A 140,002-nucleotide genomic window follows, 5' to 3' on the forward strand; every position below is an offset into this window, starting at 1 on the left:
TTTATAAATGAACATGTAAATATGTAAGAATTATATTCTTAAGATCTTTAATAATAAAAAAAGTTGGTAGAATAAGGTTAATGAAAATAGAATAAAATAAAAAACATAATTATGTTAATTTATTTTTAAAATAAAGAATAAAATAAATTAAAAATATCTAGATTTTATTTTATGTTATTATCAAAAATAGTGAAAAATAAATATAAATAAAAAAATATTATATATCATTTTAAGAAAATATATATTTCTAATAATTTAAAAATTAAATATAAGAAAAATAATTCTATTTTTTTTTTTTATTAAAAAAAATATATGAAGAATTAATATTTTTATAATAATAGATAATAAGATATAATTTTATTTTATTTTATTTTTTATATTAATTTATAGTAAAATATATATTTAATTTAATTTATTTATTTAATTTAAACCGCAAATAATTAATTATTTTAATTTATATATATAAAAATTAATAAAATTTTATTCAGATTTAAAAAAAATATTAAATTTGTCTTTTTTGATTGGTTTATTTTAATAATTATTTGGCATTTTTAGAAGAATTAAATTAAATATTTTTTTTTATGCACAAATTTAAAAACAAATTAACAAATACTAATTTTTATTTTTATCTAAGCTTTTAATATTTTTAAATATTAAAATAAAAACTTAATTTAATGAAATACAAAAATACAATAAAAGTTTTAAATGAAACATAATATATATAATATTATATATTCAATTAAATTTTGTAAATAAATTGCGAAAATACTAAAAACTGCAATTTTTATTATTAAATATTTTTTTTTTTTTAAATAAATTAAAAATAATCTTGTATCATCAAATAATTTCATTTAATTTTAAATTTTATTAAAGAAAAATTAAAAAATATTTAAAAAATTAATTTATTTTTAAACTAAAAATCATTAAAATTTGCAACAACTTGAAAATTTTTTTTTTTTTAAAAAAAAATTCTATAATAAAAAAAATGCAAGAAATAAACAATAAAAATAATGTTTAATAAAATTAATAGGAAATTGAGCAATGTATATTTTGTATAAAATTTAAAGAAAAAAATGCTTTGTGTTTATTATTAAATAATGCTTTATATTCGAAATATTCATCATCTTAAAACTTTTTTTATACCAAAGAAATAAACAATATTCTAAATTGTGTTGTATCTCCAAAATTAACAAAATTTTATGATTAATAAACATATGATGAAAATCAATAATATTTCAAAAGATCTTATAATAAAAATGAATATGATACCAAAATAATATAATTAACAGAATATTATAAATTTCATAAAGATGTGTCGAGAATATTTATTAAATAAATATGTGTAATTATGAATAGATTTCATGATTAAAAGCGCAGAATAGATTATAAAAGAATAAAAAAAGAGTTAAATTTAGAAAATTCGAATAATACAAAAGATAGTTAATAAAATACAAGTATAACATAAAAAGATAATTAAGAAATTCCTAAAGAATGTGAAGATATGCTATTAGAATTAAAATAAAATACAGAGTTTGATACAAGTTCTTTTCTAAAAAAGACGAATAATAAAGTTTTTTATTAACAAAATTTAATTAATAATAATAACTAAAGTAAATTTCTGAAATACCATAAAGTCCTTGATGACGAAAAGTAATTTTATTCAATAGAAATATCTCTTTCACATTTAAAAAGTTTTTTATAAACTTAAGAATAAATATAATATTAACCTTATGGATTTAATTAGGAAGATTTTTAAGAAAATATTTTAATGAGAAAAAAATCTAATAATAATTCTAATGTAGTTTAAGAATAAGTTAAGTAATAAAATAATTAGAATGATTTATTTAAATAGAAAAGGATTGAAAAGATTTCAAATATAATAAAAGAATAACAAATATAATAATAAATTTAATAAAAAAAATAATAGTAGTATTTATAATAATAATAAAATTAATAATTATAATAATATTAATTATAGTAATAGTAATTTCAGAAATAATAAAATATTTTGAAAAACAAATAATAAATTAATTCATAAGATTAATTTAGATAAAATGATTATTAAACTAATTTAAAAGTAACGAAAAACAATTGCGCCTTATAAAAATGTAACTCATAATAATATTAATAATAATAATAATCTTAAAATAATAATTTTATGTAATTTACTGCTAATTAAATAGATAGTTACACAGTTTAACATTCAAGATAAAATAGTTAATCTAATCTAATATAAAAAATTTTATTAAAAAGAGCAAGTGATGCATAAAATATAATAGATAAAAAAATGAATAAAAACGATAAAAAAAATTAACTTAGATATTAAGTAACTGATAGGGAATAAATAGATTCACAAAGAAGAGAAATCCTAGATAAATTGTATTTAAATTCAAATATCAAAGTATTTAATTAAAAAAGCAACTAAGAAAATAATGATTACAAAAAAAATGTTAACATAATTAAATATAGGAAATAAACGCTAATTGTATGCATAATATAATAAATAAATCTCCTTAAAAAAATTCTGAAAAGTAAAGAATAAATAATATATTTTAGAAATAAATGATAATTAATTAAAATAGAAAAAAATAAAATCAAAGCAATAAAAATAGCTTTAATTTTACAAAAAATACAGAAACTTTAAATAATTAAAAATTTAATGATTATTGTAATATTTAAAAATATTAAAATTAAAAAAATAATTTGATTTCTTAGTAAAATTTCTTTACACATAAAAGAAATACTTAAAATTAAATATTTAATTCGAAAATGACTCTACAAATAAATTTAAATAAAATAATTAAGATTATAATACTCAAAAAAATAGCTTTATTTAACCTTTTAAAAATAAAAGCTAGCATATGTAAAATAATTAATATACATAACAAAAAAATAATGTTATTGCAAATTTTTAAAAGAATATTTAAATTAATAGCCCTTCTTTAAATTATTCAAATAGTAATAAACAAAGGGCTAGAAGCTAGGAAATTTTACATAATTAATACTCTTAAAATCTTCTAAGTAAAATAAATACAAGAAATAATAGCAAAAATAATTTAGTTTAAACTAATAATTATGTCTAAGGTAAATATAACTAAAATCTTTTAAATTTAAGCAAATCTAAAGTTTAAAGGAACAATTCTTAACACTTTAACGAATAAATGAAAATAAAAATGAAATTAAATATTGTTTAATCAATTACAAATAGAATTTAAAAAACTAATTAATTTAATAATTCTAATAATAATGTTTCAATAGATAAAAATAAAACAAATATTAAATAATAATAATAATACACTAATGATTTAAATATCAATGTAAATGATATTATTTAGTAAAGTAAAACTAATAATAATTGCAATATATATTATAATCCAAGTACAATAATAAATTTAAACATTAAAAACGGATAAACTGATAAATAAACTTTTACTAAAAAGTAACAAAATGCTATTTAAGTGGGTATTAACAATAACATTAATATTAATTAAAATAATTAAAAAATTTCCTTAATATAAAGAGGGAATTAATAAAAACTTAATAAATAATTTTGAATTAATTAAATAAAAAGGTGTAGAGGATAAAAAAAAATTAATTATTTATATAATTAATTATTTAATATAATTTTTTATTTTAAAAAATTATAAAATTAATAACAAAAAAATTTCATCATTATAATTATTTAAATAATTTTTAAAAATTTTTAATATAAATAAATAATTTATCATAAAATTATATATATAAATTTATATATTTATATTGGAAATAATTTTGTTATAATACACAAAATATAAAATTAATTAATATTTATAATTTATGATATTAAAAAAAAAAACCTATAAAATAAATAAATTATTAATACAAATATATACCAATATACTTTTATATTAAAATAATAAATTAATTTCATGTGGATATTATCTATTTATATGTAAAAATAACCATTTGGAAAAAACAAAAAAACAAAAAATTATCATAAAGAAAAAACAAAAATTATAAAATAATAGTATAGATAATAAATACAAATATAAGAAAACTAATGAAATAATTAAAAATACAAATAAATGAATTAAACTATGCTAGATTTACTAAAACATAATTAAAATTACAATCTGATATTGCTAAATTATCAGAAAACGAGCTTTTTGAAAACGCAATAAGTTCACTAAATATTCCGTCAAACAAAAGAAATATGGTACAACTTCGATTAATAGAGATATAAATAGATAAGTTCCCCTACATTTAAAAATTAAAGAAATAAAATCAAAATTTATCAAAGTAAGTAGCAAAAATATCCGAATATAAAAAAGCTCAAAAAGGTTAAGTAATAATATACACAGGAACAGATCCAGACAATTTTTATTTGATTTTGAAAGGAAAAGTGGCTGTTTTATTACCAAAAATATCTGATTAAATAGAATAAGAACGATAATAAGGAGAAATAGTGAATTTATAAAACATTGTTAGTTAATAAAATTCAAATAATAATAATAATAGCTATCCATAGAAATAGCCAATATCTAATAATGTACTGAATTATTAATATTCTGAATAAACAAATACTATTGAAAAAAAAAATATACAAAATATAATAAAATCGCCGATTTCTAATAAAAATATATAAAAATTTATATGTGATATCAATATTTAAGAAGGAGTAAATTAAAATTAAAATAACTCTGATTCTAAAATGTTATCTAATTATATTTGCAAAGGAGTTGATCTATTTGTTGATGAACTTAAAGAACCTCATAATTTGTATGAAAATGGCATATTTAAATATGAATATGTTAAAGATATTAAATAATATGAAGTTTTTGGTGAAATTGGCATTCTTTTAAAAATCCCAAGATCTGCAACTATTATTGCAACTGAAAATTGCGATTTAATTAGTATTAGTAAATATAATTATGAAAGTTTAATTAATAGATTAGAAGAAATGAAAATGTTTAAAAAAATATAATTTTATAGAGATGAAGTTTTCAAAATAGATATAAATAATTAAGATATGACTAAAATAATTATTAATTTTGCTGAAAAATAAAAATATAAAAATGTATTAATTTTTTTTTATTCAATGTATATAAATTAATTATTATTTTTATAAAATTATTTTAAGAATCAATATATATTTAAATAAAATGATGATGTAAAATAAGTATTTATTATTAAAAGAGGTGAAATCAAATTAACTAAAACAATGGAAGATAATTAAAAACAAATTGATATTAGTGTTTTAACAAAGTCTGAGTTTTTAGGAAGCGAAGATATTGTCTTTTAAAGAAAAAAAGACAATTTAATGCTATATGTTTAAGTGAAGTCGTTTTATATGTTTGTAATATTAAATTATTTAATAGAATTATGAAAACGCATAGTTAGATTAAAGAAATTATTATAGACAGATCATAATAGAAATAAGATTGGTATAAACACAAAATATGGGATGTACAAAGAAAATCTATGATTTTTTTAAATTAAAATGATTAATTATTAAAATAATAATAATAATAATAAAATAAAAATGAATTAAGTTAATATCCATTATGTAAAATATATATATATAAATATATATATATATTTTTATATATATATTTAAATTTATTATAAAATTAAAATTAGTAAATAAAAATGGCTAAATAAAACATTTTTAAAGAAAGTCGATTTTATTAATATAATAATAATAATAAGAAAGAAATGAAGAATATAATTTAAAAAAATAGCAATAGCCTTATTAAATTTAAATAGACAATTAAATTGATTTTCCTTCAATAATAATATCAACATTAACAAACATAGACTCAAATTAAGATAAAAATAAAATATAATCACATAATAATTTGAAGGAAGTAGATAGTCTTAATAAAAATCTAGAAAGAAAATAATCTATATCATAAAATTTTATTAATAATAAATAATTTTTATCTCCAAAAATGATTGTATAAAAAATAATGATATTCCAGAATAAAATTTTTTTTCAATTTATTAATAAAATAAAAATTTCTTGCAAGAAGATTAAAATATATTATTAAATAATGTACATAGGAGATATAGTGCAAATTTTTATAAACATTGGTTTGATGATAACAAATAAAAAGAACTTAAAAAGTCCTTTGATTTTAGAATTCATAATAAATCTTAGGTATAACCTTATAGGATTGAAACTTAAAACAAAGTGAAGTTTAAAAATTTATCTAATTCAGGAATTGTTGCAGATTAGGTATCGCTAAATATTTAAAAGAAAATAGATAATATTATAAAGATAAAAAATAAAAAAAGTACAGAAGATGGACTATTAATGAAAATTTTATCTACGGATAAATTAAATAAGGAAGATAGTATATAAAATAATAATGAAATAAATATTAATAAAATTAATAGTTGTGATAGTTTATTATAAATAAGTTATGATCATTTACTTCAATTAAAACCTCCTACTTTTAATAAATTAAAAAATAAAAAATAAAAATCTTGTTTCTCAATATAAAACATAAATAATGAAAAAATAGATTGAGTGTAAATAAAAATATTTTTATATAATAATATAAATAATTAATATATTTTTATTTAGAATATATATATATATATAAATATATATATTTATAGAAATAGAAAAATAATATTTTTTTTTTTTATTATTATCAATATTATATATTATTTTAATATATAATTTTTAAAATTCTTATAAAAAATTAGTTTTTTTTTTTTTTTTAATAAAAAAAAAAGTTGAGTATAAAATCCAATATCATTTATTTAGATTATAATTTATTTCATTTTATTATTATTATTTATTTATATATAATTTATTTTCAGATTAATATTACTATTACTATTATTATTACTATCTATTATAGAAGTTTTATTAAATTTAATTTATTTTATGCTTAAGTATATTTATTTCTTCTTTAACAAATTTACAAATGAAATTTTATTCTTAAACATCTTTAAAATTACTCAAAATTTTAAAAATATCTTCCTCTATAGATTATATAGTTGCTAAAACTTCTTGTTCAACAAATTTTTTATGATTATTTAGTTCGTTTTGAATTTTTTCATTTTCTTTTTATATTGTCTGAATATCAAGTAATATTCTGTTATAATTTTCTTCTATATTTTATTTTTCATTTAAAACTTAGCTTTTATTCATGTTTTCTTTTTATTGGAAATTAGATATCTTATTTTCTATGTTTTAAATATATTAATCGAAGCTTTATGTTGTTTTTAAATAATAATCTTGACATTTTAAATCGATTTCTTGAATATATTTAACTACATAATCTTCTGTATGGGTTATTTTTTGTTAAAATAATCATATTGTTTTAATATTTCAATTATTTATTCTTCTTTCTCGTTTTAATTTTATAAAATTATTGTTTATATTGAGTTTTCTATTTCTTATTTTATATTTAAAACTGATAAACCATTATAGGTATTATTTGTTTCTTTCAATGTCATTAGTCTATCACTTAGTTTTACGTTTTCCTCATTTGCTGCTACTCTCTATTCTAATTATTCTAATCTTATTTGAAGCTCTTTTAACGTTTGCTTTTGTTAATAATCTTCCGGTTGTATATATGTTGCTGTTTTTATATTCTTTTCTATTTAAAATTATTAAACCTTTTCGCTATTTGCGTTTTAAGATAATATCTAATCTAATATATTTTATTTGTTATTTATGTTTTTTTAACTAAGAATTGTTTGAAAATTAGATAATTATTTAAATGGATCTTAATCTGGAGATTACATATTAAATTTTTCCATATAAGTAATTTTTTATTTAATTTGTTATTAATTTTATGTTATGTTATTAATTTTTTGTTATATTATTTAATATATATATAAATTTAAGTTATATTATTTTTAATTTACTATTTATTTTATTATAAAATACTATATATAATAAATATTATATATATATTGTTTAAATCAATAGATATAATATATTTATTATTTTTTTTGTAAAATATTAATTATAAAATATATATATATATATATATATATATTTAATATTTAAAAAAAAATAATAAATATTGTTATTATATTAACTTATTTTATTCATAGCATTTCATATTCATCTATAAAATCCCAATATTGTATAAAATTATTTTAAATACAAATATAAGATCCTAAATCTAATTCTATTTATTTTTCAACAATATTATTACAAATAGGTATTGGAAGTTAATAATATCTTTTTGTAAAAATGAAAAAAAAAAAAATTACATTTTATTTTATTTTTTTAATAACAAAAAAAAAAGAACTTTTATTTGACATCAAACCAATTTATAGTTTAAAAAAATTCATGATTTTTAATTTCTTCGGAATCATTTTTTCCTGATCCTAATCTTTCTTCAGGATTCTTATTTATCAGCTTTTAATAATAAATAATACAAAAATAAAACAAAAAATTAATAGGCAAAAATACTTAACTAATTAAAGATTTAGCTTTTTAAGATAAAAATAATGGGAATTCAGCTTTCTTATTTTATATATTATAATATAATTATTTTCTATCAATTTAATTAAAAGGAGGCTATCCAACCAATAATTCATATGCCAAAATACCTAATTAATACCAATCGACACTTTTATTATGTCCCTTTTTGTTAATTATTTCTGGCGCAAGATATACACCCGAGCCACAAAAAGTAGAAGAAACCCCTGTTCCTTAATCTTCTTTAGATAATCCGAAATCTATTAATTTAATATGACCATCTTAACAAAGTACAATATTTTCAGGCTTCAAATCTCTATATAAAATATTATTATAATGTAATTCTTCAATAGCAAGTGTTATTTCACTTAAATATTTAAGTGCGATATCTTCATCAAACCTTTTTAAATACAAAATAAAATATATAAGAAAAAAAAAAAGAATATATATTAAAATATTTTTCTTAAAAATACCTCTTGTTTAATTATAAATAATTATATAAATTACCTCCAGCACAATAATCCATTACAAAAATCAAAAAATTTTAAGTTTAAAAAGCATGATATAGTTTTACTATAAAAGAAGAATTACATTTTTACATTATACTTTTTTCAGAGATAGCATATTAAATTAAATTATTTGCTTATATTTTTATTAATATAATTAAAAAAATAACAAAATATATTAAAATAATATTAATTTGTTATTTAAGAAAATAAAAAATATTAATATATTAAAATAAAATTATGTAAAATAATATATTTTTATAAAAATATTATAAATATAATATTTAAAAATTTTATAAATTATTTAAAAATATATATTTATTAAAATAAAAAGTGATATAAAATATCAAAATTTTTTATTTAAATATTGTAAAAAGTGTATTTATGAATTAATTTATGGTAAAAATTATTAAATCTGTAAATATATTGAAAAAATAAAATAATATATATATATATATATATTATATATATATTTTTATATTTTTATATTTTTATATTTTTATATTTTTATCTATATTTTTTTTTTTTTATTTATTTTTATATTTATATTTTTATACTTAATATCTTTTCTTTATTTAATATTTTCATTGCATATTTCTTTTAAGTTTTTTTATTTTAAATAAGATATATATTTCCATAACTGCCCTATCCAATATGAGATAATATATTATATAATTCAATACCATAATTATTACTTTGATATTCCATTTTAATATAAAAACAATATTAATAAAAAATTACATTTTTGTATTTTTTACTAATTATAGTTTTATTTATTATTAGATATAATGTATTAATTATTACAGATATTAGAAAAATATTAATTCTAATTTTATTTCTAATTTTAATTTTAATTTTAATCATAATATTAATTTTAATAATATTTTTTATTTTAATTTTATATATTATAATTTTATTTTTAAATATTTTATAATAACTATTATTAATTATTATTTTTATCTTAACTTTTATTTTAAAAAGGATTTTTTTATTTTTTCAATTTTTATTAATCATGTTGATTTTATTATTATTATTATTATTATAAAATTTAAAATTACTATTATTATTGTATATTTTTTTACTATTATTATATAATTTAATATTATTATGGCATATTTGATTATTATTATATTATATATGAATTTTATTATATATGAGATGAGTTTTTTTTATAAATACTTTTATTTTTATATTAATAAAATTAGTTTGTAGCGTTTAAATTTTTTTATAGATTGTTTTATTGGGATTAAGAACGTTTTTATTCTTATTATTTTTTGTTATTTTATATAATCTTTCCATTTTTATGTTAATCATATTATGTTTATATAGAATTATTACAACTATTATATTATTAAATATTTTATACTTGAGTATTTTAGTTTTTTAAAATTTAATTTTATAATCTAATAATAATTTTAATTTAAAGGTTCATTAATTTTGTATTTATTCAAAATACTTTGATTTTCATTTGTAGAAAAATACCTCATTTCTTAATTTGTAATTGGTTCATTTTAATTCAAAATTTATTAATTTTCATTAATTATTTCTTATTCAATTTTATTTTTTTAATTATTATTTGATAAATTATATTCTTCATCTTTTTAATATTGAAAAGTTGATGAAAAAATACAATCATTTATTGAATTTTATTTATAGCTATATTTAAATTTGGATTCATTAAGAGTTTTTTTTAAATTACTGTATTATATTTATTGTTAATTTGTTAATTTCTAAACTGAACTATTTTTACTTCTAAGACCTGGAGAATTTAATAATTTTTGCTATTATTATAATTTATATTGATTTGTTTAATTGTTTTATTTATAATTTCTTTTTAAAGAAAATTAAAGTAATTGCTTATCTCTACAATTAAAATTATTATAATCTTCATTTTCTACCATTATTTTTATCTTTTAATCATTTTAATTAATAAAATTATTTTCTGGAAACTATATTATTTCTGAATTTTTAAAACTATGTAAATGAACTTGACTTTCTATAGATTTTTTTTTTATAATAAATATAAATTAATTTATTATGTTTTTTATTAGTCTATGTATATATGAATTTAATTAGAATTACTTATTTAATTTTTGTAGTTTGTATTCATTATTTTCTAAATTATTTTAATATTTATTTATAAATAATTTATGGTGCAACTATTTTAATTTTTAATTTATTATGATTTCTTTTATTGTATAAAATATAATCAGATATTTAATAAATAAATATATTTATATTGAAATATTAAACGCATTAAAAATAATATAATAAATAATTAAAATTTAATTAAAATAAAAAAAATATGTATAGAATATATATTAATAATAATAATAATAATAATAATAATAATAATAATAATAATAATAATAATAATAAATAATAATAAAAATTATAATTATAATTATAATAATTAATATTATTAAAACAATTTGACTTTTTTTTTATGATATTAATTATTGAAATAAAAATAATTATAATTAACTTCAAAATTTTTCACTATAAATATTAAAATCTCTAAATAATAAATTTAATATATTTTTTTTAATAAATTATTATTAAAATATGTATAAATACTTTTTTTATATCATAAAATCTTATATTTTTTAAAAATTAAATTAATTTTTTACAAATTATATGTTTAAATATATATTTTTTATAAAAGTAGTTAATTTGATATTTTCCAAACATTGTTTTTGTAAATCGAAATAATTAAATTATATCTACAAAAAACAAAATTCAAAATTAAATAAATTTTAAAAAAATAATTAAATTAAATATTAATAATCATTTTTTATTTAAAATTATTAGTAAAATATAAATAGTTTATTTTAATTTTTTTTTGAAATATTTTTATTTAAAAATAATTAATAAATGAAAAAAGCAATTATTCTTAGTTTTATAATAATAATATAGATCATTTAAAATATTTTTTGTGAATATGAAAAACTAGAAATATATTAAAGTATATTAAATAATAATAATATTATTTATAATATATCATGTTAAACTAAAAAAAAAATTGTATCTTTAATTTGTATAATAGCGTTATATAAATGTATATAGTTTAATAAGATAATAAACCATAAATAGAAATATAATAATTTAGTTAATATTTAGGGTAGGATATATATAAAAAAAGTTTGATATAGATATTGTAAATAGATTATAATCAAAATATTTTTAATGCAAAATTTAATTTTTAAAATATTAATGAATTATTTAATTATTAAATAATATATTTTGGATATAATTTAATTTAAAATAAGGATGTAAATACTTTATCTAATTATAATTAATTTATAAGCTTTATAAAATCAAATTTAAATCCATATATTCAGAAACATGCTAATAATTGTAAATTAAATTTATAAAAAATAAAATATTAATTTTTTTCAAAAAATTATAAAATTATTATATTTATTATTTTCAAAATAAAGAAAAATTTATTTATTCTATTATTATTTCTAATTAAAATGAAAATTAATTAAGTTTAGTTAACGATTAAAATAATTTATTTGAATATAATAATTTTATTATGGAAAATGGAGAAAGCCTTTAATAATAAAGTATTACTTTGAAAATTTAAAAAAAATTAAATAATTTTAATTTTGATTTAAATTGTAATATATTTGAATAATTCTTTATAATATTTAATAATATTAATATAATTATCTATTATAATTGGAAACAAAAATAGTTGTTATTAAAAAATGATTCTTTTAATTAAAGTAATTAAAAAAGCTTAAAAATCTATATAATATTTACATAGATGTAAAATTAGTACTTTAAGAATATACAATATAACAAAATAATATACAAATAATTTTTGGTTTATTATATTTAGAAAAATAAAATAATTAAGATTTATATTCTTAGCATATCAATGAAAAACTTTTAGATAGAATTTTAGAATATGATATATAAGAAAGATGGCCTGAAATCGTTAAAAAATCTCATGCGATAATTTTATTTATTTTTTGGGGATTTTTATTAGATTTTGGAGTTTTCGTAGTTCGTTATTTTAAAGCGTATAAAAAATATTTAAGAATACATGCTTCGATTTTCGCAATTACAAATCTTTGCTCTCTAGTCGTAATATTTATTAAAATAAGTTAAAGAAAAATGCAAATTGGTGATATTTAATCTTAAAGTTTTAATGAAATATTTCATTTTGGATTAGGAATAACTATTATTGTTTTGTTAGTTATTTAACATATCTTAGGTATGATTGTTAAATTAAATATAGAAAACGAAAATGGTTCCGAAAATGTCCATAAAATTAAATTTATTCATAAAGTAATATTTTTTATTATTTTAAAATTTAAATATTTATTTTTGATTTTTTTTTAAAATAAAAAGATAAATGGATATTTAGTTTACATTGTTACTAAAATTAACCTTATTATTGGAGCAGATATGTATGAGAAAAAATATATAATTTATGAAAATAATATAATGGGATAAAAATATTGGTGGTATTGTTTTATATTTAATATTTACTTTTGTATGTATTATAAATATTATAGGGCTAAAGCTATTGGTGGACTTTATATTTTTTAAATTTTTATAAGAATAATTTTTGAAATTGTATATTAAATAGAACCTGATATATTAAAAAGGAAAAAATCTGAATATAAAGAAATCGAAAAATCAAAAGAATAAGATGAATTAATGGAAAGGTTAAATAATAATGGTATTTTTATTTAGTAAATTTAAATTAATTATTTTTATTTAAGTTCCCATCCATGAAATTAACAAAGAATTTCCAAATCTCTTGTATTTAATTTTAGGAAAAAGTGTATATGATGTTACTGAAATTTAGCATCCAGGAGGATAGTTTATTTTGAAACACTTAAAAGGTGATAAAATTATTATTTTTTTTATTTTTATATTATTAAAAGGCAAAGAAATAAGCCGTTATTTTTACGGAGGATACTAATGTGAATAAACTAAAATGCAGCCTTATAGGCATTCACTTTATGCTAATAATTTTATCTAAAATTTCTATATTGGTGATATAAAAATTGATTTTAATCCTTTTATTTAAATAGAAAATGTATCTTAACTGTAAATGTTTAAATAATATGTTTTTTTTTTATCTAAAAAATAAAATATTTAATATTAAAAATAGGGAAAATTCTTTACCAAAAGAGTGTTGGATATTGGAAGAATCAAGAGAAATAACATAATAATATAAAGTACTTTTATTCCATAACAGACATTATAAAATAAAAAATTATATTCCTGGAGTTAGATGGTTTGGAAAAAGTGCTACTGTATATAGTTTTTTTTTATTAAAAAATAATTATAATATTTTATTTCATATAAATAAATAATAGATATAACCATATATTGATTCCTTTAAAATAAGCCCTAGAAATTATTCAATAGTAATTGCATATACTGATGATAATATAGCTTACAGGATAGAATTAATGCGTTATTTTTAGTATAAAATGATGGAAATTTCGAATATTAGTTAATTATCGGTTAACGGAGTATAAAATGTTCCTTAACTTAGTAATGAATATTCGACCTTGATTCCTTTTTTGATTAAAAAATATACAAAAAATACACTTAATGGCTTATCCAAATTCTTGCATATAGGATGTCATAAATTATATAATATAGATGGTCCAATTGTATTTTTTATTTATTTGAAAATAAAATAATTTTTAATTAAAATTATATAGGGGTAAGGTTTACAAATAAATGAATTTAGTGATGGAGATCATATTATATTTGTTGCAGGGACTGGAGTTTTACCTTTTATAGATTTACTTGATTATTTATTAAAGAAAGTTATTTATACAGTAATAAAAGCTAACTTTGGTTAATAAGAAGCTAATTTAATAAATCCTTATGGAGAAAAGTATGAATAAACTTTATAGAATAACTTCAGAATAAAGTTTTATGGATGTTTTGAAAGCAAAAGTATGTTCTATGGTTATTAAATTGTATCAGATCTTTATATGTATTGTAATTAATTTTAGTTACATTGGTTTGATTCTTTAGTTAGATTTGCTAATAATGATAATGATAATATATAACCTATTACCAAATCTTATTTTAATTTTGAGTTTATTGAATAAGTTATTTAATAAAGCAATTAAACCAACTTTTTGTCAAAAGTATTTATTTGTGGACCTCCTGAATTTAATAAAAATATTAATAAAATTCTGATTAAACTTGGGTTACCAAATGAAAAAATATAGATTCTTTGATTTTTTTATTATTTCTATAATATTAAAATTTGAAAATTTTTTTATATAAATATTATATATATTTTTTTATTTTTCTTTATTGTTTATTATTTATAAAAATAATTTTATATATTTATATAGTATACATATAAAATTATTTTATTAATTTTTTTAAAAATTTTTTATTTCTTTATTTATTTAAATTTTTGTTTTATTAAATATATATTTATTCTTAACAAATATAAATTTGATTTATATTTAACTATCATAAATCAATTATTTATTTTTAAATTAATTTTAATTGAAAACAACTAGAAAGACTATTTAAAAAATATGGATTAATAAGATTAATAAAATAATATAGACTAATATTAATATTAAAGCTAAGACTAAAGTACTTTAGCAAATATTAATTACGAATTTAAAAATCTATAAACTCGTTTAGAAGAAGTAGAAAAGAAAAACGTATCAATTTTAAGTTAGCTAAACTTCATTTAAAATAATCCATCTTAAAACTATTAATAAAATATTAATTATATGGCAAAATAATATTAATCACATTCCCCTAAAATTAAGAAATTAAATATAAAATGTTAAATTTAAAGAACATAACCTAAATGTTATATTCAAAAGTATTTAAAATAAAAAAATATACATATAAATTTATAATTAATATATATAAAAGCAATTAATAAAGTTTACAAAAAAGGAATTAGCAAAAAAAAATCGAATTACATAAAAACAGTTTCATTGAATAAAAAAATATGAATAGTGAAATATTAGTTAAAACTCCAAATACTTCAAAAAATGCTTAAGAAAATAATAGGAATCATCAAGTAAGCAATTCCATGTCGAAAAAAAAAAATTCTGACTAAATTTAAAATACTAATATTATGAATTCTTCTGTTTGTATAAATCAATTAAAAAAGGAAATTAAATTCTTAAAAAGTTAAATTATAAATGCTGAATAATCTTTAGAAAAATAAATTAAATAAAATTAAGAGTTGCATAAAATTTTAACCGAAAATGAATAATATTATCAAAATTCTATTTAAGAAAAAATGCATGATTATAATTTAGAAATAGAACAAAATATATAATTATAATAATAAAAGTCTAATATTGAATATAAATATTAAAAGCAAAAAAAGAATTTATAAAAACTTTATAAAATAATTACTGAAAAAGAAAACGAAAATAAATAAATTAACTAATAAATAGAATTGTAAATTTCAAATATAAAAGAAAATGCAGAAAATTAAATTATTTAATTAGAAGAATAAACGAATTAGAAAATTCAGAAAATTTTTGAATGTTTAAATAATAAAGAGAATGAAATTAAAATATTATAAGTATATAAAATAAATAAATAAATATATTATTAATATTTATTAAATTTTTAAAGAATAAAATTTAGTTTTTCTCATCTCTAAAATAAAATTCTTTAGTTGATTGCATATATTAAATATATAATAATTTAAATTAATTATAAACTAATTTATAATATAGTAAAAGTAATTTACTTGAATAAAATTAAATTAATTTTTTAGATAATATATTAGAATTGAAAGAAAAAAAAGAATATATTTTAAATGATTTAAAATAAAATAAAAATTAAAAAAATTAACAATAACTTTTAGAAATGATTTAATTTTTAGATTAATAAATAAATTAAATATAAAATAATAATATCGATAAAAAATAACTTATTATTAAAATTGATTAATTATAATAAGAAAAATAAAATCAATCATAAGAATTTAATAATTATTTTAAAAATAAAATAAGTATTTTATTAAATCAAAATATTGATAATTTAAATGAAGGATTTAAACTATTGGAATAAAAAATATAAGAAAATTCTACTCCAAAAACATTTAAATAAGTAGAATGCTAGTATTAAGAAGGGATATAAATAAATAAGTGTAATGAACTTTTGCCAGAATTATAAAATAATAATTCTAATTTATAATAACAAATTTATAATTCTTAACAATAAAATTAAGAGACGATAAATTAAATTTAAAATTATGAATAAACTATAGAAAAATTAAATATTTAGAATCAAAAAAATTTAGAAAATATAGAAATTTTATAAATATAAATATAAGAATATAAAAATATTAATGAAATAATTTAAAACAAAAATGAATGCTAAAAAAACAACGAAAACTTATCTAAAATTTTAATCTTAAAAGAATAATAAATTGAATAATTAATTTTATAAATAAATAAATACTAAAATGAAGGAAATGCAACTTTAAATTAAAAGATATTAAATTTATAATAAATAATATAAGAATAATAACATATAAATCAAGAAACAAATAAATAAAATTAATCATTAAAAGAAGAAAATATTAAATTAAATAATTAATATTAGACAATATAAGAACAATTAAATAAATAAAATAATTTAATAATTGATAAAGAAACAGATTATAATTTGATAAAATAAAAACAAGATATAGATAATAATTAAAAAGAAATATTATCATAATAATAAAAATAGTTTATAAATAATCGAAATTCGGATTAAGACTAATTAAAAAATGAATTTGAAAATTTCAAATAATAGTATTATTTTATAGAAGGGTAAAACTTAAAGCTTTCAGAAAAAAATAATAATTTAGAGTAAAAAATAATTAGGTTAAATGATTAAATACAAGATAAATAATTAAAAATAGAAGATTACAATTAATAAAATGAATAATTATAATAAAAAATACAAAATTAAAATATTTTATATTAAAAAACATAAAATGAATTTTAGGTATTATTAAAAGAAAACAAAAATTTGATTGAATAAATAGGATAAAAATAAAATATTATTTTTGAATAAGAAAAGTTAATTAAATAATTATATGATGTTTAGAAACAATAAAATGATTAAAAATAAAATGCCGATAAAAATATTTAACAAGTTTAATAAATGAATAGTTTAATAGAATAATTAAAATAAGAAATTAAATAAAAAATTGAAAATATTTAATAAAACGAAAGAAGTTTATAAAAAAATTAAGAAATTAATTAATAATAATTATAATATATTAATGAAATGGAATTAGAAATTATTAATTTAAAAGATTAAATGAATAATTAAAATAAATTTGTTTATGAATTGTAAAATAATTAGGAAAAAAATTATTATGAAAATATTTAATTAAAAGATGATATTAATAAAAAGAATTTAATTATTGAAAATTTATAAAAAAAAAATTAGGATTAATTTATTAAATATAATGATGAAATTTAACGAGAACTTAATAAACAAGAAGAAGAAGAAGATTAAATTAAATAATCTTAATAAAGAAATAAAGAAGATTTATAAAATGAATTAAACAATAAAATTAAAGATTTAATATAGTAATTAAACTAATAAAATGTCGAATAAAAATAATATTATTCGCAAAACAAATAACTCAATATATAATTATAAGAACTGTAGAAAGAAAATACATAATTATAAAATTAAATGAATGAATATAATATAAAAAATATAAATAATATATAAAAATAAAATAATTTAGAATAATAAATATAATAAGACTTGGAATTAATTTCTGAATTATAATTGAAAATCGAATAATTAAAAGAATAAAATTAAGAATAAGAAAATTAAATTTAATAATAAAATTAGTTATAAGAATATTATAATCAAAATATATAATTATTTCTAGATATTTAAAAATAATACTAATAATAAATAAATTAAATATAATCTTTAAATTGTTAAAATTTAATTCTAAATGACTAAATTAATGAATTAAAATAAATTAATTTAAATTAAAGTTAGTAATTAATTTAAATAAATAAATTAAATGAACAACTATTATTAGAAAAAGATAATATTATAAAAAATTATAATACTTAAATAGCAGAATATAAATAAGAAATTTAAACTTTATTAAATTAATATGATAAATTCGAATAAGAAATAATTATAAAAAATGATAAAATTTAAATTTTAAAATAATAAATATATGATATTAATATAATTAACTAAAAATTAAATTAAGAAAAAGCTTAAATCAGAATAGAATTTCAAAAGTAAATTGATATTTTAGAAAAATAATTATATGAAAAACCTTAAATATAAACTAATTTATGTGAAGAGAAAGCTACGTAAGATATATAATTTGTGAATTAAAATAATGAATTTATTAATTAATAATAATAATAATAATATGAAGAGAAAATATAATAATTAAATGAATAAATTTAAAACTTAAAATACAAAAATGAATAAAAAATAGAAAAATAAAATATATTAATTTAAGAATAGGAATAATTAAAGGAATTACTTTAAAAATAAATGAAAGAATAAATAAAAGATAATAATTAACAAATAGAAAATATAAAACAATAAAATAAATAAAAAATAGATGAATAATTAAAAGAATTTGAAATTTTAAAATAAGAAAATGAAGAATTGCAAAATTAAAAAGATTAATTAGTTAAATTAATTGAATAGGTTAAATAAGGATATTTATAATAAATTTAATTACAAAAAAATGAAAATTTACAATATTCTTTATAAATTTAAGAATAAGAGACAATTAAAAATAATCTATAATAAAAAATTGATGATTTTTAATACGAAAAAATACAGTTTTTACAAGAAATTAATGCCCTCAAAAATCGAAGTTGCGAATATTTTAATTAACTCATTGAATAAAATAAAGGATTTAATGAATAAAATTAAAATTATAAAAATTAAGATACAATTAATATATTAAAATAAGATAATTTGAATTTGCATATAGAAAATAAATAAATAAATAATGAATAGAATTAATAAATATAAAATTTAATAAAAGAAAAAAATTAGTTATAATAAGATAATGAGTAAATTTAATAATTAAATAATCGTTTAAAAAATGATATTGATAATTTATAAAAAGAAATAGATGATTTAAAAGATAATCTATATATTGAAAACATATAGAATGAATAAAATATTAAAAAACTAAGTATAGAATATTAAAACTAAATAAATTAATTTAAAAATTAAATTAATTTACATTTAGAAACTATTTAAATGCAATAATAACAAATTTAAAAATTTGAAGAGAAAAATTTAAGTTATCTATCAAATTTAGATAATAAAAATGATGTAAATAATTAAATAGAAAATTTAGAGCAATAAATTTAATAAAAAAATACACTAATTTAAGAAAAGAATTAATAATTATAAAAATAAAATGAAAAAATTGAAAATTAAAATATTGAAAATCAAAATCAATAAATCGAAATATAAAATTTAAATGAAAAAAATAAAATATTTAAAGAAGACTATTAAAAATAAATATAATTTATAAAAAATTTATTATTAAAAAACGAATAATTAAGAGAAAATTATAATGAAAATTTATAAAATACAATCGAAAATTAATAATAATAAGATGATATATAATTATTAATAAATTAATTTAATATATATATATTATAATTGTAAGATATAATAATAAACTAAGAAGTTAAATTAAAATAAAATATTGAAAATTTATAAGAATAGGAACATACAATATATGATTTAAATTAAAAATATATTGATGAGGTTAACAATAAAGAATAGGAAATAAAAAATTTAAATTAAAAGTTGTAAAATAAAATTGTTTAAATAAGCCGTTTAGATGAATAAAATAATAAATTTTAACAAGAATTAAATTAAAAGGAAACCAGTTAGAAATAATTTTAAGAAAAATACAATGAAAAATTAAAATAAATTTAATAAAAATTCATTTTATGTGAGAAAAGATTATTAGAAAATGAAAATAATAATTTATCTTAATTATAAAAGGAAAAATTATAAAATGAAAATCTTAAATAAGAAACAGAATTTTTAAAACTTACAATTTAAAATTTATTATAATAAAATGAGAAAACACCTTTAGATAAAAATAAATTAATTGAACAATTTTAATTATAATTAAATCAATTGCATATAATTATTGATTAATTAAAGGATGAAAATTAATAAATTTAAAATTAAAATGAAAAAACATAATAAGAAAATTAAATATTAATTAAAGAAATCAAAAAAATGAATGAATAAATTATAATAATACAACAAGAAAATCAAATAATGAAATAATAAAATAAAAATACAGTTTAAGAAGTTATTTAAAGAGAAGAAGAAAATAATTTAAATGAAATAATAGTTTAAAAGACTTCATAATAATAAGTAGAAAACGAAGAAATAATAGACGAAAATCAAAAAGTAAAAGAATAAGATGAAAAAATAAAAGAAGAATACAATAAAATAATTATTTAATAATAAATAAATAATGCAGAAAATTAAAAAAAAGAAAGCCTTATTAATTAAATGGAATAGTAAAACTAAAAATAAAATTTATAATCACAAATATTACTCCAGTAAGAAATTTTAAAACTTAATAAAATACTTGAATAGTAAAGTCAGAAAATAGAAGCTTTAAATGATCAAATAAAATACTTAGATTAAATAAATATTAATATAAAAAATTTTTACTAAGAGTAAATATTAAATCTATAGGAAGAAAAGAAAAATAATTTGCTTTAAAATTAACTAGAATAATTTGAAGATTCTTATTAATAAATAAAAGATCTAAATAAAAGTGAAACTAATTAATTATAAAATTAAAGTATTTAATGTGATGATGAATATTTTAATGATATTTAAGATAAATATTTGAAATCTAAATAACTTTTGGAAGAGAAATACGAAAGTGAAGTTATTATTGGAAATATACTAGAGAATATTATTGATGGTAATAAAGTTAATTTCACTAGTTTAAATAATGATAGGATTAAAAATTATTTTATTTAATTATAATAATTAATAAAATAAAATGAAGAGTATTTTGTTTTTTTAATATAATTTTATTTTAATATATTATGTATTAATTAATAGAAGTTAAAATACTTACAAAATTTAAATTTAATAATATTAGAATTTAAAAAAAACAGAAGTAAAATATAAATAGATGGATAGAAATAGTTATGAAAAATACAGTTAACATGATTTAAGTAAAGATTCTTAAAGTCTTTCAAAATCTAAAGTTAGAGATCAGGAAATTAATTAAGATCATAATTCTATAGTAAAACATATAATTAATAAAAAATTATTTTATTTTATTTTAAAAATAAAGAGTTATAGTTAAATGAATGATATAAGCAAATAAAGTTAATTTTAACTATATTAAGATGATTTGAATTCTTACAAAAATGAAATAGTAATGTTGCAATAATAAGTTAACGATTTAACTTAAGAATTACTTGATAATGAACATGATCAAAATAAATAAATGCTAGAACAAAAAAGAAAGAACTTATAAATTAATGATTTAGAGCATAAAATAGATGAATTATAGAATTAGATAAAGTATTTACAAATAGAAAATTAATAACTTAAAGACTTAAATATAGTGCCTTAAAAATCAAAAGAACAAAAAGATACTAAAACTGCATAAAGTTTTGACTAAGTTGATTATGAATACTCTTTAAAACATTAACTTAAAAATATATTGCCTTAATATATTTAATCTTTTATTGATACAAAGTAATATTTCATATAAAGTTTATTTTTTAAAATTATTTTAATTATAGAGATAATAAACAAAAAATTGAAAACGAAAACTATTTTAACCTTCTAACAAATATGCTTGAATTTACTGACTAAGAAAAACAAAATTTTAGAAATAAAATCGGAAAACCTAAGCATAAAGAAAATACAAGTATATTAGGTTTTTTTAAATAATGAATGAAATTGTATATATAAATAAAACTTATATATATATTTTTTTTAATAAAATATTTAAATATACACAAACATTTAACTATTTTATATGTAAATAATAGTTATATCCGAATGATAACAAAAGTATTAAATACATTATAAATATATATAAAAAAAAATGTTATATAAAACAAAATATCAACTATTAAAAAAACTATATTAAACTTTTGAATAATTTTTAGTATAAAATCTATTATTAAGCTTTCCAAATTTTGTAGTTGTTTTATTATGTATATAAGTTTTTCTTTTCTTTTTTTTAGATTTTAGAATACTTAACAGTACCTATTTTAAATTTCCATTCGGAAAATAAATTCTAAAATTTTTCTAAGCATCAAAATCTAGAGCATAAATTTCCTCATTAAATTAATCAAAAATATTAAATTGTATTTTATTTAAATTATTATTTATTTATTGTAAAATCAAATTACTAATTTTTTCTTCTATTGAGTTATTATTACTTGTGTATTCTTTTTTGTTTATTTTATCTTAAACAAATAATTGTATTTCTTTTATGGATTTTCTTGTTTCAGATTCTTTTTTTGGAGGAATTTCTTTTTTTTTTTTTAAATACTTTAGTTTTTAAAAATTTATTTTTTTTAAATACGAATTTAAATCTATGCTTATTTTTTTAGTTATTAATCTGTCTATCTTTTTATTTATATATTAATAAAAATAATACAAGTTAATAAATTGATATTTTATAACTCTTTTTTGATTTCTAATTAGTTTTTGTTTCCTTAGGAATGTTTAAAATTATCATTAGAATTTATTTATTCCGAATTAATTATAATACTATTTTTAAAATTCTTTAAAGTTTACTTGCAAATATCATTTACATTATTTTCAATACTAGTAGAAGAAAGAGAAGAGTTAGAATTATCTCTATTTTTAATTACCTTATCTTATATATAATTATCAGATAAACTTTAATCTAAATCCATACTATTATTATTGATATCAATATATTTAATTAAATTAAACAATTCTTAATTATTTTTGATTTAATTTACACATAATTCACATGATTTTATTAATTGAATGGTCTTTATAAAATAAAAACATTTCCTAAAAAATGGCTTTCTTGATATTTAGATTTAGTTTCTTAGATGCTTTAATATAGTAAGTTATTTATTTTTGTTTATATGTATCTGTTCACATTCGTTTTCTCTATGATATCTACTTTTGCATATTAAACATTATATATTTGTATATATAGATCCATTTCTAAATATAAGTTAATCTTTTATCATATTGAAATATTCATAATCGTCAGCATATTTTTGAATTGTTTATATAAATTTATCTCTCTGTATTTTGTATATTGTTGTAAAATCTGCTGAACGAGTTTAATATTCGTGTTATTTTCCTGTAAAAAATTAATATTCACTAAAGCAATCACCTTTTTCTAATACTTTTACTAATACTATTTTTGCATTTTCTTATTAATGTTCTATTTATACTTAATTTTTTTAAAAATAAAATAAAATAAATATTATTTTTTATTTATTTATTTTAAACAAACAAAAAACCTTTTCCTTTAGAAATCCAATAAATAGCTAAATTATCATATTAATAATGTTTATAAATAATTTCATTGGGAAGAAAACATTCTTCTTAAATAAAAGGAATGACTTCCTAAATAATTTTCTGAGAAAAATTAGTAGAAATCAACTTAAACTTTTAAATAATTTTGGAATTAATTTCCACATTAATATCATCTTTTAAATTTTAAGGCAATTTATTAAGAACTTCAATAGAGTTTTTATTAACTTAAATATCTCCTTTTTCTTAATATAAGTATTCTAGAAAATTAGATACTTTCTATTATAAACTTTTTTTTAGGTTATTTTTCCTCATATAAATATTAATAATTTCAAGATCTCTTTTATATTCTTTTTGCTTTCTATTTTATTCATCTAAAATAACCCCTATGCAATTCATTGTATATGCAAAAGTTCCCATAGTAGCAAACATAATAACTGATTAGAAAATTATTTCTATATTATTTGAACCTTTAGGTCCAGCCAAAATAATAATGGTAGTAGTTGACCAGTAAAAAGATTCAATATATCTAGAATACCATTATGAGTCTACTAAATTAAGATCATGTAACCATGTATTATTTTTTTCGAAATAATTGGTTTCTATCTAAGCAAGTAAGTGCCAAGCCACAGCTACTATATGGCAAATAATAATAAGTTTAAAAATCAATTTTAAAAGTTAATAGATATAATCTGCTTTGGCAGTTATATATAATAATTAATCAACTTTATTTAGTATTTTATTAACAGAAATAGCTTTCAAAAAATAAATTAAATTTAAAAAATATACTACCAAATTACTGCTATTTTTCTAATTATACATTATTATTTATGATAAAATAAGAGTTGCTAAATAAAAAAGATCATAAAAAAAATTAAAATTTAAAGTATTTAATAAAATTAATTATTTGTCTTATATTATTTCTCCTTTATCGTAATAACCAACGAAAAATCTCAAAAGAATTTCTTAAAAATTAACTATTATGCCTATTATTTATAAACTTATAGATATTTCATTTTCTTAAAAAGAATAGAAAATTTTAAATGTATAAAGATAGAATAATGAAATATTAATTAATATGCAAAATAAATTTGATAATATATTTATTATACTTGTAGGCAATATAACAGGCATTAAATAATATAATTTAACAATATATTTTTTTATTTTTTAGAATATTAAACTTTATTAACATAAATTTAGTATATGTTACTTTTTTTGAAGATTTTATGTATATTTATATTAAAAACTTAAATCATTTATCAGTTAAATTTACTTTTCTGTAATGTTTTTGAATTTTTAAAAATTCGTTTTTTATATCCAATGTAAGAAATAATTCTTTATTTTTTATTTTGTTTGTTAGTTTTGAAGTGTATTTACTATTTCTGTATACTTTTGCTTTGCTATATTTGAATTTTATCTTATATTATTAGAGTTTCTTGTTAAAACTCTAAATGTATTCAAATCAATATCTTCTATATTAATTTTTTGGTTTATTTGTAATATATCAATATTAGTATTTTCTTTAGTTCTATATAATAAATTATTATTTAGTAAATTTTCATCTTCTTAAATTTTTCTTGACAATTTTAAATCTGTTATGTTTATTTGAAATAATTAACTCAATAATTTAGAATTTTAATTTAAAGAAGATTAATTTATTGCATTTTCTATTGAATTTGATGCATCTATTAATTGAGTTGGCTATTCAAATTTATTTGATATATTTTTCAAATCTTAATGTTAATTCTTATCAAATAGTTATTAAGCTAAACAAAACTTTTACATTCGTTTTATTTTGTTTTAAATTAGTATATATTTTTTTAATTAATTAGTAAGCTTTAATATATATAAGATGCAATTAATTTAATAATTTATTGTTAATTATAATATTAATATAAAATTTAATTTTTATTTGTACATTTATAATGTGTCAATATATTTATATGAATATTTTATAATTATTAGTTTTTATTTTATTATAACTCTAAACACGAAAAAATTCATAATGATTTTTTTTTTTTTGATTTAAAATTAAATATAGAAAAAAAATAAACAAATTAATTATATATAATTTATATTTTATTTTATTTTTATCTTATCTAAATAAATATGTTTAAAATTAAATAAAAAACTATTTATTAAAAATAAAACAAATTATATATAATAAATTTCATAATATTAAAAATATATTTTTTATTTATTTTGAATGATTTTTATTATAATACTGTTTTTTTATTAAAATTATATCTTAAATATATTTTTTTTCTAAGTTTTTATAAAATATATTTTATTTATATTTATTTATTTTCATATTTTATTTAATAATTAACTATTTCCTGAAATTATTTAAAAAATTATAATTAATATTTAATCATTGATATAATTACTAAAATTAAAATAAAAAATAAAAAAAACATATATACTATATATAATAAAAAAAACTAAAAGAATGGAAAATAGTGATTGGGTATCAAAGAAAATAGATAAATATGTAATAGTAAACAAAATACTCGGAAAAGGTGCTTTTGGCACTGTATACAGAGGTTTTTTCGAAGAAGATTAAAACAGGCTAGTCGCAGTAAAATTAATAGCTGTAAAAAGCATATCAGAATCTGAATAAATGCTAAAATTAATTAAACGTGAAATAAGTATCTTATAAAAGCTTGATAATAAAAGTAAAAATATATTTTATTTATTTTAATTAATATATTTTATTTAATTAAAAATTAAAAGATATTGTAAAGCTATACGATGTTGCACGTACGCCTAATAATTTATATATGTTTTTGGAATATTGTATGGATGGTGATTTAAAAGATTATTTAAAAACTAAAAAAAATAATACTTTATCAGAACCTGAAGCTACAATGTTTTTCAAACATATAGTAGAAGGATTTAAAGATTTGCACTAAAACAACATAATCCATCGTGATATAAAACCAGCTAATATTATGCTCCATTAAGGGAGAGCTAAAATTTCTGATTTTGGTTTTTCGAGAACTGTAGAAAATGAAAATTAAGCTGCTTTAATGACTAGATTAGGATCACCTTTATATATGGCTCCTCAAATATTAGAAGGATAACTTTTTTCTTCAAAATGTGATGTATGGAGTGTTGGAATTTTATTTTATGAAATGCTTTACGGAAGAAGCCCTTGGACAGGTACATCATAAGTAAATTTGCTTTAAAATATAAAAAATAAGCCTTTAGTATTTCCTAGTGAACCTGTGCGTTCTGAGAAGGTAAAATTTTTGATAAAAAATATGATTTAACTTAGTGAAAATGATAGATATGGATGGCCTTAAGTATTCTAAAATGAAGTTGTTGTTGGAGATAGGAATAAATTAGAGGCAAGTTTGAAATTAAGTGAGAAATAATAAGATTAATTATAGAAATCTATTACTTTAAATGATGCTTATATCTAGACTAATTTAGTTGCAAATTATTTGAAAAATATTGACGAAAATATCGCTGAGGAACAATAAAATACCCAATAATAAAAAGAGACTAGTGGAAACGTAGTTAATGAAAATTAATCAAATGAGGGTCAATTTGATAATTAGAAAGCTGAATAATTAATTAAAAATTAAATTGATGCGGAAAAAATTCATAAAAATATAATGAAAGTAAATGAATATATTCTTTATGAAAGAAATATAAGCTTCTTTTATAATTATGTTATTCAAAAAATTATTAGAGCTTTCAATGCTAATATTTTATAAACCTAAGGAAATCTTTATTTTAGAGTACTTTTTGCTATATGTAAATGTTAAAATGCTAATTTGGAAAAAGTTTATAATTTATTAAAATCTAAATAAAATACTTTTAATGAAACACTATGGAAATATTATTAATAATCAAAAGAATATATTAAAAGCTTGAAATTATTAGAATAAGATCTTTATCATTCTAAAAAATTTTTTACAGAATTGTTAAAAAAAACCAAAGAAGTTATTGAGCATTCGATTAAAAAAGAACCTAATAATGAACATTTAATAAACTATATGGAAATCTTAAATGAGAAAATTGTTCAAGATAATACTTTCAAATCTAGCTATCAATAGACTATTAATGAATTCTTTAACTATCTAAAGCCTCTTATTTCTAATACTAATTAAAAAGATATTGTTGTTATTGCTAGGTATATTATTATATGTATGAATCCTTATAATGAATTCACTAATGCTGATTATGACTTTAATAAATTTTATGAAGAATTAGAAACTATTGAAATTTAGGCATTAAAAGAATAAGTTAAATAAAAAATTAATTGAAGATAATTTATTTTAGATATTATTTTTTATTTTTATTGATATTTTTTAAATAAATATAATTTTTTTATTTATAATCTATGAAGTTTTTTAAATTTAATGAATATTTATTTTGGTTAATAATATATTTAATTTTATTTAATAAAAATATTAAAAAAATATATTTAAAAGCTTATAAATAAATCTATTTAGTAATAAAAAAAATGTATATAAATAATTTATTTTATTTATACAAAAATAAAATAAAAATAAAAATAAAATAAAAATAAAAATAAAAATAAAAATAAAAATAAAAATTAGTAATAGAAATAATAAATATATAATAATAAATTATATCATAATTGAGAAATATTAAAAAAAAATTAATTAATCATAAAAAAAACAATAATTTATATTATTGATAAATAATTAGATAAAAATAATATTTTATAAATAGATATATCTTTATTTAATTATAAATGTAAATATAATCAATTAAATTTTTTTTTACTATAGTTATTGTATTATTTTTAGTTTAATAAACTTGTAATTTTTTAATTAAAAATCAAATAAAAATGGATGAGAATAAAAAGTAAATCTAATTTGATTATGAAGTTTTTGGAAAAGTTTAAGGTTTATCAATATTTATTTATATTTAAATTAAATATGCTTTAAAACTCATTAAAATCAGGTGTATATTTCAGAAAATATACTAAAGATTAAGCAGATAAATTAGGTTTTTACTATTCATATATATGTTTTAATTTTCTTTTATTTAGGTTTAAAAGGTTGGGTAATGAATACCCCCTAAAATACTGTTGTTGGAACTGTAAGATATCATTTTTAAAATTATAGAGAATAAATACATATTCTATTATAAAAAGGTATAAGGAGATGAGATGAAAGCAAAAGAAATGTTTTTTTTATTATAAAATAAAAAATAATAAATAAAAATTAGAAATTAATAAATATTTAAAATTTTTATTAGGGAAAATTGGCTAAGAAACGTAGGAAGTCCTCAATCAAAAATAACCAAATTAGAAATATAAAATAAAAAATATATTGATTAAATAGAATTTTCTATATTCGAAATTAAAAGGTGAGAATATATTTTTTTATTTTTTATTTTTTTCAAAAACAAAAACTTTAAAAAAATAAATAAATAAACATATAAATCAAAAAATAATTATTTAAAAAAATTATAAATGTAAAAAAATATATATTAAAAAAATTATTTTAAATTTATTATAAATTATAATTTTTTTTATGTTTATAGTCTATTTCAAAATAATAAAATTAATTTATTTATAAGAATAATATATTTATTATATAATGGCGTAGAACCTTAATAGAATACTCCCCTATAAAATAAAATAACTAGATAATTAATAATCTAATTATTATTAAAAATCTAAAATAATTAATATAAATTAAAGTAAAATCGAAAATGAAAGTGATTTAAATTAATAAAATTGTCAATTTTTTTCTACAAGAAATTCAAATCATTAAATATTATCAAATAAATATATATAGTAAACATAAAAAAAATAGTTATAAGAAATTAAATTTAAAAATTTCATTTCTTACCTGAATCAATCGCCAAATTAATTTTAAACATCTTAATAATCTTTTGAATTATTAACATAGCAATTAAAAAAAACTAACTAATTTCAAAGTCTACGAAAAAAAATAAAAGAAATGAATAATTAGCCATCTAATTTTAATAAATATTATAATGAAAAGATTCCTTAAAATTTATAAGTAACACCCGAATCAGAAGAATTTTTAAGAAAAAAATTAATAAAAATGAATATTGCTAAAAAAAATAAAAGTTAATTAATATAACTTAAAAGTAAAAAAAATTAAATTTTTTTATATAATTTATAGATGATTAATAAAAAATGAACGTTAAAATGATATTTTTTTAGAAAAATAATAACAATATCTTTAATTAAACAAAATAACCAAATCATTTATAAAACTTTAATAAACCTGAAAGTTAGATTAAAATTTAAAAGTTTTTAATTTAAAAAAATAAAGATAATAAAGTAACTTAAGAAATAATTTGTAATTATATAAATAAGAACCGAAAATTTTTAAACGGAATTAATAATAGAATAGATGAAGAAAAAGCTAATACCCCTTTTCCTCATTAGTATTTTTAAGCCACTTTTAATTGTATAAAGAATATTAAATATGCACAGAAGTTATATGGATATAATGAACATAATATGTAAAAAAATAATTTATTACTTGAATAAGTTATACTTAATAGGATAAACTTAAAATGAATGAAGTAAAGTTATTAAAAGCATAAATATATATATATATTTTCTTTTTTATTAATTTTTTGTTTGAAATTTTTTTTTCAAAATTATATGAGTTTTTATTTATGTTACATATATATTTAATCGGCTTTTTAAATTAATTTTTCAGTTAATAGTTCGAATTGCTTATGAATTTCTTTTATAAAAAAACTATCATTCAAAATTTCTATTAACTTATTTCTATTACACAATCCTGTAGCAATTCCTTCAGTTTCAGTTTATTATTAAATTTCCTTTTATTAATTTTTCATATGTTTTAAACTTATGGGAGTTTCTAAATTTAAAGGTAAATATTTTTTTAATGTATTATTATTTTATATTTATATGCTTTTATTTTTTAGAAATTCGAATAAAATATAAAATATTAGGCTTGATAAAATAGCTGAGTTTTTATTTAAGATTGGTGTATTTTAAATTAAAAAACATTACCAAGGTTTAATAATTATATTAAATAATCCATATATAATCAAAAAATGTAAAATAATCATTTATTTTTATACAAAAGTTATGTTTACTAACTATCCTATTTTATTAAGTTCTAATCTTTATAATATAAATTTTGGCCAAAATTCATTTAGAGGAAATTCATATTAATTAATTAATTTAGATATGAATATGATAAAAAATGAATTATCATTAACTTTATTTATATTTATTTATAATTATTATATTAAAAAAAATATATGATATTTAATCAATTTTTAATATTATTATGATATTTTTTAGTCCTATATTTTATAAAATTCCAATGCTTTTTGTTCTTAAAATAAATTGGTTAGTTCTTATTAGGAAGAATCAATTACAAATTACATGCAATCTAAAATTGCAATTTATAAATTATCTTGTAAGCTTTCATTGAAAGCATTTCTTTTATTTTTTATTGCTTAATCTATTCTTAACCAGAAATTTTATACAAAAGTTATTTTTTTAATTAGTTATTTTAATTTTTGACTATTTTTTTAATTATTATTTTATTTCTCCTAGTCATCAATTATTTTATTTTATTTCTCCTAGTCATCAATTATTTTATTTTATTTCTCCTAATCATCAATTATTTTATTTTATTTCTCCTAGTCATCAACTGTTTTATTTTATTTCTCCTAGTCATTAATTGCTTTATTTTATTTCTCCTAGTCATTAATTGCTTTATTTTATTTCTTCTAGTTATCTATTGTTTTATTTTATTTTTCCTAGTTATTAATTGTTTTATTTTATTTCTCCTTTTTATCAATTATTATATTTTATTTCTCATAGTTATTAATTGTTTAATTTTATTTCTACTTGTTATCAATTGTTTTATTTTATTTCTCTTAGTTATTAATTGTTTTATTTTATTTCTCTTTGTTATTAATTTTTTTATTTTATTTCTCCTTGTTATCAATTGTTTTATTTTATTTCTCCTTGTTATCAATTGTTATATCTTATTATAAGTTTATATATTATTTATTTCTATGATCATATAATTATGCTATTTTAACATTAAATTTAATTTTGCTTGAGGGAGAATTTAAATTTGAATGAGAAAGGTTTTTAATTTTTTCTTCTTTTACATTAACTTTTACCTTAAATTCGTTTAAATAAATCTTTGAGGCTTAGTAAACTGAATAATTTTACATTTAAACTCTATTAAATTTTTTTTATTAGATAATAATTTTATTTTGAGGATCAAACATATTTCTTTGTTAGATTAACGCGTCTTTTTAATTTAATAATTTTTTTGAAATAAAACTATATGAAATTTTTTTTTTTTAGGTGTTAATATTTAATTTAATTAAGGAAATTTGTAGTTAATAGATTCTTATTATTAATTATTTTAATTAATATATTATTAATTCTTAAGAATTATGTTATTTATTGATTCTAATTTTTAAATATGTCTACTTTTTTATCTTTTATAAATTAAATTATTCATTTTTAATAAATCATCATTCATCTTTTTTTTTATAAAAATTTGTTAAAATAAAATTTGTTAAAAATTTTCTAATTAATAATGAAATAAAAAAAAAATTGATATTTTATTTAAAAATAGACAATTATTTTATAAGAAAAAAAGATATCCGAAAATACAGTAATCAACATAAAACAGCTAAAATTTTAAGAAACAGAACTCATATAGCAAAAGCAGCTCAAATCATTAGAAATCCTACGACTCCAAATCATATGAAAAAAAAATGAACTTTGCTATGAAAAGGCAAGATGACATACTGGAAATATATTAGAGATTAATAAAATACGAGTAAAGCTTACTCAAAAGTACTATTTGAATATTGAATAATTACGCGAACTGTTTCTGGAAAATATAGAGTATGACACTAACCCATTGAGATATTTCAAGTGAAAAAACGTACGAAGCACAATCTTTAAAATCTTAGAGCCCTTTATGAAAAAACTATTAATTTTATTTAAATGAATAACAAAAATTCTCTATAATATTTAGTTAAATTATTGAAAAATAGGTAGTCTGGAGATATAATCTTATTAAAGACAAAAATTCTTAAAAAAATAAGAAGATTATGAAACACTAAACTTTTAAAAGCTAATATAAATAACATTTAGTAACAGCTTAAAAATACAATATATGAAGGACTAAATCAAAGAAAAAATTAAACAAATAAATGACTTAATAAACTTAAATATTAAAATAATATAGAAATAAACTCAATGTTCCGAAAAAATAAAATATGATGTATGTTTTTTATAAAGATATGGAAACAAATCTAATTAATCAGAAATAAAATGTTAAAAAACATATTTTACGTAAATTAAATATCCTTGAATAAGACTGAAAAGATAGTGTAAAAATTTATATGCAGATAAGTTAATTTAATTGTAAATATGATATGATTAAAAATTGGTGAATACACTTATTTGGAAAAAAAAAATTAATTATAATTAAATAAAATCTATAATAGGTAATATATTAACATTTAAAAATAAAACTGTGTAAAAAATATCTAAAGAAATAAATATATTACAAGCTTAATTAGAAATATAATTTTAAAAAACACAAAAAAATAGAAATTAAATACGAAAAAATTAAAAATAAAATGTATAATATATAAATCAAATGAATTAAAAAATATAATAAGAGATTAGAATTAAAAAAAAATTTTATTTCAAAAAAAATATTAAATAAAATAAAAAAATAAAAATGAATTAGATTTTGTATAAAAAAATACTAAAATATAATATATAAAAGATTAGTATGTAATTAGAAAAAATATTAAATATATATATATATATATATATATATATATATATATATATATTTATATAAAAAAAATAATTTTTTTAAATATTTATTTTATTATTATTATTATTATTATTATTATTATTATTATTATTATTATTATTATTATTTTTATTATTATTATTATTTTTATTGTTATTGTTATTGTTATTGTTATTGTTATTGTTATTGTTATTGTTATTGTTATTGTTATTGTTATTGTTATTGTTATTGTTATTGTTATTGTTATTGTTATTGTTATTGTTATTGTTATTGTTATTGTTATTGTTATTGTTATTGTTATTGTTATTGTTATTGTTATTGTTATTGTTATTGTTATTGTTATTGTTATTGTTATTGTTATTGTTATTGTTATTGTTATTGTTATTGTTATTGTTATTGTTATTGTTATTGTTATTGTTATTGTTATTGTTATTGTTATTGTTATTGTTATTGTTATTGTTATTGTTATTGTTATTGTTATTGTTATTGTTATTGTTATTGTTATTGTTATTGTTATTGTTATTGTTATTGTTATTGTTATTGTTATTGTTATTATTTTTTAATTTAAAATAATCAAATTTAATTTGATATAAAATCCTTTTTATTATTATATTAATTATTAATGAAATTATTTTTCATCTTTAATTTTAAATCATTAATATTATAATTTCTAAATAAATTATATTATAATAATCACATTTATAAAAATTTTAAATTATTTACTATTCATATTTTTATTATCTTCCTTTTTCATATATATAGATTAACAAATCACATTATTTTTATTATTTATTTTTATAATATTTATTTAAAAGTATATTATAATAAATTTTATTTAAAAAAAATCATTAAATTTGACTAATTTTATTTGAAATTATTATTTATATCTTTATTAGCAATTAAATTATTATTATATATTTATAATTTTGATATAAATTTTTCTTAAAAATATTTTTTTATGATATCTCTTAATTGCCATTATATATGAATATTTTAACAATAAACAATTTTTCTTATATCTATTTTTTTTTATATTATTCAATTTTAAAGCACAAAATATACTTGCATTTATCCTAAATTTGTTAACAGAGAAACAAAATTTAATTTTTTTTGTTTAATTATCAGCTTTTTTACTATATCTTATTAAAAAAACTAACATATAAAAATATATGATCAATTTTATAAAATATATAATTAATTTTTGATTAATATTTCTTAAAAAAATTATAAAAAATATATTTTTAGAATATAATAATAATTAATATTTATTTAATTTTTTTTATAATTTATATAAATCTTATAATAATCATAAGCTATACTTCGATTAAATAATAAGAACTATTGTAATCTGGTTCCATAGTATAGTGGTTAGTACTGGGGACTTTAAATCCCTTGACCTGGGTTCGAATCCCAGTGGGACCTTATTTTTTTTAATATTTTATAAAAATAAAATATTTAAGAAAATATAAAATAAAATTTTTTGATTTAATTTTATTATTAATACTTAAAATAAAAAAATATATATACTTTTTAATAAAATTTTAACATAAATTTATTTTATTTTTAAATAATTTTTATGTTTATAATTTTTTAATCACTAAAAGTTTTTATCCATTTAATTAACTTTGTATTCAATTTCAGAAAGAGGAGGTTCGTTATTAGATTTTGACTTTAAATTATATAAATGCCATTCAGTTTTAAAATGTTGTCTATATTCTTCGTTTGTATAAAAGTAAGCATCTTTACAAAAAGTGCATTTTTTGCTTCCTTTAATATCTTTTTGTTCATTATGAATAATATTAGCTTCTATTTATTATTAATCTTTAACTATGTTTAATTCTTCTAGTTTCTATTGTAGATTTTTGAATTCTTTTTCTTTTTCCTATTAAGCTTTTAAGTCGATTTAAGGATTTTTTTTTTTTTTTTTTTTTTTTAGTTTATGCTCATTATGTTCACTTTCAGAACTTTAATCTTCTTTATCTTTATCATTTTTTTTATTTTTTTATTTTTTTTTATCATCAATATCATGTTCTTCATGTTTTTTATTTTTATTTTTATTTTTACAATCACCTTTTTCATCAATTTTTTTTTCTTCTTCAGTATTTTATCTTAATTCCAGATTTACAGTTTATACATTCTCAATTTATTAAGTTTAATCATTTTTAACTGTAGTGTCTATTTCTTCTACAAAACAACCTTCTATTTATTCTTTTGCCAAAAGAAGAATATCTCTTAGTTTATTCGACTCAATAATTACTGAAATTTCGATTTTATTTTATGTCTAAATAGTTTTTTAAATTTTAGTTTCTAATATATTTATTGCCTATAACTTTTACAATAGTTCTTCATGTTTTTCTTTTGGGACTGAAACACTCACTAATATATCTGCTCTTTTCATATAATATTTCTTTGTGAGTATTTTTATACATTCTAAGGCTTATTTTTTAGCCGGCTAATCGTTTTTTACTACAAAATTTATACTTTTCATAGCTTATTGAATCTAATTTACTGGAAATTTTCTATTACTGTCTGGATGAACGCATTTTTCTGTTATTATATTCACTATATCATTATATATGTTTGATTGTTAGACTGCTCGCTCTTTTTCACCCATTTATAATTCACCTTTTTCCAATATCAATTTTATTATTTCCATTTTTTTCATGTTCTCGAAATATTTCTATAAATCAGCTTTTTTAGCTATTGTGCCATGGGATGCACTTGTATATATTTCATCAACTTATAAAACTTCAGAAATGTCTTTTTCTACACCGTTTCGCCAATTTATAGCTTTATTTTTGTAACATACTATTTCGAAACTCATTTTGTTTATTTTATATTTTATAAATGCTACATTTGTTAATTGAATTATACCTGTTGGTTGTTTTATCATATTATTTTTTTTATTTTTCTAAATTTATAATTACTTCTATTTTTATTCTAATTAATAAATATATTTAATTAATTATATATCAATATAATTTTTTTTCTTAATATTTTTATATACTAAGAATTTGTTTTTATAATAAATTCTTTTAATTTTTAGTTCCTTTATTTTTAATTTTTACAAATAAATATTTTTATAAATAATTTAACAAAAATAAATATTATAAATCTTAATAATTTTATATTATCAATTTTAATAAAATAGTTTAAAAATAATGCAATCAACATTTTATTTATCATCATCTTAAGCAAACACCATAACTTCCAAAATTTAAGGAATTTCTCTTTTTAAAAGTTTTATTTTAACTTATCCACTTTCTCCTTCTTTTATATTTATTTCTTCATTTAAAATCTACAGTAAATTTTAAATTAAATAATAATAACAAATATATATTTAATACTTATAATATCTAATCATTTTATGATGAAAAGATGTATTTTTTATTAATTTTTTCTTTATTTTTATAAAAAAAGGTTTAAATTAGGTCTTTATTCAAAGGAATATTTATAGAGAATATTTTAGAGACAAAAGGTTTTTCAGTATAAATTCTCACAATCCAAGACTTAATTAACTCATTAGTATACTAATCAACGCAATTTACTCTAATTTTTTAATCTTCAATTTATGAGCTTTAAACTTCCATATTAATAACATTTATTTTCCCCTAAATGAGTTGAAATTCACTATTGTAAGGTTCTTTAAAATAAATAATAGATAGATTTGAAGAAAACAATTTTGCAGTTTTGGCAGAATCAGAATTAATTGTTAATTTTATTTATGACTTTTATTTTATTTAAACTTATAAATCAATACTATTTTTTTAAAAAATTTTTGTGAGTTTTATATTATATTTTACCCTTCTAATGAATATACTTATATTTCCCAATTATTTTACAGTTTTTGGAAAAATATGTCTTCATAGGCTAATACATTAAATTTTATTAATCTTCCTACTTAAGGAACTTTTAATAATAAGTTTATTTATTCTTAATCAATCCATTCATATTAAATATTCCTATTAGGTATAAATATTAAAGGCCTTTTTTTATTTTTAAATAAAATAATATTTGTCGTATGTATTTATATTATAAATTACTTTTTTTATTATGGATTTAGAATATTTTTAATAGACATAGGAATGGAAATTTATTTATTTTCGATTTCATAAAATCTTTATACATTATCAACAATTTTTTCTAAATGTTAAACTTATAATTTAAAACCTAAATTACAGCTAGGAGTATTTTGGCAAGTAATATTAATGTTAATAGTCCTATCATGAGTGTTTTCTTAAAGATATTTACTTTTTAATGAACAATTTTCGGCAATTTAATTACTTTTAAAATCTCTAAAAGTCAAGAACTTAAAAATTAAAATAATTCTTTATTTAGTTGGTAAAAAAAAACTTAATTTTTCTTAATCAATAATTTTTAAGCTTAAAATATTCTCCTTTTCCTAGCCATATTCAAATTCTTCAATCATTGAAATTAATTCATCACTTCTTTAAACTAAGTTAAATTCATTAAATCCAGTAACACTATAGTCTTAGTCATCTATATTAATAAAAAAAAGATCATCTTCATCATTTTAATTAACCAAAATATGCATTACATATTAAGCAATACCAAATTATACAGAAATACATTTATTTTCTTATAAAAGAGTGGATAGAAGTTATCTTATATAATTGTTTTTTTAATCATCTTTGTACATTTGGATTTCTTAAATATTCTTAAGAATTTAATCGACTTTCTTTATTTATTTATATTCTTCATTTTATTAATCTTTTAAATTAATCATTTTATATCTTCTTATTCTTTCCTTAATTCTTGATTCAGGAAAATCTATAAAAAGCTTTGTAAAATTAAAAGATTGAGTACTAAATCCTATTCTAGATACATCTAAAGGTGCATTTGATTTTATGGATTTTTTATTTCTTTCTTGTATTTATAATTGTGTGTTTTTTAATTATTCATCATGTTAGTTTTTTTATCCTTAATTACATAAATATACTAGTAATTAGCCTTTTAGCTTTTCTCCATTCATATCCATAATAGGAACTGAGTATTCCTTTTCTACTATAGCTCTTCCTTATCTTATTAAATATTTCAAAATTATCTTAGAAGAACCATATAACATTAAACTTTCGGCATCCCAAATATATATTTAAACATATTTTGTGAATAGATATTTTATAAAAGACATGTTTTGATCATCGCTTATAAAAAATGAATCGATTACAAATTTATATAAAGGTTATTAATTTTTTGTTGTTTTTTTTATAGTTTATAAGAATTATTGGGTTTCCTGTTTGAATTTTTTCGTAGTAAAATTAATCTGTTTTAAATTCTTCGAAATTAAAAAAATTAAATGTAAAAAATATTTTTTTAGGCAGATCTATTGGTTAAGATTCTTCTTATATTTTTAAAGCATAAAACCTAAATAATATTATCTAAGATTTGTAAATATCTTCTTTTCTATTTTTTTTTTTTTAATTTTTCGAATTTTTTATTTATTTACTCTTTTTCTAAATCTTCTTCGCATATTTAATCCATATCATCAGGTTAAGGATATTATTTTATTCCTTTTACATCATTTTAGATCATATACATTCTATCACTTTATAAGATGTTATCAAGATTTTAATTCACTACATTTTATCTTACTTTTTTTTCTATATAATTTATTTATGAGTTTTATTATAAATCCATAATTTATTTTTATCTATTTTTTAGTATTTTTTTAAAAAATAAAAATAAAAATTGTTTGATTTATATTATATTTTTATTTTTAAAAACTAACTTCTATTAGCTATTTTTTTTTTATATTTCTTTTAAATAAGATTAGTTATTTAAAAAATTCTTTTAATTAGAATAGATATCATTTAAAATTTATTTTATGTCAGTAAACTCTTTTGATGTTTAGCCTTTTATTTAATCATTTTCATCTTTTAGAAGTATTACATTTTTATTTAGTTAATCTATTTTATCTTCATAATCCATTAATAAAGCTTATAAATTTTTATAATATTAATCATTTAAATTTTAGTTTTTTTATGAATTGAGTTAGTTAATTTATTCTTACTATAATAGCTTTAATTTTTATTCTAAATCTTCTAAATTTTCTATTTTATCTTCCTATTTATTTAATTCTGGTAATAATTCTTAAATATCTTCTTTTTTATCTTCTTCTGTTTTTTCATTTTCTTAGATTTTATTAGGAACAATTTAAGGTTATTTTTAAATTTCTTATTTATTTAAATCTTCTTCGTCTTCATTAAGTAAAGGATTTTTAGTGTTTTTTAAATTAATACTTGCCTTTAAAATAATTTAATCTTCTTAATTTATCTTAATCATTTTTTTATTATCATAGTTTTTTCCTCCTGTCATTAGAAAATCTTAAAACTTTTTTATATTAAATATAAAAACTATATGTTTTTTTTAATAAATACTTCATAATTATCCGTTCCAAACTTATCACTTATATATAATGGCAAAAAACCTAAAATATACATTTAATTAAAAGATTCACATTAAATTTCGTATTAAAGTTAAAATACTAACATACTTTCTTTTTAAGCAAAAACTTTATCAATTTAATGCATTCCATTAAATTCTAATTAATTAATGTATTCTGAAGTTTATTTTTAATCTAATTTAATATTTTAACTTTAAAAACTATTAATTAAATTCCATGTATTATGGTAACCAACAATTAAATATTTGTTTCTTATTATTAAAAATTAAAATATATATAAATTTATATAAAAATAAATTTATATTTTTATATATATTTGTACATTTATATTTTATATTTTTTTTTACTTTATTATTAAATTTTAGTCATTTTTTAATTTTTATAATTAATTTCCCATGTTTTTTGCATATTCAAGTATATATTAATCTATTTTAACTGGAATTTCTATTATTATTTTTTCTATATATATAGAATATTAAGGAAGTAAATTTATTTTATTTATTCCTAAAGGACCATTTACTCCTTATATTTCCCATTGGTTATCTACAAAAACTAAAGGAGGAATTAAATGTTTTGCTTTGTTAAATTCACTTGAAAGATCAATATCAATTTAAAAGATTATATTATTATCCTCATTTTTTGCTGCTGATGGATTTAATAAATACTAATTTGCCAAACATTTAAATATTTAAGGAGAAAAATTTCCTTCTTTTGTGATATCTATTTCTGAAATTCCAATTTATTATTCATTTAATATTATTTAATCATGTCCGATTTCTAAATTTTTTGTTTTAATATCTTTTTAGTTTTTAAATACTTTACCTTAAACATAGAATTCTATAATAGAATTTATTTAATTAGTTGAATTAAGCTATGTATGAAAATACAATACTATTGGAACTGCTTATAAATAAAAAATATTTTCTGAAATTCCATTATTTTATAAAGGATATTAAATACTACTAAATGTATTTCCAACAAACGAATTAGTTTTTTTACAAAATAAATTTATAAAAAATCTTAAATAAAAAAATTGTGTATTTTTCTTATTTATATATAAAAATAAATTAAACGCGCCTATTTTTTTATTTTTCTTTTTAAAAAAAAATACATTTTGTTATTCTAATGTAATTTTATCCAATCTTATTATTTTTAATTAATAAGGTGAAGATTTTTGGCCTTCTATTTGCAGTATTTCTTTTTAATAATGATTTTTTGATCTTTACATCCATCTTTCAATTCTTTATTTTTCAAGCTAAATTTTTTATATTTATTTTTATTAATCCATTTTAGTTTTGTTTGTATTTTTTGTTAAATTCAAAATAATATAGACAGTATGTAATTATTAAAAAAAAAAATGAAATTTAAAGTTTATTTTAAAATAATATTTTAAAAAAAGTTATCTAAAATATATTTTTTCTTTTATAAATTTTAATTAAATTGAAAAAAAAATAAAAATAAAATATAAATAAAAACTAAATAAAAGTATAAAAAAAAATATATATATATATAATGGGCTGTATTACTTCAAAAAAAAACTAAAAAAATAATAATAACAATAATATAATTATAGTAATAATATAAATAAAAATAATGATATTTTTCAGAATTAATAAAATTAACCTGATAACTCTCATGATTAAAGAGTTCAAAAAGTTATTGAATAAAAAATAAATCCATAATTATAATAATATTAATAATCTTCAATTATGTAAAAAAGAATAATAATTGATAAAAATAACAATGGATGAAAACATTATATACTTCTAATCATATTAAAATAATTTTTTTAAAAGTAAATATTCGTAATTTTTAATTTTTCAAATAAATATTTGTATTAAAGCTTTTTATTCTTTTATATAAAAACGCACAAGAATTTTTTTTTAATAAAAACGAAAAGGATTATTTATTCAAAATATATATAATATATATTAGTCTATTAAATTATTTATATTTTTGAATATTTATAAATTATTAATATCTTAATTTAGAAATACATATTTAAACAAAAAACATATGTTTAAATTAATTAAATAATATTCTCTTAAGGATATTTTTTATTTCACATCATGCCATTTTTTTCATAATTTATGTTTTCTAATTATTTAAATTTCCTTATTGTATAAAGTTTAAATTTTAACTAATTTCATCCCAAATTATTTAAATCTATATAATATTTAATTTTAAATAAATATAATAATTTTGAAAATTTATTGGTTTATTTATTATTTAATAAATAATCGTTAATTTATTATATTTATATTCTTTTTACTTCGTTTATTATTGATTTTTATAATTAGCAATATATATTAAAATTATTTGAATATGTTTTACATTTATTTTTTAAATATATCTTCATTTAGTCTATTACTTATTAATTGTAATATCCTACTTATTCTTCTAATTCCAATAAGTTCTTTTTATTTATCCATTTTTTATATATTAAATTAATATATATTAATACTTTTGAAGGATAGTTAATTTATTCTTTACTGAATCTAAAAATACCACTAAGTATCCCTTATCCAGATTCTTAATAATTTTTATTTAAAATAAATAAACAAAATAATTTAAAAATTTACATCCTTTTTGTAAAAAATTATCTAATTCATTTCTTGTTTTTAATATTTCTTTAAATCCTAAAGAATTATCTTTGTGAAATTTAAAGAAGTTAAAAAAATGATTTTCAAACATTTTTATTTAATTAGTTATATAATTTCCTTCCAAAACACTAATGTTATTCATTAATTTGTAAGTATCTTCTAATTCTATAACCTAAATATATAAATTTTACTTTATTTTTTTAGAAAAATATTTTTTTTACCTATTCTGAATTTAATACTGATTTATTATATTCTTCTACATTTTGATTTAATAAATCAAAAGTGTCTCCCATTTAAAATAATGTTTATCTAACTTATTCGTAACCATTTATTAATTATTTTGATAAAGTCTAAAGTCTTTCATAAAATACATCATTTTAGGAAAAATATTATTCAATTATTTAAGCATTAGTATCGCTTTTATTATCTTTATTTATAAAGTACTTTTTTTATTAATTTTTTTTAAAAAAAATTGCAATTTTTAAAAAATATTTATTTAATATGATTAATACTTTTCCTTCTGTGTTTTCTAATTCATTCAATTTTTTAGGTTTATTAATTTTCTCAGAATCTTTTACAATTTATTTAAAAAGAGCATTATCTTAAATTTATAAGAATTCACAAAAATACTTAGAGTTTTTTAATTAAGGTTAATTTGTAATTTCTTATAAAAATCTTTCATAATAGGCTTTTCTTTTATTAGCAAGTTTATCATCCATAAATTGAATAACTGTTTCAGGTAATTAAGGAACAGAAATTCCTGGATAAATTTTAATTAAAATGTTTTATAACCAAATAAAATCATTATATGTTCTTTTAACATTCCAATTTAAAGGATATGTTTTAATATGATAAATTGCATAAGCTCCTCCTCTCAAAATTGATCCTTGTATAATTTCATGGTCTATAATTTAAATTCTTATATCGATTTAATTAAAAAGAACAGTTTAAGGAGATTTCTTACATAATTTTTCTATTTTTTATGATTTTTAAATATTATCTTATTTTTGTTATTTTTCTAAACTAAAATTTTATTATTATTATATTCTTTATTAGTTATTACTTACTATTATTATTATTTAATATTATTAACTTGCTATGTTTATTATTATTACTATTATTATTTTTATATTTATTATTATTATTATTATTATTATTATTTTTGTTATTTTTGTTATTATTATTATTATTTTATTTAAATCTATTATTGTTAACTTTCTTATAACATTTTTTCTTAATCTGGCTTATTTTATTTATTTTATATTTATTTTTTTTCTGTTGCTTTTCCATTTATTCTATTTAAGAAAATATCTAATTCTAATAAATCATATTATTATTAATTTTCTTAATTTTGAATTTGATTTTATTATTCATTTTTTTAATTTTATAGAGTATATAATATATCTTATTATTATCCTTTATTATTTTATCTTTATTATTATTAATATTAGTTCGGCTATTATTATTATTAAGATGTATATATTTCCCATAATTTTTATTATTGATTTGCTTTTTAAATTACTTAAACATTTGGTATATTCCATATATCATTATTCTAAAATTAAGCATTTTAAACATAATTAAAGTCAAAATCTATATCTTATTTTTAATTTTAATTATTTTCTTAAATTTTAAAAATATCTTAAATCTAATCTTCTTATTATTTCTTTATATTTTTTAAATTTTATATTTCCTTATTTTCAAAAAAAAATATTTTTACTTAAGTATTTTAAATTTATTCATTTTTTTTTTAATCAGTTTACATATTTTAATGAATCTATACTGTTTATAAATTATTATCTAAACCAACATCATTTTATTTTATATTTTAATCTTAATGTTTTTGAATAATATTATATTTATTTTTAAATTGATCTACAATCTTTTTTATTTTTTTTTAAAATACTTATTATATAATTTGCTTTTTTTATTTATTAATAATAATACTTATATAAGTTCTTTAAATGACCATATTTCTATATTAGAACCTTCTATTTATAATATTACAATAAAAATTATATGAAATTTAATATAGATATTTTAACTTTCTTTATATTCGGACATGTAAACCATAAATTATTCAGCATCGTATCCTCCTTCAACTATTTCTTAAAATAGATAATTTTGTTTTAATTCTGTTTCGTTTGACATATTCGTTTTTAAATTAATTTTATTTCTTTTAAATTACAGAATGAAAATATATTTATTTTAAAGAGTTTAAAAATTTATTAAATAAAAATTTTTGAAATTTATAAAATATGATAATATTTAATTTTAAATTATATTAAAAGTACAATATATATATATAACTTATTTTTAAGTTATTTTTTTATTTTTTCTTCATTTTTAAAAAAAAACTTAATGAAAAAAATGGATACCTTATTATTGATTTCTTCTCATACATTTTTTTTCTTTATTAATTAAATTAAAAAATAAAATAAACAATGATAATTATATATAAAATAATATTAATTAAACTAAAAAATATAAATTAAATAGAGAAATTAGTTATTAATATTTTATAATATTATAATTGATTTTTTTAAATTTTCATTTTACATAATATATTGAGCTCATTAAATTAAAATTAATAATATATTATTTAAATAAAAATATTAATATTAATTCAATAAATAAGATTAAAATATATAAAATATTTATTTATATATTCAATGATGAATATTATGATCACATTTTATATAATTTTTACTCCCTTTATCTTAATAATCCTCTACTTAAATAGTAGTATGATAAATTCCATAATATCTACATAATCTAGTAGCTTTTTTTAATACTTCTTTTGGATTATCTTTACAAAATATATGACAACTTAAAGATGGCTTTCCTTTTGATAAAGACCAAATGTGTAAATCGTGTATTTCTTCAATATCTTTAATTGCATTTAACTCTGCTTCGAATTATTTAATATTTATATCAGTAGGAGTTCCTTCCATTAATACTTTAATGCATTCTTTTGCAACTGGGAATGTAGTGAATAAAACTAGAACTGAGAATAAATATGTGCAAATAGGATCTGCTAAATGAATATACTTAGTTTTTTCATCCAAAAAATATATTAATAAAGCTGCAATTAATACACCAATAGATTAAATTATATCACCTTATTTTTTAATTTATTATATATTAATTTATATTTTTTAGTTTACCTATTACATGAATCATTGCAGCTCTTAAATTATAATTATCTTTTGCGGATATTTAGGAAAGATTTTTTCTTTTATTTTTTTATTAAATTTATTGATTTTAATTTTAATCAATTGGTTATAAACTTACAGCTATATCCTTTTTTTTTTATAAAATTTAATTAATATAATTGTATATTTTTTATGAAAAAAATAAATATGTTTATATTAACCTATTTATTAGCTCCATATTACTTTGCCGAAAACTCAGAGCAATTACTTCCTGATTTTTTATTATTAATTATTTAATTTTTTTATTTTTCATTATTATGTTCATGACCGTGATTATTATTATGGCCTTAATTATGCTCATGATTATGATTATGGCTATGATTATGCTCATGATCATGATTATGGTCGCTATTATGACTATGGTCGTGATTATGTTTATGTTTATGTTTGTGATTATGATTATGATCATGATTGTGATTATGCTCATGATTTTTCTTATGCTCATGATCTTTCTCATGCTCATGATCATGATCGTGATCATGAGAATGCCCATGAGAGCATCCATGATGTGAATGTCCTGGTGCACTATGCAAAACTTTAGCCATAATAATATTGCAAAAAAGTCCGAAACCAGCAGTTATAAGCATATAGAGAGGTTCTTCCACCTTTTCTTATTTAATAATTCTATGTGTTGCTTCATATAATAATAAAATTGTAAGTCCCCATATTATAAAAATACTAGCCATAGCACCTATTACTTCAGATCTATGATATCCGTATGACAACTATGTAGATGCTGGTTTAGTTCCTATCCAAACTGAAAAAATCGAAATAAAAAAACCACTTATGTCAGAAAACATGTGAGCTGCATCACTCAAAATAGCTAGCGAAGCTGCTAATATCCCACCTGTTACTTCTGCTATTAAGAATAAAAAGGCTATTATCGATGCTGTTATTAATTTTATTAATACTTTTTTTGTTATATTTCCCATATTTGGAACATTATATATATGATCCCAGTTTTCGTCTTAAACATTTTCATCATCTTCGCTTGAGTTATATGTTTATAATGAATTTTTTTGGATTTCTGGTGAAATTTACTGTTTGAGTAAGGTTTATTATTTACTATTTTCTTCTTATAAAAGTTGAAAATCCATAATCACTAAAATAATTTATTTAAATTATAATTAATTTATTATAAAATTAATAATAAAAAGTAAATAAATGTATATATTTAAAGTAAATTTAATATATTAAGCTATAATCTATTTTATTTGCTTTTAATGTAATTATTTATTTTGATACTTTTATTTTAATAATGCATATTTTATATATATTGTTTTATACTATATCATATAAATATAAAAGTTTCAATGTATTTTCATTTTATTTATTATTTTTTTATTTATAAATATAATTTATATATAATAATTTTAAAAAAAAATATTATTAAAAAAGTAAATATATATATATATATTTATAGTAAATTAGATATTTTTAATTTATTTTCTATTTTAATTTTTTTTTAATGTAAAAAATTATTTGATAATTTTGTTTAAATTTTTATTTTTTATTACAAGAATAATTTATACATATTCATTTTTTACTATATTATATAAAGTATTAAAATTAAAAACAAATTATCTATTTATATTTATGCATTTATTTATTAAATTATATATTTATTAATTTATAATAATATTACATTAAATTTATATTAAAAAGTAAAAAATATATTTATTTTATATAAATTAGATATTTTTATCAAAAATTTTATTTTATTTTTATTTTGTTTTTTGATAAAAATTTTGATATTATTGTTTAAATTTAATTTTTAGTTTTAATGTAAATTTCATTTATTATTATACTATATAAAAATTAAAAGTTTAAATGTATTTTTACTATATTTAATATTTTTGTATATATAATTTTAATAATTAAATAATATATATATATATATATATATATATATATATATACATATATATTTATTTTAATTTTGATATTTTTATATTATTTCTATTTTTTATTTTTTTTAAATTAAATAATTATTAGTTTTTTTTATTTTATTTTATTTTTATTTTATAAATATTTTATATTTATTATTTATTACAATATCATTTAAAATATTTATTTTTTTTTTTTTAATTAATATTTTTTTACAAATTATTATTTTTTTCAAACTATTATTATTTATTATTATTTATTTATTTATTTTTTTATAAAAAAGTAAGAAAAAAAAAGAAAGAAAAAAATGAAATTTTTTTAAAAATTTTCTGATATAAATTTGACCGAATTTGAAGAAGAAACAATAAATTTAATTTTAATTAAAATACAAGAAGAACAGCAATAAAATACAGAAGAAAAATTAAAAATTTAAATATAAATAATTGAAAATATGGATATACCAATTTCAATGAAAATCTTATTAATTTAAGGATTTTAATAAAAAGTCGAATAAAATATTGAAAATCAAAAATAAGATTAATAAAAGCTTAATTTTATTCGCTAAATGTAATAATTGGAAATTAATATTGAATAAGATACCAAAAATTAAAATTAAACCAAAGATTAATAGTTATAAATTTAAGAAGAAATAATTAATTAAAAAACGATTTGTAAGAAATTGAAACACTTTTGGTTAGTTTTAAAGCAGAAAGAAATTAACTTTCCGAAAATTTGGAAGATATTAAATTTGATGTTATTGATATTAAATAAGAATTATAGAAATATGCTGAATAAGAAAAGAATGTTGATCACTATATGTCTAAATTAAAATATAAAATCACACAAATGACTTAAAAAGGTTAATCTACTGCAAGAGAATATATTAATAACGTAAATACATCTAGAGTTAATATTACTAGAACTAATGTCAATTAATCACTTATTTAAGATGTTAAATATTAACTTTCAAGTATTAAGGATTTTTTTAAAGATAGATATTCTCTTTTTGCTCAAAAAAATAATAATTAATAATAATCAAAATCCACTAATATGCTTGCTGATCTAGATATGTGATTTACTTTACTATTTTAGCTAATTAAATATATTTTTAGTATATATATATATATTTTATTATTATTTTTATTTTTTTGTATAGTTTATATTTTTTTATTATTATATATATATTTATTTTTTAAGAATTTTTTAACTTTATTTCTTTATTTTTTTTATTTACATGGATTTATTTTCATAATATTATCTTTTTTTTATTTTTTTAGCATAAATATTTTTTTATATTAAAATAACAAAAAAATATTAATTATGTTTTGTTGTAGTTCAAAAAAATAAAAAAATGTTCATAAAAATCTAATTTTTAAAGAAAATTTACGCTTTACAGATAATTAAATATAAGAACTTTAATAATAGTAATAAATAAAATATATTTTTTTTTTTTTTTTAAATAACATAGTTTTATAGATTTTAAAGAATGAGTAATTTTACTAATTATTTAACTAAAGATTAATTCAGATTTAGCATGGGAATTTTAGGTTTAGAAAGTGTTTAGTTTTTAGCCGATAGAATATTTCATTTAATGGCAAATAAAAAAGGATTAGTAAATTATATATATTTATAGATTTTTGAACTTTAAAAAAGATTGATTTTTAAAATTTTATTACTTATATTGATATTATAATTAATGGAAACGACAAAGAAAAAACTATTTTATCATTTAAATTAACTGATAATTTAAATAAAGGTTATATTATAAAAGAAGACTTATCTTAATTTATTAGAGAAATGATATTATCTTGGGCAAATATAACTTAAACATAAATAAGTAAATATAAAATACATAATTTATTAAAATTAATCAAAAGCAAAAGATATACTGAATAAAATGAATATTTAAATTGATAATATTTATAATAAAATGAATTTTAATAAAAAGGGCAAAATCTATTGTCAAGATTATGAATAAGCAATGATTAAGAATCCTGATTTACTTGAAATTTTTGAGTTTTTAAATATGAGTGTTGAAGAAAATATATTTTAACAAAAAAACAAATTAAAAATTAAATATTTAGAATTAATTGAATATCAGTTGTTTGAAATATAAAACTTAATAAAAAATGATAATAATAATTAAAAAGATAAAAATAGGAAAAAATCAGTAAATAATAAGAACAATATAAATAGTTAAAATAATAATGATAATATATTTTATTAACAATAAAACTTAAAATAATTATAAATTAATTATAATAATATTGATAAATATAAAATAGATTAAAATAAAAGTTTAATTATTTTTGAAGATTGCACTTAAAATGAATAAATATCTATTGATTCTAGTAATTATTGTATAAGTGAAAATTAAAATTATAATTACAATAATCTAAATTTAAACAAGAAAATAAGTATTTAAGAAAAAAATAAAGAAGATTAATAAATAAATTTAATTTTCAATAATAATAATATAGAAAAAAGTAAAAACGATAAATTTAATTTTGGTTTTAAAAGTTACCCATAAAAAAAAATCCTTAACAAAAGTTTATTTTATTAGTAAAAATAAAAATTTTAAGAAAATGAAGAACATTAATTCTTATATAAAAGCTGCTAAAAAAGCAACTAAAATGAAGATTTAGAATAAAACTTAATTTAAAGATTTATGTAAATGGATAAAAACGAAATGAAAAAAACATTAATAAAAGTATGTTTGTAGATAGAATAAGTATAGTAAACGTTTTAAAATTTAAAAAAAGTATTATTAAAGAAATAATAATAGAATATATAAAAATAAGAATTTTTAAGTGATATTAATTTATAAAAAATAAAATTGAGTCTTAAATTATAAATGATAATAAAATAAAAAATAATTCAATTAATAATAGTTTCCATATTTTTAAGAAAAATGAATCTTTAGGAATTTTTAAATAAAGTTTTTCTAATAAATTGAAAATATTAAAAACTTTAAAAAGAAAATATTCATCTGATTTATAATATTCATAAAAAGTTAAATAAAATAGCTTTATTGAAAATAGTAATTAAGAATAGAAAATAAATGGTCTTATTATTTTTGGACATTAAGATTGGAATTTAGTACTTAATATGATGATAGGTATTCGAACTAGTGTTTTTTAGAATTCATATATAATAAAATAAGAAATTTAATAAAAAGATTTCAAAGATAAATTTATTTATGAATTATTACCAAAAAAGCTCCCTATTTAAAAATAATAATTATATAAAGCTTATATTTTTTATGATTATTATCCTTGTATATTTTAATATATTAGATTCTTATATAATATTTCTGATGAATAATATCTAAAATCTATTGGATTAGATTAACTTTTTATTAGCCTTGCTAAAGGAGATTTTAATGGTTTTAGATAATTAACAAGCTAAGGTAAAAGTGGGTCTTTTTTTTATTATACATCAGATGGGAAAATTACTATAAAAACAATTAGTAAGAGTGAATTTAAATATTTAAAGGCTATAATATAGAATTATTTTAATCATTTAAAAACTAATAAATAAAGTCTCATAATTAAGTTTTTTGGATTACATAAAATTAAAGTGAGAATGAAAAAAAATCTTTATTAACAGGCTATTTTCTTTGTTGTTATGGGTAATATTTTTGATAATTGTAAAGATTTTATTTCTAAATATGATTTAAAAGGATCAATATATGGAAGAAAAACTAATAATAAAAATAAAATGTAAATAATAATACTTTTTTTTTTATCTTTATATGTTTCTATTTTTTTAAGTAAAGATATAACTTTAAAAGATCTCGATTTTATTGAAAATAAATAAAAAATTTTAATTAATTATGAAAAATATATTTAGTTTATGGATATTATTTAAAAAGATGCTGAGTTTTTTGCTTAAAATAATATTATGGATTATAGTTTATTAGTTGGTATTCATTAAAAAAATTTATAAAAATAATATAGTATTAAATAAAATATGTCTTAAATTATAAGTAGTGATAATAAATTTATTTATTATTTTGGAATTATAGATATTTTGACATGTTTTAAGTTTATATTTATTTATTTTTTTAATATAAAAAAATATTTTTTAGTAATCTTAAAAAGATAGAATATTTCACAAAAAAAATTATTTATGGTAATACTATTTCTTCTGTTCCTCCATAATAATATAAAGATAGGTTTATAAATTTTATAAAAAAAATTTTTGTTTTTAAATAAGATGAAATAAATAATAATATTTAAATTGATTAATTTAATATTTTTATAAAAGATTAATTGAAAAATAATAATGGTACAGTAGTTAAAAAAAATTGAAAATACTCCTTGTAATATTATACAATAAATATTAAATAATAAAAATATCACATCTAGCATTATTTAGGTTTTATATAGATTATAATTGCTATAAATAAAACATATTAAAAATTAATATATATATATTAATTCATATGTTTAAAACTAAAATATAATTAATTAATATTCTTTTATTATAATATATTTTTTATTTTTTATTTTGATATTTTATTTTATTATTTATTTATATCTAAAATTATTAAATTAATTAAATATTATTACAAGCAAATAAAATTGTTTTTAATTATATAATAAAGTAAATCAAATTTAATAAATATTTTTAAATATTATAAAGGATATTAATAACTTTAAAATATATTTTTAATAAATATAAATTAATTTATTAAAAAAACTAAAAAAATGCATTTAATGAATATTTTTTTATATAAATAATAATTTTTATATTTAAATATATATTAAGAATAAAATGTTTTATATAAAACACTATAATAATTAAACTTTTTTATAATAGATATCATATTTATAAAAAGATATTTAAATTTATAAATTGTAACAAACAAATTCTACATAATTAAATATATTATTAAATATCTAAATTTTATTTAAATATTTTTTTATAAAATATCAATAATAATAATAATATTTTTTTGTTATATATTAATATATTAAAATATATAAATAATATAAAATAACAAAAAAAAATGCAAGAATCATAAGAGCAATTAAGCAATAATTTTTAAATATCTAATGGAACAAAAGAAAGAGTTGAAGCTGCTAAATCATTTATAGAATAAAAATATTCTAAATATATTTAAAAAGAAAAAGATAAAAAAGAAAATTGGAATTTATTAATTTAGAAAATGTAAATTCTAAATTTTACAGAAGATGAAAAAGAGGCAATAAAGAAAGAAATATTAATGAGAGAAGCTGAATAAATGAGATAAGCGAGATAAAAATTAACTCCAAGTGATTTCGAGCCTATAAAGGTTATTGGAAAAGGTGCATTTGGAGAAGTTAGACTATGTCGTTGGAAAGAAAATAGTAAAAAAATAAATAAAAATAGACATAAATAATAAACATAAAAAAAAAAAAGATAAAGTTGTAGCCATAAAAAAAATGATAAAAAAAGAAATGGTAAATAAAAATTAAGTAGGACATGTAAGAGCAGAAAGAGATATTATGGCAAGTGCAGATAAGACTTGGATAGTAGATTTGGAATGCTCTTTTTAAGATGAAAATTATCTTTATTTAGTAATGGAGTATTTACCAGGAGGTGATTTAATGTCGCTTTTAATGAAAAAAGATATACTTTTAGAAGATGAAGCTAAATTTTATACTGCGGAAACTTTGCTAGCACTTGACGCCGTACATAAAATGAATTACATACATAGAGATTTAAAACCTGATAATATTTTAATTGGAAATGATGGGCATATTAAATTAACTGATTTTGGGTTTTTTTTTTTTTTAATAAAAAAAAATATATAATTAGTCTTTGCAAACATACAGAAATAAGGCCAAAAAGGCTTGATATAGAAAAAAAGAAAGATGAACCTGAAAAACCTAGTTTATAATTATAAATAGGAAAAAGATCAGGTTATAGAAGAAATAGAATATTAGCATATTCAACTGTTGGTACTCCAGATTATATAGCTCCAGAAGTATTCGGGAAAACGGGATATACTGAAACTGTTGATTGGTGGAGCTTAGGAGTTATTTTATATGAAATGTTAGTTGGTTATCCTCCTTTTTTTTCGGATAATCCTTCAAGTACATGCTCAAAGATATTAAATTGGAGATAAACTTTTTAAATTCCTTAGGAAGCAAATTTATCAGCTGCAGCAATTGATTTATTAAGAAGACTTATTGCAGATCCTAATGAAAGATTAGGTGTAAATGGAGTTGAAGAAATAAAGGTATTTTATATGATTTTATATTAAATAATAACTTTTTAATAAAGGTACATCCATTTTTTGCTAAAATTGATTGGAAAAATATTAAAAAAACAAAACCAACATTTATACCAGAATTAAATAGTGATGTAGATACAAAATATTGCGAAAACTTTGAAAATGAAGAACCTTGGATATCTTAAGGAGAAAATTCAAGTTAAAAAAAATAAAAGTAAAGAAAAGATGTAAACTTTATTGGATATACGTATAAAAAAAATAATGATGATTAAACAAACATTGTATAAGAAGTACTTATAAATTTAGATTATAAATAAAAAGTTAATACTTAAGAAGATAAAAATGAAGAATAAGAAGATTTATAATAAGAACAAGATAAAGAAATATATAAAAAAGTAAATAATATTAATTCAAATTATAATATAAATAATAATATAAATAATAATATAAATAATATAAATAATATTAATAATATTAATAATATTAATAATATAATAATAATAATAATAATATAAATAATGATGGTCTTATATATTAATAATAATAAATGAAATAATTTATTGAATATTAATTATAGAATAATTAATAATTTGGAACTATTAAAGTTAATAAGTAACTTAATATGAACGATAATTTTATTAATTAAATTTAAAATAATTCTGTATAATTATAAAGTTAGTAAATTAATTAAAATATTTAAAAAAAATAAACTAATTTAAAGCAAAACCCTATAAATAGTGCTCCATAAAATAAAATACTATAATAATAAAAATTAATCAAACTAATTTAAAGTTTAATATTGGAGCTACTTAACAAACTTAAATAAAGACTTAAATTGACTAATATTAGTATAAAAAAAATTGAGCTATTTGTTTTTTATTTTTAATTTTGATTAAATTTTTATGTTTAATTATATATTTTAAATTATGAAATAAATAATCATTAATAATATAATAATAAATAAATAATGCATATCTATTAATAAGAGGATAATTAAAAATATTATAAAAAGTAAAATTTTAGTAATTTTTTTTGTAATATTTTTAATAATATATGATTTTTTTTATTTAATTAATATTTATATAAATATTAATAAAAATATATTTATATAATTTTTATAAATATATTACTAGAAAATTTGACAATATAAGTAAATTAATTTTTAAATAATTTTAAATTAAAATACATAATTTTATTAAAAAAATACAATATCTTTCAAAAATAAATTAAAATATATAATTAGGTTATTAATTCTCAAATTTCGAATTTAATAAATCATATAATACAGAAATTTTAGTTGAAATTATTAACTAATTTATAAATTAATTTTGGAAATTAAGAGCTGATGTAGATTCTCGATTAACAAGAATTGAAAATCAATTAACATTAATTGAAAATAAACTAAAAAGAAATAAAAACGTACTAATAAACATAGAAAATCAAATAAAAACTAACGAAAACTCACCTAAAATTGTTGAAAATAGAAATTTAATTGTTTAAAATAATACTATTAAATTTGAATTTATGCTCAATAGAATTAAAAGAAAATTAAAGAAGCTTTAAAGAAATCTAATAAGAAAAAACGCTCGAAGTTAAAAATAAATTAAAAAAATCTATAAACATAATCCAGAAATTTCATAAGATTATACTTAAATATTGAAATATAATAATTACTATTTATGCTCGTATAAATTATAAATAATTTAATTAAAATTTTAATATTTTTGAAAAAAAGAACTTAATTAGATTAAAATATATAACAAAAATAATATACTTAACTAAACTTTTTAAAAGAAAATTTAAATTATGTTAATATAAATAAATATTAAAAATATTAAATAGAAAAAAAAATACCAAATAAGAAATGAAAAATAATAAAAAAAGTGAGAAGAAATAATAAAAAAAAACATATTTTTTTAAATATTATAAATTAAATAAAATATTATATATTTTATTATAGTATAAAACTTATAATAAAAAAAAAAATAATTAAAAAATAATGATATTTTTAATATATCTAAAAATATAAACATTAGCATATTAATTTTTATTTAAATAATATAATTAATTATATATATAATAAAAAAAGTATAAATATACATAAAAATAAATATAAATATAAATATAAATATATATATATATATATATATTTATATATATTTATATATTTATAAATTTTTCATTTTTTTTTTATATAAATAAATCATTAATTATTTTTTTTTATTTCTTATTCTTTATATTCTATATTTATATTTTTTAAATACCATAATAAATCATTATTATTTTCTTTATCCTCTATAAAAATTACATTATTATTTTATTATTATTAAGATATAAGTTGTTCTTCAAAACTTATTTAATGAATAGATTTTGGAGGTCCGAATATAAATCCAAAGTTAGATTTATTATCTGAACATTCTTATGTATTATTTTATTCTAAATTACAACTATTTTAATTTTCTAAATTTTATTTTTATAATTGTTATTAATTATTTTATTTTTTTTCACTTTCTTCCCTAATCTCTTTTATTTCATCGCATATTTTATATTTCTATGAAAAATTACTAGTATTAGCCTATACTTTTTTAAATGCACTTTTATCTGAATATGAAGTGTTTAAATAAGATTATTTTTATTAACTTATTTCGAAACTTATTGATTCTGTTCCTTTTTATTTTTCAATTTCTAATTTTAAAAGCATGTTTTTTAATATTTGTTCTAAATATTCTTTTTCGTTCATTAATTCTGTTATTTTTTCTGATAAATTTTTAATTATTTTATCTTTTGTATTTTAATTATTTTAATCATCTTTTGATTATTGCCATTTTTTTAAATTTTACTAAATATTTAATTTTTCTTCTTTTAATTATAATTCTAATTTTTTAACATATTAATTTTCCTTTTTAATTTAAATAAATTATTTCATTTAAAAAAAATTAAAATACAATTGTTCTTAATTTTCTATATCGTTAAATCTCTTCTTCTAAGACTCTATTAACAGTTTTCAAAGCTGCATTTTCAGTTTATAGAGTATGTATTTCTTATCTTAATATAGCATCCCTTAAATGATATTTAGTCTTAATTTCTCTTATATTAGATGAATAAATCATTTCTTCATCAGTATTTATATAATTATTATTAGTATCAAGCATTTATTAATTATTTTCTTTATTAATATTTTATTATTAGTTTTGTTTATCATCTTTTGATAATAATGAACATTCTTATTCTCTTGAAGGATAGTCTGGCATTATATTACTTATCATACTTTAATATTATTTGCTTTTATTATTTCCTATAGAATTTTTATGTGCATTAATTGATTTATTTAAGAAAATAGAATTATCATCTATATTTTTATTTTATTTATATTTAGATGTTTTAGCTTATTTTTTATTGTTTGATGTAAAATTGAATATAAAGTTAGAGTATTTAACTGTATTTGAACGCAATTCTTCTATTTTTGTCGAATTATTTGGAGTTGTACTTATTTTTATTTTAAGTTGCTTTTAGTCTTAAGAAAAATTGTTATTACCTTTTTGTTTAAACTTTTAAATAAGTTATTTTGATTTAACATATTTTTTTTTATATTTATTATTTTTTTATTCCTTTTATTTACAAAAAATAAAATAAAGTACATTGTTTGTGTTTATTTCTGATGATTTATTTTTATTTTTTTTATTATATTATTTTTATATATCAATGTTATAACGCTTATTTTATAGTATTTTGTCAATTTATACTTTTAATGATTATTTGCTATATGTTGTTTGCAACATTTAAATAGTTTTTTTTTTTTAACAATTATATATGTATATATATATATTTGTATTTTTAAATATATATTTTTTTTATTTTTAATTATTTTATCTAATAATTTTTTTTTTTTTTTTATTTATTATGTCATCTATAAAAATAATTTTTTTTTTCTTTTATTTTTAAACTATTAAAACATTGCATTTTATTTAATTTATTTTTAATTTTATATACAAATAAAAATTAATATTTAAAAAAAAATGTTTTTGATTTTTTAGTTGTTGTAGTTTTTTTTTTTTAATAAAAAGTATTAAATTTTATCAAAAATAAAATAAAATAATTTAAATTATTTATGAAATTTGTTTTTTTATTAGAAAAAAGAAAAAAATTTAGAAAAAATTATAATATTAATGAAATTTTATTAGATATAATAAATATTTTTTAAGAATTTATATTTTTATATTTTTTTCGAATTTATGTATTTATTCTTTAAAAATAATATTAATTTTCTAGAAATATTATTAATAAAATAAAATTAGAAGAATAGAATCATTCTTTTGTTAAATTTGTTTTAAATTTCAAAACAAAAATAATTTAATAAAAAATTAGTGTTTCAAAAAATACAAATGCTAAATAAAATTACTTAAAAAAAATACACATGTAAAATAAATAATAAAAATAAAAGAATTAGTAAAATTAAATATATATAAATATTAATAATATAAAAAAAAATCTATTTAAAAAAAAACATAAATAATTTAATAAATATAAAAAATGTCTCAATAGTAAAACTTAACCCAAGGAGCCATCGGTATAGATTTCGGTTCATCAAGATCAGTTATAGCTGTAGCTAAAAGAGGAGGTGTAGATATCTTAACAAACGAAGCATCTTTAAGAGAAACCCGTAATATAGTCGGATATGGACCTAAACAACGATTTATGGGCGAAGCAGGAAATGCTTAAGTAAAAAAAAAAAAAAAATTAAAAAATAAAAATAAAAAAAGGCTAAAAGTAACTTTAAAAATACTGTATCTAATTTCAATAGATTATTAGGATTACCCCCTACCCACCCAAAACTAAGAAATGAAACAAAATGGATAACATCTAAAATAGCCACAAATCAAGATGGTAAACTAGTCCATGAAGTCTAATATAAAAATGAAACAGTCTAATTTTTGCCTGAATAAGTGACAGGGGCTATGCTTGGGGCTTTAAGAAATATTGTTTCTTCACATAATTTACCAAATCATGAAGCTGTAATTTCTGTACCTTCATATTATACAGAATAAGAGAGAAAAGCTTTAAGAGATGCATGTTTGATTGCTGGTTTAAATCCTACTAGGTTATTTAATGAAAGCTCTGCTATTTCTATTTCTTATGGTTTATTTAGAAAAGCTGAATTGGATTCTACTGTTACTAGAAATGTAGCTTTTATCGATTTAGGACATTCCAAATTTTCTGCTTTTGTATCGAGCTTTAATAAAGAAAAATCAGCTGTTTTGGCTTAAGTACATGATAGATAATTAGGTGCTAGAGATATGGATTGGCTTATATTTTAAAAATATGCAAAAAGCTTTGAATAAAAAACTGGACTTTCACCTTATGAATCCAAAAAGGCTATGTTGAGACTTTTTGATGCCATTGGAAAGCAAAGAACAATCCTTTCGGCTAATATGGAATCTGAATGTAATTGTGAGTATTTAATGGAAGATTGTGACTTAAGTGAATCTTTGACTAGATCCGAATTCGAAAGTATAATTTAACCTGTTCTTGCTTAAATTTAATAGTGTTTATAAACACTTATTTAAGAATTAAGTAAATATTTATCATTTAATTATTTTTTAATTAAATTATATATTAATAATATAAAAAGAAAACAAAAAAATTGAATTACACAGTGTTGAAATTATCGGAGGAGCAACAAGAATACCTATAGTATAAGAAATGATAAAGAAATCATTCGGAATAGATACATTAAACAAGACTTTAAATGCTTCAGAATGTATAGCAAGAGGTTGTGCAATGATGGCAGCAATGATGTCTCCATTATTTAAAGTAGCTGAATATAACCTTGAGGAATCGAACTATTACGCAATAAAGACTAGTTGGGATTTCTTTAATTTAAATGAAAAAGGTTAAAAAGTTGATTTAGAAGGAGGCAAAAGTTCCGTAATATTCGAAAAAGGATGCACTATTCCAAATGTAAAATCTATAACTTTTACTAAAAGTGATGGAATTAATATTAATTTATTTTATGATAATCCATCAGAAGGATTTGATGGTTTATTGGCTAATTATGTTATTTAACCATGTAAACCTAAAGAATAGACTTATAGTGTTAAAGTTAGAATTAAATTAGATAAAAATGGACTTGTATCAATCGATGAGGTGTAATTAATAGAAGATTATTAAGTTGAGGAAAAAATTCCCATCAAAAAAGATAATAAACCAACTGTTCCTGCTGCTTAATAACCTTAATAATAATAAAATTAAGCTGATAATAGTTAATAATAATAACCTGCAAATAATGTAGATAATTAATAATAATAATAATAAGAAGAAGTTTAATAAGAATATGAAATCAAAATGAGAAAAAAAACTAGATATACTAACTTATAATTCGATTAACCTAAAATCTTATATAGCTTATTAAAAGAATAAATTGATATGTTCATTAATTTGTAAATCTCTCATATTAATTTTGATAATGTCACTATTAATACTTTATTCAAAAAAAATGAACTCGAATCTTTCATTTATGCTTGGAGAGCTCATTTAGATGGAGGTAGTTATCAATAATATGCTTTACCTAATTTAGTTCATAGTGTTCTACATGAATTAAGAACTTATGAATAATGGCTTTATGAACATGGATAGGAAGCACCTTTAAATGATTATGGTTAAAGATTAGAAAAAGTTTAATAAATGTGTGCTCCTATTTAAAGAAGATATAATGAATATTCAAATCTACCTGATTCTATAAATTAATTATAAAAAATTATTTAAGAATCTGAAGGATTTGTTATTTCTGGAGTAACTTTCTTTCTTTTATCTATATTTTTATTTATATATATATATAGGCTGAATAATATGCACATATTAGTAAAGAAGAAAGAAAACCTATTGCTGATGAAGTTGATAGAATTAGAATTTTTTTAAATAATGCTGAAATTGCTTAAAAAAGACTCTAACTTCATCAAGATCCTGTTATTACTTGTGAAGAAGTTTAGAAATAAATCAATTCTTTAATTAATGTATGTTTTATTATGTTATTTTTATTTAATCTTTTTATATTTTTAATAGATTTGTAAACCTATTATGAGTAAATCAAAACCTGAACCAAAGAAAGAAGAAAAAATGTAAACAGAAAATGATGCTAATAACTAAAATAATAATGCAAATTAAAAACCTGATGAAAAAATGGATATTGAAAAATGAAAAAATTAATTATTTTTTATTTTTATTTTTTTTTTATTGAAAAAAAAGATATTTTATAAAATCATATGTTTTTATTTTATTTTTAAAAATGTATTTTTTTTAAATAAAAAAAACAATTTATTAAATTCTTTTAATTTTATCATTAATTTATATTTATATTACTTATATAATTTTTTTTGTGTTTTTCAACAAAAATTATAATTACATATTTAAATATAAAAATAATAGAATATTCTGAAAAAGGTTAATTTATAATGAATTATAAAAAGAAATCTTCTAAAATAATTTTTTAAATATTAATTTTTTTTTTTTAAATTTGTTTATTTTTTTAAAAAAAAGAGTAAATATAAATATAATTTTAAATATGATATGGTATAAATATATATATATATATAATATAATTTATAAATATAACATTAAATAATAAATTTTATTATCGAAATTAATTCAAAAAAATAAATGGCAGATTAATTAAAGAAATGTAAAAGAGGTGGATGTAACAAAAAATACACTGAATAAGAAAATCTTCCAAATTCATGCCGCTTTCATCCAGGAAAACCTATTTTCCATGATACAAAAAAAGGATGGACATGTTGCAATAAAATAGTTTATGATTGGGATGAATTTTAAAATATAGAAACTTGTGCAGAAGGAATGCATACTGATGTTGATTCTAATCAATAAACAGTTGGATAGGATTAGTTTTACAAATCTAGTACAGTGGCTAATGCATAAAAAGCATTAGATAAAGAAGAAAAAAAAATAGTGATTTAAAAAATATCAGATTTTAATAAATAAGAAGATAATAAATAAAAAAATAATTAATAATAAACGCAATAACAATAAACATAATAATAAGAAAATGAAAAGAAAAAAAAATTTATTACTAAAAATGGAAATTATAAATGTACAAATAAATCATGTCAAAAAGAATATAAAGAAGAGGATAATATAGAAAATGCTTGCAATTATCATTCTGGAGAACCAGTTTTTCATGACTTAAAAAAATACTGGACTTGTTGCTAAAATGTATATAATTATTAAATTAATAATATATATATATTTATATAAAAAATAAAAAATAAAAAATAAATATATATATATATATTTACATATATATTTTTTTTTATTTATTTATTTTTATTTTTTTTTAATTTTTTTTTTAAATTAATTTTTATAGAAAATTTGTTATGATTGGGATGAATTTATGAAAGTATAACCTTGTACATATGGTAAACATAATCCTAAATACGAATGATTTTAATTTTTATATATATTTTTATTATTATTTTTAAATATTTTTATTTTTGCAATTTGTAATTTTTTATATTCTCTATCTCTTTTTTTTTTTATATATATTTTAAATTTTTATTATTTTAATTTTTATTTCTATTTTTAATATTTATAATCATCTATAAATAATTATATATATATTATTTCTTTTTATTATTATTAATTATATATTACCAATAACAAATTAATTGTTTCATTTTATTTTTATAAAATTTTAAGAAAAATATTATAATTGATTTAATATATTCCAAATTTAAATGTTTATAAAAAAAAAAATAACCAATTATTAATATTATTTATTTATATCTAGAAAAAATATTTATTATATATTTTATTTATATATTTTTTACATTTTTTATAATATATATTATTTTATATCTGTATTAAAAAAAATAGACTAAAATTATATAAAAAAAATAAAATAAAATTTTCCTATATAATTTAAAGTTTATTATTTTATCATCTACTGTTACATAATTTAAAAAATTTATTTAATAATTATTGCATTTCTTTGTCAAAATTAAATTAAGAAGATTATTTGCAAATTTCACATTTACTACAATCAATACAAGTCAAAGCTAATAAATTTCTTGAAAAACTATAGCTATTCAATTAAATAAGTAGAGGCATTAAATCATTAAGTATAAATTTAAACTTTTTTATTTGTTTAAAATATATAAAATTAATATAAAATATACTTCTTAAGGTTAAATTTAATTCAGATGAGGCAAAATATATTTTTATATAGTATTTCTTAAGCTAACTATTTAATTTTAATTTTCTATATTATGTTAGTAAGAAATTTATTTTTATATATTTTAAGAAGTTTCTTTTTTATCAATAATAATATAATTGCCATCAATTATTGTAAAATCTTTTGAGAAATCTAAAAATTGCTATATACATTCCATACTAAAACTATTTTTAATATATAATAAATATTTTTTAATACAAAATAAATATATTTTAAATATCTACTATAAATATTTTTTTAAATAATAGTTTTCTTAAGTATTATTTATTTAGTTCAATTATTTTTCTCTTATATAGAATTCAAATTTTATCAATATTATAATTGCTCTACTATCTCTTTATTATATATATAAACTAGGAAATCCATAATCATTCATTATTCCTTTTTTAAATAAAATAAAGAAAATTATTAGCTTATTTGTATTTTATTTTTATTAAAAAAAAAAAACCTTTTTTATAAAGTAAGTATCTATAGAATATTTTTTCATTAAATTAAATTGCGAAAATATATGATTTTTCTAATTCTTTTTGTAATTCTTCCATTTACTTTATTTATATATTAATTATGAAAAAAAATTAAAAAAATATTACTTATAAATTGAAATTTTGAATATAGTTTAAATATAATTCTTTGATTGTTGCTATTGTATTTAATTACATAATAAACTAAGTTTATATTTGATTTTTATCAATATTTTATTCAAAATTAATCTATGTAATATCAATTTATTCACTTTTCTACAAAAAGTCAGTATAATTTAATTATAGTATTTCTTTATTTTATTAATCTTCATATAATTATAATTAAGAAGGTAAAGTTTAATTAATTATTTTTTTCAAATGATTAAGAATCAAAGCAAAGCAGTTTTCATCAATTAAATCTTTCTGAACATCTTTTAAGAATTTTTTTAATTACTCAGTTGCAATTTTAGATAAGCTCTATTTATTTATTTATTTAAAAAATAAAAGTAAAATTTACATCAATAAATAAACCAATTAATTTTTCTAAAACTTCCAAATATTAATAAAAATGACAACTAGTTTTCTAAAAATTGTTACTAAAAATATCTGTTATAGATTCGAATACAATTTAACAAGAAACTTTCATAAAGCCACTTAAATTAATATCAAAATCTTTGCTATTTTTCTAAAAATAATTAATCATATTATCTAACAATTCCAAAATTACTGAATTCCAGATTTCATTAAATTATTAATCTGTAAAAACAAAGCAATTTTTTTTTATTAATCTAAACATCGTTTCGAGTCCTTTCCTTTAAATATTAATAGCTTCTCCCGTAAATTATTTCCCTAGAACCTAAAAAACCTAAATAATAATAAGATCAATTATTTTCCTTTATTATTATTATTAATGATTATCAAAAAGATAATCTAAAAGTCTATTAATGTAGACAATAGAATTTAAAGCTATATTTTCTTAAGAAAAATTAACTAATTTACATAAAGCTGTAGATAAAGAAACCATTTCTTCATGCAAAAATTCAAGCGATCTCTCATCTTATATAAAAATTTCGTCAATTATTTTAAATGAAAGAATAACTAGTGACATATTATTAATATCTTTGTAATTATCTATTGTCTAGTTAATCAATCCTATAATAACGTTCCAGCCTGATTTTATTGTTGAGAAATTAATACTTGTAATCATTCTGATACAACTTAGAATAAGTTCATAAATAACAATTGGGTTTGTGGCTTTAGTGTAATTATAAATAAACGAAAAGGGACTTAGAAAAGCCTTTTGGAAAGAATAGTGTGATAGTTCTTATTTTTTTAAAAACTTCATACTTAATTATTTTAATAAATCAATAGCTAAACATGCGCATTATAGATTCTGACTAGTTCCTGCATAATTAAAATGCTAAGAAAGTACAATCCATATATTATTCCATTCAAATCTTACTCTGTCCATATTAAATTCAGCAACTTCGCTAATCCTTTACATACAAAATAATCTTGCTTTATTTTAATTATTAATTTCTTGTTTACTTAATTCACATAAACATTATATGAAATCATATATTTCTAAACTTTCGAATTTACAGGTATTTGCAAATATCTTATCGATTATATTTTCATTGAATGTATTTATTAATAATTCTGCATTATGAATTTCTGTTTCTAAATTCTAAGGATTTTATAATAAGATTTCTTTACTCATATGTGCTTTAGAAAAATAATAATCTAATTTAGATATACATTCTATTATATCTTTCCAGGAAGTTCTAAATGTATTACCACAAAATAAAGATGAGTCTAATAATATTTATATTGCTTTTATATTTTTTTAATTTAATCTGTTGTTTGTTTGTAGTAAGCCTGTAGCTTTTGTCAATGTTACTATAAATGTTTATTATTAGACGTTTAATTCATTTTTGCCAAGTAAATAAAGACAATAATATATTCCTTTTAGAGAAAAATCAATAAATTAGCTTTCAGGCTTTTCTAATTCTATGGAAAAAGTGACAAATAAAGGGCTCCATATAACTTCTAACAAATGTTTAGTAAAATTTAAATTAAATACTTATATAAAATTTTAATCTTCATTTTAATTTTCAGCGTTTTAAATTATTTTCTAATAAAAAATAAAAATAAACAAAAATATATAAAAAAAAAAATATACTTATCCTTATAATAGCATTTTTCTTTATTCTTCTTTAAAAATTTTATTTTAAATTACCATATCTTGATTTTTAATATCATTATTTTTATTTTTCTATTCATATGTCTCTCCATGGATAGCAATATCATTTTATTTTAAACTATTATAAATGGCTTCAATTTATTATTAAGGTAAATCTTCTCCATCAGAAATACCTTTAACTAAATTTTTAAAAGCTTACAAACTCATCCTATCTTTTTCACTAATTTATTTATTATAAAGACTTGTCTAAAGCATCATAATAGCATAAGCTAAAGTATAGGCAATGCTAGCATTTTTAAATATTCCTTAATTATCTTTTACATATTTTTCCCCAAACATTTACAAAATTCTATCCAATTATTCAGCTTAACCTGTTGGATAAATATATTTAAATAGTAAACGTAAGCCTTAGTCTATAGAGATATTTTTAAATGAAATAAATTCAAGGTAATTACTAAAAACACTTTAATTATAAGAACTTTCATTACCGAAAAATTCTCCTAAAGTAGTTCTTTTGATATTTTCTTAATTATATAAAAATTCTGATAATTATTTTATTGATTTTTCAAGGTCTATTTATGGGTCTTAGACTAATTTTTATAAGTATAAAAAATTAAGTCCTTCTTTTATTTTATAGTTTAGTTTTTAAATTGCTTTCTGTATTTAAATTTTAGCTTTTAACTATTCTTCAATTTATCCTTAATCATTACTTATTCCAAATTAATAATATTCATCTATTGTTTTTGACATAGAGTTATTTTCATTTTCTTCTTCATATTATTATGATGATTATTATAATGATTATTATAATGATTATTATAATGATTATTATAATGATTATTATTATGATTATTATTATTATTATTATTATTATTATTATTATTAATATTATTATTATTATTATTATTATTATTATTTTTGATAAATTAATTGCTATTATTTATAATTATTTTTGAATTATTACTATTGTTTTTTAAAATTCGTCTAGATTTTTACTATATTCTGATAATTATTATACTATTTATACTAAAGATGATAAAGACAATTAACGTAAATGTAATTCATGAATATATAAAATTGAGTTTTAAAATTCTTATTTAGAATATTTTCCTTGCGATATTCTTGATATTTACTCTATTATTTTTTCTGTTAAATTAGCTTAGTTTAATGCACAATCATAATTTACAAATAATTCTAATAAAACTCTAGGAACTTTAAACAGTTCATGAAAAAATTCTAATATTAAAACTCTATGATGAAGTGATGAATTTACACTTTCTAACATTTATAAAAGAATATCATTTATAAACATCTTTTTTTTAAATATATATATAAATATATATATATATATTTATATATATATATATATGTATTTATATATAAATATATATAATCTATATATTTGAATATTTCTACTTTTATTTCTTTTTTTAAATTATCTCGAAAATCTATAAAAACATTTATTAGAATATTCATAGATATTTAAACAACTTTTTTTTCTTAAGAAAGTAAATTTCTTAATAGAGAATCTATTAAATGTTCTTTTACTGTTTATTAGAAATTAGATAGAAACACTATATTTGCATTATCCATTATTAAATATAATAGATCTAATGAAATGATTTTCGTTTTAAGATTTTGTGGGTTAGAAGCACTATTTAAACTTATTTCTAAATATAAAAAAAATCCAAATATATATATTACTTAGCTCCATCTTTTTTAGAAATATCGCACAGCATCTTGAAAATATTAATTCCATCCTCAATATATTAAGTTTAGCTGATTACGTTTTGTTTATTTTCTTACATATAGTCGATTTTATTTATTTATTATATATGAATATTTTTGCACTCTTTTGAACATATGCTTACTCTTGTATCTTTGCAATAATTATGTGCCGTTTTTCGACATATGAAGCACCTTTTTTTGTTTTATTATAACATTTATATGGTTTTTTTTTAAAAAAAAATTACCATCCGAATTTTCCTGAAATTTAATTAGTTTCATTCTATATGCCTGCTTTAACTATTTCTTAATATACTGGGTCATTTTCTTAATTTAAAGGAGGAACTGATAAATAAGGAATGTGGATATTTTAATTCTATTTATCAGCAATCTCTTTCCTTTTGTTAAATATACATACTTAATCAACAATATTTAGTATCTATTATTAACAATATTCACCAATTTAAACATTTAAGTGATCACTAGAAAAATTTAAAGGATATTCATGAATTTTAGGTTAAGGCAAATTCTAATTTGAGGTTAACTTTGTTAAAATATAATCACCTTCTTTAGTTATAGAAATGGAACGTTTATTACAGTAAATTTCATAATTTTCTTCTGAAACTTTTGTGAATCTTTCCATTTTTTAATATATTTTTTAGACTATTTCACTTAGTACTTTTTTCGCTATTGCCTATAAAGAAGAATCTGTATTATTTTAATTTTCGTAAGTTGTTCTATTTTTTTATGTGCTTGAATAAATATTTAATAATGCACTTATTATATATTCTAAATTTTCACTTTTTTAAAAAAATAATAATAATTTTTTTAGGGGAAAATAAAAAAAAAAAAAAACCCAAAAATTTAGGATGAATTTGTACTTTCTATTGTTTATAAACATTTAATTACTAATAATTATATTTGCTCTTCTTTTAAACCTATTTGTTCTATTGTTATTTCTATAATTTCATCTATTAGTTTTTTGTTTTTTTCCATGTTTATTATTTATTGAACTGGTAGAATATTTTTTGATATTATTTACTATTTTTATGGTAAATATAAAAAATGTATTTTTGTTTTTTGTTAAAAAAAATAAATTGTTATTTTTATTTAAATGTGGAAGTAATTTTTATTACTTCAAGATAGTATAAACATATTTCAGTTAATTTTATTTATTTTAAATCGAAAATTTCTTTGATAAACGGAACAAAACTGTTTTATTTAATTTCATTTATATTTTTATATTTCTTGTTGTTTTTTGGTAATAGCTTTATTATTTTTGAATTGAACTCCTCTAAAATATTTTTGTATAATTATTCTTATTATTACATTTTATTAAAAGATAAAATTATATTCTTAGATATTTTATTTATATAATATTTTTATATGTTTTGATAATATTTTTTGTTTTTATTAAAAAAATAAATAACTATTTGTCATATATCACCTTTTTATATATATTTTAAAAAAATTGTATTCAAAATTTATTGCTTTTTATTAATAATATTAAAAAAAAAAAAAAAAAAAAAAGGAAGATATAGTAATTATTAAATAAAAGAAACTATTTTTAAAATAAAATTTAAATTAATTTTAAACAAAAAAATAAAAAATGTTATCATTACCAAGTGCAAATACACCAATAGTATATCAAAATCCTTTATCTAAATTAGTTACTAGTCTTCCTTATATAGATGAAGATTTAGATAAGATATAAAAAAATTAAATTGAAAGAATGATTCGAAAGGAAATGGCTTAAATGTCCCAAAATGATTATTTGGAAAATTTACCTGCTCCGAAATCGACATTGTTATAAAGTTAATTTATTTAAGTAGAGTTTGAAAGGGTTACAAATAAAAAATTACTTGAACCGCCAAAATAACGTAATTTACCTTTAATTAATATTAGTTCGGCTGATAATGAAGTTTTAAAGTCATTTATTGAAGAGGTGAAGATAATTTCTTAACATAATTGTATGAAATTAATTAATTTGGAATTATTTAATAAATTCGGATAAGATTAACATAAAATCTTTATTGAATATTTAAATAATAGAAAAAAAAATTTAGAAGAAGAGAATTAAAAGCTAATACAAGAAAAAGAAGATATTAATGCTAAAAGGAAATTTTAATAAAGTTTGCTTTTGGATAAAATTAGCAATTTAAAATATAAAATAAATTATTTAATTAATACGAATGAATTTTTAGAGACTGATTGTTAAAAATTAGAAAACGAAATAATTTAGATTAGAAGAAAATAACTAAAATTAATATGAAAATATTTTTTTATTTTATCTTTATCAAAATATATATATATTAATATAAAAAATCAAATCGTGTATATTTTTTTTTTTTTATTACAAATGAAAATAAATAAAAGTAAATAGAAACAATAAAATATTTTTTATATTTATATATATATAAATATGATGAAATTTTGTTAAATATTTTTTTATTAAAAAAAAAAATAAAAAGTCTTAAAAATTAAATTATTTTAATTTATTTTTTTATATTATTATTATTTTATCAAAAATAAGTTTCTATATTTGTTTTAAATTATAGATATTATTATTCAAAATCTATTTATGGGAACTTAAAGCCTTATTAATAATATTATTCTAAAAATAATTATAAGTTACTTAAATTATCAAATTAGTAATTTTTTAATACATCAATAGTTTATTTTTTAAACCCTTAATTAATAGAATCTTCAAAATTTAAAGTTTCCGAACTAAACTAAATCTCAATGCAATCTTAAATTCCAAAACCATTTTTTTTGAATTTAAAATTTTTATAAAGATTAAAAAAACTCATTATAATATTTAATTTATCAATTGGATTTCCAATTAAAGTTTAATGCTCATCTCTATTAATAACTCTATCAATACAAGTAAATAAATATTCTAAAGAAAATGGATATTCGAAATTTCCAAATTTCAATTTTTATTTAGTTTAAGGGACCATTCCAATAAACTTACAACTAATATTATTTTCAAGATTTTCGTTAATAAAATTTAATGAATTAGCTAATGCATTTGGGGGATGATTCTTATCCAAAAATAAAATATGCTTAAAAATCAAGCTTTTATTTTAAGATATTTTTTCTATAATTTTCTTTATTTTACTATTAAATAAGACTAAAGATGCCTTTTAAGTTTTTTAATATAATTCATTATGACTTAATTATTTTTAAGTATTTCTTTTTTAATATCCTTACATGCATTGTTATCGACATTCATCACTTGATACATAATGTAAATTTACTTCAGATATTTTTCTATTTAATAGTTATTATAAGAAAGTTGTCTTTCCAGTTGCTGGTATAGAAAATGGGATAATTACAATTAAGCTTTACATTTATTAATTAGTTTTACTTTCTTCTTATTATTAATTTTCTTATTTTTCAATATCATCATTATCTTCTGAATTTATGTTTATTTTTATTTCCTTTTATAATATATCTTCATCATTTTAAATACATTGAATAAAATCTACAAAATTGCAAGTAATAATCTACTATAAATAAGTTTTTTAATTAAAGTTATTCTTTAAATAATCAAAGCTTTTTATTGCAAAATCAAAATAAAATTTCTTTCCTTTATAAGGTTGGCAGTTTTCACATAATTCCTCAGATTGTTAAACAAATAAATTATAAATATTAATATAATTATCATTAAAACTTCTTAAATATTTTTTACATTTTTCTCTTAATTTTCTATATAATCTATATTCCAAAGTTTTTAATTTGGCTAAAGAAACACATTTTTATTCTCCATTATCTATATTTTCCTTCACAAAATATAATACACTACCTTCTCCATCATTATCTAATGAAGACTAGGCTACTTCTACGTATAAATTATGTATTATTTCATTAAATTCAGATAAGGTGTTTGATGTATATTTTTTCATAATACATGATGTAAGACCATATTTATTAAAAAAATCATATGAGAAATCTACAGGAAGACATGTTTCTTCACTATTATTATCTACAATAGCGTAAAAATGCAAATCAATAGAAGAATATTTTATTAAATGCTAATACTCATTATTTCCACAATATTCACAAACTATAGTTTTACCATTTAGAAAATGCTTCATTTCAATTAATTTTTAAGGATTTTGTTTTTCGATTTTATTTATAATAGTAAACCATTAATAAGCTATTAAAGTAGAAAAATTATATCTAATATCTTTTAAATACATATCTATTTCTTATATATCTTTTATTAAAATGCAAACATTTTTTGAAGAAATTGCCCAACTATCTAATTCTTGGAAATAACTTATTTGTCCGTTTTCTCCGTTCGCCTTTTCAGTTTTATATACATGAAACTTTACTGGATTTTTGATTTAGTTAAATTCTTTGTATACAGAATCTATAGTTAGTTTATAAAGTCTATATTATTCTGAAAAATCATTTGGAATTTTAACATACTATTATTCTTAGTTTTAGTCCTTATTTATGTACTAAAGATATAAATCAAAAAACTTTTTAAATCCTTTTCTTAAAATTTATACTTTATTTGTTTTTGTAGATAATATAATTGTGTTTCCTCTTCTTATATTATTGTGAATAAACTAATCTTCGGAATAAATAGTATCTTCATTTAATTTTTTGGACTTTATTTTTATGTCATATAGTACATAATCAGGATCATTTAATACTTAGTGCTTTATTGCACTTATTTTATCTTTTTAATTGATAGCAAAATCTAGAAGCTCCTAGGCATCAAGTTTATCTTTGTTCATTTGTATTTTTTATTTAATTTATTGATTTATTTTTTTAATAAGTATTTTATATATTAAAAAGATTTAGTATATTTTTTTTTAAATTGAATAATATTTATTGCAAAAATTATTTAGAAATAATTCTTTTATAAAAAACAACATAAAATTAAAAAATAAGTTATTTGTAAAATGGCAATAAAATTTTGATAATATATTTATTTATTTTTTTAATGAAAAAATTATTTTTATTATTTAAAATAGACAATTATAAACAAAAATAAATAAAAAATTTGATAAAATATTATGAAGAATTTATTATTAAAAATAAAAAAATAAATTAAGTATAAACAACTTATTTGAGAAATAGAATTTAATTTGAACATAATTTAATAATTTATATTATATTTAATACAATATAGTTTTTTATTTTTATATTAAATCACTCTCTCTCTCTCTTAAATATATATATTACTATTTAAAATTATTTTTATAAGTTTTTTTGAAAAATCACAATTCAAAAACTATAATAAAAATGGTATTTTTGTTTGTTTGAAATTTTATAGAAAAAATAAAAAAAAAAACGATGCTAAAAAATAATATATATATTACTTTTTAGCATATTTTGATTTTATTTTATTTAAAAAACATAAATTAAAATTAAATAATCTATTTTGTTTCACTTATTTTTAATGTCAATTATATTTTTTATTTTTTTAATTAAAAAACAAAATAAATATATTATTATAAATTAAATAAAAGTATTTTATAAAACATTTAATATTTGCATTTAGAATAAATTATTTCTTATATAAATTTTATTAGAATAATTTATAATTAAAATTTTTTATTGATATTTCTAACATTTAAATTATTTTTAATATTTACGAATTGATACATATTGTAATTTTATATTAGAATTTGTTTTATTAATAATTATTAGAAAAAAGTAGTTGAATTTAAAATTTAATATAAAAAATTGACTATAACTTTTATTTTTATTGCTAAGTTTTTTCGTATTTAATGTATTCTTTTACTTCTTAATCTTTTGTTAATTATTTCATTTATACTTAATTTTTCTTCCGAATTTGTGTTTTGATTAATTTTTATATCTATTTTTAAATATATACTCACCATTCTTGCTTGAAAAATTAATCTAAATAATTATTATTAACAAATTTAAGCAAATAAGAACCTAAAGTATATTATATTTTTTAAATAAAATTTAAACAGTCTCTTGCAAAATTATAATAGATATTTGAATCTTTAAAAAATCACATAATTTTTTCGATTATTATAGATATGAGTAATAATAGAAGTATTATTACTAAAAGAATCACACTTTAATTTATCATTATCTATATTTTCCTTTATAAAATATATACGCTGCCTTGCATACATTTTTCGATAATATTACCCAAATATCGAATTCTTAAAAATAATTTATCTGTTTGCTTTTGTCGTTTACTTTTTCAGTTTTATATTATGCATTTTTACTAATATTTTTTTAATTAAATGGCTTGTAGGACGATTCCATTGTTAAGTTAATTTCCATTATTTTAAAACTTTTTTTTTTACAAATAATTTTATTTCAGGTTCGAAAATCTGTTTTTCATCGATATATCTGAAATTAAATCCTAAAATTTCTTAAAAAATTGAATAAAGATTTCTTATATTGATAGAATTATATATTTCCTCTTCTTATATTATTAAATGACGAATTAATTTTTTAACATATAAGATAGTAATTTTGATGCTTTGATTGTAATTGAAAATCTTATAATATGTAGTTATGTGACTTGATTTTGCAAATATTTAACATTATACTATTTTTACTTTTTTTAATTTGATTTTGTATTTTTTGGCTTATTTCAAAAGCTGATGAAAGATTAAAAGAATATTTTTGTTATTTTAGTATTAAAATTTTTATTAGATTTAATATGTATTAATATATAATTTTTTTTTAGACTTTGTATTTTTTGAAAGTATATTTTTTTATTCGCTAAAAAAATTATTATTATTAGAACCTTTTTTATAATTAATTTTATCCTTAATATATAAGTAATTTAATAATTTTCTAATATTTCTTAGAGATAAAAATTAAAAAAAGTTGTATGAAAGTAATTTAAGAATATATTAAATTTTTTAATTTAATAAAGAAATTAAATATTAAATGCAAAAATTAATAATTAATAATTATTAATATATTTATTTTTTTCTAAAAAGTACAATTATTATTATCAATATGTATCGAATATAAAATTAAAAAACTAATTAATATAAATATATTTTATTTCTTATTTATTTTTAAATAAATAATTAAATTAATTTTATTTTTTTCTATCGAAAAAACATTATATATATTATTTATTCGTATAAATTTCATTAATTAATTGAAAGAAATAAAGTTAATTTAATAAGTAATTTAATTACATTAAAAAAATTAATAAAATTAATAATGAAATAATAAGGAAGTATATATTCAAATATTAATTTTAATAAAAAAATAAAAAAAATAATATATATTTACTAATTTTTAATTTTCTGCTATAAATTAATTAATTTAAAAAAATAAAAACATATATATATATAAAAAAAAATTAATAAAAAAAAAAAACTAAAAAATTTAAGTGTTCAACAAAAAATGTATTTTGAAAATAATTAAATATAAGATGCTTAACCTTAAAGTTAAAATAAGCTTTAATTCTTACAATATAATTAAAGAATAGTTAATACAAGTAGAAATTTAATAACAATTAATGAAAGAAACAACGATAGACATTTTTATCCTTAATATCCTATCCCTTTAAATGAAAAAGATGAAATTATTTTTTCACACTTAATGAACACATTAACCAGCTAAAACTTTCTTCCTGAATTTTCTAGTCTTTTTTTCTTCGATTAAATATAAAAAATGTATATTTACATATCGCCTTAAATATATACATTTGTACCTTTATAATAGTTTGAAGACTAAATAATAATAAAATATATATCTAAAATAAACTAAAATAATAATGATAATTAATAATAATATTTATATTAAAATAATGAATCTGATCATGTTTAATTTAATAAAAACAACTATATTCCTTATGAATATTAAGATATACCAAGAGAAAAGAGAGTAAAAGAAAGATAAATTGAATATGTACTTAGTAAAGTTAAAGATTGGAGGGAATATTACGAATAAGGTATCTATGATCGAGAATAGAAAAAATGTATAAAATTAAACCTTAATTAGTCTGCAAAAGTAGTTGGCATTTCAAGGAAAACTTTAAACGATTATTTTAAAATTATCGAATAAGGGAAAAAATATAGATTTGATTTTGAAAAATAAAAGGATTAAAAAGTAGGAGTTTTGAGAAATTTCGTGAAAACAAAAATATTGGAAAATTAAAATAATGATATTTGTAATGAAGGAGAAGAAGAAGATTATGAAGAAAAAAATAACAATTTTGATTAAGAAATTAAATAAGAAATTACTAATCTTAATGACTAGCAATAAGATTAAATGGAAGTTATTGTAGATGAGAAATACTAATAAGTAACGTAATTTAATAATAATAATAATAATAATTTTAATGATTAAAATAATAATAATATTTATAATTAATTTTATTTGAAAAATGAAAAGAATAATTTTATTTAAGAAAATTATGATTTTTATGATTATTTTGAAAATTATGAAAATCTAGAGTTGTAATTAAATGACTTAGAACTCTAAAAAACAATACTAGAAAGTATTGATTGTTAAAATAATTAATCTTTTTATAATAATTAATTGGATTAAAATTTTTCAATTTAAGAAGATTTTTTTGGCGTTTATAATTTACAAAGATGAAAAAAAAAAGAATTATTATAATAAAATATATAAAAAACCAAAATTATAATAAGAAATAATAATAAAAATATAAATTACTAAATATTTATTTTATACTAATAATATTTTATATTAGTATTTTTTTTAAATAAAAAAATAAATAATTTAAATACTAAAATTTATACTATTTATATTATCGTTAAAATATTCATTTTTATATTATAAATTTGTTATTATTAATTTGATAATATATATATATATATATATATATATATATATATATATATATATATATATATATAATAATAATAAACATCATATAGCTTTTAATTTAAAAGGATTAAATCTACTACCTAAACCATGCCCCATAGTTTATCCTATACTTGGAGGACTTAAACGGATATATTAAGTAGAAATTTTATTAATTTTAGAAAGTTTAAATTTTCTATATTAAATATGATTTTTAGTGTATTCGAATTAGCCTTTATTGAATAATTGAAGTGGAGGAAAATTAAATTTTTCTTCATCGTTTTTTAAAGTATTAAATTAATGTTATAAAATTTTTCGATTAAACTAATCTATAGGATTATATAAATATTTATATTAAACTTATTAAGCATAATGTTTTAAAGAGAAATCTGTATTATCAACAAAAAGAGATTTTTAAAGTTCAAAAGATTTCACTAATATTTAATCTTTGAAATGTTGTATTTTTTCTTCTTGTTATTATTGTATTTTTAAGTTATCATATTTGATAATTTCAGGTGAGATTTTCCTTTTTTTAATTAAAATCTATTCTTATTTTTCACTTTTTAAACCTATGAGTTATTTATATTAATCTTTGGTCAATCTTAAATTATTATTGGAAAATAAAAGAAGTTTTTCATCTATTTTATTTGAATTTGTGAGTTCAAAAATTGGTCCTTTGTTACTATTTCCATTATCTTGTACTAAAGTAACACCTTTTTATGGTTCGAATTTTTCAAAGAAATTTTAATTATTGAATTCTTAGTTTTCATTTTGTATAGATGGAGGAAAGTTATTTTTATTTACTTCTTCTTAATTTCCAAATGATTAAAATGGGTTTGAGAAAATTTTACTTTTAGGTTTTTTAATTTCTTTTATTTAATAAGGTAGCTGATTTTCTATTTATGGGAGATTGCTTAATTCTGGGTATTTTAATATCAGTAATTCTCCGTTATAATCGTAAGCAATTTACTTTGCGTTTATTTTCTTTTGTTTACTTTATTATTAAAATGATAAACTTTTTAATTTTTATTCTTTTTTAACAAATTCTCTTTCCTTTAAAATACGTAAATGTTCTTCGTATTTATCTAAAGGAATTTTTTGTTAAATTATTTCTTTTATTTAATATTTAAAATCGAATAATCTAATACTTTCAGTGTTTGTTTTAGATGATTATTGCGTACTTTTAAATTCATCAGTATGTTATTCATCTTTTTGCTTTAGTTACTTTTATTGTGTTATTTTTTCTAAATTTTATGAATTATGCATTTTTTTAGGCTATATATCTACTTTTTATTATATTTAAACCCTAAAATTTTATAAATTATCAGGCATTATTTAAGGAGGTTCATCATCTTAGTTTATTTTAATAGTTTATTTATCATAAGATATTATTTCTTGAAAATACTGAGTTTCGGATTGGTGAAAAACATATTATATAGAATGTACTATTTGCTTTTTTTATAAATAATTTTCATATAGTATTTCGCTTAATTTTTCAATGATTTCCTCCATTGTTTCTTTAGCATTATTTTGACTTTGTAATGTTTAATCTATTTCGCCAAATATTTAGTCCATTTTATTTATTGTGTATAATAATGTATTAGTATAAATATTATTTTTTTATTGGTTATTAAGTATTTTTTTTAATTATTATAAATACTTTCATCTAAAAAAAAATAAACGAAAAAATTATATTTACGGCTAATAATTTATTGTTAAATTAAAATATTTAAGAATGATAAATTAAAAAAAATATATATTTTAAAATAAGGTAATATTATAGATATATAATAAAAATCAAATATTTTCATTATTTATAAATATTTTTTTATTCTTTATTTAATATAGTGTTTACGCTATATTTATTATTATATAAATTAATTTAAATCAATAAAACTATAAAACATTTAAGCAAATAATATTAATATAATTTTAAATTATTTATATTAGTTTATTTATCATAACTATTATAATATATATTAGTTAAATTATATATTAACATATTTTTATTCATAAAAAAATATTTATTATGAATTCTTAAAATTATATATATATATATTGATTATATTTTTTTTATTTTTATTTTTTAACCATAATTAAAATTGAATAATTATAAAATTATTAATATTGCAATCATTATATGCTTAACTAATTTTTCTTTAAATATTTATATATAATTTTTTTTTTATTTATTAAAATATTAGATAAAATTACATAAATACAATATAAAAAATTAATTCATTAATGTATATTATATAATTTTATTTATATATATATATATATAAAGATTATATATAAAATATATAATTATTTTTAATTTATATATATTATAATATATATATTTTTTATTGTCTAATAAAATAATAATATATTTAATTATCACAGAAAATGTTTTTATGAAAATTATTCATATAAAAACTAAATAAATTATAAAAAGTAAATAATTTTAAAAACCTAACAAAGATTTAATCAACAAAAAAAATAAAAAATATTAATAATTTTTTTTAAATAAATAATGTCAGAAATATAAAATAACAAAAAATACCATATAGTATAGGGAATAGTAGAAAAATCAGCTGATTTTTCTTTAAAAATATACAATAAAGTTGGTTTACATAACATCTATATAGAAGATATGGTTAAATTATTAAATCAATTTTCTGCCCCTTTTATATTTAGAATAACCTGCCTTTTAGATTCTTAAATAAACTAAACTATATATAATGCCTAATAGACCCAAAAGACTATAATATATTAAACAAATAAGAAGAAATAAGAACTAATCGAAAAGACTTAATAAACTAAAGATAAATTGTTATAAAAACACTACTCTATTTTGGAAAAGACAAAATAAACTCAATAATAATTAATTGAAAAAAACGAAAACATAAAACATCATTTTTTATAATTAACCCACAATACTAAAAAAGATATTATAGATAGAGCTTTTAGAACTAAAAACTAATTAATAGTAAAGGTAAAGAATTCCAAAATAGCCCAAAAAGCAGATGATTATGGAAATATTATTATTGATGAAATCGAATAATAGCTAGTATAACTTAAAAAATAACTCGCAAAAACACTAAACAATTAATATCTAGAAGAAGAGAAATCCGAATTAGAAGATTAATGTAAGCTTGATTTATACTTAAGAGCTAACAAACTAGGACATAATTTGAATTCTTTAGGAAAATAGGTTATTGTTTCTTACATGAATTACCTATAATCTTTACCAGTTATTTAATTAGCTCATAAATAATACACAGCTGCTGATGCTAAATTCTTGGTTGCTAGGGCAAATATTGAATCTTTTATTGATGTTGTTTTTTGCACTGTGCTTACTTAGAATATTATAAATCCAATATTGAGTGTTTTATAGGTATAATATAATAAATCAAAAGAAAGTGTAATTATTATTATTTAAAATATTAAAAATTGCAATATTAAATAAATTTTGGCTCTGGCTAAATATAAATATGAGACATTATATTAAACTCTTTGTATTTCTTTAAAATAAAATAAACTTTCACTTATTTTTACTAAAGATTTCTATATTAAGAAAAAATCATTTATCTAGAATGATATTAAGTAATTGATGTTCGATGTTAATAGTATTAGAATTAAGGCTATTGAAAAAGGAATAGATTTATACAAATAATCTCTTGAATAATTTAAAATTAAATTAGAATTAGATTTATATAAATAATCTATTTAATAATTTAAAATTAAAAAAATAATAAACTTTGGTGCTTATAAAATGGTTAATGATTTTTTTTTATAAAATAATAGAAAAATCTAAAGAAAAAATTATTATAAATATATATATATATATTATTTATTTAAGGAATTTATATATATATATATATATATTTTTATTTATAATCATATTTTTTTAATATTAGCTATTTATTTATATATATGAGTTTTATAAAAAAGTATTATATTTTTTATATTTTATTTAATAAAAAAAATTCATAATACTATTTATTTTAAAATAAAATAGATAAATCAAATTTCTAATTAAAATAATTATTTTATTTTAAAAAATAAATAAAAAAAAATAATAAATAAATTGATTAAAAATAAAAAAAATTAAAAAAAAAAATGATTATGGAAACACCTACAATATTAAGATCAGAAAATAAAAAAATTGAATATATAGGAAGATTTAAAGTATTACAAGTATTAGGATCTGGTTCATTTGGGACTGTGTATAAAGTAGTTACATATAAAGGTTTAGAATTTGCTTTAAAATAAATACACAACAAGAAATTAAAAAAACTAATGTTAGCTGAAATTAATGCTTTAAAAAGTGTATAGTCGAAATACATAGTAGGATATCATGAATATTTTTATGATAAATAAAATATACCATGCATTGTAATGGAGTTATGTGAAGGAGGTACATTAAATGATTATATGAAAAAGTTTCCATATAATTGTATCCCCGAGAAATAAGCAATGATGATTTTTGTAAAAATATTAATAGGTATGAAGGCTATTTAGAGGGCTAAATTAATACATAGAGATATAAAATTATAAAACATAATGATGGATAAATATAATTAACCAAAAATAGGAGATTTTGGACTTGCAACTCACACAGATAAAAAATAAGAATAAAATGCAGGAACTCCAATATATATGGCTCCGGAAATTTTAATGGGAGCAACTTATGATTAATAAGTAGATATTTGGAGTTTAGGTGTTCTTTTATTTATTATGCTATTTAATGATTTCCCTTTTGCAGAAAATAATGATTATTCTTAATTATAAAAGATAAATAAATTATGTGAACCTTGTTTTAGTTTTAATTCATTAAAAAAGACAAAGTACTAAAATATATAGAAATAATTAGAAGATATTTTTGAGTAAATATTTGTTATAAACCCTGAGAAAAGAATTCGTTTGGAATAGCTTATAGAAATGGAGTTTGTGAAAAAATACGATGTTAATAATGAATTGTGTGAAAAAGAAGAATAACAAAAATAAGATACTTAATAAAAATAGAAAATATTTAAAACTTTAGAAAGTTATCAACTAGAATCACCTAGCAATAAATTGATGTTTTAAAGAGTTTCAAATTCTCAAATTTCTAATGAAAATAATAATAAAAAAAAATAAAAAGATAATAATATATATGAAATTCATCTTTTGCCCTATAATTAATTTCTTAATAGAGCAAATCTACTTATTGATCTCTATTAAATATTATAAAACAAAGAGGAGTTCATTTCTTGGCTTAATTTTAATGAATATCAATTATAAATTGTGTAATATTATATAGCTTCCGCTATTTTTTTCAGTTTTTAAGCTTTGAATAAAATTCTTGATGAAAGAGAAAATATTAATGGTTTTGAAAATTGGTCTTCTTTTGTTTTCAGTAAATCTTATTTAAGTCTTTTTGGATAAGTTTAAATTGGTTAAGAAATTTGGTTTGAAAAAGTAGACTTTCATTACCAGGAATATTCAAAAATAACTTCTTAAACTGAATTCAAGATTATGAATGACATAAATATCAATATTGATAAAAATTGTAATGAAATCCCAGGAATTACAGATGTAAAATAGGGTGTAGTTCCACCTCAATAGATTATAGTCCCATAAGAATTCTCTCTTTGTGAACCTAAATTAACAAAAGGGTTAAAAATATATTTAAGGGCAGTACTTTTGACTGTTTATTCAAAATTATAAGCCTCTTCAAATTAAAAATAATCATCTGTTTCTTCAATGTCAAGCTTTAATAATATAAGAGAAAATAATTAGATAAGTATTTCTAACATTTAATAATAACAAAATAAAACTATTAAAAATGAACTTAACATGAGTAGAAATAATTTCAATAGGAAAAATTCTCCTACAAAAAATATTAATAATAATAATAATTTAAGTAATAGTGTTTTTATAAATAATTTATAATAATTATAATAGTAAAGTTCTAAATAAAATACAAATAATTTATATTAGAAATCAAAAGAAAAAAATAATTATAATGAATAATTGAATTAAATTGAAAATTAAATTAATCTAAAAAAATAAAGATATTCATTCAAATTTTTACTTTGTAGTGTTGTTAGTCATATAATATCTTTAAAAACTAGTTGTGTGGAATTAGATGAATTTAAAAAATATTTATAAACAAATAAATATAATGAAGAAGAAAAAATATTTAATATTTTTTTAAAATGGCTTGATGAAATTTAATAAGATAGTATTAAAAATTAAATTTAAATTATATTTAATAAATATTTGCCTAAAATAGACTAAAATAATATGGAGTTTTTTTGATATATGAAAAAATATTTAAAAAATAAAATAACTAAAAAATATTATATTAAAACAAAATTTATAATTATTTAAAAAAAAAGTATATATGTAAAGATTTTAATGTTTTTTCAAATAATAAATTTTATAATTAATTGTAAGAAAATATAATAAAATAATGCAAATATAAATAATTCATTTTAATGCATTTAGATGTCTTAATTAATTTTTAATATTTGATATATCTTATTAATAATTATTAAATTAATTTTCTAAATCTTGTTTTTTAGCTATTAAAATACTGCTCTTTTTTTTAATTTCTTCAACTTTTCTTAATTCACTTTCAACCTTATAATAAAAAAAATATAAATATAATAAAATTAATAATAATAATAATAAATTATATTATAATAATAATAATAAAAATATTAAAAAATAATAAAATATATTAATTTATATCATATATAATTTTAATTATAGTAAGTTACAATTTGTTTATTTTATAGTAATTAATTAAGTTGTTAATCCAATTATTTTATAGTTTATTAATTTGCAAGATAATTATATTAGTTTCGTGATGTAACACATAAGGGTATATGTTCTTAATTTTGTAATTTTCTTTTACCTTCTTCTAAATTATTGCAAAATTTATCATATAAGTCAGCAACATTACTTTAATTATATTAATTAGTTTATTTTATGCTTTATGATGACATAAATCTATTTTAAACATTGTTTTAAGATAATTCATTTTTTTTTTTTTTATTTTCTGGAGTATATAAATTCTAAAGTTTTTAAACACTATTATTATCTTTTAATTTATTTTTAAGTTCTTAATTTTCAATTAATAATTATTTAGTTTATATTGCTTATAAATTATATTAATTATTTTAATAATTTTACTATTTAGTAATAGAATTATATTCTGATTATTAATTTTATTAAATTGTTGATATTTATTCCCTTAAAATATTATTTTTTTCAATTTCATTCTAATAATAAAAATAAAAAATTATATATTATATATATATATATATATATTATTTATATTTTATATTTTCAAAATTTTTATAATTTTTTTTATATTTTTAATATATATTATATTATATTATTTTTAATCTTTTTTTAAATTACATTTAATTAATTTTATATCTATTTAAGTAAAATTTTTAAATCATTTATTTCATTACATTATTTAAAATTTATTTATTAATTTTTTTTTTTGAATTTTTACTAACATTATTATTATTTTTATCATCAGAATTTATATTTATTTTATCATTGTTTTTTATTTCATTATTATATTAAAATTATATTTATAATTTATCTATTTTTTATTTATGGATTTAAATTTCTTAGAATAATACTTAATTGTCTTTATTTAAACCATTAATTTTATTATTTAAAGACTTTATTATTATATTTTATCTATCTTAATCTTATTCTAAATTTATCTTATTATTATTTACTTCATCGAAATTATTTTATAACTTTCTAAATTTATTTTATATATTTTATATTTCAAGTCTGTAATTTTCATTTTATTATATTAATTATTTAATTTCATTATTTTTATCTTATATTTCTTATATCTTACTATTTAATTCTTCCTAATACTATTATATAAATTATTAATATTATTAGTTTTGCATTTTTTATTAATTTTCGCAATTTATTTCTTATATTAATCTACTTCTTAATATTTCTAAATCTTGTCTTAAATTATGATTTTTTATTTTTTCTTATTCAAGTAAATCTTATAAATAAAAATTATTTTAAGTTTAAGATGATTACAATCCAATATTATTTCCATATAGATTTTCGTTAGTTTTTTATAATTTGTTTTAACTTTGTTATTAACTAATGAATGTACCATGAAATTCTTTACAAAAATCATTAGATTATTATAATAAAACTTAATAATCTTTTTATTGTAAAGAAAGAAATTATTATTTTTGTTCTATTTATTATTTTTATTCTTCTTATTTTTATTGTTATTGATATTTTTAATGTTATTCTAATTCTTATTCTTATTCCAATTCATGATCTTAATCTTAATCTTAATATTAATCCTAATCTTATTCTTAATCTTATTCTTATTCTTATTCTTATTCTTATTCTTATTCTTATTCTTATTCTTAATCTTATACTTATTCATACTCTTAATCTTAATCTTAATATTAATCTTAATCTTAATCTTATTCTTAATCTTATTATAATTATAATTATTATTCGTATTTTTATTCTTATTATTATTATACTTATTATTATTATATATATTATTATTATTTTTATTGTTTTAAAAATTTCTAATTTTATTGATTAAAATATATATTGTTATTATATTTAGCGCTTTAACTTATTTCTTTTTTTATTTTAAAGTTAATATCTTATGATTTTTAAAATTTTTATATTACTTCTTAATTATTATTAATTTAACTTTTATTTAATTTATTTAATATTTATTATTAAAATTGATTTTATTAATTAAAAATATGATTGCTAATTAAAGAATCATTGTTTTATGTTTTTAATTCTTAATCTTATTAATATTAGAAAGAACTTTCATTTAAATTCTCTCCATTTAAGTATTTTTAGAAATAATCAGAATATTTTATAAATTCAATATTTTATTTAAATTCTTTACTTATTTCATCTAATGCGTCTTAATTTGAATATAAAAAAATAATAAATAAATATAATAATATAAATATATATATATATATATTTATATATAAATATATATTTTTTTATTTTTTATTTTTACTATCACTTATTGTTGAAGATTATTTAGATATTAAATAATCATTATTATTTATAACTTTTTGCTTGTTTTCTTATATGCTATTTTTAATACTGTTAAGAAATAATTATTTTTAATTATTATATATTTATTAATATTTTATATCTATTGAATCTTCTTGATTTGATAATGAAAATTCATCTTAATACTAATAGTGTTTTTTTTAATTATCATTTTATGCTAGATAATGTTGTTAAATTAATATATTATTATTCTATTAATCCATATAGTATATTTAAAAAAATTATTTTTTTATTTTTATTTAAAATATTCAAAACTATTTTAATTTAAATATTAAATAATATAATTTTAATTTATTATTCAATAAATAAATTTTTCATTATATTTAGATAATTTATAAACTAAAAATATAATCTAATAATTTATTTTATAATTATATCATAACTAAAATTTAAATAATAAATAAATTATTTTTATTTTCTTTTAGTTTTTTATTAATAATTTAATTTATTTTTAAAATTTAATCTTATTTTATTTTTTTTATAAATATATAAATAATATATTAATACTTCATAAATTTAAATAATTATATATATTTTATATATAAAAGGACAAATAAAAAATACTTTATATTTATTTATAAATATAGATTTATTAAAAAAAATCAAAAATCTTAATATTTTTTATATATTAAAAATATTCAATGGCCATTATAATTATTTATTATATATTTAAAACTCTCATTTTTTTTCAGCAACTTAACTTTAACATAAACTATCTCTTGAAGCCTAAGTGTTATTTAGTGTTTTGTTTCCTTATAAATTAGTCATTTTTTGAGAATTAATAAAATTCTAATTATTATTTTAATTTAAAATATTATTTTATAATTATAATTATATTAAATTGTTGTCCATAATATTATTATTTAATTCTGAATATTTTCTTTCTATTTAAGAATATTTACTTTCTCTACTTAATTTATTATTTTACGAATCTAAGTAATTAACCTAATCAAATTTTTATTTAATATTATTTATCAACTGTTAGTTATTTCTTTCTTAAGCAAACATATAATCCTATTTATTTTTTTGAGCTTCTATAATTTATTTTTATCTAAAATACCTTGCACTTTCGACTTCTTATACTCTTTGTTTTTCCGAATTAGCATATTTACACTACTAATCTTAAACTTCTATTTATTTTCTTTTTCTATTGAAGCTAAATAATCTGCTTCAGTATTATATTTAACTGCTGTATGATTTGCAGCTACAATTTCAGCATTTTTAGAACGGAGAATTTTCTCTAATACTTAGCTATTATTTTCGAGCAATTCTTATTCTTTATAATACGATAATTTCAAGGTTTTTAAAGCATTAATAATTTCTTAATCTTTTTTTTATTCATATATGGAATTAAAGCTTTATTTTATATTTATATAGTTTTATTATTTTTCTAGACTTTTAGATAGATAGATTTTTGCTTCTTATGCTTTCTAAACTTCTAATTTTTATTTCTAAACGAATTATTCAGCTAAGGATAATTAATATTCTTTTTAAAGTAATAAAGAATTTATTTCATTTATATTTTGTTAATATTTATCACTTATATTCTTATGGGATCTTTTAATAATATCTATTTAATCATTATATTCATCGTCTATTTGAGGTAATTCTTATTCTTTTAAAATTTAAGTAGTTTCACATTATTAACGTTAGCTTTCTGCTTATTCTTTTAGATCTTTTCTTTGTATTTCTATTTCTTATGTTGCTTGAGCTATGTTTTACGTCAATTAATTTTATTAATTATTTATTATTTCTTACTGTAACTTATTTTTTTTATTTTTTTTTATGTTTTTTAAATTTGATAAATTAATAACTTCTTTATGCTAGTTTGTAGTTTATATTGTATTTTAGTATTTATTTTGTAAGCCTTAAGTTTCTTTTTAATTTATTTATATATCTTGTATTTGTTACAAATTTTTTTCTTTGATCTTTTAATCGATTGATTAATTAAGATATTATGTGTTAAGTTTTAATTAACTTTCTTAAAGAAAAGGAAAAGATCCGTTCTTTTGGTTTTCTTATTCTTCATTGGTATAATTAAGAAAATCGGTTTTAAATTTAGAAAAATCAAATTCTTACTATGTTTACTAGCTTTAAATAGATTATAAATTGTAAATATGATTAGGAATTTCTTTTAAAAAAAAAATAAAGGAAATTTATTTTTTATAAAATTTTAGTATATATAAATATATAAATATATATATATTTATATTCATATTTATTGTTTATTTACTTAAATTTTTATTAATTTTTTCCAATTCATTTACTTCGTATTATTTATTATCTATATCAGACATTAAAAGTAAAATTTAAGTCTCATAATTTTTTAGTTATTAATTTTATACTGTTTAAATTGTTGGTATCTCTAGTTTTAAATTATTTAATTAAATTTACCATTCTTAAGTTTCTATTTTTTTTTATTAATATTAGTTATTTAAAGATTATATTTCTAAAGCTAATAAATCAATGTCGTCATATTTTTTTGCTTAATAGTAAGTGCTTAATAATTCTGTACATCTTTTGTTTTTATTTTATTATATTTTTTCATTAACTTCAGTTTAAAGTGCTTAAGATTTTAATATTTATAGGTCTGCTAAATATTAATTATCAATATAATTATTAAGAACTTTATTACAATCTGTTATTTACATTTTAATTTTAATTTTTTATTTATTTTTTAAATTATTTCTGTTTTATTTATTTTTGTTTTATTTAATAACCACATAAATATTTTTTTTATACAATATAAATGAAATTTATTTATTGTAATTTTTTATATAAAAATATTTTAATATTAATTTACAAAATTTATTTAATAATTTATAATATAAACTAAAATCTCTTTAATTATTTAAATATAAAAAATTAATTAATTAATTAATTTTTTAAAATATTATAAATGATATTTTTATTTTAATAAATATTTTTAAACAAGTGTTATTTTAATATAAAGTATAATAAAATATATAACTATTATTAAATATATAAATGAAATTTTAAAAATTTGCCTTCATTATTGTTAAGTTCAAATAATAAATAAAAAAAATATATTTTAAATTAAAAATAAATTACAAATATTCAAAAATGAAAATTAAAACAAAATAAATAATTTAAAAAGATTGAATAAATATAATTAAAAAATATGCAAAAAAATTTAATCTATATTTAAAATAAATTAATTTTTATAAAAAAATGTTCGAAAATAGTTTTATTATTTATATATATAAAAATTATTAAAATTAAATTAAAAATTATTAAAATTTTAATATTGAATTAAAAAAAATTTTATATTTAAAAATATCTAAAATATAATTATTAAAAATAAAATTAATTAGATATATATAAATATAAAACAATTTTTAAAAATAACATTAAAATAAAAATTATATTTGATTTTAAAAATTTATATAAAAAAAAAATATGTTTTATTTTAAAAAAATATAAATATATATTAAAATATAAAAATATTTATTAATATTTTTTTAACATATATATAATTAAATATATATATTAATATTCACCAATTTTTTTAAATTATTATAAATAAAAACAAAAAATATATATTATATAAATTATTTTTATTTCATATAAAAATTTTACACGCAATATAATTTATTTAAATTTGTTTTATATATTTTTATAATTATTAAATTTTTTTTATTATTTATATAACAAATATTAATTTCTTTTTTTTTTAATTATAATTTAATAATAACGCTTAATATTTTAAAATATATCCCTAATTACTATTATGTATGTTCTATATGATATTTTAATCTTGAAGTCAGAAATAATATTCAAAAAATAAAAAAAAAAAACCTTTTTAGAAATTGCAACAATTTAATGAAAATTATCATAACTAAAAATTTTTAATAACTTGAAAGTATAAGATACTATATAAAAATTTAAAAATATAAATTAATAGATGAAAGATGAAATTAATGTAAAATTTTATAAAAAAAATATATTATTCCATATGAAATTAAATAAAAAAGGTAATTTTAATGTATTAGAGTAACAATAATTAAAATCTAGAATGAAAATTAAATTTCAAAATATAATTGTTCATTTAAAAATAAATTTAATCAAATTTTAAATTAAAATATATTAGAATTCATTAAAAACTTTAAAACATATAGGTTTAATAAAATATTTTATATTATGTGAAAAGAAAATTTTTTATAATAGAATAAATATTTATATATATATATATATAATAAAAATATATATATTATTATATATAATTACATATATTTTTTATTTTTTATTAGTTTTAATCATTTTATTTTTATTTTTCCTTTTAAAAATTATTTATATTTTATACTTTATTTATTAATACTTTTTATATATCTTTTTAATTATATCATCTACATAAATTTATATTCAATATCTTTAATATTGTTTATTTTAAAATTTATATTAAAATATCTTAAATATCTTTTATATAATTAAAATAATATAAATTTTATTTAAAATAAATATCCTATTATTTTTTAATAAATATATAAATCAATATTTTATAAATTTTTAAATTATTTTCTTATTTTTTAATATTTTTTTTTTTATTATTCTGTTAAAAATTTCTATATTATTTTCTATTTTAAAAAAAGAAAATTTTTTATTTTATGTTTATATTTTTAAAATAATAAGAAAAATATTTTTCTTAAAAAAGTAAATAACTTATTTTCATATATTATAGTTTAAATTTTTAAACGCTAATAATATATTTAAAACTCTGTATATAAGAATTAATAGTAGATTATTTTTAATTATACAAAATAAATAGAAAAACGAAAACTAATAGAAATGAAAAATAAAATGTAAATGAAAATGTAAATTTAAATGTAAACGAAAATGATAGTTTAAATTTATAATTCTTTATAACTTCAATAAATATATAAAATATACTTCTAATTAATAAAAATTATTTTTATAAACAAAATATTTCGTAAAATACATAATAATAAAATATTAAACACACAATCTAAGCCTAAAAAAATACTAAACTTTAATATTTAGAATTGTGCATACGAATATTAGTTTAAAGTAAAATTAAATAAATTTATATAATAAAATTAAAGCTAAAACTACTTTCTATTTAGTAACTTATAGTATTCTGTATTATAAAAAGAAATTAAAAAAAATCTAAAAGTTTGCATTACGTATGGAACTTTTGATTTTAGAGTTCTAAACTTATAATACAATTATTAGTACCATTTACTTTATTTTTTATTCTGAAAAACTTACAAAATAATGAAAAAGTTTTATTTCTTCAATACTTATGAATAGGATTTACCTTATTCGAACTAAACATATAAACTATTTGATTATTTTCTTAACTAAAATAAACCAAAAAACATTAAGGCATTCATATTTAATTTCTTGAGATTTTAAAGTATCTTTTTCTTACTATAAACATTATAACTTTAAACTAGATAATTATTTATAAAGCATAAATAAATACGTGTAAGAATAAATGTTAACCAGGTGTAATGACTTAATTCTATTTTAGGATTTAAGCCTTCTCTTCTAGAAATTTATTCTTATTTATGTTTATAATTGAAATAGAAAATATTTAAGTGATCCAAATATCTAAAATGGAAATGTTCGCGGATTATACTATAAAGTTCTTATATCTGCAAAAAGTTATATTAAGGAAAATAAAATATGATTAATAATAAATAAAATAAGGCATTTTTAACAATTTAATTAACGAATATGAATTTAATGACTATATATTTTACTTTTACTTATTTTCTTAATAAATTTAATAATTAAAGTGCTAAAAACTATTTTAAAAAAACTGATTATATATTTTTAATAGCTAGATATATGGTGTTTTTAAGAAATAAAACTTGATTCTGGAAGAATTCTCCTTCAAAATGAGGACATTGTAACTTTTAAGTTAATACAAATATATTCTTCTGAAGCCTTAGTACGAGACATTAATGGAAATTTACTTGCATTAATTTATGGAAATTATAATCCTATTTTTCCTAAAGGCATTTTCTTAGACGCTTAGGATAAATTATTAATTAATATAAAAATTAAAGATAATCTTAAATAAGAAGATAATGATACTTAAGATATAATATTAAAAATACTCATTCTTAATTATCTTAATTAAGAAACAAATAAAAATGTAAAATAATAAGCAAAAAAGCAATAGTAGATTCGAAGATAGATGATAATTAAGATCTTATATAAGGAAAAAATAGCTGAATTACAGGAAAATATAATGAAAAATCAAAAAAATATATGAAAAATTAAAAAAAAAGAATTTGTAAAGATTAAATAATCCTTAATAAAAGGCCAAAAGTATAAACAAAAATAATAAATTTTTAAGAATTAAATAAAACAATATAAATTGGTATACCTTATCTTAAATAAGCATACAAATATATATAAAAATATATTAATGATATATTTATTAAAATCAAAAATATTTTTTTTTAAATAATATATCTATTTCATTAAAAAAAAATCTATAATTCAACATAAAAGAATTTACAAAAAAAGCATAAAAATATATGTAGGTAAAACTAATATAAAACAAGCATAAATCATCTCTAAAAGTAACATTTCAAGTATTAAATAGTTGTTTAGGATCTTTGTTTTTCGGATACTCATTAGGTGTTTTTTCACTTTCCGAAAAAACTTTATTTAATGTATTACAGGTATAACAATCTTAATATGATTTATACAAAGCTTTAGTTTGTGCATTAGTTCCTTTTGGAGCAATTTTCGGTTCTTTTTTTTCCGCTAATTTATTAGGAGTAGTGTCTAGAAAAAACTCTCTTTTGCTACTTGATGGATTAGGAATAGTAGCAACATGTTTAACTTAAGTAAAAAATGTACATGTTTTATTGGTTTCCAGAACATTAACAGGAGTTGCAACAGGTTTAAATAGTAGTATAGTCCCTTAGTACATATCCGAGATTTCTCCGAATGAATTAAGAGGGAAAATGGGAACTATATTTAATACAACAATTGCTATGGGAATAATTTTAAGCTCGATTTTAGGTTAATTTTTTAATGAAAAAGGAGAAGATAGTCCATAAAATTATTGGAGGTTAGTTTATTTATTTCCTTTGATTTTTTTTGTTTTGAGATCTATGGTTTTAATTTTGTTTTTTAATTACGAAACTCCTTTATATTATTTTATTTATGATAAATAAGAATAAGGACAATAAGTAATTTAAAATATGTATAAGGAAGAATATTAAGAATCAATAATTTAAGAAATTCAAAAATAGGCATTTGAAAAAAGTAAATAACAACAAAGCTATGGAGATATGTTTTCAATTAAATATAGAAAAAAATTATTAGTAGGTTGCTTACTTTAATTTTTCTAATAGTTTTCTGGAATAAATGCTGTAGTTATGTATTCTGGAACTATTTTTTAACAAATGATTAGTAGTTTTGTACTTTAGAATTTAATATCTTTGATATCTAATGTAACTTTGCTATTTGCTTCTATTTTAAGTAGTTTTTTTGTGAATTCTCTTGGGAGGAAAAAAATACTTATTTATGGGTCATTCTTTTGTGCTATTTTTTAAGTTGCTTTATGTATTTTGTCTTCTATTGATAAATGTTAACTTGTCTAGGTTATACTTATTTTCCTTTATTATTTAGCTTTCAATTTCTCGTTAGGACCAATTGTTTGGCTTTATAATTCTGAAATTCTTCCAGAAAAAGGAATTTCTATTGCTACTATGGTTAATTGGATAGGAGCTACTATTATTGTTGTCGCATTACCTTTTTTAAGCTTGGTATATTTATTTGGATTTTATGGTATTATTTGCATTTTAGCGGGTACTTTTTCACATTTCGTAATTAGAGAAACAAAAGGATTAAGTTAATAATAAATTAGTACTTTTTATGAGACATAAGTAAAATATTAAACAGCTACTAGTGAAGAATGATTTTATGTTTATTTTTATTTTATTTTTATAAATAAATAATATATTGTGTTTTTAAACATAATTTTTTTTTAAAAAAAATAAAATAAAAAAAAAATCATATATTAAAATTTTTATTTATTATTATTTTTAAATTAAAAAAAAAAAAAAAATTAAAATATAAACAGTTTGATATAAATTTATTTAGAATTAATTAAACATATAAAAACATTTAGGGTATCTAAAATATAATGCAAATAAATTACCTAAAATATGGGCTTTAGTAGAATACCAAATATTTAAAATAAAATTTCAAAAAATTTAGCAATGTTTACAAATATTTTCGTAAAACGAATTTGTTTTTTCATCTTACTCTTATAATTTATTTAATTCTTTGAAATTTTCTACTATAATTACTGTTTCTAGGTTTTTTAAACTAAAGTTAATTTTATGTTTTTTATTTCCATTTAATATATTTTATCCATAGATATCTATTCTTGTATTTTTGCTTTTGTAATTACGTGAACTTTTTAGAATAGATTGATTTGGTTAAGGCTTAATACAACTGGTATTTTAGCTTTAATTTGAATTTATTAAATTTAATTTTAAATCATTATCTCCGTCTTATTATGTTTCTAAATTACTTTATTTTGTTAAATTTCTTCGAACTCCTTACATTTAATATACAAATTTATATTTCATTTAATATAAATTAAATAAATAATAATTTATATTTAATTCAATTAAATGATAAATAATATTTTTAAATATAAAAATTTAAGTTTTATTAATATTTTTAATAATATATATATCTTTTATAAATATATATTATATTGAATTACAAAACATTACTTTATGGTTGTTTGTAACATATTTTAATACTTTTTTATTGAAATATGAAACTAAATTTATTTATTTTAAGTAATAAACAAATTTAAAATTATTTGTATTTAAATTTAGATGAATTAAAAAAAAATATTTTATAATTTATGTATTATATATTTTATATTGAAAAAAAAAAAAAATATTATCATATATATTAATAAATAAATAAATATATTTTTTTATTTTCTAAATATTATTAATTTTTATTATTTTTTGAATTTAATTATTTTTTTATTTTTTATGGTTAATTTGATATATTTATTTTTTATTTATTAAAAATTTTATTTAAATATAAAACATATTTAATAAGACAAATGTATTAAGGAAGCATTTCTAAAATTTCATAAAGAAACTTAAGTTCTTTAGCAAAAATAGGCAAATCAATATTAAACGAGCCCTTATAGGTTTCATTATAAAGAGACATTGAAAACTTCACCAAAAAAATTGAATAAGAACGCCGAAGACTATATACATTAGATAAAACTTATAATAATTAATAAAAAGAATTTATAACGATAAAAGAAAAAGTTACAGAGTTAAAAAATTTACTAAGTTAACCTTAGTAAAAGCAAATAGATTATCATATTAAAAATTATCGTGCAGAAATAGAATAAACATAAAATAGAAATAATAATGTTCAAAAAAAAAACTATAAACTAAAGGAATAAATAAATACTTTAAGGAAAGAAAAAAACCTATATTTAGAAATGTACAAGTAACTATAAGAAAAACTTTAAGAAACTTCTTAATAAACATAGCATGTAGTAGAAAAAATATAATCACAAGAAAATAAAATAAATGAGAATAAAAATTAAATAATAATGTCAAAATGTAAAAATGATTAAGTTAAAGCATTATGTTTAAAGTAATTTTTTTTTATATATAAAACAAAAAAACAAAATATTTATAATTTTATTTTAAAAAAACAAAACAAAAAAAGTTAAATACAATAACTCTTAAATTAATCATATTTAGAAAAATATAAGCATAACTCATAATAAGATTATTAAAAATTCAATAAAGAAGAAAATTTTGAAACTATAGATACAGAAAATTTATTAAAATTAAGAATAAAAAACTTAATAGCTAAAAATAAATAAAAAATAATAGTAATAGATTAGTATACAAAAAATATGAAAATAATCGAATAAGCGTTCTTAGAAATACAAAATCAAAGCGGGACTGCAGAATTAGATGAAATAACAACTACTTTTATAAAAAGTCAAGAATAAAGTTGCTCTTTATATAGATATGTGAACTCTTTATAAAAATAAATAGAAATTTAGGAAAAAGAAAATGATGATTTATAGTTAAATTATATTAAATAAGAATAATTTAATTAAGATTTGTAAAGATCATAACTAAATACACCAGACAATTTAAAGGCAAAAAATAGAGTCCAAAACTTAATTTAAGAAAAAGATAATTAAATCGGAAATATTAAAAGTATTTTTTAGGAACTAAAACCGGGATTATAGGATATATTAAAAGAATTTGGAAAAACAGAATTTAATTTAAATAAAAAAATTGAATATGAATATGAATATGAATAAGATTTTGACCTAAATGAAAACAATATTGAAGAATATTTAGCTGATATTGAATATTATTCAAATATTTTAATTGTTCATAAATCTGGAGAAAATTATAACGAAAATATTATAAAAACAAATAGGTAAGAATATTATTCATAAAAAATTGATAAAAATTTATCTACTCCTAATTTAGATGATTTAGTTTATATTAATAATAAAGATTTATATAGTCATAAAAAATTATAAGAATTAGCTTTGGAAGCTATTGAGAAGAAAAAATAAATTGTTTAAACATGAAAAAAATATTAATTATATATATATATAAATTACATTAATTATATTATTATTAATTTTTTTCTTTTTTAATTTAATCAATTTTTTTTATTTTTAATAAAATTAAAGAAATATTATTCTTTTATATTATAAATAATAAACTAAAAATATTTTATAATTAAACTTTTTTAAAAATAAAATAAAAAAGTGATTAAAAATTAATAATAATAATATATATTAGAGTAAATAAAATATAATCTCTAATTATTTTTAAATTAAATTATAATTAAACATTTTAAAAATCAAAATTTTATTTTTTCTAAACTATTTTATTATAAATAATGTTCAAATAAATAGGGGTGTTCATCAAGTAATTATTAAACAGCTATTTTCAAATTTTTATTTGGATAAACAAATTAAGGATTCAATTATTTTTAACAAATAGGATCTGTATGTCCATTTAATCTAAAATGCTCAAGCAGACAATTTTTTTCATAAGAAAATCCATATTCAGTTGTAACAGGTTCTTCAAATATATTCTTTTTATTTTTTATTTTTTATTTATATTTAAAAAATAAATAATTATTTTATACCATAGATATTGGACATTAATATGTTTCAGGAACATCAGTTAATTATTAATTCAATTATATAGACTAAACCTTAAATTAATTATTATTATAGAATATTAGATTTTATATAGTTTACATTATTAATCATTTCTTTTTTTAATTTATTTTCTAAAACTTAATCATTTTTTATAACTTGCTTTATATAAGAATAATATATGTAAAAATTTATATTAAATAATATGAAAATTTAATAAACAATTATTTAGTTTAAAGTTTGTTATTTATTTTTTTATTCTATTTCATTTTCTATAAACCATATTGCTTTTTTGGCTCTTAAAATATTTTTGTAAATTTCATTTTCGAATTAAGTTTTATTAGATTATTTACTTAAATCATTTGCTTTATTAAATTAATTGATTTTTTTTTATATATTTTAGTAAATTATTGTAATATATTATTTACTTCTATTTAATTATTATATTGCTTTCTAAATAATTTTTATATTTTGTTTATTTTTCCCTTCTTAAGCTATACATTAACTTTTTATTAAATGGGCTTTTATATTATAATTATCAAGATCTATTGCTTTTTATGCATCATCATATGCCTTTTTTTTGATAAATTTTTATTTTTTTGTTTAAATTATTTAAAAAAATACTTCTTAAAATTTTTCTATATGCTTATATGATTTTGCTCGATTTGAAAATAATATGCTATTTTAGCTATCACATATCTTTTTTTTTATTTTTTATTTTATTTTTTTCTAATGTTAAAAGATAAATTATTATTATAAATATTTTTTACTATTGCATTTGAATACATTTATATAGCATTTTAATATTGTTTTTCCATAAAAAACTAATTACCTTTTTCTTTATATTAATTAGCTTATTATTGCTTCATTTATTTAATTATTAATTAAAATTTTAATAATCTATTAATTATAAAAAATATATTTATTATTTATAAATATACATAAAATTAAAATTGTTAAGTGTAAAAATTACTTTTAATAAATAAAAAAAACAAAAAATCTTTTTATATTCTAATAAATAAATATGTGTGTGTGTTTTTTTTTTTTTTTTTAACAATTTTTTAGGATATTTAATGAAAAAATATAATATTGGATAAATATTTAATTTATAATAAGTAAAATATTTTTAGTTTTTTATATTTAAAATAAAAAATACAGTATTAATTATAAAAAATAATTAATTTTTTTTTTAAATATTTTAAATAATAATTTTTCTATAATATAATGATTGATTTTTTTATTTTAATAATTTTTTTATAAAAACAATTTTTAAATAAAAGAAAACATTAAAATTTAGATAAAAAAAAAGAAATTATAAATTAATATAAAAAAAATATATTATATACATTTTTATTATTTACAAATATATAAATAAATATATTAAAATAAAATTATAAGCTAATTAAAAACTTATGGATAATTAAAATCAATATTATAATGCTCCTCCTCCTCCTTTGTCTTAAATGGATTATTAAAATAATATAAATAATAACATTAATAATTCTTATGATGATAATATATAAGCGCCAATAATGTAAAATCCCTATAATTAATAGAATTTAGATTATTATAATATTTAGGATTAAATGAATCATAATGTAAAGATTCCATAAAATAATCAAACAAACATTTAATAATAATATTAATAAAATTACCAATATAATTTTTAATAAAATTAATAAGATACTTATTATTAAAATAATTAATATTAAAACAATTTTTAAGAAATCATATAAATTTATGAGTGTAATCATACTGATTTATCTAAATATTTATATGTTAGAACACCTAACATAACCCTAACTACATTAATGTTAGTTTTTTATATTTTCGCCATTTTCGCATTAATGGCAGGGATTGCAATTACAATTATTGCTATAGTAATTTTGTCAGCTAAATTGTGCGATAATTCAAATTCAAATTCAAATTCAAATTCAACGTGTAATTGCGATTGCCTTGAAGGTAGTAGTTGTGGATCAGGAGATTGTAATAAATGTTGCAATAGTTGTACTAATTGCATATGTTGTTGTTGTAATACTGCCTCTAATACTAATTGTATTTGCTGTTTTGATTGTTATTTTTATTCTAATAGAAGATATGATTATGATCATAGATATTATCGATCTAGTATAACAAGAAACTCATATAAATAAAAAAATAATGATGATTGTGATTGTAATTGTTGCTCCTGCATTGAGTATCATACTTTGGGTGAAGATAAAAACGATACTATTTATGTATAAAAAGTAGAAGTTTATTGCACACAGTGTAATTCGAAATTAAGAGAAAATTATGAAAATATAGATAAATTTTACTAAGCTCTTACTTTTGGGATAATTGGTATGATTTTATGTGCTTTTGGAATTGGTTTATTTTACTATTATAAAGGTTATCGTTGATAAATTAATTAAAATATTTTTTTTTTTAAATATTCGAAAATATTCTTGTAATTATTTTTTTTATTTCTTAATCAGAATTTATTTTTAATGTATACCTTTATGTATGTTTATATATTTATTTGAAATATGTATTGTTTTTTTGGAATGTAAATTAATTTTTTACCCTAAAACATAAAAAAGGTAAGTTAATTTAATTATTTTTTATATAATATTTCTATTTAGAATATAAAAAAATAAAAAAATAAAACTTTTAATTAAAAAAAATAAATCTAATATATTATATGGAATGAAATTATTTAATAAAAATCTAATATATTATTTATATTTAGAATTAAAATATCTAATTATATTTTATTTTATTTTTTTCAATAAAAACATATCAATTCTAAATTCTAGAAAATTCTAGAAAAAATTCTTACTTAATTTCTTTTTAGAAATTAAATATAAATAGTGTATTTTAAAACTAAATTTCGTTTTACATTTTTTTTAATCCATTCAATAATTGATTATAAGATTCATAATATATGATTTTAGGTTAATTTTTATGTTAATAATTTACCTATTTAGTGCATTTTACTAATTCATTAAGAATATATAGAGAATTTAATTATTAATTGTATTATATTAAATTTAAATAACTTTTGAAATATAATTTGAGAAAAATTGAAGGTTAGATTATTTTTACTTTTAATCAATTATATATATTTACTTTAAATCATTAAAAAAAAATAAGAAAATAATTATTTTGATGAATCGACACTGTATACTGCTAATTATACATATAAAAAAAATACAAAAGAACATAAAATATAAATAATTATAAATACAAAATATTAACATTCAATAAGAAATAAAAAAATATTTATTTTATAATTTAAATTAAGACTAAAATAAATAAAAAGTGCCTTTATTTTAATTTAACTCATATAAATACAAATTAACGCTACTATATTTTTTTTGACTTGTGATAAAATTAATAAAAGCTTATCTAAGAATGTGATTCAACCTTAAATTGGGCAATAAGTTCATTAAGCTAATACAAGTATTAAGCATGACACTATGATTAGTCTTTTATTAAACATTGTAAAATTCTTTCTTTTTTATTTTAATTAATTTTATAAGAATTGTGCATATTAAGATAAAACTACTAAAATAAAATAAAATCTTTTATTAAGACTTAGCAAATAAAGAATTAAATAATGCCTAATTAATACAAAGTTTTTTCTCTATTAAAAATCTAATAATAAATGTAAAAAATATAATTCTGACTATGATAGATATATTAGATAATAAATATTGCATTAGATGATTTAAGTAACATTTAATAAAAATGCTAAAAAATTAAATATTTATAAGAACAAATTATTAAATATAAAAATTGTTAAAATAAGTATGTAATTTATTATTTTTTATTTATTGAATTTAACAAATAGTAGAATGTGAAAATATTAAGGAAATTTATAGTTATTTTACATGGATTAATATAAGAATTTTTAATATTTATAATCTCAAATATTTTGATTACTATTGGAATTTTAGTAGATAATTTAAACCATAATTCATAGATTCATACTATAAATAAATAATTAATTACAAAGAGATTATAAAGAGTATTTTATTGTAAAATAAGATTGTATTTAATCACTCTATCTATCTAATGAATTTTATATTTTAGAATGATATTGACAATTTTTATTTGGTATTACTTAATTAATAATTCTTAATTTTTATATTTATAGTAGACACCCTAAATATATTGGCGGCTCTTATATAAATATTTAAGATGATGGAGTTTTTTGATAATATTAAACCAGTTTTATACTAATTCTTGTTTTATGAAGAAAATAGGTTATAGGCAAGTTTTTTTACTTTTTTAGTATTTTTTATTATTTTTATTTCTTTAAAATTTAAATATTTTCTCAAAACAATTTTTTAATTTTTGCATAGTTTCAAGTTGAATTTCTATTTTTTTTTTCTTTTTTTTCTATATTAATTTATAAATAAAAACAAATATATATAAATTTAATAATAATAAATACAAAAATATTATAATAAATAGATTATTTTATATCTAAAAACTAAATGGAGCAAGAATAATAATAAAATAACGATATTCCCGAAAATGCCCCTACCGATTGCCCTGGAACTAAATCAGAGGAGGCAGGAAAATCTTCTTCGTGTTAAGGATGCCCAAATTAATAAATATGTGCTTCTGGTAAAGCGAACGAGCCTGATCCAGGTAATAAAAATCTATAATAATTTACATCTAAAAAAAAATATAAAAAAGCATTAAAGGACATATAAAAACATATGTAATTAGTAAAGCATAAAATATTAGTACTTTCCGGGAAAGGTGGAGTCGGAAAAAGTACTGTATCAAGTCAATTGGCATTATAATTAGCAAATTTAGGATACGAAGTAGGATTATTAGATATAGATTTATGCGGCCCTTCGATTCCCAGAATGATGGGTTTATTAAATCATGAAGTACATTAAAGTGCTGAAGGATGGAGTCCTGTTTACGTAGAAGATAATTTAGGAGTTATGTCTATTGGATTTTTATTAGGAAACTAAGATGATCCTATAATTTGGAGAGGACCAAGAAAAAATGGTTTAATTAAAAGATTCCTTACAGACGTATGTTGGGGAGAATTAGATTTTTTAATAGTTGATAGTAATAAAATATATAAACATATATACATTATTTTATATATTTAATTAATATAGCCCCACCTGGAACATCAGATGAGCATCTTAGTATAGTTTAGTATATGCAATTAGACCCTAAAAATGATGGGACTGTAATTATTACTACTCCCTAAGAAGTTAGTCTTTAGGATGTAAGAAAAGAACTTAATTTTTGTATAAAAACTTAATTGAATATTCTTGGTGTGGTAGAAAATATGAGTGGATTTGTATGTCCTAATTGTGCGTGTTAGAGTGATATTTTCCCTCCTGTTAGTGGGGGAGCGTAAAAAATGTGCGACGATTTCAAAATATAGCTTTTAGGTAAAATTCCACTTGAACCAAAGGTTTTAATTTGCGCAGAAAAAGGAAAATCTATTGTTAGCGAACATCCGGAAACTAACGCAGGTTAGGCTTATGTGAAAATTGTTTAAAGTATTTTTTATATTAATATTTTTTAATATTGTTTTAATTTTTTTTAATTTTTTTAGATTTAGTAAAATTAATTAAAAACAAATTAGAGTGATTAAATATTAAAATATATATTTATCTTATTATTAATTTTTTTAATCATATATTTTTTTTTGTATTAATTTTTTTTAATAATACCTTTAATATTTTTTTTATATATAAAAAAAGTAAACATAATATATTATTTTTTCTTTAAATATAATTTTAAATTATATATCAAAAAACGTTTGTGAAAATATTAATTCGTTTCATAATAAAAAAAATAAAGAAAATATTCATAGACTAATTAAATAATATATATATAAAAATTATAAGAAAAATACTTTTCAAACAAAATATAAATATGCAAAAGCCCTATTTAATATTATTAATATTATTACCTTTAATAGCATATGCTGATTTACCCGTTCATTGTGTAAAAAGTGAAATAGTGGGTAAATGGTAGATATAAATATCACACCCAATAGTAAAGGGTAATAGTCGCTCAATGGTAACATGTGGACATGAAGTTCCAGATAATCCAAATACAAGTTTTAAAGCTTCAAATGGTAAAATATAAGGCGTATAATAGACATTTGATATTGAACTAACAAAAGATAATAAAGTACTTGGTGAATTAGGAGAAGGCACATGGACTATGATATATGATGAAGGCTGGGAAATAGACTATGGCGGAATAAAGTTTATGAATTTTTTTAAGTATTCGAAGAAAGAATTAAGTTTATTTTATAAAATTGATTGTGGTAAAACCTTAGTTGGGTGGTACAATAATTATACTGAACTAAATAGAGGATGTTCATAAGGAGTAAAAATATCAGATGAAAATTAATAAAACAAAGACAGAAGTACTTTTATATAAATGGGTTCTAGTAATATAATAAAACAAAAAAGCAAATAAAATTAATAAGTATCTTTCATTTAAAGAAGAAAAGAAGATTTAACAAAAGTAGTCGAGAAAATAAATTCAAGAAAAGAACTTAGTTGGAAAGCTAAAGTTTATGATAATTTTATTTAATTAAATATTTAGGAATTAAATTAACTTGCAGGAAGAAAAAAAAAGAAAGTCCTATAAAAAAAATAATACTTTACTTCATTCATTTAAAAAGAAATAAAAGAAGAGCTTATTTAAACTACTGAAAGTTCTCGAAAATAAGAATTCCCTAAAAACTTCTCTTGGTAAGATAAAGTGCCTTAAACAATTCAATAAGCAGGTTGTGGAAGTTGCTATGCTATTGCAACTGCTTAAATGCTTTCGGCAAGAATAAAAATTTAATCAGGAGAAGATGTTCTAATTTCAGCTTAACATTCGATAGATTGTAATTATTACAATTAAGGTTGTGAAGGGGGATATTCGACATTGGTTGGAAAATTTGGGAATGAATTTGAAATGGTACCTGAAAGCTGTCACCCATATAAGGCTAAGAATGGAAAATGTGAAACTTGTGATTTAAGTTCGCTTGAATTCATTTATAAAGTTGTTAATTATGGATATATTGGGGGCGCTTATGGAAAAAGTAATGAATACTTAATGATGGAAGAAATGTATAAAAATGGACCTATTGTAGTTAGTTTTGAACCTGATTATGAGTTTATGTCATATTCGGAAGGCATTTATAAATCTGAAAAAATCGGTTTAAAAAATGATGATTGGGAAAAAGTTGATCATTCAGTACTTTGTGTCGGATGGGGTGAAGATGATATTAATGGAAAATATTGGATTGTTTAAAATTCTTGGGGAGAAAGTTGGGGAGAAAAAGGATATTTTAAAATTGCAAGAGGAAATAACGAAGCTAGTATTGAAAGTATGGGAGAATTTGCGACAATTTAAAAAGTTTAGAATCCTTTGTATAAATAAAATAATAATAGTAGTTGATATTTTATTTTTTCTTAATGTTTTTTTTATTCTATTTTTTTAAATATTTTTATTTTATTTTACAAATTTAAAATAAATATATATATTTCTTTTAATATTAATATAAATCCATATATATTAAGTTTTAATATTTATTTTATACATATGTAAATTTTTATTATAGGATAATTTGGCTTTTTTTTAGAGAAATATAAAATTATTTTAAGTTGTTTTTTTTAAAAAAAGAAAAAATATATATATTAAATGTAAGTTTTATAAAAAGAGTCTGAATTAAGCATAGATAATGAAAAGTTAATGGATTTTTTAATTTAAGAGAATATTTAGTTTAAATAAACGAATAATGATTAATTTTAAGCTTTTATAAAAGTTTAAAATCTATAAAATTTTAAGAATGATAAATTAGTTTAAGAATAATTTCTTCATATGAAAAATTCTTATAAAAATCCCGAATTTGTAAAATAGCCTTATTTAACATAAAATAAAAAAGAAAATAAAAGCAAAGAAATTAAACTTGAAAATACAATAAAAATAATTTAATAAAAAGATATTTATACTTTAACATAAAAGTTAAAAAATTAAAAGAGGTATAATTATTTTTCACAAACTTTAAAAAAAAGATTTAAATAAAAAGAACATATTTATTAGGATAATAACAATATAAATTAAGAGGAATAAAATTACGAAAACCTAAAAAATAATATTTTAAACATAAATAATAATAATAATAGTAATTAAAAACAAAATCAAAATAATAATAATAGTAATTAAAAATTAAATCAAATAAATAAAGAAGAAGAGTAAAATAAAATAAATAAAGAAGGAGAGTAAAATAAAATAAATACAGAAGAAGAATAAATTGATAAAATAGTAAATGAAAATATAAAAAAGAATAAAAATAGTTTAATTTTTGATTAAAAGAATATCAATAAAAAAAAATAATAAAAACAAGAAATGAGTTACAGCACTAATCTAGAAAATTAACATTAACGAAACAATTCTATAAGAAGTGAATTAGAATAGGCAAATAATCAAATTTAAGAAAATTAAAAAAGTATTTAAAACAATTAAGATGAATAATTTGAAAGCACATAAAATTAAATTATAATCAAAAAATAAAATTAATCCAAAAATAATAATTAATATTATAATAGAAGTCTTAAAAATACGGTGTTAAATAAATCTTAATCATTTAAATAATAAAAAAATGAATAATAAACTAACATCTCTATAAATGATAAACCTATTTAAAGTTAATAAGAAGAACAAGAATAAGTAGCAAAAGTAACAAATAAAAACTAAGATAAATAAACAATTAACGAATTCTAAAAGGAATTTGAAAATATTCTTGTTGAAAAAATATAATAATAATAATAAGGATAAAATAAAAAAAATAATAAGAATTTCTATTAAGAAACTTTAAGTGCCTTAAACAATAAGTTTCATTCTTTAAGTAGTTAGTAATTGATTTTATATTATGATTTTATTAGAAATTAAGCACATCATTCTTATAGTAAATTATATTTAAAAAATAAATAAATTTAACAATAGAACTGATTTTTAATAACTAATTATGATAATTTATTTTTTTATTTATAATAAATATTTGTGATATATTTAGTTTAAAAAACTTTATATAAATAAATATATTTTTACATTAAAAAAAAAAAAAAGAAAAAAAGTTAATTATTATTTTTTTAGTTAAAATATAAACTAAAAAAATCATTAAGCAGTCCATCCACCATCAACAGAAATAGCTTCCCCTCTGATTTCTTAAGATGAGTTTTAACATAAAAATAAAGCAACATCCGAAATTTATTCAGGATAAATAAAATCTTAAGTTGGTTGTTTATTATTAATAATTTAAAGTTTTGCTTCATTATAAGTAATATTTTTATCTTACATTAAAAGTTTTATTTTTTTCACTTATAAGTCACTATAGACAATTCCTGGACAAATACAATTTATAGAAACTTTACTTCTAGCGGTTTCCAAAGCTGCTACTTTTGTCATTCCTAAAATAGCATGTTGAGTTGCAGTAAATGCAGATTTTTACAACTATCCTACTTTTCCTTATTTTTATGTATATTTAATTTAATAAAGTTAACTTAAATATTTGTTTGATAGTAATTTTATAATATTATTAATAATATTTTATATTTTTATTAATAAAATATAATTAATTTATTTATTCATACCTTCAACACTAGATATGTTTATGATTCTTCCCCAATTTTATTTTTCCATATAAGGAATAACATATTTCATTGAATAAAAATAACTTGTCATATTTTGTTTTATTAATTTATCATAAATATCATCAGGACTTTTATAAAAGAATAAAAAAATAATATTATTAATAAGAAAATAAATAAATATAAACGTATTTATTAATTTTTATTCATCATATTCAAATATATTATTATTTATTAATATGTCTATTTTTCTGTATTTATTAAATACATAATCAATCATTTATTTTATTTATTCTCTTTTATCTAATTCAAAATTAATCATTTATTCTATATTTTCATTTTAAAAATTATTTGCAATTATTTTTGATCCTTGTATTTTAAATAGATTTGCACATGAATTTCCTATATTAAATGAATTTCCAGTTATTAAAGTTATTTTATTTAAAAGCATTTTTAGTTAAAAACTAATTATATGAATAATTATATTATCAAATTATATGATACACAATTAGATATTAATAAAATAATATTTTATTTTGATTTTTTTTAATAATAATAATAATAATAATTATATGTAATATTAAAAATAAATTTTATAAAAAATAATAGTTGTTTAGTTTATTTTTTATGATAAATTTTTTATTTATATTACTATAATATGAATTTTTATTAAAATTATATAAAGTAATTTCGTATAATTTAAAATTATTTTAATTATTTGTTTTTTATAAAAATCTATTTAAGTTTAAATTAAATTTCAAAGTTTTTATGCTAATTTTTTTATTTATTTTGAAGAGCTTTAATTTTATAAATAAATAATTGAAGTAAGATTTCCAATTTATTTATTATTTTAAATATTACTTAAATTAAATTTTGAATCCTTTAAAATCTGTTAATCTTTATATTTTTAGCTTAATTATGTAGATTTTTTAAACCAACACTAAATTTTGTTATATTTATAATAATAATCTTTATTTTATTTTAATTAAATTTATATTTTATAAATTTAACAAATAATAAGTTTGGATATTATTATTTAATATATTTATTTTATTTTATTATAATTGTGCTTTTTATTTTTTAATTTTTGATTGCTTTATAAAATAAACAAAGATATTTCTATTTAAAAATCTTTTATAAAGTTCATTTTATTTTCTAAATATACAAATTAACTAGAATTAATTTTAAAGATTTTTTTTAAACTCTTAAATTATTTAATTTATATAAAATATTAGTTTTTGTTAAAATAATATCTGTTTAAAATAAAATTAAGATCGGTGGATCTTAATTGCACATATTTTTTTGAAAATAAATAGTTTAATTTTTATTATTTTATTAATTTTATAAAGTATTTATTTATGAAATTCAACTTTATAATTTTTAAACTTATTATTTTCAGGTTATTTATATTTAAATTAATTTTTTAATACTACTAAATAAAGAATCTCTTATTAAAAATTTTCTATTCTTGTTTATTTTATCAATTTTAAAATTATTAAAATAAATTTGATTACTTTATATCTAAATTATAATATTTTAATTATTAGTATAATGAAATTGCTTTATTATGAAATAAGAAAATCTTTATTTAAATTAAATAATATAATTATAATTGAAAAAATATAAATATTAAATATATTAAAATTCAATAATATTAAAATAATATATATATTTTAAATAATATTAATACATATATTTTATTCGAATAACATTTTTTATTATAATTATTTTTAAGAAATAATTTAAATTTAAACTTTTATTTAAAAATATATATATAATAAATATAAAATTATATGTTTAAAAATAATATATATAAAATTAACTATTTATAAAAATATACATTTTATATTAATATTATATTAAGTATTTTTTGATTAAAATAAAATAAAAATTATTAAATTAAAGTAAAAATTTATAATATATAATTGTTTTTATATATATAATGATTATTTAATAATTATTATTTCAAATACTAAATATTTTTTCAATATTAAAATAAATATTAATTAAATAATTTATAAAATATATTCAAAATCTTAAAAATTTAATTTTATTGAATTTATAAACTTTTTTCTTTATAAATATTAAGATTTATATATTTTTTATTAATAAAATAATTTTTATATATTTATATATATTTATTTTTATAAATATTCATTAATCACTTTTTTTAATTTAAATATTTATAAATAATAAATTACTTAAATTTTAATTTTATAATTATGTGTTGTATATCTATTTTTTTTTAAATAAAATAAAATTAAAATAAAATGTAAGATTTAAAATAAAGAAATGTACTTAATCAAAATAATTAATAAACTACATCATCTTAACAAAAAAATCAACTATATTCTTCTACATATCCTCATGATCATCCATTAGCTAAATTTCGTTAATGTGTTTCAACTGATTTTCTTGGTGGACCAAAAATATTTTAATTGAATCATATAATAAATACTTTCAAAGGTTTTTTTTTTTTTTTTATTAAATTATATTATCAAATAAAAAAAAGGTTCTACTGGTATATTTTTAATATTGTTGATGTGTTATTATAATAATTTTTCTTTAAGTGCATATTTAATATTTATTCTTCATGGCTCATATGGGTAATAACAAAATAAATATTTAAAAAATTATATAACAAAAAATAATTATAAAAAGTTTTATATGGATTGCAAAAGATTTATTATTCCCTGATAAATCATGGCAAGTAAAACAAACTATTTTTAGCTCTTTAGTTGCTTGTGCCATCCTTTTGTCTTATTGGTCAATAGGTTGGTTCATAATAAGTAGAAGAGCAATAACTAATCCTTCATTAGAAAGAATAGCAGTTAGTTGTTTTTGTTATATATTTGGAGTAACGTTAATGGTAGTATCTGATGTTTAAAAATTTATAACTTTGAAATATAAATAAGGTTTAATTACAGATGGATTATTTTCAAGATGTAGAAATCCTAATTATTTAGGAGAAATTATTCTTTATGGAGGATTTGCTATTGTTGGAGGAGCTTGGGAAAATTATGCTTTATTGCTATTTATTTGGACAACTTTATTTAATCTGAATATTTATTTAAAAGAGCTTTCTTTTAGTAAAAAAGAAGGATGGGAGTAATATAAGAATAAAAGTTATTTACTTTTATTTAAATTCTTTGATGAAGATATTCATAATTATTTGTTTTATGGTGGTTTGGCTGCTTTTATAACAATTAATTATAGTTATGGAGGACTTATTAATGTATTAAAATAATAATGAATTATTTTTAATTAATATTTTTTATTTTATTTAGACTTTTTTTTATATTAATTTCAGAAAATAAGATATTAATAAATATTAAATTTTATTTGATTTTCGCTTGTTTTTATTTATATATATATATTTTAAAAGCTTATTTTTTTAAATATTTATATATATTAAAATATATATTATATCAGTTACAAAAAAGTTTATCAACTAAATTTGGACCTCCTATATTTAAGGCATTATTATAAAGGTCTCCCATTTTTTGTTTAGAAACTATTAATTATTCTTAGACATAATCAAGTGTTTTTTATATATCTTTGCATTTTTAATATTCAATTTAATAAAATTTAGAATCTTTCAATAATTATTATTTTTCTTATTATAACTTAGCAATTTCAAACTTAAAAAAAAAAAAAATAAAAAAAAAAAAAATTAATTTTTTTTTAAATAAATACTTATTTTAATTAATTGTCTTATTTTATAAATTATATATCTTCATTATTATTAAATTTATTCTAATTATCTTATAATTACTAATTTAAAACGTCTACTTATTATTAAAGATTTTAATTTTCTTCATTTTACCTTAATATTTAATGTTCAAGCTTTTATATTTTTATATACAAATTATTATTATCATCTTTATTTTCGGTATTTAGTTAAGAGTTAGTTTCATTACATTATGTATGTAATTATATTTTGTCATCTAAATATTCCTTTTCACTTTTTATGACTTCTAATTCTTCTTCCATAAGTTCTATTTTATTTTTATATTCAGTAATTTTATATTAAAGATCTTATATTTCTAAATTAAGATTTTAAATATTCTCTTGTTTTTCTTAAAGTTATATTTTAAAGTTATGATTATTTAGACTAAGTTCTTATTATAAGTTTTTAATTAAATAACTTTACTCTTTTCGTGTTTGATAGTTTTTTTCAGCATTAGTTTCACTGTCAAAACTATTATTAGTAATACAATTATTTTATTAATTTGATTAAATCATTAATTCATCTATTTTTTATTCTTATTAATAAATTTAATTTTAATATTATTAATTTTCGTTTTTTATTTATTATAATTCTTATTCAAGTTCCATAATAAGTTTTTAATTTTAATCGTTACTTTTATCATCTAATTATTTCTAAAGTTATTCTATTTAATTATTTAGAAACTATATTTAATTTATATATTATTATTCTATATCTTCATGTTATTAAAGCATATCATTTTTATATTATAATAAAGTGTTCTGTAATGTCTCTATTTAATGTATTTAGTTATAAACTTATTTTTATAAACTATTATTTTGATTATTTAATTAATATATTTCTTATTTATAATCTTAGTCATTATTATTTTCAATTGTTTGCGAATTTTAGCTTTATAATTTCTAGTTATTATCTTATAAGATTTCGTTTTTTTAAGATATTTATTTCATTTAAATTTATTGGTTATTTTCATTTAATTATTATTCTAAATATTAATTATTTTCATTTAAATTTATTATTTTTTATTCTAAATCTTTTATTTAATTTTATAATAATTAGGTCTATTAAGTTATTTATAAGTTTAATTCTTATAACTATTATTGACTTTCTTCATCTAATATTTAATATTTATTTTATAAAGTTTCATATTTAATTTATAAATTTTAATTTAATTAAATTTATTCGTTTAATTATTCTTATATTAAATTAACATTTTCTTAGTTACTTTTTTCATTATTAAATTATTCTTTTAATGATTCGTCTAATTTTTGGTTGCTATCTTATAAATTCTGTAATTAAGAAATTAAATTTTATACTTATTACTCCTTTTAATTTATAGTTTTTGACATTTATTAAATTTAAAATTCTGTGTTTTAATTTTAGGAATCAATTTATTCATTTAATCTATTTATATTTAATTCATATTCTTCTTGTAAATATTAAATATTTTATTTGCTTTATTATAATTATTATTATAAATTTTCTATTTCATCAATTTATTATTCGTTTATGTTTTAAAGTTTAGCATTTTCGAAATTTTATAGGCTCTAATTTTTAATATTTAATTATTCTTCTAATTATAATATTTATTTTTCAAGTTCTTGATTTTTTTATTCTAAATATTCGATTTCATTTTATAATTCTTATATTTTTTATTCTTTTTAATCAATTTAATTTTTTAAATTGTCGTTTTATTAAATTAGTTAATTACTTGTTTCAATAAATTCATTTATTTTTGTTTCTTATATTCCAATTTAATTATTTAAATTAGATATTTCTTAAATTTAAAGTTCTATTTTTTGTTTATTATTTACATCTTAATCTGTTAAAATCTGTAATTCATTTAATTTTTAAAGTAAATTTTATTCTAAATTATCTTTGTCCATATTCTATAGATTTGTTTTTTCTATATATTATTCATATTCATCAATTTTACTTTTTAAAATTTAAATCTAATTTAATTATTCCTAGATTAAATTTTCATATTAATTAATTTATTATTAACTTTCTGTATTTTATTAAATTTATAAATTATTTATTTATAAAAGAAGTCCATTTTTTTATTTTTCGAAATTATCATTTGATATATTCTAATCTTTTTAGAATTTTTCAATTATTTATTTTTTTTCTATTTCGAAATATTATATTTATTCAACTTTTTGAATTTCTAGTTATTATATAAGATTTATTTTAAAATTTAATTCATTGTTTTATTTATCTATTTCATTTTATAAATTTTTGATTTAATAATTTAGTTTTTAATTATTTATTTCATAATCTTCTATTTGGCTTTATCTTCTTACTATTTCAGTATTTTATTCTTTTTAAAATACATTTATTTAAGAAATATATTGTTTATTTTAAATTTCTTATTATTATTGTTTTTATATTTCTTAATTTTTTTCATTTATTTCATTTTCTAATTTTTAAATAACATTATTTAATTCGTTTATTATACTATTTTTTTCATTTTATTATTAATATAATTATTAAATTTAGTTATTTAAAGTATTTGAAGTTTTTTCATTTTCTGACTAATTTAATATTTCTTAATTCAATTATTTACTAATTTAATTTTACAAATCATTATTTTATTCATTTATTTTTTAAATTTAAATTTATAATTCTTTAATTTAGTTTTAATATTAACTTATTTCTTTTTAATATTATTCATTTTAGTTTTATAAACTATTAGTATTTTCTTAAAATTATAATATTTGTTAGTTTAATAATTATAATTATTCAGAATATGAACCTTGATTTTAATTTATATATTACATTTGTTATTCACTTTATTAATATTATTATTAAATAGTTTAAATTTTATTTTATAGTTCTTAATTTTCTTATTAAATTTCACTATTTATATTATTTAATTAATCTATTTATAAATTTCTTTCAGATAATTCTTAATTTAATTAGTTTATATTATGATTCATTTATTATATTTATTAATTTTTTTAATTAACATCTGTATTTAATATAACAATAGTTTATTAATTTTATTCATTTTCTTAAGATAATTAATTTTAACTTTATTTTATTTATTCACTTGTAAATTAATATTCTTTAATTTCTACACTTAGTTAGTTTATTTAAAATATGTATTATTCAATTTAATAATTTAATTATTTAGTTAATTCATTATTTTATTAATCTTTTTCTTATTATACATATATTAATTACTCAATTTATTTTTATAATTATTCATTATTTTATTCCAATTAGTAATACTAATTTTCTTTTAAATTTATATTCTATTCAAAATTTTAATAATTGTTTTTCATTTGTTCTATTTATAACATTAATTACTTATTGTTTTCTAAAAATGTCTATTTTTCTTTATTTAATTCTTAAATTTTTATTTAAAAATCTTTGTTTTAATTTTATATTTATTCCAATTAAACTTAAAGTTATTTATTTTCATTTTAAAATTATTCAATTTTTACATTATTTTTATTAAATTCTTAAATTGTATGTTCAAGCTTTTATAGTTAAAAAAAAATATAAAATAAATAATTTTTTAAATATCTATATATTACTTTCTAAATATTTATTTTGTCTTATTTTAATTGTTCTTATAATTTTTCGTTTTGGCTTTTATATTCTATACATTGTTATTTATATTTTAAATATTTTTATTTCATTTCTTAATTTTCATTTTATTTTTAATCAAATACTTATTACTTTTATTATTTTAAATGAATATCTTCATTTGATTATTAAGTGGTATTTGTATTTTAGGTTTCATAACTTATTGTATGTTAAACTTATTACTATTTTTAATTGACTGATAATTAGATTGCATCTTAAATTTAATTATTTTATATTATTTATTAATTTTTTATTTTAGGTTCAATATCATTATTAGTAGGTATTCTTTAATTTTCTATTTTATTATCAGCTTTAGAATAATTAGATATATAACTTTTTATTAAATAAATAGTTAAAAATATTATAAACAATTTTTTTTTGAAAAAATGAATTAACCTCATATTTGCATAATCAATTTCTTGTAAATAATTTAATTTTAAAGTTATATATAATTAGGCTTTTTTATCAGGGCATTTTTCAAGAGACAATTTTTCTTCATAAACTGATATATTTTATATATGGATATAATAATATAAGAAAAATATATATTGAAATTAAAAATACTCTATTATTTTTGAGCAGCAAATTTTCCTAAATCTAAATTGGCAATGCCAGCTACTTTATTGCCCTTTGTAGTATTTATTATTACTGTAAATGTTGACTTTTTAATTATAACAAAAAAAATGTATTTTAAATTTATTTTATTATTAGAACTTTTTTTCTAAAAATATTTATGTATCCTAGTTATAATATAAATTAGATTCTAAACTTAAAGATTCGTTAAATTAACCAACTCCGTTTGTTAATGAAACTTATTTTTAAGTTTCTATTTTTTACGTACCTTTTATAATTTATTTTAGTTTTAAAATAATAAATATATTTAAATATTTTATTAATTTAAATTTAAAATTAAAACCTCTTTTCCAAACAACTTATAATGTACAAGGAAAACTTATTGCTAAAGTAACTTTTTAAACTAAAACATCGAAATTAAATAAATATGCTTTAATATTTTATTGCTATAATTTATCTTGCATTTTTTTTATTAAATTATAAATTTTAATATAATATATAATTTATAATTTAAGTAATTTATAAAAATAAATATTGATTTTATTTTTTAATTCATCGATTTAAATAATTTTTTTTTTAAAAAAACATGTGTTATATAATAATTTATATTAATAAAAAGTTTATTTTATGTTATTAATAATCATAAAAAAAGAAAAATTACTTTAAAAAATTAATAATTTAAGATATAAAATAAAAATTATAAACATTAATAAAATAAAAATATGATAATAATATGAAAATAATATGATAATAATACGATAATAATAATAATAATAATAATAATAATAATAATTATAATAATAATAATAATAAAAAAAAAAGAAACAAAAACAAAAATAATAATATATATTTTAAAAAATTTATATAAATATATATATATATATATATATAAATAAATTTATTTTTAAATATTTTTATATAAATATATATATAAATAAAATTATTTAAATATTTATTAAATATTATAAATATTTTTTTTAATATATTTTAAAATAAAATTATATAAATAAAAAAAAAAATATAAATAAAATATATATATCTAATATACATAAATAAAATTAAAAATTCAATTTTTTTCTTCTTTTTTTTCTTAATAATCTAAACTTTCTACATTCTTAACTTCAGGTATATAATGCATAAGCATTTTTTAAATTCCTTATTTTAAAGTTACTTATGAACTAGGACATCCAGTACATGCTCCCATCATAGTTAAAGTAACAAGTCCTGTTTTTTCATCGAAATTTCTATAAACAACATCACCTCCGTCATCTTACACAAGAGGTCTTATTCTTGTATCAATTATTTCTTTTATTAATATAACTTACTCGCTGTCATTTTCATTTATTTTTGTATCTTCAGGCTCTGGTTTATCTGTAATTAAAGGTTCTTTACTTGAAAATTATTCATTTATTAGAGAAAAAATTAAAGGCTTTAATTCACTCCATTCATATTCTTCTTCTTTTGATACTGAAATATAATCTTTACCATAAAATACACGGTTTATTCCATCTACAGAGAACAATTTTTTTGCTAAAGGCGATTTATGTGTATATCGCGCTGCTGTAAATTCTATTGCTGGATTATCGTCCATAACTTGATTTCCAGTCGGAATAAATTTAAGGAAATTAGGGTTTGGTGTTTGCTTTACTTAAATAAATAAAGTTTAGTATAATTTTTATGTTAAATAGTTTATTTTTTAAATTTTGTTTGGATTAATCATTATTCTTTTAATTTATTTTTTCTTACTTTTTTTCTTTTATTTTTTTATTGAAAAGTAAATATAATTTAAGAAAAGTAATAATATATAAATTTATATATTGTTATTTTTTGAATTAGTTAATAAAATTTAAAAAAATAAAATGAATAATCATTTTTTAAAAATTAATTATTAATAATCGAATAAAAATTCAACATAAACTGATAATAAAAAACCTTAAAAAAACAAAGTTTAAAATATTTAAAGATAGAATTCTAATCCTTGTATTACAACAAAAAATGAAAAAAATTAACAGCAAAAAACATTAACAATAAAAAATTAAAAAAGCTAAATAGCTTAAAAAAAAAAATCAAAATCAACAGAATAGAAAATAAGATAAAACTCAGCATATATTCCAAAATAAAAAAATAAAATTCTAATTATACTAATAATAATAAAAATAATAATAATAATAATAATAATAATAATAATAATAATATTAATAATATCTTAAACAATTTTTTTCATTTAAAATCTTATAGTTCGTTTTGTAGCAAGAAAAAATATGATTTATATTCAAAAAAAAGCATAAGTAATGAAAGAACTTATTTTGGTATAAATAATATACGAAATAAATCCGAGAGTTTAGAAAAATCTGGAAATTCTATTAATATTAATAATAAATTTAAAATATTAAAATAGATTTTACATGGATAGGATTTTTAAGACAATAATGAGATTGATATAAAACGAAATGTTGATAACTCATAAAAAAAATTATAAAAAATAATTATTTTATAAATTTAATCTATAAATAAAATATTTTACATTTCGAGTTCTCGACTTCTGAGGATAAAAATATCTAATGGTTAATAAATTATTTGATTAGAAAAATCTATATTTACGAAAAAAATATTCTAAAAAATTAAGATGAAAATTATTTATTAAAATAATTAAATTAAATTTCTACTTTTGTTTCTTCTTAAAATAATATACCTATTTCTTTTTATTTTACTTAAAAGTAAAGAAGTGTTATTGCATTTGTCAAAAAATGCATTAATATAAAACCTTTTTATGCTCAGAAAATAAATAAGAATATTTTTTGCTAATAACGGATAGGTATTAAGCATTTTAATTTGATAAAATGTATTGGCCTAGGTGGATTTTCGAGAGTATATTTAGTATAAAAAATAGATACAGGAGAAATGTTTGCTTTAAAATTAATAGAGAAGGAATTTATTATAAAAAATTAAAAATAAATAATTATATAAAATGAAAGGAATGTAATGATTTAATTATCAAAATGTCCTTTTTTATTACAATTAAGGTACTGTTTTGAAAGTATTAATTATATTGGATTTTTAATGGAGTTTTGTGCAGGAGGGGAATTATTTTTTCATTTAAAAATGATGAAAAAAATGCCTGAAGATATAGCTAAATTTTATTTTATTTAAATTTGCTTAGGAATAGATTTTTTACATTAAAATAATATCATCTATAGAGATATTAAACCTGAGAATATATTACTTGATCTTGATGGAAATATACATATTGGAGATTTCGGATTAGCAAAACCTCTTTAAGATAAAAAGTAATTAACTTATAGTTTCTGTGGATCTCCAGAATATATGGCTCCTGAAATGTTACTTAAAGTCGGACATAATTATTCTATTGATTTTTATTGTTTAGGCGCTTTACTTTTTGAATTAGTATTTTTTATATAATTATAAATATATATATATATATTTTTATATAAATATATATACAGGTTACTGGTTTACCACCCTTCTATAGCCTAGATAGTGAAGAAATTTATGAAAATATTCTTAATCAAGAAATTTGCTTTTAAAGAAATTGCTAGGTATCTTTTGATTTGTAAGATATGTTAAAAATATTATTATCTAAAAAACCTGAGAATAGAATTTCGAATATAAAAGAGATTTTTTAACATAAATGGTTTAAGGATATAGATATTTAAGGTATTTAAAATAGAAGTGTTTAAGCTCCAATTAAACCTAATCCTTTAAAGTTTAATTTCGATGAGGAAGATTTTTTGGAAGGAGAAGCGGATTTTAGGAATAAATTAAGTAAAGAAGATGAAAATTTAGAATTTTAATAAAAAAAATATATTTTTAAAGACTTCTATTATGATTATAGTTTATATACAAATACCAAAAATAATTTTAGTTAGGATAAAATAAGTAAATAATAATCAAACAATGGATTAGATTATATGAAAAATTTAACTAATTTATAAAAATAAATTAATAAATAAGGAAATTTATTTTTTTTAAAAAAAAAAAAAATTGATATTAGCAATGATATTTTAAAAACAGAAACTAGTTGCAAAAGTAAGCTTTAAAAATATAAAATTATTAATTAAAGTTAAGTTTCTAAATTCAAATAAAATGATAAAAATAATATTATATTTCATATTTCTCCTATAAAAAAAACTTTTATTTAATCTCCTTTAAAAAATTATTATAATCCTCTCCATTTAATAAAAAAAAAAAAATGAAAAATTATTGTTTGTTTTTACTTTATTATTTTTTTATTATTAATTAATTTCAAAATATATTTGTTTTTTCATATAATTAAATTGAAATTTATTAAATATATATATATATATATATATATATATATATATATATATATATGAGTTTTGTATATATTAATTAATTATTTAAACAAAGAATATTGAAATAAATATTAATTTTAATATAATTTTCTTTTTTTATTAGTACATATTAATTTATTTCTATAAGAAATATAAATCAATATATTATATATATATATATATAAATCTAGAAAATTTTCATTTTACTGCTTAAAGAATTCCACCATTAATAAAATATTATTTAATATTTTTATCCTTAAAAATAATTTCAATAGGAATCATATTTAGCATTGTTTTAGTACTCCATATTTTTTTTGTTAAGTTAATACAGTAAGGTAACCAAAATAAAAGTAAAATAATAGCTAAAAAAAAAATGAAAATACTAAATTTGATTTCTTCAATATAACTTTCATCATCTAAATAAGATTAAATACTTTCCAATAATTTAATATTTAATTATTCTATAAAATTTATTAGAAATCTTTGTAGTTTCTCTAAATTAATCCATGTATTTTTTTCTTCAAAAATTTCTAGTTTAGATTTTTATTTTCTTTATATCGAAAAATTATTATAAAACTATCTTATATCTTTTTTAATTTTTATTTTTTTTTTAAAAAAAAAAATATTTATTTAAATACCTTCGGTATATGATACTATTGCTAATTTTAACCCACTTTATAATATTTTATCATTTAATTATTCACATTATTATAAAGTTAAGTTTTCAACTTCTTTAAATAAAATACAAACATTATCAAAGTTTCCATTTTTAAACATTTCATTGAATTAATCAAATTTTGTAGGATATGATTTCATATAACTATCGAATATTTATTTTTCATTCGTATAAATTAAAGCAGTAAATTATTATATAATATTTACAAATTCTTATTTATCATTAATAATTTCTTCATAAGTATACAAAAAATTATATCTTTAAAAAAATATATATATTTTTTATTTTTTTTGTTAAAAAAATACTTTAAAATACTATTTCTTTAACAGTTTAATTTCAAGTTATTTAATATGTTTTATTTATTTTGTAAAAAATTTATTTATAAAATTAAAGAAATAATAAAGTAAGAAATAGATAAGATTGATATAATAGAAAATTAAAGAATTATATTTTTCTTATTAGTATTATCTCTTTAACTACATAATTTCTGAAGTCTTATATTTTTATACTATTCATCATCTTAATTTAAAATTATATCTTTATTATTCTATATAAAAAATAAATGCATTTATATAATAAAAATTATACTTTTGTGTTTAATTTTATATCTATATTAGTAATATTTTAATCCAATTTATTTTAATTAATAGATTCATTTTATATATTTTTATTAAAATTTTATGTTTATTCTTCATTATTTATAATTTAAATTAATATTTCTTATTTAGCTTTTACCTATTAATTAAAGTTCTTATTGCTTTGTTCCTCAATAAATGTTTCTAAATAAATATCACATCTTGAGGCTAGTTCTTTAATTTCAGACAAGCTTATCATTCCAAAAAGGGAAAGTATTTTAATATTAGCAGATTATATTTAAAATATAATTGAAATTAAGATAAATTAAGATATTATAATACATATTATTCCTAAAGAAAATAATATTATAAATATTTACTAATAATCATCTGTTTTATTTTCATATTATTAATATATTTCTATAGAATTATATTATGAACCTTATATTAATACAGAAAGTCCATTAGTTATTATATAAAAGAAATTTTATTACGTAGATTCAATTTAATAGGTACTTATTTTATTAAAAAATAATTTAAAAATATAAATAAATACTTTTAATTTGATAAATTTTAATATTAAAATTAATTTATTTCAGATTTTGCAATTGCTGATGCTGCAGTAATATATTAAATAAGTGCATCTTATAAAGTGTTTTAGTAAATTTTATTATTTCCATTTTATAATAAAAATTATATTTCAAAAACTTGTTTGTCTAATTTACTTTATAATGAAATATCTAAAGTTATTTTTCTTTTAATAATTTCAAAATAAACATTTTGTAATTTATTTACATATGACATAAGCTTTATTTATGATTTAAGTTTAAATATTATAATTTAAATAAATCAAAAAAAAATACATAATCTTATGTATCTTAAAAATATTATTATTTAGTATATTAAGGTTAATCAAGTCTAAATTAAACAAAATTGCTGAAAAAAAAATATTATATATAAATAAATTTATATATATATATATATATATATATATATATATATATATATATATATATATATATACATATATACATATATATACATTTATATAGTTATACATATATGTTGATATATTTTATATATATTCTTATAATTATATATATTTTATAATTTATTTACTTTGAAATAGCCCATAATTTCTTTGTATAATAATTAACATCAGCCATAATACTTTCTCTATTATAATTTTAATATATTTATTAAGTTCCTTATTCAACTTCTTTATAATATTTTTTTTGAAAGCTAATTCAACATTTAAAATTGTTAATAAAATTATAATTAGATTTACAAATGTTGCTTATAATATATTAATTTTGTTGGTGTCTATTTTTTTGAAATAAATTATAATATATATTAATATTATAATTTAAATAAAGAAACTTATTTATCAGAAATCAATTATTTAAACTCTTTAATTTATCTAGCTTTATTTATAGCAGATTCATTAGATAAGTTAGAATCTTTATCATTTATTTCATTTTATTAATTTAAACCTTAATTAACTATTTACTTTATAATTTCAGTTGTATTTTTTTATATTTATTAAATATTTTATGTTTATTATTAATTATTTAATAATTGTGAATTTTAATAAATTTATATTTAATCTACTTTAGATTCTTTATTTTCTATAATATCGTTTAATTATGAATTCTATAGATCATCATATTCATCTAATTCAATGAATTTTACAATATTTATCTATTTAATTTTTTATATTTTTTTAATATATATGATTAATTTGTTTTTTTTTAAAAAAAAAAAAAGGACTTCTCTATCATCAAATTTTTAATGTTTGACTATATTCATTCTAACTTTTATTCTTTTATATTTTGTTTTTTTATTTTGATAATATTTTAATTTTCATATTATTATGATGATATATGAACGTATTAACTATCTTCAAAATTTTCTTCTTCTGAATCATCTTAATCAATTAAAATTTTTTATTAAACTAACGATGTATCAAAATTTAGAATTAAACCTTTTGGATTTTTTAATAATTCGCCTATTTCTGGATTTTTTAATTCTGGGCATATTGTATCTTTTTTTATTTATTTTTAATAACAAAAAATAATAATTATTAAATTAATTTTATTATAATATTTAATTAAAATAACCTATTGCAAATTCAGTATTATTTTAACTATTTCCATACATTAAAGATGCTGATATCCCTAATGATTAATAACAAGATTATGTAATTCCTTAAAGAGTGTAAGTATCAGTTCTATATATTAAGTAATGAAAATTTTCATCTATATTTTAATTAAAAGTACTTCTAACTACAGATTAATTTTATTATTACATATCTTTTAAAAATCCAACAATAGTAATTCCTTCTAATAAATTAGGAAGTATTTTTATAACTAAAGAACATGGTACTAAATATTAATTCTTTTTAGTAAAAAAATTTTAATATATAAAAAATTAATAATATATATATATATATATATATATATATATATATATAAATATATATAAATAAATACATATTTATATTTACTTTATTTTTAGCTAATATTGTTCTTTCTAATCCAATAAATTTTTATTGTGAAGTTTCTAAATAATTAAATATAAAAGAATTGTGTATTTCGGCATATACTTAAGGCATTAACTTAGATATATTTTATTATAGAATTTCTTATTTAGTCCATCCTAATATTCTTTTAAAAGAAAAATTAGATTTCATATATTTTTTTGTTATTTTACCTTGTAATTTCATTATTTACATTTGTTACTATTCCCATTTAATTATAATTTCCTGAAATAGTAATAATTGCTGCATTAGAATTTTCGCCATATTTAAGTTTATTGGAGTCTTGAAAAGTTCTTGACATACTGTATGAATTTCTTGTATATTTTACTGAATCTAGAATCTTTTCACCTTCAGCTTAATCATTTGCTATATCTTTTAGAAAGTTTCCATATATTTCTTAGGATTTTATATGATTTGGATATATTGCCCTTAACTCTTTAAATAATTTAGTAACCTTTTTTATTTGTTTGAATTATAATTATTTTTATTTAAATTAAATATTAAATTTATAAAATTACTTTATCTACAGATGATTTTATTTAATATCCTGTAATTTTTGAAATTTATGGATTTTCATCTTATAATTATTTCCAAAAATCTAAATGTAATAAAATACTTGCCTTAACAAATATTTGAAATTAGAAAAACTAAAAAAAATACGAATTTTATAAAAAAATAATATATATATATATATATATATATATATATATTTAAATTTATATAATCACTTTTTTCTAAAACATAACTATTTTATTTACATCTATATTTATACTATCTCCTTCTTTTTTATCTATATTCTTTATTTCATTTTCAACTTATGTATTAAATCTTAATATTTATTGTTTAATAAAAAATTAAATAAATGAAACACAAAAATACCTAAATAAAGCGAATTTTTCTTACATACTTGGTTTTAAATCATTACAGACCATACTTTCATACAATGCTTTAAATCTATTTTTAAGTTTTTCATGTTAAATGAAAGAATGAAGTAAATGTAATCTACTTTTAAGCAATCTTCAATCATAAATTTGACAAATAAATACCATGTTTTTAATAATAAAGGCATATTATCGTTTTTAGTTTCATCTATTAAAAGTAATCGGCAGTGACAAATATCTTTTTTACATTATTTGTAATGTAATTTTAGAATTCCTTCTAGTAAAATTCTTTTCTCTGTTATTTCTATATTCTTTATTAAATCAATTATTATGAAAATATACATTTCTGCATCTTAATCTTTCTTAAAATCAGTAACGTTTTATTTTAATAAAAAATAATTTCTATTATAAATTATTTAATTGTAAAAAAGTCCGATAAAAGGGTATCCTATATTTAAAAAATTATTATGTATAAATATTTTATATTTAAAAACAAAAAAATACAATTAAAAAAATACAATTGTTTAAAATAAAAAATAAATGTTTTTTTTTTTATAATTATATAATTATATTTTTAATTTTTATATTTTATATACCTATTATCATAAATATAAAACTAATGTCATTAGTTGTCCCTTCGTCTAAATAAATCACTAATACACAACAAAATGTAACCCAAAATAGTAAACATTCACAATATACGGCAAATTATTAAACGTTCTAAAAAAATAAAAATATTATATAGACATATATATTTTATAATTACTTTATTATAATATGCTAGTGTTTTATATCTTTATAATAAAATGAATAAATAAATTATATTTATAATAATAATAAATTATTTAAAATAAGATCCATCAATATCAATAGTAACATAAAAAGGTAAAATAAGTTTAATAACTAGAATTATAAATAAATATATTATTATTATTAATTAAAATAAAAAGAAATAATTATTTTATATTACAAAATTTCAATAAAGGCATTAATGATTAAGGAGATGCAAAAGGCAGCTAAGAAGAAGGATTAAGATCAATAAAAAAAAACATAAATAAAAAACTTACAATAAGTTAAAATATTAAACAAATAATAGCAAATGTTAAATGAATATAATATACACCTGAATAACAAGGATACTCTATGTGAATGCTTAAATCATTATTACATATTATATATACAATATAAGTATTAATAATAGGCAGAGTAAGAATATTAATTATCAATAAACCAAATAATGTTAAAATACTAACTAAATAAGAAACAACTACTGATGTATTTTTTTCATTATTTATTATTTTTTTGGATGTAATTATTAATAATATACAAAAAATTAAGGTAATAGAAGAACTTACATATAAAATTATTAATCCATTTTAATATGTCGATGTGAAAAAAAAGTAGTTAAACTAAAAAAATTATATCATTTATTAAAATGCTTTTAATATTTTTGTGTTCCATAGATATTAATTTCCTATATAATATATACTAAAATAGAGAATTTATATATTTTCTATAAACATAAGAAGATAGTATAAGAAATTATTACAAGTCTATTTATTTATGTTATTTTATATTATTATTATTTTTAAAAAAAAAAGTAAATAAATTTTGTTTAATAATAGTTTTTAAATTAATTTATAATTACTTAGTTCTATAATAATTCAAACATTACTAAATGAACCCAAATTTTAATTTTTATTTCAACTTTATCCCAAAAGGATTAAAATTATATAGTGTTTTAGTTAATCATTTTTTATATAATATTTTTTTATTATAATAATAGTGATTATTTGAATATTTAATATAATATATATATTATAAAATTACTTTTTGACAATAATTTATATATTAATTCAAAAAAGTAGTTTTTTTATTTTCAAATGAGTTTATTTAATAAAAATAAACTAAAAAAATTATAAATGATTTTCCAGTTTAAAAAGATTTATATATTTTTTTAAAAAATAAATAAAAATAATTATTTTAAAATTTGAATATACATATCACAAAAATTCTGTTAATATTTATATTTTCTAATCGTTTTAATTTACTACCAATTCTTTTTTTTTAAGTTTTTCTAGTTTTATTATTTCGTATTATTTTTGATCGTTTTATTTTATTAATTCTTAATATCTTTTAATTTAATCTAACCTTTTCTGAAAAAAAAAAAAAATTAATTTTTTTTTTATTTTTATTTTTATTTTTTTGGGATTTTTATATAAATATTACTTCTTTTGCATCTTTTTTAAATTCTTTAATTGCTTTTTTTTATTTTTCTTCTTTTTTTTTTAAATATTCATCTTTTCTACGTTTTTTTGCTCCAAAGAAACTTTCCATATATGATCTTATATTATTAATAATAAAAATTAAAAATATAAATATTTTAAAATAATTGTTTTTTGTTTAAATTAACTTTCTCTCATCTTCGTCAAAAACAATTGCAATTTTTTTTTTTTTATTTTTCTTATCAAATTTATTTTTATTTTTCTAAATTTTCTATTGTTTATCCTTTTTTTATTTATTTTTACCCATATTTTTTTTTATATTATTTATCTTTTATTTATTTATTATAATTTTAATCTTAAATATTTTTTTTTTTAATTATAATAAATAGTAAAATACATAAAAATTAATAAAAATAGTAATAATAATGTCATCAAAATTAGATTATTTAAAAAAATATTTAAATGACGAAAAAATAAATAAAAAGAAAAAACAATCTACAGCAAAACCTGCATTTTAACTATTTGATGAATAAGAATTTAAATAAACGTAAAATAAAATGAACTAAGATCTAGATAATTATTATGATGAAAATAACGAAGAGTACGCTCCTATAATAGTCGAAACAGCAGAGAGTTCAAAATATACAAAAGAATAAAAAGAATAAGTTATATAAGAATAAAAAAAAAAAAAAATCAGACATGATTCTGAATCAGAAGAAGAAAATTAATAAAACGAAGATTAAAAAAAACTAGACGCTTTTAGAAGTAAAATAAATAAAGCTTTAGATTAAGAAGATAATTAACCAGAAACTGTATATAGAGATGCCTTGGGAAGGAAAGTATCAGCGAGGGAATTATTGAATTAATAGAAGACAAAAAAAGATAAAATTGAAGAATTAAAGATATAAAATCAAGAAAGAATTGATTAATGGGGGAAAGGCTTGAAATAAAAAGAAGATAAATAAAATCAAAAAGAAGCCATTAAAAATGCTAAAAATGAATTATATGTGGGAGAATATGCAATTTCAAAATAAACTGAAATCGAACTTATGAAATAAACGCGTTTTAACGATCCTATGTAAAATTTAATTGATAAAGAAGATTAAAAAATTACATAAGCCAAGCTTAATTTAGGGAAAAATTTCTGTAGACTTTAGTGTAAATTCCCACCAGTATCAAATAGGTTTAATATTTTACCAGGGCATATGTGGGATGGAGTTGATAGGGGTAATTAATTTGAAGCTAGGTATTTTGATATGCTTAATAAAAAAAAAGATAGAGCAAGGAAAGCGCATGTTAATGATGTGGCGTAGATATGAATTGAATAATGCTATTTATAATTATTTTTTTCTATGTTTTTATTATTTTAAATTATATTTTTATTGGAAAAATTATTAAAGTTTATTCTATAAAGTATTTTAATAAAAAAATTTTAATGATTATTTATAAATAAAATAATATTAATATAAAAAAAAAAATACTAAAAAATTAGTAAATAATTAATTAAATATTTAAATTATCAATTAATAAATATTTATCTACCATTTAAATCATGAGTACCTCTGATATTATTTTACATACCAATTATAGTGATAAAATTGTCAATTTAATCTTAGTTAATATTTATATAATCTCTACTTAAGATCCAAATAACGCCTTCAGTACATGGAGGATATGTAAGAGAGCCTTCATATTTATAATAATTATCTAATTTATTAACAAGCTAATTTAAAAAAAGAAAATTATAAAAAATTATAAGCATATATATGTATAATATTATTTATAATCTTTTTTAAAAAAAATATAATCAAAAATAAAATAAAAAATTTCATAAAAATAAATTATTAAAAAAATTCAATTAAAAGAATTAAATAATATATATATATATATATAAAATAAATTAAAAAATTTGTATTTATATATTTATATTTTTTTTTTTTATAGTTATTATCTTTTTATTTATTTTTTACTTAATCTAAACTTAATACTAAATTTTCTAATTTTATATATTTTTCAATTTCTTACAATTAATTTTCTTTATGTGCATATATTCCTATATTTTATAAAAACTCGTTTTTATTTCCTACTTTAGCGTTTCCAAATAAACTAACTATTAATTTTTTTCCATTATTATTTTAATGCTCAATTTATATTTCAATATTTGCTCTTATGTTATCATCCTCAAACTTTAATATTAAATAATATTTTATTTAAAAATAAATTTAAATTAACTGTATGTTCTGATGGATGATGAATATGTACATATTAAGCGAAATAAATTTCATTTTAATATTTTAACTATCCAAATTAACCCACTACTGTAATTTTTATTCCATCATTTACTAACATAGGACTTTTATTTAATTAACTATATTATATTTATATTTCATTATTAGTAACTTCTTTTATTAAATAGAGTTAAGTATTAATATTTATTGGACTTTACATTTTACCTATTTTACATAATTCAGGCCATTTATCTGTTTTCAAAATTGGAATTTTATCCCTTTTGCTTTCTTTATTAGATGAATTTTTTTCTTCTTTATTATTTTAAGTTGAATAAGAATTATTGTTATTTTCGTTTTTTTTAGAAATGAATGATATATTGGAAGATTCCTCTGTTTATTCATTGTTTTCATCTTTATTTTTTTATAAACTCACTTTATTTTTTTATTTATTATTTTAAGTTTTTTCTTTATTTTAGGTTTTTTTATTTTAATTTCCTTTTTCATTCTTTTTATTATCTGGTTTTTTTTCTTATTATATATTTTTTTGTTTTTTTACTACAAATAGATTTTTATCTTTATTATTTTTTTCTTCATTTTAATCTTATTCTTCAATATCTTCTTATTATTCATTTTCTTCTTATTATTCATTTGTTAATTTGTTTTATAATTTTTATTAATAATTTTCATCTTCTTCTTTATTTTCATTTATTTAATTATCTTTTATTTTATTTTAATTATCTTATTTTTCATTTTATTAGTTTTTTTAAAGTGAATCTTCATTTAGTTTATCAATATTATCTTAGTCTTCAGATTTTTTTTAAAATATTATATCTTCAATTTATATATTAAATTTTTGCTAATTATCTTTACCTGGTTATTCTTTTTATAAAACAATATAATCAGAATCCTTAATTAATTTAGCTGAAGGAATTTAAGAATGACCAAATATAAAAGGATCATAAATTGTATCATCACCAAGCAAAATAATACTATCTTTGATTTTATTAATTTTACTATCAGCTAAAACATCTTAATTATTTATCATTAATTAAGTTTCATCTTCTTATTTTTCATCATTCTATTTGCGAATATCAAAATTAATATATATTTCTTATTTTTAGACTTAAATAGCTCTTCCTTAATAAGAAAGAACTTAAGGAAAATCATCTAATTAATATTAGTTTAATTTGAGTGTATCATAAGATATTAACCATATAGTAGGTTCACAAGGAGAAACTGTATCAGATCCTTTAATATTTATTTTAAATAATAATTATATATTAAAGTTTTAAAAATTATTTATAATATAAATTAAATATATATATATATATATATATATATATATATATATATTTATATATATATATATATAATTTTTTTATAAAATAACCTTAATAAATAAAAAATCTATTTTTTTTAGGAAGTATTTATTGTAAATTAAATGATTGAGGTATTTAAAAACTTTAATTTTATTATAAATTTCTTAACAAGCCTTTTCCGAAACCTAAATTTGATAAAAAATTACTTTCCGAACCAAAAGTAAATAAGAAAACCATATTTAATTTTAATTAATCTGATGAGACAAATTTTACTTGCATTTCTAAAGGGAAAAAAGTATCTGAATTTCCTACCTTTTATTTTTTTATTATATTATATTTTGTATTGTATTTATTCAAATTTTTATTTTGTATTTACTGAATGATCAGAAGGACTTTTAAAAACAATTTAATATGATGAAAATATTGTATTTTAATGAGAAATTTGACCAAAGTCCCCTTTTATTGTCAATTAATTATTTATATTTTATAAAAAATGGTGTCCTTAGTTTATTTCACGAAAACTTATGTCTAAATTTAATACTTTTTTTTATATAAATAAAATATATATTAATTTTCTATTATTTTACACATATAACTAAAAGGTCCATTTATATTTATTGGGCTTTATAAGGCAGAGGCATCTAAACAATTTCCGAACCATTAATTATTTTGGTCTACTTATGAAAGTGTAGATTATTGGTTTAAATTTACTGTTAATGTTATGACTAATAAAAGTATAATAAAATAATTTTTTTTAACATATATTGTTTTTTTTATTTATTTTTAAAAATATTAATTCATGTAAATACATATATACAAATATTTATATATAATATTTTTTATTTTTTATTTTAAAAAAAAATATAAATTTAATTTTCTTTTTCTTTTTACTTTTACATATTATTTCATAAATTAATATTAAGAATTAAATTCAAATAATTATTTAATTCTTGATTATACAATATATATATGTTTTTTTAAGAGCAGACTTAATTTATTTATTTTTTTATTAAAAATATGAAAATTATAAATATTTTAATCAATTGAATTTTATTTTTTTTATATTATTCTATTATATTAATTTAATTATTCCATTTTAATGATAATCAAGTTTTATTAAATTGATAAATATAAAAAGAACTTTTAATTATTAAAGATAATAAAATAATTTTTATTTTTATTGACTTTACGCTGTTTGTCCTTATATATTGATATAAACCCCCCCATATTTGAAATAAACCCAAAGTTTCTTAATAAAAATTTATTTTTAAAAATGATCAAAAAATTTTTAACTTAAAATGAAAATTCCCTCATATATATTAACATATAAATTTATATTAAAATATTTTTGAATATATGTAATTATAAAAATAGTATTATTTTTGATAATATACTTTATGAAAATAAAGCAAATAACAGTGATTTTAGTAAAATCTTGTAGGATTTACATCACATCACTGTATTAAATTTCGACCTAATATTTTTTATATTTTCATCTATTTCTTTTAGTCTTTTTATAATTTTTTTCTTATGATCATAAATTATTTAAGAAATAATACTTATTTAGTTTATTTAAGTTAAATATTATATAAAATTTTCCTTTTTATTATCATTTTCTTAAAAGATAATTTTACTTTCGTATTTTTGTTTATTTTACTGTTTTTATTCACTTTCTATTTTTTTATTTTTTCTTATTATTTAATCATTTTTTTCTTTTATTTAAATATTTTTAAATTTTTCTAATAATCTTTTTGATAATACTAATAATTTTTTATATGGCCTTGTAAGCATATAATAGATATTATATGAATATTATGTTAGTATATATAATCAAAAATTTAATAAGAAGTTTCGAGTTTTCTAAATTATAAATACAATTTTATATTCAATAGTTTTAAAGTCGTACTTAATCAATAAATGTCATAATTTATATCAAACTAAACACTTTAATTTTTTAATTTTTATTTTAGGGTATTGGTGAATTTCGAACACAATTTAATTAGGCTCAGAGATTGGAGTTCCAAGTAACTATTCATTTTTTTCCTTTTTTATATTAATATATTAATAATTTATTTTATTTTAGTAATTATTTGTATTGCTTCTCTAATTCAAGTTATTATTTATACTGTTTAGTTTATTATTCTTGATTTTAAATTAAATACATATTTCTGAAGTATAATTAAAGTTATCAAACTTCAAATAGAACATTATTAAAAAATTTTAATTACTTTTTTCAGATTAATTTATTTATAATTTTGTCCTTTTCTGAATTATGAATAAATATTATAGTGTTTATTAAATATAATAAATATAAAATTGAATATAATATATTTTTTTTATTCTAATAAATAATATATTTATTTTATATATATTTATAAAAATTATATTTAAATATAATATATATATGTATATATATATATATATATATTTATATATATATATATATACATATATACTATATCTTTTAATAATTATAGTTTATTTATATAAAAACAATATTTTATTATTTAAAAAAAAATATTAATATAAATATTATATTTATTAAAACTGAAAATTATTATTATAAAAATTAATACATAAAGTTTATAATTAAATTAGTTAAATTAACATTATTATTTATATTCATTTACAAAACATATTAATAATTTATTTATATATTTTTAGAATATTGGAAAGTATTATATAATTTTATTAGATTTAATTAAAAAATCAAATAAATAATAAAAGTAAAAAACATTCTATTCTAATAACATAAATTTAATAAATATTTATATTATTTTTAATTATTTAGTTTCAAAATATATTTATTAAGTAATATTAAGAAAATAAAAATACAAAAAATAATTATTTGAAAGCATTTTAATATTTTTTTTTTCTATAGATTAAAAATTATAATTTGCTTTAGTTTTTTTTTTTATTTTACTGTTTCGAATACAAAAAATAATAAATAAATAAATAAATTTAATCAAATATCAATAAAATTTTAATTAATAAAACTTTCATTTAAATCTGAATTAGTTTCTATTGCATTTAAAACAACTTCATATTTATTTTCGAATTTATTCATATCTTTAGAAAAATCTTCATCTTCATTTTTATAAATTTGACAAATTTTTCCAAATAATTCTATGGGAGAATCAGGTTCAGATATTTCTCCTTTTGCTTAAATAAGTTTTCTTTTAAGATCAGGTAGATTTAAGCTTTTTATTTTTTTAATTAATTTTAGATTACTTAAAGATAATTAAGTTTCTCCTTATTATTTTAATTCTTTAAATCCTTTCAAAAAAGCTTTTGAATGTAATAATAAGATTTCTTTTATAAGATCTTTAGTGACTTATTTTGTAAAAATTGATAACATTTCAGGTCTCACCTATATATTAGGTGCAACACCTTTAAGGCTATCTTAAAAAGAAATTTATATTTATCGTACTTTATCTTAAATTTCTTAATCATTTTTATACTAAATTTCTATTGCGTATTACATACTATCTTTTGATATTTCATATTTTATTAATAAATAATTTTATTTTTCTTCGAATTATTTTGTTATGTCATCTTTTATTAATTCTCCTAGTTCTCGTCCATCTGGCATTATTAAATTATCATTATTTTTAATTTTAAGCTTTTTTATTATTGTCGATGCATTTAAAAATAATGAAAGCAATTATGAACGAAAATCATGGAGAAATTATAATACTTATAATCTTTCGAGTTATAAGTCTTTTTTTCTTTTTTCTAAGTAATTATTATATAAGTAAAGTAACGAACCTGTTGTTAGTAAGGAAATTGAACCAAATAATAAAATATTTATTTTTTTATCCATAATATTAATATATAAATATATATATTTATATATATATATATATATATATATATTTATATATTTAATATTTATTAGAGTTAATAAATTGTCATTTTTTTTATAAGATTTATTTATTTTTAATTGCTTTTTTATATTGATTTAGTTTTGATTTTATTATATATATTTATATGTATATTTATATTTTATTTATATTTGTTTAATTTATTTATAAATGATTAAAATAAAAAATAAATTCAATATATATAATATTAAAATAAATAAAAGAAAAAAATATATATATATAAAAATGGCAGATTTAAAAAATATAATAAAAATATTCACAGAAAGTTTAAAAGAACAAGCATGTGTAGAAAATGAATAATGTCTAGAAATTTCAACAGATATATCATATGCAATAAAAAAAATAATACCAAACTATAATTCAAAGGAATTTAGAGATAAGGTTAATTTTTTAAAAATGAAATTAAAAGGCTAAAGAAATTAAGTTATAAGATAAGCTTTATTAGAAAATAAAATAACTCCTGAAGAATTTGTTTTATTGCCTTAAGAAAACTATAATTCAAATTATTTTGATGAACTTTTAAAATAAAAATCAAAGTCTAGCATTAATTAACTAGAAAAAAAGAAAAATGAAAATATAGATTAAAATCAATAATTAATAAATACATAAAAATAATAATAATAATAATAGCTATAATAATAATAATAATAATATTAATAATAATTTTAATAGTAAAATTTAATAGAAAAAAATTAATCTTAGTTTAGTTAACATTCTTCTTTCAAAATTTCTGCATAATCATCACCAGTTAATAATAATAATCAATACAAAAAATAAAAAATTTCTTAATAAAATATATTTATTAATTCATATAATTAAACACCATCAAAATAATGTAATAAAATAGATGATCATGAAGAATAATAATAGTAAGAATATAAAATTAAAAATTATAAAATATCTCCTGAAAAAAATAATAACTAAATATACATAAAAAAATCTCCTTAAAAATAATAATAAAATAATTAGTAAATTAATGAAAATTAATTTTAAAATTAAAGATTTTCGCCTAATTAAGATAAAAATATTTAAAAAGATTTAATATAAAATATAGAATAAAATAAACAATAAATTTAAATATCGAATAATAAAATTGATATAAATAATATTAATAATAATAATAATAATAATAATAATAATAATAACAACAATAATAATATTTTTAAAGATAATATTGATAATATTAACCTTAACTAATCACAACATTAATCCTAATTATTTAATTTATATTAAAAAAATAATTCTTAATTATCACCTTTTAAAAACGATAAATATTAATAAATCAATTAAAATATTTAATAAAAATCAGATTTTATATAGGTTGAAAATAATAATAATACAGGGAAAGAATGGGAAAATAATATTTTAAAAGAAGAAAACAATATTTTGAAACGTAGAATTAATGAGTTTCTTATTATATTGGAATAAAAAGACAATTCATAAAAAAGATTTTAGTAGAAAAAGAAAGAATTATTCATATTTAAGAATAGGAAAATAAATAAATTAATGAAGAGTTATAGGCTATTAAAGAATATCTAGATGATATTATAGCTCAAAATGGATAGTTTAAATAATAGTATGATCAAATGAAAAATATTTATGAAAAAAATGAAAATAATCTAAGAAATCAAATTTCAAATTTACAAAACTCTATTTACAATGAATTTTAAAATTAAATTAATTAATTATAATGTGAAAATGAAGCTATTAGAGTCGAAAATAATTGCATGTAAGTCTAAATTGATGCACTTTAATAAGATTTAAATGAAAAAAATTTAATTATTTAAAATTATATTAAAAATTAAAAACTTATGTTTAAGATATGCTTAATTAATGAATATTTATTTTTGTTAAAATAAAAAAAAGATATATTATTTTATTAAATAAATAGAATTTAAAAATAAAGTAATTTATTTAAATATAATATATTTAAAACTTAATGGAATTCGTTTTATTAAATAATTATAATAATAATTTAAAAAAAGATAATTACTTAATTTTTAATTTTTTCAATCTAAAAATAATTATTAAATTTCATTTTCAGTAAAAGCTTTTTTATTTTTTAAAATCATTAAAATTTTATCATTTTGTTTTTAGTAATTTTTTAACAACCACTTTAATAATATAATAAATAAAAATAATAATATATATATATATATATATATATGTATATAATTTATATATAAATATTATACCTTTAACATATATTCAATATGAATTTATTTTATATTTTCAGATTTTTCAATAAATTCTAAAACATTATCAATAAAAGTTGAACTATTTATATATTTGTGATATATGATATATATAAATAAAAATTAATATTACTCATTATTTTAAATTTATTTAATAATAAACTAAACAACATGTAAAGTCTATTAACTAGATTCAAAATCCAAGCCAAGAAGCTAAATAGCTTTCATTTTTATATCTTAATCTTAAAAATTTAATTAATTAAATAATTAAACAGCTTTAAAATTAACAATTATATTTTCAGAAAATAAAAGCTTTTTACACAAATCAATCAAATTTTTATTTTATAAAATTTCTTATGTGTTTCCTGTATTAATAATAAAACTTAAAGTAGCAAGTAAAATTTCATCGTTTTCATTTTAATATTTTTACATTAAATTTAAAGCTTTTTCATTTAATTTTTTAAAATTTCCTCATTTAATTCATTATTTATAACTTTTTCAGAAATTTTGAATAACTTTATTAATACTTGAATGTAGTTCTTATTATCTTATTCTTGTATTTCTAATACATTTGTATAATAATCAATTGAATTATAAAGCTCTTCTAATACAGGATACTACAAATACGGATTTCTTATAAATAAATTCTCGAATATTAAAGTTACTCTCATTATTATCATTATATTGGATCGAAAAATACTGTAAAACATGCTTAAATTTCCTAAGCATTGATTATTTTTGATTATTTCTTCACAAAACGAGTCTTTTAAACTCATAAAGGAAAGTAAACGGACTATAGAATGCATTAGTTAATGTTAATCTTCATTTGAATCGATAATTAATTAACATAAACCTTCTAAAATATTATTTTCTTAGAAAATTTAAATACATATATCATTATTTAAATAAATAATATTTTCAAAAAGTAGAATTATTTATCTTTATAATAAAACTTATTGTTAATTTTTTTCGATATTTGAATTATTTAATTTTAAAAAAAAGGCGAAAATTTCAAAATTTCTTTTATCGAGAAATCTATATTTATTATTTTCATTTAAGGCAAGATTTTTTAAAATTTTGAAATAAAAATGACAATTTTTTTGATTTTGTTAATTTTTCAAAAAACTTAAATTTTCCATTATTGATCCGAAAATCCCTTCATCAAATAAAGTTTCCTAAAATTATTCGTTTTTTGAAAATTATTGAATTTAAGAAAGTATATAAGTATTTAAATCATTTAAAGAATCTTTCGATATTAATAAATTGTCTTAAATTTTTTAATTGTTTATTACTCTTTGCATTAATAGGCATTAATTTAGTAAGCGGATTTTACTTTTTTTGTTTTCTATTTGCATTATTATACATACTATTCCTTATAAAATACTCTCTATGCAAAATGTTTCCTAATTTTCTTTTGATTGCTTATTCCAATCATGAACTAAAACTGCAATTCGTTGACAAAATTCTTTTATTTCACATTCTTATATTGTGTCTAATTTATTTGGTTGTTGAAATAATTATAATTTTGTTAGAATTTGCTAAAATTATAAATCGTATTATTTGTATAATATGTAATCTTATTCTTATTTATCACATTTTTATTATTAAGACATCGAATCTTTTCTTACTATAAATGATGAATGTTCTTTTTATATTTATAAAAAATAATTAATGTTTTTTTATTAAAAATACATTTTTTAGGGATAGTTTTTTTCATACTTTTTTTATAAATTTTTAAAAGTTTGTTAAATTAATATTTAAATATAAATATATATATATATAAATATAATATATAAGTATTTTTTTAAAAAGTATTAAAAATTAGAAGATAGAAAAAAAATTATTTTTTTATTAAAATAAATAAGAATAAAATAAAATATAAATAAAAATATATGTGTATATATATTTAATTATATATAAAAAATATATATAAATATAAATATAAATATAAATATAAATATAAAATATAAATATAAAAATTTTTTTATTTATAATATATTTTTTTTGTTATATTATTTTTATAATTATTGTTTTTTTTTTTTATTTTATTTTATTTTATTATTATTATTTTTTAGAAATTTTTAGTAATTTTTTTTATAGTTTATTAAAAATATAAATATAAAAAAAAATGAGAAACTTTAAATTTTTTTTATCTTTATTTAGAGATGCTAAAGACGCACCTGAAGTTCCTTTTTTGACTAGAATTTTGGAAAATAATAAATTATTTAAAAAAATATCTATGAAATTTCATTTTTTATAATAAAAAGTATTATTAAAAATGGATTAAGCAGCTTTTCCCGAAGAATATTAAAATTAAAAAGGAATTGAAGATAAAAATCAAAATCTAAAAAAATGAAAAGATAAAAAATATTATTTTTATCTTTATTAGAATTTAATAATTAAAATTTAATCATAAAAATAAATAAATGAAACCAAAATATTATTCTTTAAATAATAAAAAACAAACAATTCCTATTAATATAAATATTTTAACATAAATTTATTAATTTTAGATTTTTTGTGTTCTATATATTTAAAAAAACTTATAAATTCTAATTATTTACTTTATAATTATATAAAATTACAAACGATATAAATATTTTTTCAAGTTTTTTATCTTCCGAAATATTGAAAGTATTAATTTAATTGTTTCATATTTTCATATATTATTGATATTATAAGATTATTATTAAATTTTTTTTTCAACCATAAGCATAATTTACTAATACCTCTAAGTTTTCCTCTAATTTCTTATTTTTTTTATTTCAAATAATTTATCTTTTAAAATATTTCATATTCTACTGCGCATATATATTAATAATCAAAATTATTTTTATTTTTGAAATTATTTTCTACTTTGTTTACATAATTTATTAATATTTTATATTTAATATTTAATATTTTTACTTTTTCATCTATATAAGCATTTATTTTATCAATAATTTATATTTTATTTATAATATCAATTATTTTTTAAGAAAATTTATATACATTGTATTAAATATTTTATTTTTATCTAAGAATTAAAATTATGATTAATAAAATAAATTTTATAAGGGAGTTATATAATTTATAATTTAAACTATAAATATATTTTATATTAAAATTTTTAATTTCTTAAGTAAATTTATTTATATGTATTTAATGATTTTAATAAAAGTTTATTTTATAACATTATAATTATTTTTACAATTAAAATTTATAAAATTAAATATCATTTTATTTTGTTGTGTTTATTATTAATAGTTTTAATTTTATAAAAATTGTAAAAAGTTTAATAATTTCAATTTTTATTTATATATATAGAGTTATCGTCAAAAATATTTACAGTTCCAAAATTAAGTAAAAAATATTTGAATTATTTAATATTAACTTCATATTATAAAAAATCAGTGTAAATAATTACAAAAAGCTGAGAAAATTAATATTGCGACGCTTTCCACAATTTACAATATTGTAAAATTTTTGAAATTACTTATAATTAATTTATATATTTTCGATATAATATTACGATATTAGTTTGTTTATTAAATTTATATATTATACTTAAATAATTATATTTTATTAATTTTATAAATATTTTATATTCATTCAATTTTAATATTTACTTTTTCATGTTTAAGTTACCTTAATTTTTAATCAATAAATTACTAAAAGTTATGTTATTATTATTTATATTTTTTATTAATATTTTATTATTCAATATATTTTTATGTTTAATTGATAATAAAACTTTCAATAAAATTAAACATTTTCTAATCTAAGCTTGTAAAAGAAGAATTTATATCATTTTAATATATTAATTTTTGTAAAAAATCATTAAAATAAATATTAAATTTCTATGATTATAAAACATCTTATAATTAGTTACATTTCTATAAAATATTGCTTTTAGATATTATATAACTTTTAACATATTCTATATCTATATTAACATATCTCTTTTACTATTCCATTATTTAATTTAAATGTTATGTTAGTGTATCAAAGTTTTAAACAGATTATGAAATTTGTATTATTTAATTTAAATCTATTTAATTATTTGATTTTTATTATGATTATTCTGAATGCTTTTTTTAAATTTCTAATTGTTTTTAAGGTAGTACTCTATATTAATCCTGATTCTGATATTTGTTTATTTAATTATAATTCCTCCATGTCTATTAATTAATAAAATTAATAAAAAGATTAAAATATATTTTAATATAATTTTTTTTTCTATTATAATTAATTTTAATTATTTTTTTATAGTTAAATAGCAAAAATTAGTTATTATTAAAAATTTAATTAATTTAAATAAAA

At 15.9% G+C, this 140,002-nt stretch overlaps 36 protein-coding genes and 1 non-coding gene across 37 annotated transcripts, besides 206 other annotated features; 22 read left to right on the plus strand and 15 right to left on the minus strand. All coding sequences in view use genetic code 6, as the record gives it.

The window, feature by feature from the left end:
* Positions 1-326: 326 nt before the first annotated feature.
* Positions 327-423: a microsatellite.
* A 1,453-nt stretch (positions 424-1,876) lies between these two features.
* Positions 1,877-1,968: a microsatellite.
* Positions 1,936-1,983: a microsatellite.
* Positions 1,955-1,989: a microsatellite.
* Positions 1,990-3,589: 1,600 nt separating this feature from the next.
* Positions 3,590-3,626: a microsatellite.
* Positions 3,627-3,674: 48 nt separating this feature from the next.
* Positions 3,675-3,712: a microsatellite.
* A 302-nt stretch (positions 3,713-4,014) lies between these two features.
* On the plus strand, positions 4,015-5,365 carry IMG5_000910 (hypothetical protein; the record flags this gene model as incomplete). Its single annotated transcript, XM_004040119.1, has 1 exon — positions 4,015-5,365. Exon 1 carries the CDS (start codon positions 4,040-4,042, stop codon positions 5,363-5,365), a length of 1,326 nt encoding a protein of 441 aa, XP_004040167.1. The 5' UTR covers positions 4,015-4,039.
* A 185-nt stretch (positions 5,366-5,550) lies between these two features.
* Positions 5,551-5,592: a microsatellite.
* A 976-nt stretch (positions 5,593-6,568) lies between these two features.
* Positions 6,569-6,608: a microsatellite.
* A 136-nt stretch (positions 6,609-6,744) lies between these two features.
* Positions 6,745-6,825: a microsatellite.
* A 196-nt stretch (positions 6,826-7,021) lies between these two features.
* On the plus strand, positions 7,022-7,525 carry IMG5_000920 (hypothetical protein; the record flags this gene model as incomplete). Its single annotated transcript, XM_004040120.1, has 1 exon — positions 7,022-7,525. One exon carries the CDS (start codon positions 7,022-7,024, stop codon positions 7,523-7,525), a length of 504 nt encoding a protein of 167 aa, XP_004040168.1.
* Positions 7,526-7,780: 255 nt separating this feature from the next.
* Positions 7,781-7,825: a microsatellite.
* Positions 7,826-7,974: 149 nt separating this feature from the next.
* Positions 7,975-8,000: a microsatellite.
* Positions 8,001-8,146: 146 nt separating this feature from the next.
* Positions 8,147-9,645, minus strand: IMG5_000930 (protein kinase domain protein; the record flags this gene model as incomplete). Its single annotated transcript, XM_004040121.1, has 4 exons — positions 8,147-8,368; positions 8,423-8,831; positions 8,905-9,073; positions 9,495-9,645. 4 exons carry the CDS (start codon positions 9,643-9,645, stop codon positions 8,147-8,149), a joined length of 951 nt encoding a protein of 316 aa, XP_004040169.1.
* Positions 9,185-9,251: a microsatellite.
* Positions 9,380-9,410: a microsatellite.
* Positions 9,387-9,492: a microsatellite.
* Positions 9,406-9,493: a microsatellite.
* A 112-nt stretch (positions 9,646-9,757) lies between the features above and the next one.
* Positions 9,758-9,860: a microsatellite.
* Positions 9,861-9,995: 135 nt separating this feature from the next.
* Positions 9,996-10,046: a microsatellite.
* Positions 10,020-10,090: a microsatellite.
* Positions 10,061-10,104: a microsatellite.
* Positions 10,105-11,259: 1,155 nt separating this feature from the next.
* Positions 11,260-11,356: a microsatellite.
* Positions 11,357-13,164: 1,808 nt separating this feature from the next.
* Positions 13,165-14,947, plus strand: IMG5_000940 (hypothetical protein; the record flags this gene model as incomplete). The annotated part of the gene is given in 9 exon segments (XM_004040122.1): positions 13,165-13,236; positions 13,300-13,415; positions 13,467-13,633; positions 13,677-13,799; positions 13,842-14,007; positions 14,072-14,216; positions 14,280-14,582; positions 14,634-14,919; positions 14,934-14,947. The coding sequence occupies 9 exon segments, from the start codon at positions 13,165-13,167 to the stop codon at positions 14,945-14,947; spliced, it is 1,392 nt and encodes a 463-aa protein (XP_004040170.1).
* A 346-nt stretch (positions 14,948-15,293) lies between these two features.
* Positions 15,294-15,340: a microsatellite.
* A 1,263-nt stretch (positions 15,341-16,603) lies between these two features.
* Positions 16,604-16,644: a microsatellite.
* A 1,984-nt stretch (positions 16,645-18,628) lies between these two features.
* Positions 18,629-18,689: a microsatellite.
* A 218-nt stretch (positions 18,690-18,907) lies between these two features.
* Positions 18,908-18,966: a microsatellite.
* Positions 18,967-19,842: 876 nt separating this feature from the next.
* Positions 19,843-19,891: a microsatellite.
* A 441-nt stretch (positions 19,892-20,332) lies between these two features.
* Positions 20,333-20,384: a microsatellite.
* Positions 20,345-20,385: a microsatellite.
* Positions 20,386-20,935: 550 nt separating this feature from the next.
* Positions 20,936-20,966: a microsatellite.
* A 2,376-nt stretch (positions 20,967-23,342) lies between these two features.
* Positions 23,343-25,599, minus strand: IMG5_000950 (hypothetical protein; the record flags this gene model as incomplete). Its single annotated transcript, XM_004040123.1, has 2 exons — positions 23,343-24,382; positions 24,453-25,599. 2 exons carry the CDS (start codon positions 25,597-25,599, stop codon positions 23,343-23,345), a joined length of 2,187 nt encoding a protein of 728 aa, XP_004040171.1.
* Positions 25,600-26,750: 1,151 nt separating this feature from the next.
* Positions 26,751-26,803: a microsatellite.
* A 114-nt stretch (positions 26,804-26,917) lies between these two features.
* IMG5_000960 (protein kinase domain protein) lies at positions 26,918-28,742 on the plus strand (the record flags this gene model as incomplete). Its single annotated transcript, XM_004040124.1, has 2 exons — positions 26,918-27,143; positions 27,202-28,742. The coding sequence occupies 2 exons, from the start codon at positions 26,918-26,920 to the stop codon at positions 28,740-28,742; spliced, it is 1,767 nt and encodes a 588-aa protein (XP_004040172.1).
* Positions 28,743-28,842: 100 nt separating this feature from the next.
* Positions 28,843-28,884: a microsatellite.
* An 88-nt stretch (positions 28,885-28,972) lies between these two features.
* Positions 28,973-29,034: a microsatellite.
* Positions 28,973-29,036: a microsatellite.
* Positions 28,981-29,072: a microsatellite.
* Positions 29,047-29,081: a microsatellite.
* Positions 29,082-29,244: 163 nt separating this feature from the next.
* IMG5_000970 (hypothetical protein) lies at positions 29,245-29,850 on the plus strand. The gene is made up of 4 exons (XM_004040125.1): positions 29,245-29,351; positions 29,410-29,547; positions 29,603-29,634; positions 29,707-29,850. Exons 1-4 carry the CDS (start codon positions 29,298-29,300, stop codon positions 29,819-29,821), a joined length of 339 nt encoding a protein of 112 aa, XP_004040173.1. The 5' UTR covers positions 29,245-29,297; the 3' UTR covers positions 29,822-29,850.
* Positions 29,851-29,896: 46 nt separating this feature from the next.
* Positions 29,897-29,959: a microsatellite.
* A 2,052-nt stretch (positions 29,960-32,011) lies between these two features.
* Positions 32,012-32,471: a microsatellite.
* Positions 32,349-32,428: a microsatellite.
* Positions 32,472-32,991: 520 nt separating the features above from the next.
* Positions 32,992-33,020: a microsatellite.
* A 1,252-nt stretch (positions 33,021-34,272) lies between these two features.
* Positions 34,273-34,321: a microsatellite.
* Positions 34,322-34,352: 31 nt separating this feature from the next.
* Positions 34,353-34,831: a microsatellite.
* A 222-nt stretch (positions 34,832-35,053) lies between these two features.
* Positions 35,054-35,087: a microsatellite.
* A 352-nt stretch (positions 35,088-35,439) lies between these two features.
* Positions 35,440-35,479: a microsatellite.
* A 148-nt stretch (positions 35,480-35,627) lies between these two features.
* On the plus strand, positions 35,628-35,699 carry IMG5_000980. The gene has a single exon. It is a non-coding gene; the product is annotated as a tRNA-OTHER (tRNA).
* Positions 35,700-35,709: 10 nt separating this feature from the next.
* Positions 35,710-35,750: a microsatellite.
* Positions 35,751-35,871: 121 nt separating this feature from the next.
* Positions 35,872-37,183, minus strand: IMG5_000990 (ribosome maturation protein SBDS, putative; the record flags this gene model as incomplete). Its single annotated transcript, XM_004040126.1, has 2 exons — positions 36,348-37,183; positions 35,872-36,251 (listed from the first exon to the last, which is right to left on the minus strand). The coding sequence occupies exons 1-2, from the start codon at positions 37,168-37,170 to the stop codon at positions 35,872-35,874; spliced, it is 1,203 nt and encodes a 400-aa protein (XP_004040174.1). The 5' UTR covers positions 37,171-37,183.
* A 1,041-nt stretch (positions 37,184-38,224) lies between these two features.
* On the minus strand, positions 38,225-40,580 carry IMG5_001000 (hypothetical protein; the record flags this gene model as incomplete). Its single annotated transcript, XM_004040127.1, has 5 exons — positions 38,225-38,263; positions 38,404-38,777; positions 39,228-39,319; positions 39,745-39,948; positions 40,309-40,580. The coding sequence occupies 5 exons, from the start codon at positions 40,578-40,580 to the stop codon at positions 38,225-38,227; spliced, it is 981 nt and encodes a 326-aa protein (XP_004040175.1).
* Positions 40,581-42,144: 1,564 nt separating this feature from the next.
* Positions 42,145-42,201: a microsatellite.
* Positions 42,151-42,203: a microsatellite.
* A 1,184-nt stretch (positions 42,204-43,387) lies between these two features.
* On the minus strand, positions 43,388-45,391 carry IMG5_001010 (hypothetical protein; the record flags this gene model as incomplete). Its single annotated transcript, XM_004040128.1, is given in 6 exon segments — positions 43,388-43,476; positions 43,630-43,747; positions 43,817-44,277; positions 44,372-44,585; positions 45,184-45,295; positions 45,312-45,391. The coding sequence occupies 6 exon segments, from the start codon at positions 45,389-45,391 to the stop codon at positions 43,388-43,390; spliced, it is 1,074 nt and encodes a 357-aa protein (XP_004040176.1).
* Positions 44,336-44,500: a microsatellite.
* Positions 44,710-44,748: a microsatellite.
* Positions 45,392-45,762: 371 nt separating the features above from the next.
* Positions 45,763-45,800: a microsatellite.
* Positions 45,801-45,899: 99 nt separating this feature from the next.
* Positions 45,900-45,947: a microsatellite.
* A 26-nt stretch (positions 45,948-45,973) lies between these two features.
* IMG5_001020 (hypothetical protein) lies at positions 45,974-47,783 on the minus strand (the record flags this gene model as incomplete). Its single annotated transcript, XM_004040129.1, has 4 exons — positions 45,974-46,425; positions 46,472-46,607; positions 46,681-47,621; positions 47,765-47,783. The coding sequence occupies 4 exons, from the start codon at positions 47,781-47,783 to the stop codon at positions 45,974-45,976; spliced, it is 1,548 nt and encodes a 515-aa protein (XP_004040177.1).
* Positions 46,790-46,864: a microsatellite.
* Positions 46,810-46,967: a microsatellite.
* Positions 46,819-46,941: a microsatellite.
* Positions 46,937-46,986: a microsatellite.
* Positions 47,628-47,667: a microsatellite.
* A 339-nt stretch (positions 47,784-48,122) lies between the features above and the next one.
* Positions 48,123-48,154: a microsatellite.
* A 34-nt stretch (positions 48,155-48,188) lies between these two features.
* Positions 48,189-48,241: a microsatellite.
* Positions 48,242-48,403: 162 nt separating this feature from the next.
* Positions 48,404-48,447: a microsatellite.
* Positions 48,448-48,518: 71 nt separating this feature from the next.
* Positions 48,519-48,563: a microsatellite.
* Positions 48,564-48,605: 42 nt separating this feature from the next.
* Positions 48,606-48,642: a microsatellite.
* Positions 48,615-48,655: a microsatellite.
* Positions 48,644-48,675: a microsatellite.
* Positions 48,676-48,682: 7 nt separating this feature from the next.
* Positions 48,683-48,714: a microsatellite.
* A 776-nt stretch (positions 48,715-49,490) lies between these two features.
* Positions 49,491-49,537: a microsatellite.
* Positions 49,529-49,601: a microsatellite.
* Positions 49,602-50,203: 602 nt separating this feature from the next.
* IMG5_001030 (phosphatidylinositol-4-phosphate 5-kinase, putative) lies at positions 50,204-52,719 on the plus strand (the record flags this gene model as incomplete). The annotated part of the gene is made up of 5 exons (XM_004040130.1): positions 50,204-50,243; positions 50,284-50,703; positions 50,887-51,246; positions 51,420-52,452; positions 52,497-52,719. 5 exons carry the CDS (start codon positions 50,204-50,206, stop codon positions 52,717-52,719), a joined length of 2,076 nt encoding a protein of 691 aa, XP_004040178.1.
* Positions 50,527-50,565: a microsatellite.
* Positions 52,720-52,882: 163 nt separating the features above from the next.
* Positions 52,883-52,944: a microsatellite.
* A 111-nt stretch (positions 52,945-53,055) lies between these two features.
* Positions 53,056-53,105: a microsatellite.
* A 266-nt stretch (positions 53,106-53,371) lies between these two features.
* Positions 53,372-53,410: a microsatellite.
* Positions 53,411-53,420: 10 nt separating this feature from the next.
* Positions 53,421-58,033, plus strand: IMG5_001040 (hypothetical protein; the record flags this gene model as incomplete). Its single annotated transcript, XM_004040131.1, has 9 exons — positions 53,421-53,760; positions 53,813-54,173; positions 54,212-54,635; positions 54,680-55,024; positions 55,207-55,241; positions 55,763-55,779; positions 56,997-57,052; positions 57,819-57,871; positions 58,006-58,033. The coding sequence occupies 9 exons, from the start codon at positions 53,421-53,423 to the stop codon at positions 58,031-58,033; spliced, it is 1,659 nt and encodes a 552-aa protein (XP_004040179.1).
* Positions 55,042-55,149: a microsatellite.
* Positions 55,047-55,149: a microsatellite.
* Positions 55,055-55,141: a microsatellite.
* Positions 55,988-56,027: a microsatellite.
* Positions 56,685-56,772: a microsatellite.
* Positions 56,699-56,797: a microsatellite.
* Positions 56,709-56,762: a microsatellite.
* Positions 56,719-56,779: a microsatellite.
* Positions 56,740-56,802: a microsatellite.
* Positions 57,781-57,810: a microsatellite.
* A 410-nt stretch (positions 58,034-58,443) lies between the features above and the next one.
* Positions 58,444-58,490: a microsatellite.
* Positions 58,465-58,567: a microsatellite.
* A 252-nt stretch (positions 58,568-58,819) lies between these two features.
* Positions 58,820-58,871: a microsatellite.
* Positions 58,872-59,159: 288 nt separating this feature from the next.
* Positions 59,160-61,823, plus strand: IMG5_001050 (hypothetical protein; the record flags this gene model as incomplete). The annotated part of the gene is made up of 5 exons (XM_004040132.1): positions 59,160-59,348; positions 59,390-60,200; positions 60,259-61,418; positions 61,466-61,639; positions 61,689-61,823. The coding sequence occupies 5 exons, from the start codon at positions 59,160-59,162 to the stop codon at positions 61,821-61,823; spliced, it is 2,469 nt and encodes an 822-aa protein (XP_004040180.1).
* Positions 59,351-59,388: a microsatellite.
* Positions 61,824-62,108: 285 nt separating the features above from the next.
* Positions 62,109-62,153: a microsatellite.
* A 43-nt stretch (positions 62,154-62,196) lies between these two features.
* Positions 62,197-62,237: a microsatellite.
* Positions 62,197-62,254: a microsatellite.
* A 28-nt stretch (positions 62,255-62,282) lies between these two features.
* Positions 62,283-63,081, plus strand: IMG5_001060 (integrin beta-1-binding protein, putative; the record flags this gene model as incomplete). Its single annotated transcript, XM_004040133.1, has 2 exons — positions 62,283-62,852; positions 63,004-63,081. The coding sequence occupies 2 exons, from the start codon at positions 62,283-62,285 to the stop codon at positions 63,079-63,081; spliced, it is 648 nt and encodes a 215-aa protein (XP_004040181.1).
* Positions 62,612-62,651: a microsatellite.
* Positions 62,891-62,916: a microsatellite.
* Positions 62,941-62,988: a microsatellite.
* Positions 62,942-62,987: a microsatellite.
* Positions 62,946-62,986: a microsatellite.
* Positions 63,082-63,086: 5 nt separating the features above from the next.
* Positions 63,087-63,128: a microsatellite.
* A 51-nt stretch (positions 63,129-63,179) lies between these two features.
* Positions 63,180-63,211: a microsatellite.
* A 221-nt stretch (positions 63,212-63,432) lies between these two features.
* Positions 63,433-63,465: a microsatellite.
* Positions 63,435-63,494: a microsatellite.
* Positions 63,495-64,029: 535 nt separating this feature from the next.
* Positions 64,030-64,107: a microsatellite.
* Positions 64,038-64,108: a microsatellite.
* Positions 64,109-64,785: 677 nt separating this feature from the next.
* On the minus strand, positions 64,786-68,902 carry IMG5_001070 (sec7 domain protein; the record flags this gene model as incomplete). The annotated part of the gene is made up of 5 exons (XM_004040134.1): positions 64,786-67,301; positions 67,531-67,846; positions 67,951-68,197; positions 68,239-68,454; positions 68,508-68,902. The coding sequence occupies 5 exons, from the start codon at positions 68,900-68,902 to the stop codon at positions 64,786-64,788; spliced, it is 3,690 nt and encodes a 1,229-aa protein (XP_004040182.1).
* Positions 66,471-66,512: a microsatellite.
* Positions 67,310-67,451: a microsatellite.
* Positions 67,858-67,936: a microsatellite.
* Positions 68,903-69,695: 793 nt separating the features above from the next.
* IMG5_001080 (hypothetical protein) lies at positions 69,696-72,359 on the minus strand (the record flags this gene model as incomplete). Its single annotated transcript, XM_004040137.1, has 3 exons — positions 69,696-69,706; positions 70,047-70,217; positions 71,954-72,359. The coding sequence occupies 3 exons, from the start codon at positions 72,357-72,359 to the stop codon at positions 69,696-69,698; spliced, it is 588 nt and encodes a 195-aa protein (XP_004040185.1).
* Positions 69,869-70,531, plus strand: IMG5_001090 (hypothetical protein; the record flags this gene model as incomplete). Its single annotated transcript, XM_004040135.1, has 1 exon — positions 69,869-70,531. The coding sequence occupies one exon, from the start codon at positions 69,869-69,871 to the stop codon at positions 70,529-70,531; it is 663 nt and encodes a 220-aa protein (XP_004040183.1).
* Positions 71,258-72,989, plus strand: IMG5_001100 (hypothetical protein). Its single transcript, XM_004040136.1, has 2 exons — positions 71,258-71,542; positions 71,624-72,989. The coding sequence occupies exons 1-2, from the start codon at positions 71,273-71,275 to the stop codon at positions 72,608-72,610; spliced, it is 1,257 nt and encodes a 418-aa protein (XP_004040184.1). The 5' UTR covers positions 71,258-71,272; the 3' UTR covers positions 72,611-72,989.
* A 727-nt stretch (positions 72,990-73,716) lies between these two features.
* Positions 73,717-73,759: a microsatellite.
* A 177-nt stretch (positions 73,760-73,936) lies between these two features.
* Positions 73,937-74,737, plus strand: IMG5_001110 (hypothetical protein). The gene has a single exon (XM_004040138.1). The coding sequence runs from the start codon at positions 74,010-74,012 to the stop codon at positions 74,643-74,645; it is 636 nt and encodes a 211-aa protein (XP_004040186.1). The 5' UTR covers positions 73,937-74,009; the 3' UTR covers positions 74,646-74,737.
* Positions 74,738-76,544: 1,807 nt separating this feature from the next.
* Positions 76,545-76,591: a microsatellite.
* Positions 76,592-77,056: 465 nt separating this feature from the next.
* Positions 77,057-77,111: a microsatellite.
* Positions 77,112-79,331: 2,220 nt separating this feature from the next.
* Positions 79,332-79,364: a microsatellite.
* Positions 79,347-79,436: a microsatellite.
* A 32-nt stretch (positions 79,437-79,468) lies between these two features.
* Positions 79,469-79,512: a microsatellite.
* Positions 79,513-79,573: 61 nt separating this feature from the next.
* On the plus strand, positions 79,574-80,980 carry IMG5_001120 (hypothetical protein; the record flags this gene model as incomplete). The annotated part of the gene is made up of 2 exons (XM_004040139.1): positions 79,574-79,872; positions 80,011-80,980. 2 exons carry the CDS (start codon positions 79,574-79,576, stop codon positions 80,978-80,980), a joined length of 1,269 nt encoding a protein of 422 aa, XP_004040187.1.
* A 126-nt stretch (positions 80,981-81,106) lies between these two features.
* Positions 81,107-81,169: a microsatellite.
* Positions 81,121-81,169: a microsatellite.
* Positions 81,164-83,346, plus strand: IMG5_001130 (hypothetical protein; the record flags this gene model as incomplete). The annotated part of the gene is made up of 1 exon (XM_004040140.1): positions 81,164-83,346. Exon 1 carries the CDS (start codon positions 81,169-81,171, stop codon positions 83,344-83,346), a length of 2,178 nt encoding a protein of 725 aa, XP_004040188.1. The 5' UTR covers positions 81,164-81,168.
* Positions 83,347-83,386: 40 nt separating this feature from the next.
* Positions 83,387-83,430: a microsatellite.
* Positions 83,387-83,432: a microsatellite.
* A 239-nt stretch (positions 83,433-83,671) lies between these two features.
* Positions 83,672-83,791: a microsatellite.
* Positions 83,694-83,768: a microsatellite.
* A 544-nt stretch (positions 83,792-84,335) lies between the features above and the next one.
* Positions 84,336-84,372: a microsatellite.
* Positions 84,373-85,301: 929 nt separating this feature from the next.
* Positions 85,302-85,579: a microsatellite.
* Positions 85,368-85,535: a microsatellite.
* Positions 85,521-85,618: a microsatellite.
* Positions 85,533-85,618: a microsatellite.
* Positions 85,619-85,997: 379 nt separating this feature from the next.
* Positions 85,998-86,068: a microsatellite.
* Positions 86,007-86,067: a microsatellite.
* Positions 86,008-86,065: a microsatellite.
* Positions 86,019-86,068: a microsatellite.
* A 125-nt stretch (positions 86,069-86,193) lies between these two features.
* Positions 86,194-86,235: a microsatellite.
* Positions 86,236-86,404: 169 nt separating this feature from the next.
* Positions 86,405-86,462: a microsatellite.
* A 118-nt stretch (positions 86,463-86,580) lies between these two features.
* Positions 86,581-86,619: a microsatellite.
* Positions 86,620-87,871: 1,252 nt separating this feature from the next.
* On the minus strand, positions 87,872-88,661 carry IMG5_001140 (hypothetical protein; the record flags this gene model as incomplete). The annotated part of the gene is made up of 2 exons (XM_004040141.1): positions 88,382-88,661; positions 87,872-88,279 (listed from the first exon to the last, which is right to left on the minus strand). Exons 1-2 carry the CDS (start codon positions 88,622-88,624, stop codon positions 87,872-87,874), a joined length of 651 nt encoding a protein of 216 aa, XP_004040189.1. The 5' UTR covers positions 88,625-88,661.
* Positions 88,662-88,830: 169 nt separating this feature from the next.
* Positions 88,831-88,863: a microsatellite.
* A 230-nt stretch (positions 88,864-89,093) lies between these two features.
* Positions 89,094-89,137: a microsatellite.
* A 368-nt stretch (positions 89,138-89,505) lies between these two features.
* Positions 89,506-89,593: a microsatellite.
* Positions 89,582-89,623: a microsatellite.
* Positions 89,624-89,753: 130 nt separating this feature from the next.
* Positions 89,754-89,820: a microsatellite.
* Positions 89,821-90,339: 519 nt separating this feature from the next.
* Positions 90,340-90,393: a microsatellite.
* Positions 90,342-90,391: a microsatellite.
* A 278-nt stretch (positions 90,394-90,671) lies between the features above and the next one.
* Positions 90,672-90,713: a microsatellite.
* Positions 90,714-90,952: 239 nt separating this feature from the next.
* Positions 90,953-91,006: a microsatellite.
* Positions 90,960-91,005: a microsatellite.
* A 1,372-nt stretch (positions 91,007-92,378) lies between the features above and the next one.
* Positions 92,379-92,423: a microsatellite.
* Positions 92,379-92,424: a microsatellite.
* A 254-nt stretch (positions 92,425-92,678) lies between these two features.
* On the plus strand, positions 92,679-94,073 carry IMG5_001150 (hypothetical protein; the record flags this gene model as incomplete). Its single annotated transcript, XM_004040142.1, has 1 exon — positions 92,679-94,073. One exon carries the CDS (start codon positions 92,679-92,681, stop codon positions 94,071-94,073), a length of 1,395 nt encoding a protein of 464 aa, XP_004040190.1.
* Positions 94,074-94,102: a microsatellite.
* Positions 94,103-94,839: 737 nt separating this feature from the next.
* Positions 94,840-94,879: a microsatellite.
* Positions 94,880-95,096: 217 nt separating this feature from the next.
* Positions 95,097-95,172: a microsatellite.
* Positions 95,107-95,172: a microsatellite.
* A 65-nt stretch (positions 95,173-95,237) lies between these two features.
* IMG5_001160 (hypothetical protein) lies at positions 95,238-96,766 on the plus strand (the record flags this gene model as incomplete). The annotated part of the gene is made up of 2 exons (XM_004040143.1): positions 95,238-95,799; positions 95,875-96,766. The coding sequence occupies exons 1-2, from the start codon at positions 95,249-95,251 to the stop codon at positions 96,764-96,766; spliced, it is 1,443 nt and encodes a 480-aa protein (XP_004040191.1). The 5' UTR covers positions 95,238-95,248.
* Positions 96,767-97,923: 1,157 nt separating this feature from the next.
* Positions 97,924-97,963: a microsatellite.
* Positions 97,964-99,162: 1,199 nt separating this feature from the next.
* Positions 99,163-99,774, plus strand: IMG5_001170 (hypothetical protein). The gene has a single exon (XM_004040144.1). The coding sequence runs from the start codon at positions 99,196-99,198 to the stop codon at positions 99,745-99,747; it is 552 nt and encodes a 183-aa protein (XP_004040192.1). The 5' UTR covers positions 99,163-99,195; the 3' UTR covers positions 99,748-99,774.
* Positions 99,256-99,286: a microsatellite.
* Positions 99,775-99,982: 208 nt separating the features above from the next.
* Positions 99,983-100,027: a microsatellite.
* A 1,802-nt stretch (positions 100,028-101,829) lies between these two features.
* IMG5_001180 (nucleotide binding protein, putative) lies at positions 101,830-104,776 on the plus strand (the record flags this gene model as incomplete). The annotated part of the gene is made up of 5 exons (XM_004040145.1): positions 101,830-101,986; positions 102,035-102,421; positions 102,475-102,867; positions 103,293-103,708; positions 103,931-104,776. The coding sequence occupies 5 exons, from the start codon at positions 101,830-101,832 to the stop codon at positions 104,774-104,776; spliced, it is 2,199 nt and encodes a 732-aa protein (XP_004040193.1).
* Positions 102,880-102,922: a microsatellite.
* Positions 102,880-102,927: a microsatellite.
* On the minus strand, positions 103,218-103,771 carry IMG5_001190 (hypothetical protein). The gene has a single exon (XM_004040146.1). The coding sequence runs from the start codon at positions 103,701-103,703 to the stop codon at positions 103,230-103,232; it is 474 nt and encodes a 157-aa protein (XP_004040194.1). The 5' UTR covers positions 103,704-103,771; the 3' UTR covers positions 103,218-103,229.
* Positions 104,777-105,490: 714 nt separating the features above from the next.
* Positions 105,491-105,557: a microsatellite.
* Positions 105,550-105,632: a microsatellite.
* Positions 105,633-105,866: 234 nt separating this feature from the next.
* Positions 105,867-105,915: a microsatellite.
* Positions 105,879-105,917: a microsatellite.
* Positions 105,918-106,495: 578 nt separating this feature from the next.
* On the minus strand, positions 106,496-107,290 carry IMG5_001200 (hypothetical protein; the record flags this gene model as incomplete). Its single annotated transcript, XM_004040147.1, has 2 exons — positions 106,496-106,839; positions 106,972-107,290. 2 exons carry the CDS (start codon positions 107,288-107,290, stop codon positions 106,496-106,498), a joined length of 663 nt encoding a protein of 220 aa, XP_004040195.1.
* Positions 106,903-106,945: a microsatellite.
* Positions 107,291-108,742: 1,452 nt separating the features above from the next.
* Positions 108,743-108,805: a microsatellite.
* Positions 108,743-108,807: a microsatellite.
* A 34-nt stretch (positions 108,808-108,841) lies between these two features.
* Positions 108,842-108,881: a microsatellite.
* A 144-nt stretch (positions 108,882-109,025) lies between these two features.
* Positions 109,026-109,098: a microsatellite.
* A 140-nt stretch (positions 109,099-109,238) lies between these two features.
* IMG5_001210 (steroid 5-alpha c-terminal domain protein) lies at positions 109,239-110,313 on the plus strand (the record flags this gene model as incomplete). Its single annotated transcript, XM_004040148.1, has 3 exons — positions 109,239-109,434; positions 109,481-109,574; positions 109,630-110,313. 3 exons carry the CDS (start codon positions 109,239-109,241, stop codon positions 110,219-110,221), a joined length of 882 nt encoding a protein of 293 aa, XP_004040196.1. The 3' UTR covers positions 110,222-110,313.
* Positions 110,314-110,611: 298 nt separating this feature from the next.
* Positions 110,612-110,642: a microsatellite.
* Positions 110,614-110,640: a microsatellite.
* Positions 110,615-110,639: a microsatellite.
* Positions 110,643-113,231: 2,589 nt separating the features above from the next.
* Positions 113,232-113,274: a microsatellite.
* Positions 113,275-113,330: 56 nt separating this feature from the next.
* Positions 113,331-113,382: a microsatellite.
* Positions 113,383-113,493: 111 nt separating this feature from the next.
* Positions 113,494-113,553: a microsatellite.
* Positions 113,554-114,332: 779 nt separating this feature from the next.
* Positions 114,333-114,371: a microsatellite.
* A 1,201-nt stretch (positions 114,372-115,572) lies between these two features.
* Positions 115,573-115,678: a microsatellite.
* Positions 115,580-115,677: a microsatellite.
* Positions 115,679-115,706: 28 nt separating the features above from the next.
* Positions 115,707-115,832: a microsatellite.
* Positions 115,722-115,837: a microsatellite.
* Positions 115,727-115,798: a microsatellite.
* Positions 115,727-115,832: a microsatellite.
* A 16-nt stretch (positions 115,838-115,853) lies between the features above and the next one.
* Positions 115,854-115,897: a microsatellite.
* Positions 115,898-115,931: 34 nt separating this feature from the next.
* IMG5_001220 (hypothetical protein) lies at positions 115,932-116,456 on the minus strand (the record flags this gene model as incomplete). The annotated part of the gene is made up of 1 exon (XM_004040150.1): positions 115,932-116,456. The coding sequence occupies one exon, from the start codon at positions 116,454-116,456 to the stop codon at positions 115,932-115,934; it is 525 nt and encodes a 174-aa protein (XP_004040198.1).
* On the plus strand, positions 116,010-121,369 carry IMG5_001230 (hypothetical protein; the record flags this gene model as incomplete). The annotated part of the gene is made up of 6 exons (XM_004040149.1): positions 116,010-116,531; positions 116,878-117,111; positions 117,398-118,270; positions 118,330-118,717; positions 121,029-121,051; positions 121,328-121,369. The coding sequence occupies exons 1-6, from the start codon at positions 116,409-116,411 to the stop codon at positions 121,367-121,369; spliced, it is 1,683 nt and encodes a 560-aa protein (XP_004040197.1). The 5' UTR covers positions 116,010-116,408.
* Positions 117,008-117,069: a microsatellite.
* Positions 117,231-117,267: a microsatellite.
* Positions 119,175-119,218: a microsatellite.
* IMG5_001240 (hypothetical protein) lies at positions 119,377-120,688 on the minus strand (the record flags this gene model as incomplete). The annotated part of the gene is made up of 3 exons (XM_004040151.1): positions 119,377-120,112; positions 120,160-120,341; positions 120,443-120,688. The coding sequence occupies 3 exons, from the start codon at positions 120,686-120,688 to the stop codon at positions 119,377-119,379; spliced, it is 1,164 nt and encodes a 387-aa protein (XP_004040199.1).
* A 7-nt stretch (positions 121,370-121,376) lies between the features above and the next one.
* Positions 121,377-121,514: a microsatellite.
* Positions 121,505-121,541: a microsatellite.
* A 668-nt stretch (positions 121,542-122,209) lies between these two features.
* Positions 122,210-126,186, minus strand: IMG5_001250 (hypothetical protein; the record flags this gene model as incomplete). Its single annotated transcript, XM_004040152.1, has 13 exons — positions 122,210-122,473; positions 122,550-122,826; positions 122,936-123,095; positions 123,142-123,422; positions 123,487-123,615; positions 123,697-123,796; positions 123,848-124,297; positions 124,446-124,569; positions 124,616-124,752; positions 124,820-125,402; positions 125,498-125,678; positions 125,857-126,005; positions 126,079-126,186. The coding sequence occupies 13 exons, from the start codon at positions 126,184-126,186 to the stop codon at positions 122,210-122,212; spliced, it is 2,943 nt and encodes a 980-aa protein (XP_004040200.1).
* Positions 122,835-122,872: a microsatellite.
* Positions 122,866-122,931: a microsatellite.
* Positions 123,647-123,678: a microsatellite.
* Positions 124,344-124,371: a microsatellite.
* Positions 125,602-125,631: a microsatellite.
* Positions 126,026-126,054: a microsatellite.
* Positions 126,187-126,387: 201 nt separating the features above from the next.
* Positions 126,388-126,417: a microsatellite.
* A 214-nt stretch (positions 126,418-126,631) lies between these two features.
* Positions 126,632-127,393, plus strand: IMG5_001260 (hypothetical protein; the record flags this gene model as incomplete). The annotated part of the gene is made up of 1 exon (XM_004040153.1): positions 126,632-127,393. The coding sequence occupies one exon, from the start codon at positions 126,632-126,634 to the stop codon at positions 127,391-127,393; it is 762 nt and encodes a 253-aa protein (XP_004040201.1).
* Positions 127,394-127,593: 200 nt separating this feature from the next.
* Positions 127,594-130,229, minus strand: IMG5_001270 (hypothetical protein; the record flags this gene model as incomplete). The annotated part of the gene is made up of 6 exons (XM_004040154.1): positions 127,594-127,797; positions 128,045-128,260; positions 128,307-128,938; positions 129,173-129,550; positions 129,693-129,933; positions 130,209-130,229. 6 exons carry the CDS (start codon positions 130,227-130,229, stop codon positions 127,594-127,596), a joined length of 1,692 nt encoding a protein of 563 aa, XP_004040202.1.
* Positions 128,892-128,952: a microsatellite.
* Positions 128,997-129,055: a microsatellite.
* Positions 129,618-129,674: a microsatellite.
* A 1,074-nt stretch (positions 130,230-131,303) lies between the features above and the next one.
* Positions 131,304-131,352: a microsatellite.
* Positions 131,306-131,352: a microsatellite.
* Positions 131,353-131,941: 589 nt separating this feature from the next.
* Positions 131,942-132,075: a microsatellite.
* Positions 131,985-132,082: a microsatellite.
* A 1,363-nt stretch (positions 132,083-133,445) lies between these two features.
* Positions 133,446-133,505: a microsatellite.
* Positions 133,452-133,505: a microsatellite.
* Positions 133,463-133,516: a microsatellite.
* A 77-nt stretch (positions 133,517-133,593) lies between these two features.
* Positions 133,594-133,654: a microsatellite.
* Positions 133,603-133,638: a microsatellite.
* Positions 133,655-134,094: 440 nt separating the features above from the next.
* Positions 134,095-134,169: a microsatellite.
* Positions 134,116-134,176: a microsatellite.
* A 430-nt stretch (positions 134,177-134,606) lies between these two features.
* Positions 134,607-134,664: a microsatellite.
* A 984-nt stretch (positions 134,665-135,648) lies between these two features.
* Positions 135,649-135,699: a microsatellite.
* Positions 135,700-137,453: 1,754 nt separating this feature from the next.
* Positions 137,454-137,493: a microsatellite.
* A 59-nt stretch (positions 137,494-137,552) lies between these two features.
* Positions 137,553-137,677: a microsatellite.
* Position 137,678: 1 nt separating this feature from the next.
* Positions 137,679-137,773: a microsatellite.
* Positions 137,680-137,747: a microsatellite.
* Positions 137,688-137,773: a microsatellite.
* Positions 137,699-137,773: a microsatellite.
* Positions 137,711-137,774: a microsatellite.
* A 799-nt stretch (positions 137,775-138,573) lies between these two features.
* Positions 138,574-138,603: a microsatellite.
* A 251-nt stretch (positions 138,604-138,854) lies between these two features.
* Positions 138,855-138,903: a microsatellite.
* A 460-nt stretch (positions 138,904-139,363) lies between these two features.
* Positions 139,364-139,414: a microsatellite.
* Positions 139,415-139,595: 181 nt separating this feature from the next.
* Positions 139,596-139,639: a microsatellite.
* The last annotated feature ends 363 nt before the right edge of the window (positions 139,640-140,002 follow it).

The sequence above is a fragment of the Ichthyophthirius multifiliis genome, assembly GCF_000220395.1.
Source record: "Ichthyophthirius multifiliis unplaced genomic scaffold scaff_1120509249393, whole genome shotgun sequence".
In the NCBI taxonomy this organism is placed as follows: Eukaryota; Ciliophora; class Oligohymenophorea; order Hymenostomatida; genus Ichthyophthirius; species Ichthyophthirius multifiliis.